General features: G+C 40.0%; 4 protein-coding genes and 1 long non-coding RNA gene across 9 annotated transcripts in view; 4 read left to right on the top strand and 1 right to left on the bottom strand.

The window, feature by feature from the left end:
• Positions 1 to 7,445: 7,445 nt before the first annotated feature.
• Positions 7,446 to 19,555, top strand: LOC138980529 (ubiquitin-like protein 7). 2 transcript variants are annotated; one of them, XM_070353426.1, is made up of 10 exons: positions 7,446 to 7,651; positions 7,887 to 7,994; positions 9,446 to 9,525; positions 10,279 to 10,363; positions 10,941 to 10,998; positions 13,520 to 13,614; positions 14,050 to 14,102; positions 15,689 to 15,823; positions 16,972 to 17,076; positions 17,969 to 19,555. In XM_070353426.1, exons 1-10 carry the CDS (start codon positions 7,504 to 7,506, stop codon positions 18,095 to 18,097), a joined length of 996 nt encoding a protein of 331 aa, XP_070209527.1. In that variant the 5' UTR covers positions 7,446 to 7,503; the 3' UTR covers positions 18,098 to 19,555. The 2 variants fall into 2 exon arrangements, with proteins under 2 accessions (XP_070209527.1, XP_070209533.1); XM_070353432.1 differs by having other exon boundaries at positions 16,975 to 17,076.
• Positions 19,556 to 20,300: 745 nt separating this feature from the next.
• LOC138980515 (E3 SUMO-protein ligase PIAS2-like) lies at positions 20,301 to 47,235 on the bottom strand. 2 transcript variants are annotated; one of them, XM_070353413.1, is made up of 13 exons: positions 47,161 to 47,235; positions 46,490 to 46,650; positions 46,064 to 46,164; positions 43,003 to 43,143; positions 36,510 to 36,594; positions 36,208 to 36,258; positions 35,765 to 35,855; positions 32,998 to 33,132; positions 32,368 to 32,473; positions 31,850 to 31,923; positions 31,215 to 31,375; positions 28,919 to 29,076; positions 20,301 to 25,584 (listed from the first exon to the last, which is right to left on the bottom strand). In XM_070353413.1, exons 1-13 carry the CDS (start codon positions 47,182 to 47,184, stop codon positions 25,073 to 25,075), a joined length of 1,800 nt encoding a protein of 599 aa, XP_070209514.1. In that variant the 5' UTR covers positions 47,185 to 47,235; the 3' UTR covers positions 20,301 to 25,072. The 2 variants fall into 2 exon arrangements, with proteins under 2 accessions (XP_070209514.1, XP_070209507.1); XM_070353406.1 differs by having other exon boundaries at positions 28,904 to 29,076.
• LOC138980545 (uncharacterized) lies at positions 37,481 to 42,257 on the top strand. The gene is made up of 2 exons (XR_011460380.1): positions 37,481 to 37,560; positions 39,589 to 42,257. It is a non-coding gene; the product is annotated as an uncharacterized lncRNA (long non-coding RNA).
• Positions 47,236 to 55,980: 8,745 nt separating the features above from the next.
• LOC138980554 (myocyte-specific enhancer factor 2A-like) lies at positions 55,981 to 68,947 on the top strand. Of its 2 annotated transcripts, none has more exons than XM_070353440.1 (10): positions 55,981 to 56,136; positions 56,369 to 56,464; positions 57,249 to 57,308; positions 59,585 to 59,788; positions 61,596 to 61,727; positions 62,057 to 62,189; positions 63,643 to 63,815; positions 64,345 to 64,447; positions 65,921 to 66,047; positions 68,572 to 68,947. In XM_070353440.1, the coding sequence occupies exons 3-10, from the start codon at positions 57,255 to 57,257 to the stop codon at positions 68,801 to 68,803; spliced, it is 1,158 nt and encodes a 385-aa protein (XP_070209541.1). In that variant the 5' UTR covers positions 55,981 to 56,136; positions 56,369 to 56,464; positions 57,249 to 57,254; the 3' UTR covers positions 68,804 to 68,947. The 2 variants fall into 2 exon arrangements, with proteins under 2 accessions (XP_070209541.1, XP_070209549.1); XM_070353448.1 differs by having other exon boundaries at positions 63,646 to 63,815.
• A 26,849-nt stretch (positions 68,948 to 95,796) lies between these two features.
• The window catches only part of LOC138980567 (myocyte-specific enhancer factor 2A-like), a 133,049-nt gene continuing 106,500 nt past the window's right edge, over positions 95,797 to 122,345 (top strand). The window contains exons 1-2 of one of the 2 annotated variants that reach the window (XM_070353467.1): positions 95,797 to 95,928; positions 96,391 to 96,669. The gene's annotated coding sequence lies outside the window, so the exon portion shown is untranslated. Of the gene's footprint in view, positions 95,929 to 96,011; positions 96,110 to 96,390; positions 96,670 to 122,345 lie in introns of those variants that run through there. The other variant, XM_070353460.1, reaches the window with a different exon arrangement.

Consider the following 122,345-nt stretch of genomic DNA (forward strand, 5'->3'; position numbering starts at 1 on the left):
GAGGCCACCTATGATGTTCTCAAGTGGTGAGTGTTTAAACGAAAGGATGTTTGTACAGTGTGTAAAAGCCTGATTGTGTCTGTGATGGTTTACGGGAAGCTAAGTGTGCCTTTAATGTGTATGTTTATAGTAATTTCATGGAGTTGGCTGAAGTTTGTGCATTCGAATTTATTTGTGTATTTTCATGTTTTATCGAGAGATAGATGGAGACAGTGAAAGAGGGATTGACAAGGATCGATGTCTAAGGCAACGCCTTTTCTAACAACGTATCCTTACAATCACAACAAAGCGACGAAACAACAAACGAACAAACACACAAACCAATAAGTAAAAAAATAAAATAATAAAAAAATAAAAACCCTGAAAAATCTACAAAATGTTTGATTGAAGCAATACATACAAAGAACAGAGAGAGAGAAAGCGAGAGTGAGAAAGACACAGAGAGAGAGAGAGAGAGAGAGAGAGAGAGAGAGAGAGAGAGAGAGAGGGAGACAGACAGAGAGAGACAGAGACAGAAAGACAGAGAGAGAGTCAGATTCAGATTCAAAACTTTAATACAAAGGGTTAAAGGTTTTAGGCGATGCCTAATCTTCCAACCTGTCCCTTTTAGACATACATGACATTATACATTACAATTATATATTATATAACATGTTTTAAACAGCCAAACGAATAACTAATTAACTAAGAATTTGTAATCAGGTTAAAACTAACAAAAACACTAGCTATAATAACGTGGTTCATGGATTAATAAAATGATGATTAAGATGTGATGCAGTAACAGTTATGATTTTAAAGTGTAGGGAGAGAATTACGTTTGACAAAGATATTTTCGAACATTTTTTTTAAAAGACGAAAGGGTTTGACATGTTTTACAGTACATTGGAAGTAAATTCCACACAAGCCATCCCCAGTAGGATAAACTAGATATATACAAAAGAGAGAGAGAGAGAGAGAGAGAGAGAGAGAGAGAGAGAGAGAGAGAGAGAGAGAGAGAGAGAGAGAGAGAGAGAGAGAGAAAGAAAGAGAGAGAGAGAGAGAGAGAGTATCTTTTGGGGAGAGATGAGGTGTATGTATGTTTCGGATACCATAATTATGTGCACCAATGTATACCTCAAAACGACAATAAAACACTTCATAAATCAGAAAACACATGGAAAAGATCATAGAACAAACAACACATGCTTATGTAATTGAGCACATGAACCTATGAAATTACGCATGAAAACGGTCACAAAAGAGTGGGTTTAGTATAGCTTAATAGGCTGTAAAACACAGTTAAATGTACATTAAATGTACGGTCGACATCAGGCTGTGTGTGTGTTGATTACGTAAATTATGAAGTTCAAGTCACTTAGCTGTTCACTATTTGAAAAAGCAACGAGTGTAAATCTGGTACGAAACAGCAAGCCATGTAGTATTCTGTTTATCCTACATACTGTACTTACGTGTATTTTACTAAAAATGTCCTGCAGTCGAGGCAGCTAAATTGAAGACGCTTGTTTTGGAACCTCGATCTCTTCTTAGGCCTCGTGCAATCTATTACGTCAAAGCAAAGAAACGTCACTCTGAAAGTGTGGCGTGACGTGTTAGTTCTAAAGATTCATGGAAGGTAATTAGCGAGCCCAAATTTTGTTTCTATAATGACGTTTGTCTCGGTGATTTTGGCACCATAAGCGGTGGAAAAACAGGTCCCTGTCAGACTTGCTTGACATGACCTCATTTACAGGATATACACACGTGTGATTTGAACGATTATTATCTCACGGGTGTCTCTCTCACGTATGTAGGATAAAGACAGTAGTGTTCGTGCGATACCTTCCAGCTTCGCTGGGATAATTAATCTGCAAAATCAAAATCTGTTTAAAACCTCATCAAAACCATGCTTGCTCAGTTTTCCCCATGTAAAACATACATCCACGCTTAATGCAGACTGATGTCACTTAACTGAGCAGGCTACTGTCAGGGCAGAAAGTTTAATCACAATTTTATCAGTTTAGACAAGTGCGCACAAGCGCTTTCCTACACCCATTATCGATTGCAGGACCTTTCCCATTATGCACAACAACAAAAATGGTTCTCCACAAGTTCTCACTTTTTCACCCACGCTTTAAAGACAGATTCCTTCCCGGCTGTGAAAACAGTTCTGCTCATCATCTCAGCAAAACTGACCAGGCTTTTACATGGGATAAGAACATCCTTCCACTTGGACACACACTAAATATCAACATCCTGACTCCTTCTTGTGCAGAGAATGTGTGTTTTATGAATTAGTTCCACGGATTAGCACTAGTGTTGTTTGAGAAATTAATCCATCAAAATAATCTCACTGCGCACAGAGAACACACAGGCTGTTTAGTTTTGGTATGTGTCCAAGAGGAGGGATGATCTTATCCATTGTAAAAGCCTGTGCAGATCTGCGATGGTGAGACGAAGCATTTACGTGAACCTATGTTTTATGTTTTATGGGTGTTGTCCTTTTGTCCATTTGTTGTTATAATCGTTTACAGGCAGGCAAGGTGTGCCGAAGAAAATTTTCCATTCTTGTGTAACATTTTAATGGACAATAACGTGTTGTTATTGTTATTGTTATTGTTTACGCGGGAAGGACTGTGCCTTTAAGCGCACTTTCGGACCGTTAGATATCAGTCATCTCCCGAAAACACTTCTCCGATGCTCACCGTATTCACCCCGTATATTCAAGGATATATCGAGCGTGCGCCTCCGCATCCCGACTCTTTAGCTCAATCAATGATCGTGATGCTGTGTATAGTCTCCAACACGGAGGCAATTTTATTCCGATCCAGGCGTTGCGGGTGTGTTTTGACTACTTCATTTCTTTTTGAATTTTAGACCGTTTTTAATGGTGACATTTTACACATCTGCGCGCGATACATCAATGAACATAACAGTTAATCTTAGCAGTCCTTTTATTGACAAGGAGGCGCGTAAAATCAGATGAAAGAGGACGAACACTGATGTTAAAATATGGACGGATCTACTGCAAATCGGTTCGTATGTTCGTGTGTATATTTCTTGCTGAAAACCACACATGTACCCGATACATACCTTCTTCATCCACACAACCATAAATAAAGGCTGTAGGTAGTTTCAAAGGGACACAGTTTTCTTTGAATGGAGGACACTAACCGTGATGTTGGCGCCGAGAACGCTTTACTTCCGCGATCGGGATCGGGGGTGCGCACTCGGTATAGCCGCATATACGGCGTGGTTTAGTCGCTGGGTGGCAGATGTTTCTGTGGTGACACTTTCTTTCAGGCATCCAGACAGCTTACATTATTGTTATTGGCTTTTCCTCCTGCGGTTTGCCCTTTCATAAATGACATATTACTGGAGCAGGTGCTTTCCCGCAAAGTCCTGGTTTGAACTTCTACAGCTAGGGCACAACGCACACAATCGTATTCATTAATTATTGCCAAACGCGTCCAAGATTCTGTTGTAATAACTGTTGATGAAACTTCAGCTTCAGTCAAATGTTTCGCGAAGCCGACATCGCGCAATTGGTATGAGGCTTTAGCGAAGGGGAGGGGGGGGGGGGGGGGGGGGGGGGGGGGGGGCGGGGTGTTGTTATAATCAATAAATCAGTGTATCATTCTAGAACGCTAAATGCAAGGGGAAGCCATTGTTTTCAAAACAGATGCTAGTAAAACATCAAACAAGTAAACTAAAATAATAAACTGGGCATGTACTGCGCCGGCACATAAGTATGCAAGTCAGTGCAGGTGTAAAGTCCTGTTCTGTTCCCCACCTAGAAGTGTCCTCATGGGGACCTTTTGGTGTCACCAGTATGTCCCCCGGGGTACAGTTGTGGACATCAAAGTGTCCCCCAGGGAACCACCTGGGATCCCACACCGCGTCCTGCATTTGTCCCCCACCCCACTCTGAAAACGTCCCCATCCGGCCCTGGCAAAACGACATCAAGTTTCGTCATAATCCCTCCGGCCTCTCTGCTACCAGTTGAAGTGTGTGTGTGTGTGTGTGTGTGTGTGTGTGTGTGTGTTTGTGTGTATGTGTGTGTATGTGTGTGTGTGTCTGTGTGTGTGTGTGTGTGTGTCTGTGTGTGTGTGTCTGTGTCTGTCTGTGTGTCTGTCTGTCTGTGTGTCTATCTGTTTGTCTGTGTCTGTATGTCAGTGTCAGCGCACGAGTAATATGTGTGTTCGTAAATGTACTAAATGAGTAACATAAAAACCATGTAACCTGCACAGAGACAGAACATGCAGACAACAACAACAACAACAACAATAACAACAACAACAACAACAACAACAACAATTGCAGCAACAGCAACAGCAACAGCAACAGCAACAAGAAGCATGTAAAACAATGTTGTTGTAAACACTAACGAATAAACATACATACTAACAAACAAACAAATAAATTAACAAACAAACAAACAAACAAACAACAAATAACAGTAAATTGACGCCTGGACGGAGTAAACATTAAGATAAAAATAAAAAAATAATAATACATTGATAGTTTCCTTGGTCACCTGTGATTTCCATTTGAGCCATGTCAGTTATCAAATGGATATCTTTACGGAGTGGACATCAACGTAAGATACAGAATAATGATAGGTTGCTTGGTTTTTGAATTCTAGTTAAAGGCACAGTAAGCCTCCCGTAAACCATCACAGGTACTGTCAGGCTTTTACACACAGTACAAACACCCTTCCATTTGAACTCTCACCAAACGGGAACATCCTAGGTGCCCTACGTCACGGGGGATAACCTGTCAAAGGCCGAACAGAAGCCGAAGGCCGCTCATGACACGTGTGAAGGCAAGTTTTGTCAGATTGTACCATGCGTGACCCAACATGTTTTAAAATCGTCACCACGAGTTTTCGTCACACTCAACAATGGGACATTGCTTAAAAGCATGATAACAAACATCACTATGTTTCTTGGCTCGCTCACTTTTTCTGTTCACTCATCCAAAAGACTGCCATTTTTTTTGACAAAATCATCAGGCCCAAACAGGCGATGCAAAAGTCCCACGCTTTGAAGTAAGTTACTTCAAAGTGTGGTAAGATCCCCCCACACTTTGAAGTAAAAACTGAGTTTACTTCAAAGTGTGGGGCACATCCCCACACTTTGAAGTAATTTACTTCAAAGTGTGGGATTACTTCAAAGTGTGGTGCAACAGTCGTGCCGCGTCTGCTATCCAGGTCGCGGTAGGATTAGAACATATACATATATACCAAACCGATGTCAAATACGAGCTGTTTTGGTGAAATAAAGCACATTTCTACTTGCGAAACCCATCGAACAGCCATTAGGCTAAGCGAGAGAGTTCTCGTGATTGTTTTAATTAAAAAACTCATTCGTAAAAACTAGAGACTAGGTTTCTGGTCAAAACGAATGGTTAATCTGCTGTATCATTCGCTTGTCGGAAAGACAATCGGCCTGTACGCGCATCTCTCAAATATGACCTTCTCTTGTCTACTGTCTCGGAAGATTTATTCTACTCCCAAATAGCACTTCTTTGCACCTCTTATGACTCCTTCGTCCTCTAGAATCCCGTACCCACACCAAATACGAGCTGATTTGGTGAAATAAAGCACATTTCTACTTGCAAAACCCATCGAACAGCCATTTCCGGTGCTCGATCGCGGACATTTTCAGCTTTGAAGGCTATTTACGGGCAAATATCAATCGCTCCCTGACTTTTTATGCATCGAGAAACAAATTTAGTCATCGCTGAATCAGTAGCTTACCTTAAATCCCCACATAAATCAAACAATACCTAGAAAACAGACAAAACTTGCCTTCACACGTGTCATGAGCGGCCTTCGGCTTCTGTTCGGCCTTTGACCGGTTATCCCCCGTGTACGTAAAGAGCGAGCAATTTTTAAAGAATTAATTTTGCGCCGATTGCTCAGAGACAATCGGACCGTGGTGCGTTTTGGCGCTAGACCTAACTTTTAAAATCTAAATAATAGATTGACAGCTTGTTACACAAACATTCTTAAATCATAAAAGAATTCTTTTTTCATCAAGACAAGACCACTGAGTACAATTCGAAGTTTTGAAAGTTTGAAAAAATAAACGCCCGGAAGCAGGGTCACACAAGGTCGTGGTTCTCGTAGCAGTCCTCTGAACAGTCAAAAGCCATCGCCAGAGTTCTTGTGAACCACAGCCGTTTGTTTCGTGACGACTACATTGTAACTAAGGGAAACTGGATCACACGGGTTCACGATGGCTCAGGGGTAAGATAAACCACGCAAAAATAAATTCTTTGAAAATTGCTCGCTCCTTTGCGTAGGGCACCTAGGATGATGTTCCCGTTTGGTGAGCGTTCAAATGGAAGGGTGTTTGTACTGTGTGTAAAAGCCTGACAGTATCTGTGATGGTTTACGGGAGGCTTACTGTGCCTTTAACACTGGTAATTTGACTCACCGTTGGACACTGAGATTGTGCGGTGCCACACGGGCCGGTGTGACGTTTTCATCTTTCGCCGTGTTGATATTTCGCTTCTCGGCCTCGTTGATCTCCAGTATAAACTCTACACTGAACTAAAAAAAAAAACTTCGATAGTACTGATGAGCGACCTTGTGTACCTTACATTCATGGGGCCAAATTTGTCGAACTAATTTGTTTTATTTAACTTAGAAATTTGATTCACCCTAAAATGTTTTCCTTCTTACTCAAGGGAGGTAACCACTCAGTACACGTTTTCGAAGAATTCGATTTTGGGGGTGAAATCTATTAAATTTTACCACCAATTTTTTTCACATGCAAGAAACTGACATGCTTTTCGTCCATAAATAATTTCACTTCTTAATTTTACCAGGAAACAACATTTCAGTCTTGAGTATATGTCGAGGGGGTAATATGTACACAGGCGAAAGATGAAACTGATCGTGACACCGGAGTGGATGTCTAAAGGGAGCGAACGAGAAGGAGAAGAAGACTTGGACATCTGGACGGACGGTGAACCGGCAATACTGATGTTAAATATAAAACTTGTACAATCATAGTTCGCTTGATCCGTTCGCTAAGTATTAAAAAAAGAAAAAGAGAGAGAAAAAAAGACTCCCGCTTCTATTTTAAGAATGGCATTTCCCCCTCTAATTTCAAGTTCTCTTCATAAAAACTGTTAATTTACATCCATTGTTACTCAGATTCCTTCAATTTGAGACTCATGATCTTTTTTTTTATCACTCAGTCATGATCACTTTTTTGACCAGTTTTGCTGGATCATCATGTGGCCCGCGGGTCTCTGCACGTACTCATTTGCGTGTTCATGCACATGAAACCATCGGCGTTTCGTTTTATAGTCTATCCCCCACCCCCACCCCCCATCACCCCCACCCCCACGATAAGTACTTAGTTAGTGGGCATAGTTGAAATGTTGGAGTTGCAAGCCTATCAAATGAATAAGTTTATTTGTAGTACTTGCGGTAAATCGCTGTTCGAGGGGAGATAACTCGCATGTTACTGACTCCAGTCGGCTGTCTCGTTTCACAAAAGAACGACGAAAATGACGTCGATTCGTGTATGTGTTTGTGATTTTACCGCAGGAAACAAAATTCATCGTTTTCCGGTTAATATACAAGATCCGGCTGGTAAAGTAGATGCACTTTTTTCAGAAGTCGCCAATGAACTGGGCTCCAACGAAAATGGGTTCGGTAAGTAAGAATGATCAAACTTGTCAGGTCATTCTGCCAGTGCTAGTGGTAAACAAAGCCAGACTTGCTGTTAGATAGTAAATTGATGACTCGCAACCAGTGTAATTTAGTGTAAACCTTGAACATTGTTTCAATGAATAACATGTAAGTGCTTGTTCAGGGTAAAAGGACATAAACGTACAGCTGAAAGTCGGAAACACAAACTAAAAGTCAATTTATTCTTTCTTATCTGCAGAGATGTTTTACTGTGGTCAGAAGCTGGAGAGAGAGGTGAATCTTGAAGCCATCAACTTAACACCCCAGTCAACAGTCTACGTTTTTCGCAAGCCACCAGCTCCTAAAGGTTTGAAATCTGTGTGTTTGCGTGTAGCAGATGCAGTACTGTGAGTGATATTAAAATCAGATATGTTTCCCCTAAAGATTTGATGAAAGTTGAAACGAATTTATACTTATCGCCACATATGTACAGTGTTGAGCTCCCTCAGTGTCTTACCTTTTTTGTATGCCTCTTCCACCTTCACCTCATCACTTGAGGCACAAAAAGGAAGCTCACCACTGAAGGCTGCAATAAATCTGTGTTTGGGTATCGCTGTATGTGTTATTTCTTTTGTTTTTGGTTATGTTTACCAGGGGTGTACCTTAACTTTTTTTGCTACCGGCCAGGGGAGCCGGTAAGTCAAAATTTGAACCGGCCCCCCAAAATTCCAACCGGCCCCCAACCAGCCGGGATTTCCAACCATATCAACGGCTCGTAGATCGCGGGTTGGCGGTGACAAACACACAAAAATCTACATTTATACAAACATTGCTCACATGCTTATTTTAAATGCCACAAACAAACAAAAGACATAAACAAACTTTGTATGTTTGGGGTGCTTTAATTATTCACTATGGTTCAATAACAAAGCAAACAGTAAAGTATCAATTCAATGAAGAACACATTTTATCAAATCAACATTAACCCACTCACTGTCACACAGTTAACCTCACTCTTAGTAGTCAAATGCACACCCTCATATATAGTCATACCATCAATCATTTACATGCTAAGGGAAACAATCACACACATGTCATCCCCTTTCTCAGTGTCACACAATCACACATTAACTTTCACTCTGTCTCGTAAAATTTTTGCCAGTCTTAAAAAGTTGCAGAATCTTTGGCACATCTAAATCTCTAAACACAAATTTACCTCCTGGTATCACATTCTGATCACAAGTTCGACACACAGCACAATGCATCTCCTGTTTCGTGTTGTCGTACACGAGCCATACTCTTTCTTCGCCGGTATCTGTCCTCTTCCATCTTTCCTGCCATTTTCTCTGCCGTGTTTTGTTTTCATACTGTCTTTTTTGACCTCTTTTTTCATCGTCCGTTCTCTGGGTTTTTTTGCGGCGGGGGAGTGACAGTGTCAATACATCTCCACATGTTTACAGGCGTGTGTACAGTACGACGTTTGAATGCGAGTGGGGAACTTCCGGAGGTAGTCGCGTTAGACGCGAGAAACATGGCGTCCAATATTATAGCAGACGAACCGCGCGAGATCTTTGTTCGCCGGCCGTTCCTATCGACTGCGTTCATCGAAATTTGAACCCGCCAGCGATTTCGGAAGAATTTTGAACCCGCCCGACGCGATTTGAACCCGCCGGGGGCGATTGGGCGACCGCCAAAATTCACCCCTGGTTTACCCCCATCTTGTTTATGTGAATTCTTGTGTGTGCGTATACATGTGTGTGTGTGTGTGTGTGTGTGTGTTTTAATGTATTCATTTACTTCTCTTTTCTCTTTCCACAGAGTCACCAAATGCACAGAAAGTTGGTGAGAAGGTTCTTTTGATTCAGAGGGCTGTACAGAATCCTAACTACAGGAAGACGGTATGATGTAACGATAGACATAAATAATAATGTATTATTTATACATCATATTCTTTATAAAATAAGTTGTGTCACAAATACTTGGTTAATCTTAAGTAGATAGTAGATATTTTGGGATTTCTGTGGTATTCACTGTGTGGACACATGTATTTAAAATTTTTGGATTTTGTTTGTTACCAAGTGAGTGACAATACAAGTTAAAGATTCACCCGAAAGTGTGGTACATTAGAACCCCCCTTTTATGACCCCCACCCCCATTATAAGACTTCCTCCGTTTTAAGACCTTGCTTTTTTCACATTTTCTGTTCATTACCTCTGTACATTAACCTCCGTTTTAAGACCTTGCTTTTTTCACATTTTCTGTTCATTACCTGTCCTCTGTACATTAACCTCCGTTTTAAGACCTTGCTTTTTTCACATTTTCTGTTCATTACCTCTGTACATTAACCTCCGTTTTAAGACCTTGCTTTTTTCACATTTTCTGTTCATTACCTCTGTACATGTAACCTCCGTTTTAAGACTCCTCCCTTTTTAAGACCTGGTTTTCTCAGATTTGTTCAAGGTCTTAAAAGGGCGGTTCCTCTTTACTGGAATCATGACAGATAAGAAATACTGCAAATCTAAACAACGAAGTGACTGTGGTAAGAAATACTGCAAACAATTGCTGAGATTTGGGTTTTATGTTCACAGAGAAATAAGGTTCCCATTTCTTTGTTGCAATGCAATGGAGTAAATAATCTGAATGTGTTGCAGGTTGACCAGATAATGACAAACTCAAAATCACTCCAAAAACTGCTATCAGCTGTCCCAGGTCTTGATGAAGATCCAATAATTTTATGTAAGTGTTTTTCTGTAGACGTACACAAGTGTTTGCTGCTTACCAGTTTCTTTACCATAAAACTGCACATGTGTGAGTGTTTATTATCTACCCAGGAAAGGTAACTGCAGACACCAGAAGTAGCTCAGATTCTAGTTTAGTTAAGTTTCAAATGAAATAAATAACTGCCTTTTAGTTATAGTTATATTATATAATCAAATGAGGTTGCCAGATCTCTTTTTATTTATTTTTTTTCTTCAAAATTGTTTTCTTCTGGCGATTTTACAATTTGACATGCAATGCATAGAAGTCACATGATAATAGAGTGGATATGGATATCTCTTTTTATATTATTTGAAACTTGCTTTTCATTGATTTCTCCTTGTGGTTGATTTGGAATTTTATTATATATGTATAGCGTATAATGGCTTTGAGGAATTTCTGCAAGCATGAGAATGACTGCATGTCAAAAATAATATCTTCTAACATGGTGTTATAGTCCAAACTGAAGTCACCACAGGAGATTGGCTTGCATATAATCTACCTGTATTTGTACATTCCCGTTTGCTGTTTCACATCTACTTGTTTTGTTTTTCAGCAATGCTTCAAGACCCAGAGCTTCTTCAGATTCTGGCGCATCGGCAAAACATTTACAAGTAAGTTGCGTCTTTCTATGGACACTCATTTACCAGTATTTATCCCCCCTCGGCAAAGATTGTTGGTTTGAAAGGTATCAATTTGACTGTCTACTCTAGTCTTTGGTTCTTGTTAGTCTTTCTCCTTCATGTTAGTAACCCTTTTTACATTTAGTCAAGTTTTGACTAAATGTTTTAACATAGAGGGGGGAATCGAGACGAGGGTCGTGGTGTATGTGTGTGTGTGTGTCTGTGTGTGTGTGTAGAGCGATTCAGACTAAACTACGGGGCCGATCTTTATGAAATTTGACATGAGAGTTCCTGGGTATGATATCCCCGGACGTTTTTTTCATTTTTTCGATAAATACCTTTGATGACGTCATATCCGGCTTTTTGTAAAAGTTGAGGCGGCACTGTCACACCCTCATTTTTCAATTAAATTGATTGAAATTTTGGCAATGCAATCTTCGACGAAGGCCGGGGTTTGGTATTGCATTTCAGCTTGGTGGCTTAAAAACTAATGAGTGAGTTTGGTCATTAAAAATCTGAAAATTGTAATTAAAATTATTTTTTTATAAAACGATCCAAAATTACTTTTATTTTATTCTTCATCATGTTCTGATTCCAAAAACATATAAATATGTTATATTCGAACAAGCTCTGAAAATTAAAAATATAAAAATTATGATTAAAATTAAATTTCCGAAATCGTTTTAAAAACTATTTCATCTTATTCCTTGTCGGTTCCTGATTCCAAAAACATATAGATACGATATGTTTGGATTAAAAACACGCTCAGAAAGTTAAAACGAAGAGAGGTACAGTAAAGCACAGCGCCATGGCTACCGCGCCAAACAGGCTTGTCACTTTCACTGCCTTTTGCACCAGCGGCGGACTACGTTCAGTTTCATTCTGTGAGTTCCACAGCTTGACTAAATGTAGTAATTTCGCCTTACGCGACTTGTTTACATTTAGTCAAGTTTTGACTAGAGGGGGAAACTAGACGAGGGTCGTGGTGTGTGTGTGTGTGTGTCTGTCTGTTTGTTTGTGCGTGTGTGTGTGTAGAGCGATTCAGAGTAAACTACTGGACCGATCTTTATGAAATTTTACATGAGAGTTCCTGGGGTATGATATCCCCAGAAGTTTTTTCCATTTTTTGGATAAATGTCTTTGATGACGTCATATCCGGCTTTTTGTAAAAGTTAAGGCGGCACTGTCACACCCTCATTTTTCAATAAAATTGATTGAAATTTTGGCCAAGTAGTCTTCGACGAAGGCCGGACTTTGGTATTGCATTTCAGCTTGGAGGCTTGAAAATTAATTAATGACTTTGGTCATTAAAAATCTGAAAATTGTAATTAAAATAATTTTTTTATAAAACGATTCAAAATTACGTTCATCTTATTCTTCACCATTTTCTGATTCCAAAAACATATAAATATGTTCTATTTGGATTAAAAACAAGCTCTGAAAATTAAAAATATAAAAATTATGATTAAAATAAAATTTCCGAAATCAATTTAAAAACAATTTCATCTTTCATTTCAATGTCGGTTCCTGATTCCAAACACACATAGATATGATATGTTTGGATTAAAAACACGCTCAGAAAGTTAAAACGAAGAGAGGTGCAGTAAAGCGTGCTATGCAGCACAGCGCAACCACTACCGCGCTAACAGGCTCGTCAATTTCACTGCCTTTTGCACGAGCGGCGGACTATGGTCCTTGTGAAAAAATGCAGTGCGTTCAGTTTCATTCTGTGAGTTCCACAGCTTGACAAAATGTAGTAATTTCGCCTTACGCGACTTGTTTTTCCTTATCGCAGTATCTCAGTTGTACCTGTGAATCTGAATGGGATGATAGAATACCTTTTGAACCGTCAAGTGTCCTTGCAGTACGGTTTTGCTGTGTTCTTTTTTAGAATATGTACACTTTGGTCAGATTGATAAATCAGTGAACAGCAAGAAGTGTCCTCCATTGGAATGTGCCTTTTTATTAGACAAACCTCACGAGCCACAATGCAGGTACTTGTACAGTGGAACCCCCCATTTTAAGACTCCCTCCTTTTTAAGACCCTGTTTTCTGAGACTTTCTGTTCATAACCTCTGTAACTGTGCCTCCATTTTAAGACTCCCTCCTTTTTAAGACCTGATTTTCTGAGACTTTCTGTTCATAACCTCTGTAACTGTGCCTCCATTTATGGCATTTTAAGACTCCCTCCTTTTTAAGACCCTGTTTTCTGAGACTTTCTGTTCATAACCTCTGTAACTGTGCCTCCATTTTAAGACTCCCTCCTTTTTAAGACCTGATTTTCTCAGATTTTTGGAGGTCTTAAAAAGGGGGTTCCACTGTACTGCTATACTGACCGAGTGTTTGATGTCAGATGCATTTCTGTCTTTGCAGAGCGATTTCTAGACAAGTTACACTTTCATCATTTGGGTGCAACCACATGTACACGTTGCTTTTTTTTACCTGTCGGTATACGTTGTAACAAAGTATGATCGCAGCTACCTGTAAATACGGTTCGTGTTTGTGCGTGCAGAGTCTGTAAAAAGCACCCATTGTTTGAGGCAGCAGCTGTCTACATTGCTGGTGTTGTGAGTGAAGAACACGCCAGAGATTCAACAAGGGCTAGAGGTGAGAGAGAGGGAAAGAATTCATGTTGACATGTGCCTCTGCTTACATTTTTAAGGACCAAGAAAAGTTGCAACAGGAAGGAGGTCAAGTTGACATTGTGGTCTTGAGTCATTTTGGTGTGTGTGTGCGTGCGTGTGTGGTAAATTGTCTTGTGGGGGGTAAATTGTCTTGTGGGGTAAATTGTCTTGTGGGGTAAATTGTCTTGTGGGGTAAATTGTTGTCTTGCTGCGTACTGTACTAAACTTTCTTTTAGCATTGGACCCCCTTGTTTGATAATATATGAGAAGATTATGTCTAAAAAGGGGGGGGGGGGGGGGATTTACAGAGGTTTTGGGCATAAAGTCCCAGGTGGCAGGGTCTTAAGGGGGAAGTGTAACATCATAAAATGGGGGTTTCACAGTAATTATTGTTTTGACGTACCATTTTTTCTTGCAGGAAATATGTACTCCCTGGATCAGATGTCAGATGATGAGGATGAGGGAAGTCAGGTACAGAGACACTTATACATCTATGCTAAATATACGGGGAAACAAGTTGACAAGGAAATTACAGGCTATACGGATATTTGTTTCTAAAATTTGCATTGGATTGTGTTATTTTAAGAATAGGTTGATCAGGAAAGCAGCTTTGTGTATGCAGGCTTGAATTTTTTCGACCAGTTGGGGGATTTCCACTTAGGGGATTCCTTTGGGGAATTCCTTTGGGTTTTTCTTTGGGTTTTTCACTTTCTTTGTGTGTGTGTGTACAATTTTGTTATCTCATGCCTGGTGTGATAGTAGATGTTAGATTCGATCAGTTCCTTTAAAGGAAAAGTCAAAAAGGAAAACATATTTTACCAAAGTATTCTGTTGGTTGTGCTACAGTAGCCTCTGTAAAAAATCTGAGAAAATTAACGGAAAGGAACTCTTAAAATGGAGGTACGTTTACACACTTAAATAAAATGAGAAAGTCTTAGAAAAGAAGGAGTCTTAAATAAAGGTTTCACTCTACAGCGATACCTGCCATGAAAGGACACCCTTGGGACAAGACCGAAGTGTCCCAACATCGCAGGTAGTCTGTCATGACAGGTTAAATTAAAGGCACAGTGCAGCTCACAGCCTTCGTTTTGCGTTTTTGTTGCAGCTGAGTGCATTTACAGTTCAAAAATCCTCCTATGGTAGTAAAACAAACCCAAAACTACCCAACGACGACATCTGTGAAGCTCGACAGTTTCTTGTTCACGCGAGTGCATAAATTAACCTAGTTATTACGTGGTGTTTGGTCGGAGTTCGATTCAACTGAGTGATTCCGGCCTCCATTTTGTTTTACACAAACTCATGATGACGTCTGACATAGTTTGCTTTAGTGACGTGTCTTTTTGTGCATGATGTGGTGATCTACCCGATCTAAATTTAGATCCAAAAATAGGTCAAGACCAGCCGGGTCCGAGTACGAAATTAATTCGTAAAAAAATCGCAGTTCTTGACTCTTTGGGTGCAAGTCAATGAAACTTGGTAGTTCTTCTGACGGATAGCTGCCTGAGGTATGACTAAAAGCCCCAGGGGCTCCGTGCACCTGGATTTGACAAGTTCAGTACCTTTAATGTTGGTCAAGATAATAGACAATAGGGCAACAAAGAGTGTCCTTGTATTGGAGATGGCCTCTCATCACATGGACCACTGTGTTTGCATAAACTTATTCCATTGTTTGCATACATTAGTACCTGTAAATGCAATGAAAGGATACCTTGGGACCATCACAAATTGTCCCTTCAGTGTAGGTAGCCTGTTGTGACAGGGGTTGGAAACGATACAGTGGAACTCCTCTTTTAGACCTCCAAAAATCTGAGAAAATCTGATCTTAAAAAGGAGGGAGTCTTAAAATGGGGGTAAATTTACAAAGTTTCTGAACACAAATTCTGAGAAAACAAGGTCTTAAAAGGGGGGTTCCACTGTAATAGACAAAAGGACAACAGAAGTTGTCTTTTGTTGGAAAGTGTCCTCTTATCGGAGGGACATCACATCACAGGTACCTCTGTGTATTCATGATATTATTGCGTCATTGATTGCACGTATGATTTTACTGTTATGCGCAGAGAGGAGCGGCAGGAGGAGGGGTCCCTCAGCAGCAGATCACAGCGTCTCAGCTAGCGGCCGCCCTGGCTGCTGCCACTGCCACTGCCACTGCCTCTGCTCCACGGCCGTCCACGTCTGCCACCTCGCCTGCTGGGGTGAGTCATTCTTTTTCTTCTTCTTCTGCGTTCATGGGCTGAAACTCCCACTTACACTCATGTGTTTTTTACGCGAATGACCAATTTTACCCTGCCATTTAGGCAGCCATATGCCGCTTTCATGGGAAATTGTTTTTGATTTTCACAAGATCATGAAAATCAGTAAGTGCTGAAGAAGAAGGAAATGGGACAGTAGAACCCCCCTTTTTAAGACCTCCAGAAAATCAGGGAGGGAGTCTTAAAATGGTGGTAAATTTACGAATTTATGGAGGTTATGAACAGACAAAGCGGGTTTTGTGTTTTGTCTCAGCATTTTTGGCTCTTAGACACAAGGGTGTGTGCGGGGACAAGGCAATTTTCTTTGAAAACATTCAAGTGATATGAGAAACACATGTTGATTTCACGGAATTTGAACGGAAAGGTAGAACTGCGGTGTGTAGATGAAGAGTGTTGTTTTTTTTATGCCGGGTAGAGAGTATGTTTAGTAACTTAATGACATGATATTGTGCTCTTGAGGGTGTTGTTGAGCTTTGCTCAAGGGATTGTAGTGAAACATGGAAGACATGATTGCTCAGAATGTTGTTGATATTTGAATCTTTTGTTTGTTTGTTTTTGTCAAGGAGAGGAGTGTATGAAGCTAAGCTTTCTGGTTTGCAAACAGAACACACCTCAGATAGTGCTTATGTAGGGGGCACCGTGGCAGGTTGAAGCGTTGTCGATCACAGTAGTTTGTGATGTTGGATCAATTAAATGTTGGGTTAAGTTGGGGTAGGTTTGCTTAGGCCAAACAAAAATATATGTTGGTTTAGGGTAACGTGACCCAAAAATATAGGGTTGGTAGGTCGGCTTTTAAAAAAAAAATTATTTTTAATTTAGTCGATTTTAAAGGCGGTTACTTCCCTTAGTCTCGGTATGGTTCGCAAAATGTGCCAAAAGTTGGGTTGTTTTTTTTAGAAATAAAAACAAGTTTTTGGGTCAGCAGGAAAAACTAGGGTCGGTCGGGTTATCCTCAACCAACATATTTTTTTGTTTGGCCTTGTGAGTTTGTGGCTCTGCAAATCAAGGGAGTATAACCATATCCAAGTTCCACTTCATGACTGTTAATGTATGTCTTCATGGTTTTTCTTTGTGTGTGTTTTTTTTTTTAGCAGGCAACCCGTGGTGGTCCTTCCGCCTCTGGGAGTGCTACCTCAGTTATCTCCCCTGACTTCTTCCAGCAGGCCATGATGACTGCTCAAAATACAGCTCTTGATGTGAGTGAAGTACTCAGTATCTGACCCCCCCCCCCCCCCCCCCCCATTTTATACTTTATGCTGACCCTGGAACTCTTAATTCTAACTCAAAAAACAAGAAAGGTATGTCATATCATTCATTCGCTTGGGACTTTCCCAACAAGCGGCTGACACATTCGATCAAGCTAAGACCTCGTTACTCATTGTTTGTCTGTGCACTTTAAAGGCCGTTGGCTCGATATATTTGTGAATGTATTGTTTTGTCAATGACAAACGTTCCAACAACCTACCTTTCTTTATTTTTTTATTCTGAATTTTGGAACGTCTCTTTTTTTGGGAATTTTCTTAATTCTGACATTAAATTTAGCGGTTTTTGGTAGAACATGTAAACGTCCAAGTCAGATGCGATGATAACCTAAAAAGGTTCCTGCAATGTATCGATCCTGATCCTGACCCTTATGACAATAATAATGCTTTGTCACAAGCCCCAATAACTTCAATGTTAATCATACTAATAAGCCGAGGAATGGATGACAGGTGATTGCCATTACTATGACATTATGCGCTTCCATTGTGGTGCAAATCCTGAGGCTATGGGGTTATTTTTGTCAAAAAATCTTCACGAAATCTACTTAGGGCTCAACTGAGGAAAGCCTTTACATTGAGAAAAATGTTCTGTTTTGTTTATCAAAAGGACACCATTATTCTCTGTGCATCTCATGCTCCATTGGTGGGTGCTTGTGTGGAACTACATCTGTCCTGGCAGACACACACTTTTTTATGCATTTTTAGAAGACAGAAGTCTGCAGCTTCCCGTTGAAAGTAGATTTAAAAATATTTCTCAAAATTTAACGTAAGTATAACACAAGCCTAAACAGTTGGTCAGTATTATTGGTTTTTTTAAAATTTTTAGGCGCAGCTCCAACAGATGCGAGACATGGGCATCTCAGACGAGCGTGCCGCACGTCAGGCATTGAACGCCACGGGGGGAGATTTGCAGGCTGCTCTGGACCTCATCTTTGGCGATAACACCATGGATTAAATGAGGTCGATTGTTGATGGTGTGCACTGGATCGCTGGCTATAGCAAGATGGTCATCCACTGGGTCTTTTGTATACTATGTTTTCACTAAAATCGGAAACGACTGCTTATCTGTGAGAAGACTTTAAGTGCAATTTAAGACATGCCTTTCAGTCTTCAGTCGATGTCTTGAAATAGCATAGTTTAATATGTGTGTGTTACAAATGAAATTAGTGGCGCTGTGTGTGTGTGTGTGTGTGGGGGGGGGGGGGTTAAAGAATACTAGGTTGCATGCTTGACACTGGTTCTGTGTTGGGGTTGTTGTACTACATGTGTTGTACTACATGTGTTGTATGTACTACATGTGAAATTTGGATTCAAAGTTTTTCATTACACTAAAGTTTAGGGGAATGTTACTGTTCTGTTGTTCTGATTTGGTGATATCAATTAACCCTTAGGCTGGTTGTCGCGACATATGTCGCGCTACTTTACGTATACTGTCACCTGGTTGTCACGACATATGTCGCGCTACTGGCTCAGTCTGTTTGGTCGGTTCCGATTACCTCCCATGGATGCGAAAACCTATATGACCGTTTTTCTTTATTTTTCTCTCTGTTAATTCACCAGTGGCTATGTAACATGTGTTACAGAATTGCACCAGTGTAAGGGTTAAGCTGGCTGCAGTGTGAAAATCCACACACTTCACCTCACTTTATGTTAAGATTCAGTTGACTTTTAAGACCTCCAAAAATCTGAGTCTTAAAATGGGGGTAAATTTAGATGTACTGAACTGAAAATCTGGAAAATGAAGGTCTTAATAAAGGGGAAGTCTTAAACTGGGGGTCTTTTCTTTTCTTTTCTTTATTTGGTGTTTAACGTCGTTTTCAACCACAAAGGTTATATCGCGACGGGGAAAGGGGGGAGATGGGATAGAACCACTTGTCAATTGTTTCTTGTTCACAAAAGCACAAACCAAAAATTTGCTCCAGGGGCTTGCAACGTAGTACAATATATGACCTTACTGGGAGAATGCAAGTTTCCAGTACAAAGGACTTAACATTTCTTACATACTGCTTGACTAAAATCTTTACAAAAATTGACTATATTCTATACAAGAAACACTTAACAAGGGTAAAAGGAGAAACAGAATCTGTTAGTCGCCTCTTACGACATGCTGGGGAGCATCAGGTAAATTCTTCCCCCTAACCCGCGGGGGGTGCCGGGAGTCTTAAAAGGAGGGTTCCACTGTGGTACTGATAATGAATGAGTGCTGCAGAAAATTGAACTTGATTGTATTGTGTAATATCGCAGGTGTTGTTTAAATTTGCACTAAGCATGCGAAACCAACGTTTGGTGCAAGGTTCATGTGTGGGAAAAACTAGTTTTGGATTGTTATTGATTGTCATTAAATTTGTGAGTGTTTCCTGTTTGTGTTCGTTTCTGAAACAAAAAATCCAAAGAAAAGCATTCATTCTTTCAACCTTTGTTTTGTCTGAATTTGTGACCTGTATGAAGCTTTGTAACAATATCTTTTACTTTGACATAAGCATCAAATCTAAACATTTTCTGTGCGTGATGGCTTTAAAACATTCTTGCCATAATTATGTCTGGACGCAAACCAATCAGTATGACGTGTACGTTTCTCTTTCAGGAAGAAAATGTATGTCTTTTACCATTTCTGTGTTTGACACTTTTGGTATGATCCTCATGTTGCCTTTTATTAATTGGTGTTCAAGACTGCACCTTGCATTTATTCACTTTCATTGTAATCATGCCAGAAGGGTTTTTCAAGAAACACACACATTCTCTTTCATTGGTGAATTTGGGTAAAAAAGCTCGTTTCAGACCGTTATTTTCTTTCAGCAGCACCTGTCTAAAAAAAAACCTCTGTATTTTCAGCTTTCTGCAGTGCAACATGCACACTTTGTTTCACACACACACATACTTTGACATACATGTAGCTGGAATTTCAGCTTCCGGCAGACCAACATTCACCCATGCACACTTTCGCTTTCACTCGCACACAGCTGGATTTCAGCTTACCGCAGAGCAACATGCACCCGGCTGCACACTACCTGTTTCACACACACAGTTAGAATTAGCAACATTCTCCCCTACACACTTTGTTTCACACACACACAGCCGAAATGTCAGCTTCTTGCAGAGCAACATGCACCCCTGCACAATTTGTTTCACACACTCACACACACGGTGACACACACAACTATCTTTCAAATGCTTTATTTTTTTCATCCATGGACATGTTATTCCCCTGCCCAGCTGACATGTTCACAAATACCGCAAGAAACAACACTGAAGAAAAGAAAAACATAAACTGGATTCTCACACAGACAGTTCAATGTTGCAGCGAGTGCACATTTTTCCATTTTAACATCGGTACCGACTCTTCATCTTGATCACACAATGTGAAGACAAGCAGCTCACAGCAAAAAGCAAACAGCATCAATTACATACAGCAAGCGGACCCAAATACTTTGTCGGTGAGTTTTGTCCTCTATTTTTTTCTGCTGCTTAGCTGTCGTCTCATTCTCACCAACTTTTGCAGCAAACGCCTTCTGAATTCCTTGCACAAAATAAATAATAATAAAGTTAACAAGAAAACCTAACAGATAACTGAACATGAAAATATGTAAACAGTGCAATGCCAAATTCAGTATCCTGACATGAGGCCACAAACAAAGCTATAGTAACAGGTAAGAAAAGGTACACCAACTCAAAGACAGGAGGAAGGGTTCCTCTTCAGAGGCAGAGCACAAACGAAAGTGTCAGAGACATGGTCTTTCAGAGATATATCACCATCTTAACACATTTTGCTACAGAGTAAGTTCCAAACTGACCTGGCAGTGTTTTAACGTCATCTGTCAATTTGTTAGACTTGATTTCATTATGTCCTGTTGAGTTACTTAATCAAAACAAGTTGTGTACAGCAATATCAAATAAAGACACTAAGTCAGTCTGTCGGCCTAAACATCAAATTTGAACTTATAAGTCTTTACGGAGACCCAGTCCTGGCTGACAGAAACCTGTCGACCCTGACAGTGCTGTCTCAGTATCGTGTACACAGGTGGACCCAATTTGCATAAAAAGGATTTTCATTGATTTTAAACTCTATATTAATTATTATTCTCCACTCATGTACTCTTGTGTTTTTTGCACCAGTGGGGTTTAACGTGTATGGCCACCATTTATACGCCCGCCATTTAGGAAGCCATACATAGATTTTATGAGGAATTATCTATACATTTTAGAATTCAGAATGAAATAAAGTATGCAACAAAACCTCCTTCATGTCCGTTATTGTAATTTTGATTTCAGGCAAAATTTTTATTAATTAACTGGGCAAATTTTAAGCTTCTTAGCTGAAATGCAATCCTATTGTTCAGACTGGGTCAAAATTTCAATCAATTTGATTAAAAAAATGCGGTTGCCACAGTACCACCTCAACTTTTGTTAAAAATTAGATATGTCGTCAGATATTCCTTGAACTAATTTGAAATTTGTCAGGGTTAACATCTGAAAAAACTTGACAAGTAAAATTTCAAGATCATTTGTCCGGTAGTTTTCTAGGAATCACTCTAAACACACATACACAGTACACTGCCCTTGTCACGATTCCCAGTCTACTGAAACACAATTAGTCAAAATTGACTAAATGTAACAGCGGATTTCCAGAGAACTTCCTTTTTCTTACTCAAGGAATTTCAAAATGTACATAGATAGCAAGATATTTAAAATAAAAACATAAAACAATGCCATACTCTGAATGGACAATAACTGTAGCACTCATCTTCATACACTACCCCCTGATTTGTAGATGTTTGCCATTTTGAAGCAAACATTTCTTTGGCCCTCAGAAAGAAACATTCACTTGTCCAACAAGATTTTTTTTCTCGAAATATGAAAAATACCCAACATATGAAAGGAAAGACCGTGAAAAAATGGTGGCAGCTGTTGAGGTTAAACAGTCATGTCAAGATACACCAAAGTTCAACAGCCCGTTTTCTTTGCTGAGTGGGGATTTTTGATGAAGCGATTTCTAAACACAGTAGTAGCTTTTTGTGGGAAATTAATTCATAACAAGGGCGGGGATGTAGCTCAGTCGGTAGCGCGCTGGATTTGTATCCAGTTGGCCGCTCAGCGTGAGTTTGTCCCCACGTTCGGCGAGAGATTTATTTCTCAGAGTCAACTTTGTGTGTAGACTCTCCTCGGTGTCCGAACACCCCCGTGTGTACACGCAAGCACAAGACCAAGTGCGCACGAAAAAGATCCTGTAATCCATGTCCGAGTTCGGTGGGTTATAGAAACACGAAAATACCCAGCATGCTTCCTCCGAAAACGGCGTATGGCTGCCTAAATGGCGGGCTACAAAACGGTCATACACGTAAAATTCCACTCGTGCAAAAAAACACACGAGTGTACATGGGAGTTTCAGCCCACGAACGCAGAAGAAGAAGAATTCATAACAAATTCTTACTCTACACAGGAAGCAGCCAGGATGTTGATTTTTGATATATGTATGTGTCCAAGTGGAGGGATGGCCTTACCCCATGTAAAAGCCTGGCCAGGTCTGAGGTGGTGAGCCCCACTATTTTCATGGGAAGGATTGTGCCTTTAAAACAAAGAGCTCTATGTTGCCAATGGTTTCATTTCTGTTCATCATGAATTTTACTTGCAACAGCTTTGGCCCAATCAAAGAGAAAAACTTCATCCAAGAACCTATGTGAAAACCATGCACAGAAAACACAAAACATAATTTAAATGAATTTACATTTGGGAAGGACAGAAAACGTAACACTAACACTGCCACGCTTGAACATTTCATCAAAGGAGAAGATCATCATTTGTGAACATCAAGAGAAACAGGCTTGTTTTATACAAACAATAGAACATAAACATACAAAAATACTCTGTGGCACAAATGTGTTGACTTTAAGGTGCACCATCGGGATAACTGTAGTTTGTGAGAGAGATACTCAGATAGCACTGACATCGGATAATCTGAGCGATAGCTTTTGACATCGGGTAATCCAAGATGGCCTTTTGACATCAGATAATTTGCAAGATAGCTCTTTCACATCAAATAATCTGAGAGACAGCTTTCCGACATCAGATAATTTGAGAGAGATAGCTGTTTGACATCAGATAATCTGAGAGAGATAGCTGTTTGACATATCTGAGATAGTCTTTTGACATCTGAGAGATGGCTCTTCAACAGGTGCCAGGCATTGTTCTGTGCACTTCTGCTTTCAGGTGCTTGTAGACTAGAAACTACACCATCAAAGTAACATTATTCTTGTGTGTTGCAGGCATGGTACTGTTCTGAAAGAGATTTTCACTGAAAATGTTTGACTTCTGGCCACTATTGTCTGGGTTCCTGGGAGCTATCATAAAAATATTTAGGAATTGCAGTGCTGAAAGTGCAAGTGGCAAGTATTTTACTCGCCATGGCGAGTGGAAACATGTGACTGGCGAGTAGAAATGTTGATCTACTCGCCAAATGCGAGTAAAGTTGCTGAAACAAATTGTTTGTTTGGCTAGTAAAGTTTGCTCTCTAGCAAGTACATTTTCAAAATCACTAGCCAAAGGCTAGTCCACCATTTTTTGGACTTTCACTGTTTCAGGCCTGAATTGTTTACTTTTGCTGATTTTCGCAAAATTGCAGCTTTGTACCATGCCTGATGTTAGGAACACACTGCACAACATACAGAACTGCTCTTTTGGATGCACTTCTGCTGCCAATGTTTTCAATTCCCTATTTCTGGAAAAAGACAGCTGGACGTTCAGGCAACCTTTCTAGGATAATGTGTCTTAACAGTTGACAAGACTAGGCTTCCCAAAACATTTTCTGGAAAGTAGTTATACCCAATCAGCTTCAAGCACCTGAATATGAAAATGCAAAGATCGATGTCTGATAGTGGAGAACACTCAGAAACAAGGTTGCGAAATGAATGGACAGCAAAGACCTCTTAAACGGTCAATATTATGTTGTGGAATGTTAAAACTTTGAGACAAAATATTCAAGCTTCAAGTTCAGTCTGACTCGACAGTCCAATAAACAGATCACAGGTACTTCGTAAGAGGAAAAAACTGGACCATCTCCTTGAAGCCCAATTCCCTCTCATGTAACTTTCTGTGGTTTATTTGTCTTTCTGCAAATTAACCAAAACTGAGCTGTTTTTTTGTTGTCTATTATAAACATTCTTACATTCCAGAACATAATTTTGCTTGTTTAAAAAAAAAATTAATGTTATTATTCCAGTACTTGTGGTTCTTGTACAACAAATGGGTGGACAGATAGCGAAAACAAGATAACACATATGATACACAATGCATTTACATTTATATACATGTATGTCAATGCAATATCCACCAAACATATATTAGTGATGCTTTACAATGAGAACCAGACAACCGACATTTGAGATGATTCCAACTGAGAACGATGATATCTTGAAACAGTCAGAATGCTGTTAGTGAAGAGCCTCAGAATCACCACAACTTTACAGACAAAATTAAAAGCACAAGCTGGAGAGCAGGGCGAAAAGAACGATAAAATCTTCCAAGTTGTGTAGAGCTGCTTGTCACGTGCTGTCCGTTCAGTGGACATGATGCACGTCCATCACTACACAAGCTGCCATACACACAACGATCCAAGCCTCAAGTTTTCTCGATGCAAACAGGCTGTGAACGCTCAGTCTCTCTCACCTGCGTGTTTTACACTACAGTCAATGTAATTTCTCTTCTCCTACTGTCCATCCATACACATCACCATCCACTCAAGTTAAATTAACCTGTTAATAACCTGTTGGCAAGCTCTCTCCTGTCATAGGGGTAATAAGCCTTCAGTTCGGACAGGAGAGGATCACGCACACAGACATATGTACGCTGCTTCACAGTTTGTATTTCTCTGTTTTGAATGACCCAGTGGTCCCCTCACCACAACACAGCACACCACAATTTCCCACCATCTTCCTTCTTAGACACCCCATGAAAGGCCGTGAAGAAACTCCTCAAACTCCGCCTCCGAGAGTGCCTCCAAGTTAATTGGCGGCATACCCATACCTGTGTGCTGAGGCGGCCCCACCATGAGAGGGGGCGGGCCGCCCATGGGAGGGGGGTAGGAACTGACCGACAGGCTCCGATGCGCCATATGAGGGTTGGGCTGATAGCTGTGGGCGGGAGGGGGCGTGTTGAGGACGGGGGCGGGGGATGGCTTGGGGGAGGAGAAGGGGGACTGTGTGGTGGAGTGGGAGGAGGAAACGACCATGGGGGAGGGGCTGGCCGAGAGGGAGTGTACCGACAGGGCCTGCGGGGAGGGGGCATCAAGGTTGATGACAGCCGGGGACATACAGCCGCTGGAACTGCTGGCCTCCGAAGAGTGACTCGGACCCGGGGTGATGGTCACTGGCGTTCCGCACCCTGGCTTCACATCCTCCTCCTCATCTGAACTGTCCAACGTCAGGTCAATGACGTCGTTCTTTTTGCTACCTGGAAACAGCATGGCACAATCACTACAATACATCTTGCAATTTGGAAGTGTATTGACATTTTTCTTTACCTGAAAAAACTGTACATCCACTTCAGGAACAACGCTTACTTGCAAGGCAGTGTGCGCGCTTACCTTATGCACAAGGTTTTCCTGGTTCCCCCAAACAAAGCAGACAATGACTAAGACTTTCTTGGAACAGGAAGACAACAGAACTATGTACAAAACATGACACCAAAAGTCCACATGGGGCAGTTTTACACAGAAATACGGTATTCTCTTTCTTCTGAGCTCACTGCTAATAACCCTTACTGGACAAGCCTTTGCATGTGAACATAAACACCAAAACAATAAGCAAAACCTGGCTATGTACATGAATAATGTCTTCTATGAACATGAACGTGCAGTGGGAGGGGAGAGAAAAAACATATCCATGGATGATTTTTACCAAAATGTTTTTTTATAAATTAGAAATAATCTGAATCAAGCTTGTACAAAGTTTGTTTCACTTTATTTTCATCTGAAAAGAAAATGAACACCAACAAAAAATGCAAACAACTTGAAGTATCAAATGAAAAAATAAGTCGAAGCTATTTCATGTGCAGGCTGCTAAGACAGCAAGTTCAACAATCTGATTATTAAACTGTTCCTGCATGAACTTCTTTTTTCTTGGCATTGCAGTATCAATTTTCAGAGTTGGAGATGGCACTGATTTCTGTATGCGTAAGATCCAACAGTTTGTCACTTTGTGTCTGAAATCTTGAGCCTAGTTCCAAGGCAAGCAAAACGTGCATCCATTTTTCTTAGCTTTGCATGCAAGCAAAAGTCTTGAATCCTCTTGACAGGTGCACAAAATTGGGTTTTCAGTGTTCTGTGCAAGCAGGAGAGAAATGGATCTTGGGACCTGGGTACAATGATGCATGTCACCACATCTCGACATCTTCATCAGACGTATCACCTGTCAGGTCTACAATGGATCTTCTGGTTGCACGCCCTGGAAACACACACGTCAGCCCTACTAGAATACACTGCCACCACCATTACTAATAGACACTAATCCTAACATTTTAAGTGGCAGTGTCTCACACTAAGAGGATACTAGTATTAACACAAAAATGTGATGAAAATGAAAAAAATGAAATGAACATAATCTATTATGTTAACAACTCCCACACTGCTACTGAAGCACAAACACCACCACCACTCCAACAAGCCTATTAACACATTTCTAAACACTAGTGTTAACATGTATTTAGTTTCATTACTGACACGCACTAGTTTCATTACTGACACGCACTATTTTAACTTTGCCAGGGATATCAGACAAACACCAAAAAGGACACCTACATAAAAGCAAAGGAAAACAAAGATACAAGGGGAAACAGAGCAACAAATTCAAAAATGTTAGTTTCATACTGAACTATTATCGCAACTATGACTATCCTCAGAAACAATGAAAAATGTGAGAGGTTGAATAGACATTCTTAAAATGAAAATGATCATTTTACCATAATGTCAAATTACCATACTGATGGAAGTAAGCTTGGTTTAAAAAAAAGAGGAAAAAAAGACTTATTTTCAGCTATTGTTTGATAACAACTTCAGAAGCTGCACTACTTGGGATAAGGAGTAGCAACTGTTATATTTACAAAGCAAGAAAGAAAGTCGCAATTTACATAACACATTCTTTCCATTATAGTTTATACATATTGCCAAAACTGTACTCAAGTTATACTGAACTTTACAAATATTTTCATGAAAGTGTTTACACTCACAAGAAAAAATTCTGAAAGTCTGCATGAGTGAGCACTGACTTTTTGTATTACAGCTGGGTCTAAGTAAAACCCACGGTTACAAATGTTTTAATCAATAAATTAGTAAATGGCTATGTATATAGACAAACTAACAAACAAAAAAAGCAAAGGAACAAAATAAATAAGTAAGTAAATACATAAACTAATTCTCCATCTAAAAATTACTCAGCATAAATAACACAGGTGGCAAGTGCAGTGGTATCTATCTAAAATTAAAATGTGTTCATTTAGGATAAACATATTTTGATAAACAGATCAATGAGAAACACATAATTTACTCAGAGGTGTCCTCTCATCGGAGGGGTCTCACACTGCAAGTACCAGTGTACTTTCCTTTCTTGTTAGTACAATCACCAGTCCAAAAGACACGCACCAAGAATTATAACAACACACACAAAACAAAACACAAGAAAGGTAAGTATTTGGAATATTTCAGACAAGTTGTTTGGCTATCGCCATTTTGAGACCGGCGAGACAATGCTTAAATGAGCCCAGTCCCTTTTTGGTTTATTGTTTCATTATTCTCTGTTGTTTGGTCCATTTCAAGGATCACTAGATCAATGCATTAGTTAATGTCTTGTTTTGTCTTCTTCTTCTTCTTCTGCGTTCGTGGGCTGAAACTCCCACGTACACTCGTGTTGTTTTTTTTGCACGAGTGGAATTTTACGTGTTTGTTTTGTCTATGACTAAACGTTCCCAAAACCTACCTTTTTACATTTCGTCAAGTTTGACTAAATGTTTTAACATAGACGGGGAATCGAGACAAGGGTCATAGTGTATGTATGTGTGTGTGTGTACGTGTAGAGCAATTCAGACAAAACTACTGGACCGATCTTCATGAAACTTGACATGAGAGTTCCTGGGTATGATATCCCCACACATATTTTTTTATTTTTTTTATTTTTTTTATAAATGTTTTTGATGACGTCATATCCGGTTTTTCGTGCAAGTTGAGGCTGCACTGTCACGCCCTCATTTTGTAATCAAATTAATTGAAATTTTGGTCAAGCAATCTTCGACGAAGTCCGGACTATGGGATTGAATTTCAGCTCAATAGCGTAAACATTGATGAATTAAGTTTGCTCATTAAAATCGAATTTTCACTAACAGATTTTAGAATGATTGCATCGTATTCCTCAGTTTCTCCTGAATTCAAAAACATATACATATGTTATGTTTACTCTAAAAATGTGCTAAGAATTACAGAAATAGTTTTAAGTACTGCGTTTGCAAGCCACGACCGGGCAGAGACGAGCGTGACCCGTCTCGGTCTTTGAGTGTCGGTTAGTCGAGACTATCCTAATATAAGTTGTCTTGGCAATGATTGTTTTTTGGTGTTAATCTTTTCCTTCGATGCCGACAGCTTGACTAAATGTTTTTATATTGCTTCACGCGACTTGTTTTACTCTTGATTTTGGAATGTTAGCAGTTATACGTTTCAGATTTCTTGCTAACATGCACCAAGTTACACCAGAGCTACTGCATGCAAATGAAGCACAGACCATACCTGTTTTAGTAGTACCTGAAGAAGTAGAGGAAGAGGCGGAAGAAGGCTTGGGAGTGGAAGGACTGGCGTGCACATGATGGGGCTTGGGCTGTTTGAGCGGTGTCCAGTTCCCGTCTTCGTGGAAAACAATTTCGCTGATCTCGAGTGACTGTCGGAAAATCTCAACAAAGTACCTGGGTTGTGAAAAAAAAAGGGCAAAGAGTTGAAGATAATCAGAATTTTTTGTTTAAAGCTATCTCAATACAACACTCAGTTTTCTGTTACTTTTATTGTCAATTAATTAATGTCTACTTCTTTGGGTAGTATATATATGAAATTTCCTTGTTCTTTTTTTTACCTAATCCACACCGAAGACTTACCACATACCTATTCTTCCTTTCTTACTTTCATTTCTGCTGCTATAATTATAATAGGAAGAGTTTTCTTCAGCTTGATCACAAGCGACTTATCGACTGGATTACCATCAAATTATTTCATGACTAATTGATCAACTATAGGGTTAATACCCCGACCATAATTTCAAATGATATGCGTAAAAATCTCATGTCTGATTGCTATGACAATGGGTCAAAGCAAGGTAAGTGCATCGCTCTTCAGCATCTTTGATCTCACCTTTGACCCCTATTTGTCAGAAGAAGAGAAACCTGCTAAATTTCTCTCTGTTGCCTTAACACTTTCTACCCCACCTATGTTGACCAAGTTTTTTTTAGCCGAGACCAGCTGTGCTGCAGTAGGTCACTCAGAATTGTAGAACTGTGTATCAACATGCTGGAATACAGGCGTTAGATCGACGTTACAGGAAGCGACTGAAGTGACTGTGTGTATGGATATATCCGTACCATGTCAGATAGAGCAATATGAGTGGGTACCTTGGAGACATTGAGTTAACAAAGTAGTCAAAAGGAAGGGGATTTGCATAAATTGTGCACAGGGATACAAAGTTGTAGGAAAAATAGCATGTCGATTATTTTTTTAAATTTGGCAAAAAGATTTGGCATGTAGATAATTGATTCTTGTCAAGTCCAAAAAGGTCAAAATGTCTTTCTTTCTTTCTTTATTTGGTGTTTAACGTCGTTTTCAACCGTTCAAGGTTATATCGCGATGGGAGGTCAAAATGTGAAAACAAGTCAATATTCAAATGCTGAAGATTTTCATAGCATAATTCATGTGTCAAGCAGGGGCACTAAGGAGCCTCTATCCACCTCAAGGATATAGACTCCAGGGGATGAATGTGTGCTTGGTGTGTGCGGGTAGTGGGGTATCAATAGGATGCCCTCCCTTGGACCACCCTAGTCTAGGGTTGTAGGCTGTGTCATGGTGGTTGGTTGCATATAGCATGTACCTGCTTGCTGCTCTGCCTGCGCTTGTCTGTGTTGTATGTGACGGCTGTTATGACATTAGCTGCAGTCTAAGCGAGGTATCCATTGTGGTGTAATCCCTCCGGACTAGATAAGTACTGCTTGTCTCAAGACCGACCTTGCGCCTCCACGCTGGCAGCCCTGGAAACTGGGTAGCGCGAGCCCCCAGGCTAAGCAAGGCGGATCGGGGAGGAGGATCTGCCCCCATGACGCGCGACCTGGTGTCCACGAACAGATCTCCCAGCTATGGGCAAATAGCACCTTCAGGGCATCCCAACGGTGGAACAGGCGGATGAGGAAGAGAATTCCCAACGGCTGTGAAGGCGGAGGAGGATGTCCTACTGAGTAGACCAGACTCAGACTGTAGCCATGGCAGGCAACTGGTCTAGGAGAAGCAAACTCCAAAGTCAAATCCCTGCACCGGCAGGATATCCGGGCCTCAACGGCAAGGCAGGCGGAAGAGGAGATTTATTTTTTTACTTTTTCTCCCAACGGCTGCAATGGCGGACGAAGGCACTCCAGCTATGGGGAACTAGCCGGGCAGAATGGACTCGTCAGCCCAGTAAGGCAGCTATTCTTGGGGAGGGAGCAACCCGAGTAAAAGCTTCAACCGGGGTGGGATCCTCGGAGAAACAATCCCCCTTGTGCTCCCAGGGTAGGACATACGGGCCAGGAGCTAAGGGTGGGGCAACCCCTACAGAAAACCTAGAGGGCTGAAGACGGAGGTATGGAGCCTGCATGGCGCTTCTCGAACAAATCACTGTACCACGCATTATCTGCCATCATGCATTGGCGAACGACAAGAAGAAGAAGATGTGTCAAGCAACTTGGGTATTCCTGAACGTCATCACATTATGCTCTATTCCTATTTGAGTATTTCTTCCCCACAAATAGGCATCATAACCAGTAAATCATCACTTAAGTTGCATTACAACACCTTGACCATGACTTACCCATCGATGATGAGTTTGTCGAAGGGGGCAGGCTTGTCGCACACAGGACAGATCCAGGTGGGTTTCTTCTCGTTCATCAGCAGAAACGTGGATGCATCAAAGCACTGCAGGTGGGTGCATGTGCTCGACCGACATGGAATTGTCATCCGCATCTTACCCAGCTGAAAATATTGGTAAGATAATTTGCTTTAAATACAAAACTGTACGGTCTTCTTTTCATTTGCATGTAAATCAAAGCACCTTCCGGTTTTCACCTTATAGCACCTGAAGATTAAGCCCCAAACACAAGTTATGAAAACACACTGTTCAAACTGACCCCAACAGCCTTAGATCAGTGAACCTGACAACAAAGGCGAAATAAAAGAACATTGTGGGTATATATTTTGAGAAATGGAGAAGAAAAGCATAAACATAGACCAAACTGCATACTGAACATATCTTCTGCTCATGTGAACCAAGTCACTTCATCCAAGCACATTCTTTGTACCAAAATAGGCACAAGCAAGAATAGACTAGAAAGTACATTTTCTGTACTTAAAACATGAGCACAAACTAACATCATCTCGCTGAATTATTTGTGCTTCACACTAATAGTAATACTAAGAGGAGAACAAATTATTCAAAAAAGAACTCACGGGACACATGAGGGACACTCTGAGACTAGTTGTTGCCACCTCACTATCTGGATCATGGGCAAGCTTTTCTTTGACTGAAAATGTAAAGAAACACTTTAAGACAATGGGAAAAACAAAGAAGGCAAAATACAGACCTAAATATGCGTTTGATAACTGTACTTATGAAACACCTTTAAGACAATAGGGAAAAAAGACGGCAAAACGCAGAACTGGTTATGCCTTTGACAACTGTGCTAACTTTCAAGAGAAAAAAGAAGCCTGATGAGCAAAACTTCTGCACTCAAAACTATTTTTGTTATTCAAGTTTAACAAAGTCAAATGTTTCCCCACTGGTCAAGTCACACAAAAAGCAAAATGTATCAATTCTCTCATAGCTATACAGACAAACCTAAATAATAAAACAAAATTCCAGTTATACTTTTTACATTCAAGGTCTGTTGTCACTAAAATGACATAAATGTTGTCTTGCAGCATTTAATATTATACAATCTTAGGGAAGAAACTGTGCTTGGACTCACTGAGGGCTCGTGTGTGGTCTGGATGTCTGTTGCCAAACTGTTTCAATCGCTGAAGAAGGATGTCTGAAGACAGACGACGCACCAAGTACACAGCCAAACAGTAACCCTGCAAAACACCAAGGCAAACACTGAGAAACAACCAGCAAAGAGCCCTCAAACTCACAAAAATGTTTCTTGATGACCAACAAGCTTCTAAATTTCGACGAAGACTGACTGGGTGAGGGTGTCTGTCTTTGGTTAGTTTGATAACTATCACCCAGGAATCCTAGGTTGTAACTCGTAGTGTAAACCACTGGCCATAAATCTAGCCTTTTACAAAGCACATTGTGAAAAGTGATGAATTGTGATCAATTCTAGAAATAACTCTATGTGAACAAATCTGACACGATTTCCTCAGTTATTTCTGAACATCATTTAAGCAGCCATTGCACTTCAGTTATGTCTGACCTTTCAGGACACACACGACCAAATCAGACAGAAATCTGCCATCCTGAAGAAGGCAGTTTATTGCTGGCGAAATATTGATGAAGAACATGCCTAACCTGGTTACTGTTGTGTCCTCTTTTTGTTTAGAAATCTGCCATGTAATGTACAATTTTATTTCACTTTCAAGTAACAGAAAACACCTACCCGACCAAACTCTGAGGCCCATGAGACATCCAAGTGATTGGAAACTGTCGGTGAAATTCGACACAAGGAGGTGATGTCCACCGGTCGACCAGGCCGCTTGGGTTCCACACCAGGTTTGGATGTTGGGATTGGATTCTGAAAGACATTCCACACTGTTCACTTTGTGCCACAAAAATTCTAATTCATAACAGTGTTGTGCCCAGGTCACTGTCTTCGGTCACTGGCACATACTTTTTTGATCCGACTCATTGGACTGACCCCTGGGCGTTCAACTGTCCGATAGTTTTGACATGTAGGAGGTCTTCTGACAATCTTTTTCTTCCTAAACACAGGACATCTGGACCTATACATACTTTCAACCCAGGTCCAACTGACTTTTTGTCATCTGAGGCTGGAAGCAACAATGACACAGCTTGCAGTTTCCTGATTTACACACAACACATACACACACAAAGAGAATAAAAAGAAACGATATAAAAACATTTAGTCAAGATCAACACCACAACCCAATCATCGCCGAGAGTACTTTCAGATAGTCTCGGCTAACCATACCAAAGACCGAGACGGGTCACGCTCGTCACCGCAAAGCACACGTCCGTAGTACTTACTGAACCTATTTTCTTTCATTCTGAGCACATTTTTAGAGTAAACATGACATATCTATATATTTTTGAATTTAGGAGAAGATGAGGAATACAATGCAATCAAATTTAAATCTGTTTGCGAAAAATCGATTTTAATGACAACTTTAATGAGCAAATTCATAAATTAATTTTTAAGCCTCCCAGCTGAAATGCAATGCCAAAGTCCCGGCTTCGTCGAAGATTACTTGACCAAAATTTCAACCACTTTGCTTAAAAATGAAGGCGTGACAGTGCCGCCTCAACTTTCACAAAAAGCCGGATACGACGTCATCAAAGACATTCATCGAAAAAATGAATAAAACGTGTGCAGACCTGTGCACACTCAAAACGCTCATCAGTAGTAAACAAACCAAATTTCAGTAGTTTTTAAAATGTTTCAGTAGTAAGCTGTAACAACAGTTCAAGACATAATTCTGCTCACAAAGCACACAAACTGAAACACTATGACGCAGTAGAATGGGAATGACTATTTATTAACAAGCCAAGGTGAAACATCAACACTGTTGTCTTCTTTGGTGACAGAGCTGGTGTCTCCTCTTCACTATCTGAATCTCGCACTCTTTTTTTCTTTTCCATGTTTCACTTCAATCACAAGTTGCCACGCAGACGCTGAATGAACTAAGTCTAAGAACAAAGACTCAATGCTGAGAACTCGCGTGCTTTCGGTAGATCGGAAAACATCTTTTCAGCGCAACGGCCAACTAATTGGTCAAAACATCTTGAAACAGAAAAAAAAGTACAACATTTTTTTGTGTGAGTAAAACATCGGAATTTCGGAATTTTAATTAAAAATCCATAGCACCGTATTCTGCATATAAAAATCAGAGAAATTACGGACAAACCGTAGATGTGAACAGGTCTGCGTGTGGGGATATTATACCCAGGAACTTTCATGTGAAATTTCATGAAGATCGGTCCAATAGTTTTCTCTGAATCGCTCTACAGATACACACTAATACACCACACCCTCGTCTTGATTCCCTGTCTATGTTAAAACATTTAGTCAAAACTTGACTAAATGTAAAAAACACCTCAAACACGAATAGTCCTTTGTACAAAATCACTTGATGAGGCCAGAGTTTTGTACTGCATTATCTACTTACACATGCACAGAAAGAAAGGGTTCTGGAATAACCAATATTGTAATTCAATCGAGTTTGCGTTTTAATGAAACAGATCCTGTGATTGGTCAGAATGCCCCAACTCATTAAAAATTACCGGTCACTAATTGTCGATAGTCACTCGCTAAAAAATCCATTAACAACCTGCTGGCGAGGCGCATTGATACAGCCTCAACTAGTCTCGGTTAGCTTTGAGGGTCATTTTACAAGTAGGAAATATGAAGTACCAGCGAAATACCGAGACCATAAGGTATGCGAAGTGATGACGTCGGATACGTGACGTAGGTTGATGCATGATTTCTTTCGGACTACGTCAGTCAATTCCAAAGATCGCTTTTGTGATGAAAAGAATTTGTTTTGAGTTTGTTGTCCAGAAACTCGTCAAAAAAGAAGGGAAAATGTATGTGAAAGAAAACAAAACAGGAGGAGAGTGATACGATAGGAATACAGAGACACATTTCTTGGGACTTGACCCTTGCAGGTAGGTGGACTGAAAGTAGTGTGTGAACAGAACAGAACCAATTCTGTCTGTTTACCATCGCATGAAAGCAGGAAAGAGATCGTCGTCAGATTGAATTACAAAACATTAACACGCTTCCATTTGAAACTTCTCGGTCTTCATCGTGGATTGACGCCCTCCCAAAGTCTAATTGAAGCCCTCCGTCGCTTCGCTCCGTCGGGCTTCAATTCCCGATGAAGACCTCGAAGTTTCAAATGGAAGCATGTTAAAGTGTAATTATATACCACAAACTGAGTCTCCTTGAAAAGGTCAGGAGAGTTTCAGTTTCTACTCTCTGTTCCCTGACAAAACCCATGCTACTTGCCCTTTGACAGCAAAATCAACTGAGCCAACACATATAAACATGCGCCGTGAAAGCTAAGACAGGCTTGTGGAAATCCTCAGAGTACAGACTACCAAGTATCATTAAACTGTAGCTCAATGACTAATGGAACTGCCAAAGTTGAGGAAAAGAGAAAAACATTGAAGACTAAAGCACTCACCGGTAGCTGAGCCATTTTACTGTTAACTCGCACACAGATACTGGGAGGGAAGTTGTCATCTTGCTCACAGCTCGTCTCCAACAGGCAGAACCTTGAACACAACCTCATTTACATCGCTGATCAGGTACTTCACAAAAAAACAAGGTCCATTAGAGGCCTTAGGCTTAAGCTAATTAGTTTCATGAAACTTAAAGGTACATTCCTTCTCATATAAGCTCTGTATGTGTACATCATGAATGTTTACCCAAGAAGAAATGCATCTTGAATACAGAATAGGCCCTCTCTTAAATAAAGACATACAATGATACATGGTAAAAATAAATAAACCTGCATTGTTTTTCACGAAACTGCTAAAATCACACAAATGTACCTGAAATTTACAGTGAACTTTATAACAGGACAAAAATCAACAGGTAAAAGGATGTAGAAAATGTTCCCCGTACCTCAGCTGCACCTGCACTGTGTATTCCATTTTTGTCCCTGGTCGAAAATCTCTGAAAGAAGAAAGACACTCATGTTAACTGACGCCTAAGAAATAAAACCTGAAGCATTTAGACACAATTTCAGCTGTAAGACTTAATGATAATCAGCAGCACATGATAAAAACAAATCACAAACATTTGATGATTTAATCTGAATTAGCAGTATCACTATCAGTTTTACACTCTAAGCAACACATATAAATTACAATTTGAAAATGCTGATAAAAGATATTCAAGCTTTATTGAAACAGTGAGAAACTTACCTTGACATTGCAATATCCTGAGCTTGTTGTGGAGTGAGGTGGAATACAAAATAGGACTCTTGGAACCGGCTGTTACTCTTTGGCACTGAAAGTAAAAAATAGAGTTATGGCACTGTGCAATGAACAGAAAGAGAAACAACCAGATGCAAAGGACTAGAAGCAAACAAAGAAATCAGTATTTTTTGCTCTCTTACAAAAAACAACAGCAAAAAATATCAAAAATACATTATATAGTAACAGGAATTCCACTACAAGGAGAAGACAGACACAAACAGATTTTTTCCCCTAAGTATATGGCCACGGCTCAGAAATGGCGTCGAACGCTATTTTCACCCGCTTCGTTTATTTGATCACTAATATCTTTAAACAGAGCTTCAATTAGAAAACGGAAGCATATTAGTTGCATCGGACACATGTTTACGTTTCTGTTCCTTCCGAAAATGGAATGCCGTTTGACGTTTTGTGATCATGACGATGCATTTAGTGCAGAAAACGGGCTGTGTTTTAGTGATTTTCTTGTGACATATTAACAGAGGTTGCATACGAATCATGTTTATGTTTAACTGTGAGAGGGACACATGCGAAAACTGACGTTTCCAAACTCCGAAAAGCCTGCAGATTACGTCGCATAGGTTTTTTTCAAAAAACGGTCTTCGCGGAGCCGAGCAGTTGGCCGGAAACACCCGAAGCGTTGGTCATAACGAATTGTCGCAAGAATGCTAGCGGAAGAATCTCTGTGTTTTATCAGCTATCGAACAACTTTTACCGTCTGACTGTATTCATATATATAATCACAACACTATCAAGTATTATTTGCCAGAAGAAAAAATTAGATTTGCGCGACGGTTTTCTGGTAATCAGAGCCAAACTAGTGAACTTGCCAAATTGTCGCAAGAGGACAGCGTTATGCACTACATTTTTGATCGGACTTTTTCGGTCCCAGAACTCTTTTATTAGTCATGTGACCGTTGTTCGCGCCATTAGCAACGGTTGACCTGGAGTGATCAGCTGGGAAGGTGCGAGATGAAAGAAGAAAGCGGAGAAAAAAGAGGTAAATGTTTTGTCGTAATTTTTTTCGATAGCGTTATGCACTACGTTCCCTCTGGTTTTTGCAGAGTATTTTGTGGATTGTGTCACAATGCATTAGTCTACGACTTGTGGTGTTTGAAATGTATGTCGGATTGATTCTTCCCATGTATGTTGCCAGAACAGACATTTTGAATTTTCACTTTGGAAGTGAAAAAACAAGGTTTTTGTCATCGATTGTTGTACGATTTGTCGTAGTGTTATGCACATACATTTGTGTAGGTCTTATCGAAGGAACCATTCAAGGAATAGTAGCAAAATTCATATTTGTAACAACGATTTGGAATAACTTGACAGTTTGACTTATCTTCACTTCGATCAATTTCGGCAAAGCCGTATGTTCCCGTTGTTCATAACTTTGCAACACAAAATGTGTATTCGAGGCATGCGGGTTCTGAATTAACAGATTTCTTTGTTTAAAATATGTTTTGAAAAGAAATAAATGGCTCAGTGTTACTAATGCTGTGTCAGCTTTGATATGGTTTTCGATGGAACAAAAAAATGCCCTTAATAATTAAAACCGGTGCAGTTCATAACTTTGCACCAGAGGTCTATTGTCTGATTTGTGTAAAGTTATGAACAGTAACCATATTCTTCTTGTTGATAATTATTTGGTACATTCTTGCAGGAAGACACTGCAGCTGATATTGTTGTTTGCTTCATTTTATTTCAGGCTGCGAGAAAACTTGAATTTGTGTTTTGTATGTATGTTCATAACTTTACAGAGCATGCTGTTTCCTGGGTGTGGTGAGGATGTCGCAAAGTTATGAACTGCAGTTAACACTGGCTTTTCTATGTTTTTGAAGTGAGATGTGATAGAGTTTTGCAGAAATAAGCCTCAAAGACAGAGATATGCTAGAAAAAAACACAGACTTTGTTGTTTCTGGATAGTGATGTAGTGTTGCTGCTGTTCATAACTTTACGCCGGATTTTTGATGTAAAGTTATGCACTGTCAGGAAACAGGTTGTTCACACAAAAACTAAATTATTTTGTTTTTATGCAGGAAGCTAAAGTGATGTTGGTTGGTGGATTCTGTTTCAGACACCTGGTTTGAATCTGTTTTAAGTTTCATGGTTCTTTCAGCTGTTCATAACTTTGCAAATCCCTAGCCTGCTTTGTGGTTGCTGTTTGTCGCAAAGTTATGAACTGCATTTGATACTGATTCTTCTATGGTTTTGAAGTGAGCTGTGATATTGTTTTGCAGAAATAAGCCTCAGAGACAGAGATATGCTTGAAAAATCACAGACTTAGTTGTTTCTGGATACTGATGTGGTGTTGGTGCTGTTCATAACTTTACGCCGGATTTTTGATGTAAAGTTATGCACTGTCAGGAAATGTGTTGTTCGCACAAAAACTGAATTGTATTGTTATTATGCAGGAAGCCAAAGTGATGTTAGTTGGTGGATTCTGTTTCAGACACCTGGTTTGAATCTGTTTTACGTTTCATGGTTTTTACAGCTGTTGCAAATCCCAAGCCTACTTCATGGTTACTGTTTGTCGCAAAGTTATGAACTGCATTTAATACTGATTCTTCTATGGTTTTGAGGGTAGCTGTTAGGTTTTTGCTGTTGCAGAAACTAGCTTTAGAGAGGGAATGATGGTTGAAGCAACACTGTCTTGGTAGTTTCTCAACAAAGCTTTGGTTTTGTTGCTGTTCATAACTTTGCAACACAAATCTGATGTTGAGTTGTATACCTTTTTTTATTGCTTTCAGTTTTTAAGAAAAGGTCGTAAAAAAAAGACAGGTCTTTAAAACGAGGGCCTCGTGATGTGGAGATTAAATGACATGCTATGGAGAAGAAAAAAAAATGTGAAAAAGCAAGGTCTTAAAAAGGGGCAAGTCTTTATATTAAGGTCTGAAGGGAAGGGATCTGTAATGAACAGGAAGTTGAAATTACTGGAGCAGCTGACTTAGTGGCCTGATAATGTATTTGCCTAGCTATTTATTGTTAGCATAAAACATTTCTCTGATTGCCATTGCTTCTGTTGCAGGTGACAAAGATTACAGATGAGGGGTGCTGGGGCAGGTACCTGGAGAAGATCCGTGATGCCTGATGGCTGGAAATGGCCAGCTGGACCAGTGTCAGAATTTTTTATTCAGTCGACCGATGTCGTGGCAGTCCTCCACAACTACTCCACTAAAACTTACAAGCGAGCACTTGTTTTCACCTTCAACTAAAAGTCAAACATTATGAATTCCTCATAACAGGTCTTTCTGTGTGTAATAGTGTGTTTCAACATGCTTTTCTGCTATGCGTGTTCGCATTTTTCTCACGGATTTATGTACAGTGCGTTTTCTGTGTCTGTGCAGTAATGTTATGAACATGTGTCAGTATCTGTAAGCGGGCAGAATCCAATCTTTAGCATAGTACCAGCGGAACTGGGGAGAGCACTTATTTATTTAATAAGGCAGCGCGAACTGTCTGTTTTCTTGACTGTCTCTTCTTCCAGATTGTTCCAATCAGCTATTGTTCTTGGAAAGTAGGAGAACTCATACTGGGGGGTCTGAGTGATTGTTTGAGTGATTGTTTGAATATTACTCAGGCTGTTGTTTTGTGCCAGTTAAGTCACAATGTTCTTTGTCTGGTATTCTTGGTTTGATTCGTCTTTTTCCAGTAGCCTCCTTGGTTATGAAATTTGTTGCAGGTAGTGCTGGCATCAGGCCTGTTGACACTTTGTAGAAAAAAGATCAGTCGCTGCTGCCGCCTTCTTTGCTGGAAGGGTTGGGAAACAAAGGTCGCTCAGCATCTTGGTAACACAGCCGGAGGGGCGGTCCCTATAGTTTTGGGTGATAAAACGGGCCGCCCGCCTCTGGACCATCTCTAGTTTGTTGATGTCCCCTTTAAGATGGCGGTCCCAGGCGACCGAGCTGTATTCCAGCGTGGACCTCACTAGGGAGATGAATGCTGTGCGCCTACACTCTTTGAGGCAGCATCGTGGGTTGCGACGTAGGAATCCAGTTGAGGAGTTGGCTTTACTTGTGATGTTGGCAACTTCCATGATAGATCCTCTGACATGGTACGCCTAGGTACGGATTACATGGTACTTGTTGCAGCATGTGTTGTCCAAGTTCGTAGGAGGGAGATGACAGGTCTTAGTCCAGATTTTGGGCTTGTCTGTATAATCTCTTCTTCCTTTTTAGCAGTTTCTTCAGATGATTGTTCAACCATGGTGGGCGGCTTCTTGGTGAGCATGTGTTGGATGGGATGTGTTGGTCAGTAGCAGTGAGGAGTTCGCCTTTGAATGTAGACCATAGCGAGTGGATGTCACAGCCCTCAGCGTTCATTGCTTGCAGCCACTGGGATGCTCGAGCCGCATCGGCTTTGAGATGTTCCCAGTTAGCCTTCCCATACTTGTAGCGTTTGCTGGGTTTCTGGCGTGTTTTGTGATCAGGAGTATATTATAGGAGGCAGTATTTCTCTCCAAATTGTGCAACTTGCTTTTGACTAACAGGAGTTTTGTTCTGTAACCTTAATATTAAGCTGTTGTGTGATCTTTCAGCCAAAATATTCATATTTGTTCAAAAGTCCATTCAGTTTGTCGTAAAGTTATGAACTCCATCTCTTTATTCGATTAATGTCTAAGTTGCAAGATTGTGCATAGCACCAGTGTTCTTCTTTGTGCATAAATGTATTATTATCATATGCAGTGTGTTAATGTTCTGCAAGGTTTGGCTGCTGTATTGAAAAAAATAAATTGTCACGATGTAAAGTTATGAACAACAAATAGCAACCACAGATTTCTCTGCCTGTGGGTCTATTAAATCATTGACTTTTGCCTGGTTGTTAGTGAATGTATGTTCTGTAACCTTAATAAGCTGTTTTGTGTAAGCACGGGGTGATCTTTTAGCAAAAATGTTCATGTTTGCTTACAATTCCATACAATTTGTCGTAAAGTTATGAACTCCACCTCTTTTTTTCGATTTATGTCTAAGTACTTTTAGTTGCAAGATTTTGCTTAGCATGAGTGTTCTACTTTGTACATGTATGTATTATCACTATATGTAGTGTGCCAAAGTTCTGCAAGGTTTGACTGCCGTGTTCGAAAAAGTAAATTGTCACAGTGTAAAGTTATGAACAACAAATAGCAATGACAGATTTCTCTGCCTGTGGGTCTATTTTGAGCTTCATTTTGGGCTAGTTGTTAATGCATTGATAGGTTTTGTCACTTTACTAAATCTCTCACTTGACTTGATACTTGTAGTCTAACTTAAATCAGATTTTCTGATTTTTTCTTCTTGAAATTCACTGTGAAAGTTATACAAGGGTTTATGGCATAATAGGAGCTAGATTTCGCATGTGAAACCGCTCAGATATTTGCTTGTGATGTTTGTAGGTTGGTTAATGCATAATTCATCTTAATTTTGCTGAAGAAAAGGTATGATTGGATCTTAATAGTCGTAGCACGCTCACATTGGTGTAATGTTATGAACAGCATGAGCAGGCATTTTTTTCTATAAGGTTTTTGGCTCACACTCAATCCTGTTTTTGTACATACATGTTTATTCAGGAGTTTAGTATCAGTTGCAATGTTTGTTTAACATGGAATGTGGTATAATTTGACTGAATCATTGTTTTATTCTTGTGACATGTTGTTAGAGTTATGAACAGCACATGAGTACTATTCTGTGTACTACGGATGAAATAAATGACCAATTTCTTCGGGACTTGTTGTGTTGGATTTGTTACATCGTTCTCCTCAAACTTAACGATATAAATGACACATTCTAACACAATCACCTTTTGTCACAACTTTAGACTCCATTTCTGAGCCATGGCCATATCAAGAAAACAAGGCACTTCTATTTTTGTAAACTAGCATTCAGGGACCGGCTTCGCCTGGGAGTTTCTCACTTCGACTCTTTATATTCTATTAGAATGATCAGCCATGCCTGCATGATAAGAGTTACCTCCTTTCAATGCATAAAACAGTAAGAGTTACCTCCCTTAGCTTCTAGAAATTCCCGGAACTGTCCAGTTATTTGTTCTTTCTTCATCTCTTCCCCTCATATGGGCCATAGTCTCTAATATCACTGGCATTATATGCTTGCTACAGGTGAACGGTAGGCGTTGAACTGGCATTGCACTATATAGGCTGTTATAGAAGGGGAGGTTCATAATCTGAGAAAGGAAACAATGAATCAAGAAACTAAACCCCAGGTGCATATCTGCGACTCCTAGGCAGCGTGCATGCACACTATCTTGTTCCTGCCTCTTGCCATCTCTGAGGTATGGTGACCACAGACACACACACACACTTACATCCATTCTTATATATATATATATAGTAGATAAATATATCCTATTTTTATTGATTATATCCTCCAAATAAAATGCACAATGACCAATTTTGAAAAATGAAACTCACAAACATCTGACCCTTGCCACTCACACACAACATACTTACTTAGACTTGTGGGCTTCAATAGCTCCCCTAGGATATCATAAAAAGGCAGTCGTTTGAAGCGCACATCAGGATGCACCGGAATTCCTGAGGGAGCTGGATTAATTGCTGCAGCCAGGTTTTTGCTGCTGAAGTCTAGTGCCCCTGTAAGACAAACATGGTAATATCTGTACCACTTACGAAACTTCAGAACGCAGTCACAAAAACACATCCAGAATTAATTTGAAATGCAAATTTTGTTAAAAGAGCATTAATTTTCATGAAAATACCCAGTAAACCTTGAAGTTCTCTGCCTAAACGAAAAAACAATAAACTTGCCAATGCAGTGATGTACATTTTAGTCGGTCTCCGGTCTCTGACCGATCCAATTTCCCCAGGACCTATAGCTTTAACCCCAGCAGGACACAGGTCCGATTAACCTACGGAAGAAGTGGTCAAGGGTTCGATCGTTTTTGACAATGAAGCGGACATGCGGACTGTTCAATTTTCAAGAGGAAAGATTGTTTCGGTTTTGCCAAGCGAAAGTAAACACTGCGTGAGGAAAGCTGGTTTCGGTTTTGCCAAGCGAAAGTATGCACTGCGTGTGACCAGTTTGTTGAGTGAACAAGGCACCATATGGGATCTGATTCTTTGAATTAATTTATCCTCAAGTTGGATCAAGAAGAAAAAAAGAAAACCGAACCCATATGGTGCCTCGAGTGCATTCATTGGCTCAGCAATAAATCGTTTAAACCAATGGGAACCACCCGTGCATGTTCGCACATGCACAAGGCATTACTTTTCGTCATAATATTCGGAAAAACCGTTGTGCGTTGTGCGAAATTAAAACGAAAGAGAAACGACATGGGTCCGAAAAAAAAGCTCAAAGCAGATAAAAATCAGCAGACATTGATGTCCATGCTGCGTTCGCCAGCCACTGTGGCTTCAGCTGAACCAACAACAACGTCAACCGAGAACGAACTCGTCGAAGTGGAGAGTGATGGTGAAAATGCCTGAAAAACATTGTCGACAGATGGACAGTGAAAAAACCCCGACAACTGTTCAAATAACTTTGAAATGTGATTCAATCCTTTGAGTATCTAGTCATGACAGTCGCGGAAGGTGGAAGAATTTAAACTGAAAAATCTTTTTAAATGCGGTTTTACGAGTCGTGTTTTTGTCCTATTGAAATTGCAATCTCAGGACACTGTGTCCTATTGATTTTCTGTCTTCAGGACAATTGTCCTAAAGGCTGCTAGAAAAATGTACATCACTGCCAATGATATCAACATTAAGGCTTCGTTGTTCGAAAGTTTCTGTAGAATGCATGGCATGGTTCACGTGAGCATCATATGTACACGTCCGTGATACTGGGTAACAACAAAATCAGTGAGTGACTTAACTTTGCTGGTCTATAAACTTGCTCTAATCTGGACGACCTACAGCGCACGGCAACATTTGCGCTGAGAACCGGCGTTTCCATCTGAGTGATCGACAAGAAGAAGAAGAAGATAAACTTGCTCTCACAAAGCCTTGGACTCAGTTGATGGTTTCATGTGATGTATGACAACTTTGTCTGATGAAATAAAACGTGTTTGCAAAAAAAGTTGTGTTTGTGAATTTAAAATTTTTGTTTTGTTTATCGAAGCATGGCCTCAAAATGGCGCTTGAAAGTGGGACATGAACAAAGCTTTGCACTTCTATGCGCTGGTATTTTTGTTAGAAACACCAAAGAAAATTTGTTGGGGCACATGATTTTAGGTTAGGACACATTTTTCCAATATAGGCAATAAAAACACAGAAAATAATATAACACTTAGTTATTTCAGATTTAGATGGAATTGAACAAAGCCTTGTCGTAAGTTACTTTCGCCTCCATAAACGGGAGAATGAATTGTCTAAAGTACTAACGCGCACACTTTACAGCAACAACATTATTTTGTATGCTGGATTATAACTCACTTAATTAATTGAGCAATAGATCTTTCAAAAGCATCAATGATCGGCGATAAACGCAGACGATTTTCCGATCACACTTGGTTTTGTTTCCTTCTGTAATGTACGCAAAGCACACTAACTGACTTCACACAGTCAACCCCTTTTTTTCAAAGTGCTCATGTCCCATAACTGATACCCAGTATCACAGACGTATATTATATGTCGCAAAAGCATGACCACAGCTTTTCTTGGGTTGAACTTGAAGCCCCAGTATGTCTCAAATGGTTTACAAAACGATTTAAATCTTCTCATGAAAAAAGCAGTTCTAACCTTATGGAACACACTTGCAATAGCATTTAATAGCATTAAATAAAACAGTTCGTTTGAATTGCTATTTAGCTCGCGTAAACCACACACCAGATTTCGTGGTTTATCTAACCCCTGAGCCATCGTGAACCTGTGTGATCCACTTTCCTTTTTTTCACAATTTAGTCGTCAGTTTGTGATTTCAATGCGACTGGCTGTATCTGCAATAGCACGTTATTGTGTACCTCTGATTCTAAAACGCAACAAACGACTGCAAGTCACACGAACTTGTTGGCGGTGGCTGGCTTCAAAGAAAGCGAGCGCTATGCAGAAAAATGGTCCACTTTGAGACACGACCTTTCGTGACCCTGCTTCCGAGCAATCTTTTTTTAAAACTTTCAAAACTTTGAATTGTACTGATCTTGTCTTGATGAAAAAAGAAATCTTTTATGATTTAGAATGTTTGTGTTACAAGATGTCAATTTATTTATTTAGATTTTAAAAGTTAGTTCTAGAGCCAAAACGAGGCGCCTGATTGTAGATAAGATGATCCATGAAAATAAATTCTTTGAAAATTTCTCACTCTCGATGGAAAGCAGCCAGGATGTTCCCGTTCGGTGAGCATTCAAATCGAGGGCGTTTGTACTGTGTGTAAAAGCCTGACACTGACAGTATCTGTGATAGTTTACGGGGGGCTTACTGTGCCTTTAAGGCTCTTCTAGTAATAAATAAAGTCATCATCAATGATTATTCAAACACTGCACCACATACAACCAGCAAATTATGTCAGAAGGCTGATGATTAATATAACACACACCCCTCACAAAAGACCTGTTCATACCTATCGGGGCCATCCCTGGGTTGACCATTTGTGGAGCAGCGTCCCCACCATCAATTCCTGTTGCGTCCAACCGCCTCCTGTGGTTGGACGCATATATTTGTCTGCAACAAATGCAAGTGTCACTATCAGTGCTCTGAACTCCTTGTGAATCAGCACCAAGCTGGTATAACGCAGGGTAATAGTTAATACTTATCGAGTTCATTTGAATCGTACTAGCTTTCTTATTCAAATTGAACAGTTTTAAAAGAAATCAAAAACAAAACTTCTGATCTGAGTGTTCAAATTCAACAGGTAGCTGAAACAGGATGTATCTGTATCTATATTACTACCAATTCTAAAATATTTCAACGCGGATTACTTTACCAAATAGTAAAATGATGTCCCTGTTATGTGCTGTATGAAAAACAGAGATAGTGAAGTGTTTACCTGTACAATTCCCTGATTTTTATTTGAACCGGAGTTGAACAACCTTTCTGTACAAGAAGCAATGCTCGCTGAAGTAATTCCTGTTTGCGTCCACTCTTATTTCGTCCAGCATATCCTAGCAACACTTGTAGCTCGGATACACGAAAGCTCATAACCATATGCTGAAAAAGACAAAAACAACATAGCAATTTAAAATTGTCACCCGAGGCAAAATAACAAACATTAAAAGATCATCATCCACATGGGAAACTGAATTGAATACAAAGACCTCGTGTGAGGAATCGTGATCGAAACACATCGCTCGCGGAACTGAGGGACTTCCGCAACACTGAGACATAAACTCAGGGACTCATTAATCACAAACTTTAGCAAAATGTTACTAAATGTTGGTGACCATGTCACGTACTGAAGGGAATCAACCAGGAACACGGGTTTACACAGTGCTTCAAATACACTCCTCAAAGTTCTGCTCGGAGCAGTTCTAACCTGATCCTGGTCAAAAACTATCACCGTGGTGGCAGAAAAATGTAACTGTCAGGCAAACCATCTGAAAAAAGTTCAACCCTCTTACACTGTTCCATTGTGAATAATTCACACACCATTTACACGTTCGGTCTGACTCAAAACAATCAAAGGTAACCGTGGAGAGGAAGGACAAAATGAAAATAAACCTTTAGTTCTTCGGAATCCGCCATTTCCAAACATCGTGTTCCCGATTGCGCTTGCGCAGTCGGGGAAATATCTGTCTCCATACCGTACCTAAGGTAAATGCGTACCCACAAATGAATCGCCAGACATTGGGCGCATTAAATAAAGGCTTTTATGCTCACCCACAACTTGTATCTTTCCGATAAAGTGTAAGTCTTTTTGAAAGCTAGTTAGAGTGTTCAAACGGCGTTCAAGACCTCTCACCAACTCTTTGAGCTTTTGACTTGAACACTAAGCCAAGGTGTGACGGATTACTGTGAGTACATCTCTGTTTTCCCGCCTTTTCCCGACCCCCCCCCCCCCCCCCCCCCAAAAGTGCACTGTGAACATGCAAGAGTCAAGTATCAGTGTTGAATATTGAATTGAATATATTTTGTGACTACTTGTACTTGTGACCATAGACCTATATTATAGGTCCCTGTTGTGACTGACTAAAAATATGAAACTGTTGAACTGAGCTGTAGTTTTCCGGCGGCTCAGCACATGTGTGTGTTTGCGGCCAGTGTGTAGTGTTGAAGCCAATGTGACTGTGTGTGCGTGTGCCAGTGTATTTGTGTGTCAGTGTGTGTGTGTGTCAGTGTGTGTGTGTGTGTGACCGGCGGTGTGTGTCAGTATGTGTGGCATGTGTGTGTGTGTGTGTGTGCACGCAGTGTGTGCATGTGTGTGTGTGTGTGTGTGTTAGTGTGTGCGTTGTTATTATGATGATGATGGGCAGAAATACAAGGCCTTTTCTTTTTTTAAGGCTTTACCCTTTTTATTCTTGATGCACTTATTTTTTATGACCGCAAATATTTTAGGTTTTATTACATAAATAAGGCTACATTGGTTTTATTTAGATTTTTGACCCGTTGAGCCAACCATAGGCCGTATGGGCGCCGCTCTGGTCAGTGGCAATCCGACAAGTGCCATCAGCTGCGCAATAATGAGTCTCTGCTCCCATCTTACCCACCCCTGACGTAATCTGAACCATCGTTTATAGTTTACGAGTTGCAGCTGTTCATCACTGCATTTGGCTATGGTACACCAGCGATTGACCAAACAGCTCCGTGATTGTCGTACTTTAGGTACGACCAGCAGACGGTGATTCGTCACTGTGCAGTGTGTGCGCCTGCGCAAAATAACGTAAAAATACAAATCGAAACTTACACGAAGAACAACATCACACACACACACAAACAGTGGAACACATTCAAACACACACACAACATGATTGTGACACAGGTTAATAGCAAGCTAGCAAACAAAAAGCAGTACATAATGAAGAAAAGGGTTAAAACGACAGAAGCATCAGATTGAGGACAGCATATTTATTTTCATCCCAGAATGCAAGGCAACAACTCAGGCAGTATCGGCATCGGCCAAGTCGACCCAGCTGGGCGATCTGACTGGTTGACGGTTATGAAAGCATATCAGCGCCAAAAGTAATAATTACAAATATCGCCGTAATGTATGTATAGTTATTATATAGGCCTATATACATTTGCACTATCATTGAGGAATTACTAGTATGATTCTTTTGCAATAATGATTTCAATTAAGACTTTTTGCTCTAGGCTATGCCGTTAATAGCTCTACATTTTGTTCGGGTTAACTCAGTCCATTACTATAACAGTCTTTTGATCGTATATTTCCTTTTTACCATTTTATGTAACCCTGTTTTTGAATATAAGGTACGTGGAGCGTCTTTACATGTTTAAAATTGACTCTTAAAAAAAAAAAGCGGCAATTAAGGCACTATGCAATTTGCAAAAGGACACGCGTCGAAAGTTGAATGTTCGTGATAATGGGCAGAATAGCATATAGGCTACCTGCGCAGTTTCAGCGGCGGCACAGACGACGCACGGCCTGTTATTTATGCCGCGATAAGGATTATTCACTTGGCCTGTTTTCCTCAGTTTCATGCAACGTGTAGCGGGCTGGGGATAATCGGCAGTGCGTCCCGGTCGGTCCTGCTGAAGTTATAAAGGGGAAGGGCCCCTAATATGGACCATTGTTTGTTTATTGCTTATAGTAACTAGCTTGTTTTCTTGCGAAGAAGTTTCATTTTGTGGTTGCCCGTAGTCCTTCTCTCTTGGTTGAACAGTTAGGCCTAATTAGAGTGAAATAGCTTTGATAGACCTTCAGCAAAAATTAAATACAGAAAAAATCACAAATGGTCCATATTAGGAGCCTGTGCGGCCCAATATGGACCAGTGAAGCGGCCTTCACGAATCACTGTAAAAAGCCCCCCATACTTCAAAATAACATGATACGACTTAGTGTGCAAGTCAGACTAATTCAAATATGCTTTAGATTTAGCGGTTGATGAGAGCATTATTTGAAGCACACCAGGAAACTGAAGAAGCTTATCAAAAACAGAGTGAAAATAAGTGAAATTATCAACTTCCACAAAAAAAAGACTATTTGTTATATTTTTTTGAAATCTCGAGGGCTAGTTATAGGTTATTTTCAGCAAGCTTCTTAATTAATTAATTAAAATTGCCTTTAGTTTTTATTTTCTTCGATTTGTTGAAGGTGGTCCATATAGGGGACTCACACATACTTTGAGGTTTTGCTATTATTTTTTGTTTGCAGTAGAAACTCCGGGTACACACTGTTAAAATGTAACAAATACTGCCTTAGCTGTCATATATATAGCCATTTTTGTGTTATGAAAGCTTTGGCTGTTGACAGAAACGAGTCCGTTTTAGGCGGCAAATTTAGAGTGAACGCTGCCAAAAGTGAAAACAAGTCGCGTAAGGCGAAATAACAACATTTAGTCAAGCTGTCGAACTCACAGAATGAAACTGAACGCACTGCTTTTTTTCACCAAGACCACATACTCGTAGTTTCGTCAGTCCACCGCTCGTGGCAAAGGCAGTGAAATTGACAAGAAGAGCGGGGTAGTAGTTGCGCTGAGAAGGATAGCACGCTTTTCTGTACCTCTCTTCGTTTTAACTTTCTGAGCGTGTTTTTAATCCAAACATATCATATCTATATGTTTTTGGAATCAGGAACCGACAAGGAATAAGATGAAAGTGTTTTTAAATCGATTTCGGAAATTTGATTTTGATAATAATTTTTATATGTTTAATTTTCAGACCTTGTTTTTAATCCGAATATAACATATTTATATGTTTTTGGAATCAGAAAATGATGAAGAATAAGATGAACGTAAATTTGGATCGTTTTATAACAAAATAATTTTAATTACAATTTTCAGATTTTTAATGACCAAAGTCATTAATTAATTTTTAAACCACCAAGCTGAAATGCAATACCAAAGTCCGGCCTTCGTCGAAGATTGCTTGGCCAAAATTTCAATCAATTTGATTGAAAAATGAGGGTGTGACAGTGCCGCCTCAACTTTTACAAAAAGCCGGATATGACGTCATCAAAGACATTTATCGAAAAAAAGAAAAACACTTCCGGGGATGTCATACCCAGGAACTCTCATGTCAAATTTCATAAAGATCGGTCCAGTAGTTTACTCTCAATCGCTCTACACACACGCACGCACACACACACATACACCACACCCTCGTCTCGATTCCCCCCTCTACGTTAAAACATTTAGTCAAAACTTGACTAAATGTAAAAAGCGAAAAAGACTAACGGTTTTAAGGTTTGTGTTTCTGCAACTGTTTTGACATGTGCAACTCATCCAGAGAGGGTAAATAAAGCGAATGAAATTGTTTTGAGCGCTCTAGCGCCGTTAGTTTGTCAGAACAGGAGGTGGTCCATATTAGGAGCCGGTCCATATTAGGAGCCTTCCTATATGTGAGCGGAGCCCCCTAAGCACCTCAGTTTTTTTTTTACTTTCGGTGTTAACGGCTGCCGTATGAGTGCTATTTGTAAATTACGTTATCACTGATAAATATGATTCTTACAAGGATAATTGTAATCATCCCTTTTGTTTCCCTTTCCCGACGTGACAGCACATTTGTGTCGTAAGTCTTAAATCTAAATAACACAAGGAGATGATATTGGTTATTGTGAGTCAGTGTTATCAGTGTACACGGCCATTATTGGTGAAATGTTAAAATATCACAGTGGTATATGTGTACACTATGTTTCACTTTTGGTGATAGTTTGCCGTCATGTGAAGTTGTTCAAAGTGTGTGTGTGTGTGTGCCGTGTGTGTGTGTGTGGGGGGGCGGGGGGGGGGGGGGCTATGTTATGTCACCCCGCAGTTGTTATGACACCGATGTGGCAGTCCGAATAGCCTACTCATAGACTACTTCGAATTATTACAATTTTGCTTCAGCCCATCAACTCATCATAGTAATACGAATTACTACAATTCTTTTCAAAATACACTTAAAACTAGATCAGTGTTTGTAAGACACCACTCCATTTGGAGCATCCCCCCCCCCCCCCCCCCGACTTACACACACAATTAAAATATCATGAGGCTATAAAACACGCACGCACACCTGTATGCCAGTGACTCGGTAAGAGATTCTTTGATCCTTGCCTTTATCACTGTTCCTATCAATGCATACACAAATTTCTGTTATCGTGAGGCCAGTCAGTCACGCATATTTTCATTCACGCATACGATCATTCATGCATATTCTTGCAAAATAAAACAAAGTTTTTCTTTATGTTTGACTTCGAGTTCGTCTAAAAAGGGGTCTAAATCAAGTTGGACATGTTTTTATAAGGCCACATCCTTTATTTAGATTGTTTAAATTTTGATATTGATTTGAAAGGTGGGAACTGACTGCGTTTACGGACACATTTTTAGCCTACCCTGGCAAGATAACCGAGATATTTACTTTGCCGCCTTCATACTAAATTACAATGATTATGAAACAAGTGTCAGACAAAATAGGTGACCTTGTATCATAAAGAATTAATTTCATGTATTAGGCATATGCCTACATTTGTTTAACTTACTCTTCCCTCTCCCCCCCAAAAAAAAACCAAGAACTAAACACACACACACACACACACACACACACTCACACACCGTGCACACACACCAAACCGGGAGAAAAAAAAACCCCAGAGTCGCGTGAAGCGATATCAAAACAATTGTTATTATGTCTGCCTGATACTAATTTCTATATATTTTTGGAATCAGGAATTGATAAAGAATATCATGCGATTATATTTAAGTCTGCTATTGAAAGTGATAATTTGATATTAGTAATTACAGCTTTAATGAACAAAGTAATTAACTAATGTTTTAGCTTCCACGCTGAAATGCAATCACATACTAGTCCGGACTGAGTCAAAGATTGTTTGACGAAAATTTGATTGAAAAATGAGATCGTCACAGTGCCGCCTCAACTCCTTTAAAAAGCGAGATCTGACATCATCAAGACATTTATATTATAAGAAAAAAGAAAAAAAGTCTGGGGTTAACAATCACTCTTTTAGACTGAATTCTCATGTAAAGTTTCATTTTTGAATCTGTTCTTGCAATTTTTATTTTTATTTTGATATTGCCACTTCAAAAAAATTCCACTGAGTCACGTCAAATTAAGGTAAACGTGAATGAGGTCGCCACAGTGCCGCCCCAACACGGATAGGAAATCATCAAAGACATTGATGGACACAAAATATATAAAAACAACAACAACGTATGAGGATATCATATGGAAGACTTTGCATGTAAAGTGTCATGAAGATCTGCGGTCCCGCATAAGTTTTCTCGGAATCGCTCGGAGCCGGCTACACTGCACACGCACACTGTCACATCCCACCTCCCTCGTCTCGAATCCCGGTCTATCTGAAAACATTTAGTCAAAACTTGACAAAATGTAAAAACACATGGTATCATCAGCGACCACCGAGTTTTTATCGATAATTATAAATCGAGTATAACTCATGCAGTGGTTCAGTGCCTCGTCGTTTTTCATTTGAATTTCCAGTTAAACTTTTGAACGCTTAGTGACTTTGTAAAATTGGTGTCTTTTGTACACAGTGAAAAGAAAAATAGTTCCCGGTGTTTCTTGGAACTGACAGCAAATGATTCGTAGACTGACGATTGACTGAAACGTGTTCGGTCCAGTCTCTTCGTGGGATCTCGTCAGCAATTGTGTCATGCCCTATTTTTAGCAGCTGACGTCAGAAGGATTTCCCGCTGTGTAATAATATTTTGCTCTCGGTAAGCAGATATAGCTCTGATCTGGATGTATGCTTTTACTATCTGGATTTGTGTTTTAGGTACAACATGTACTCCAGATTTGATGGCTTTTTTGTGTCTTTTGCCAAAAACATCGTTCGCGATTTTATACAGATACATGTATGTCGAAGGGAGGATTGGGCGGAGGAAGGATATGAATTCAGACCCGGAAGGGTGTGTGTTTGAGCAGAACTGTGTACCGATTTGGTCATGTATTCGTGTTTTGGTCGAGGTAGTCTAATTCCCGTTCTGGCTTGGGGCCTCGGCACTTTCGTTTTCCCTTTATATTGGTCACGGCGCTTTGAAAGCAACAGAGGGTTGACATTTTTGTGTTGTTGTTGTTTGTTTAATCGAAAAAACAAACAACACACGTGCTTTGTTAAAAAAAAAAGGTACCCAAAACAGAAAATTCACTTTGTAGCTCCGATAGCTGAACTGGCCGTGAATCGCTGCTTAAAACTAGATTGAGCGTTTGCACTGTTCACATGGCGGGCAGCGAGTTTGGTTTGACTTAGTGCCGACTAAAATCGCTTGAAAGTTGGGGGAAAGTTGGTAGAAAGTCTGCCATGTGAACGGCACTTTAGAGCAGAGTTACAGTGGACTCCCCCCCCACCCCCTTTTTTTAAGAGCTCCACAAATCTGAGAAAATCAGGTGTGAAAAAGAAGGGAGTCTTAAAATAGAGGTTTCATTCAAGACGTTTTGAGAGAGAAAACAATATCTGAGAATGCACGGTCTTGAAAAGGGGGATATCTTACTTCGGGCGTCTTAAATGGGGGATTGCACTCTATCAACTATAGTATGCAATGTCGGACTTCATGAATGCATCATGCATGGACAGACTCTGTGGTGGAATGACATGGTGGGTTAAATGAGAATGAATGTTGGGTACCTTTGCAAGGAAGGGACGCCTGGGACTTTATAATTATAAGGTGAGGGCCCCAAAGGGGGGGGGGGGGGGGGGTATCATCACGATCACGGGAAGGGAAATTTTAGCTTTCACGATCACAGTTACCTTGATTTTTGTTTTCACGATCACAAACACCTTGACGAATAGAGGATCATAGAGTGATACAGCTGTGAAAAATGTGCGTTGAAAATAAAATGCTTTGCAATAATGCCCATGACGATCACGAAAACAAATGACGATCACGATCACGAGACTTGATTTTTTTGTCATCACGGATCACGAGCAAAGTCCCATCACGATCACAGAAATGGAAATTTCGGCAATCACGGTCACAGCAAGGTCAAAAAACGCCAATCACGATCACGATTTTAAACCCTTTGGGGCCCTCTAAGGTGTATGTTTAAACAGTTTTCTGGCCTTTTATTTGTGCATTGCACCATTTGAAACTCGGTGAAAGTCGTTGAAAAAAATTTGGGCGCGGATCATTTGTATTAGTTTCGTTTAATCCCTGTCAAATCATTGTAACAGTAACATTTGTCTTTTTACATTTAGTCAAGTTTTGACTAAATGTTTTAACATAGAGGGGGAATCGAGACGAGGCCGGTCGTGGTGTATGTGTGACTGTGTGTGTGTGTTTGTGTTTGTGTGTGTGTGTGTGTGTGTGTAGAGCGAATCAGACTAAACTACTGGACCGATCTGTATGAAATTTTACATGAGAGTTCCTGGAAATGATATCCCCGGACGTTTTTGTCATTTTTTTGATAAATACTTTTGATGACGTCATATCCGGATTTTTGTAAAAGTTGAGGCGGCACTCAGTGTCACACCCTCATTTTTCAATCAAATTGATTGACATTTTGGCAAAGCAATTTTCGACAAAGGCCGGACTTTGGTATTGCATTTCAGCTTGGTGGCTTAAAAACTAATGAATGAGTTTAGTCATTAAAAATCGGAAACTTGTAATTAAATTTTTTTTTTATTAAACGATCCAAAGACAATTTCATCTTATTCTTCGTCATTTTCTGATTCCAAAAACATATACATATGTTATATTTCTATTACAAACAAGCTCTGAAAATTAAAAATATAAAAATTATGATTAAAATTAATTTTCCGAAATCGATTTAAAAACAATTTCATCTTATTCCTTGTCGGTCCCTGATTCCAAAAACATATAGATATGATATGTTTGGATTAAAAACAAACTCAGTAAGCTAAAAAGAATAGAGATACAGAAAAGCGTGTTATTCTGCTCAGCGCGACCACAACCGCACTATTCTGGGATCGTTTTCACTGCCTTTGCCACGAGCGGTGGACTGACGAAACTATGAGTATGCGTGTCTTTGTGAAAAAAGCAGTGCGTTCAGTTTCATTCTGTGAGTTCGACACCTTGACTAAATGTTGTTATTTCGCCTTACGCGACTTGTTTAATCTGTTTATGCCATTTTGAAGTCTGTGCCTGTGGCAGAAAAAAATTGAAATGGTATTCCATTTTGGGTAAATTGGACGTGCGCATGCTCAGTCCGATTTTATTCTCATACTACCCCAGAAGTCATGTGCCAATTGTGGAAGTTATGCGCCCGAGAGAAAAAAGAGTTCTAAAGCAAAACAATTAGAGTAATTAATTTACCAAAAGTTGTGCGGTGAATAACACGTAAAGTTAATAGAAAACTGTAAGGACTCCTAAGAAATTGTCCGTGTTTCCTAATGTTAATTTGAATATACAAATGTTTTTCCTGGATTGAAACATTCATTTCTTGCGAACGAATCGCCATATTGGATATTTCTATTTATACCGCCGTAATTTCCATTCCCTAAAATAGCACAAGTTGTGAGATTTTTACCGAAGTTGATTTTACTGGACAGTAAAAATAGCATCGCTTGGATATTTTCTGCTATCCCGTGGCTTTGTTTTGGTAAGTATTAATCTTATTTCGATAATATTACAATAATGGACACACCTTTCGGCCAACAACTTTATTTGAGTTTAGGAAGGTCGCGAAATTAGACAAGGATTGGACGCGAATGTGCAGAATTGTGTCCTCCTTTCGGGCGTCCCCAGCAGCCTCTGTATTTTGTCGTGTTGAAAAATGTCATCAATATCGCCACTTTCTGTGTCTTGTTTCACCGATTTTATGTTCTTGACAGGAATCAACCTCTGCACAGTACCTTCACAACTTCGTTCACCAACCGTGAAAAGGTTCACCACTTGATTTGCCTACCTGCCGACACCGTACTGGACCAGTAAGTTTTGTTGACAAGTACACCCGTTCGATCAAAAACGTTTCTGTCCAAATTTAAACGGAACACACGTGTATGATTCTTAATTTAGAACTCGCTTATCAAGAACAGATAGCCCTTCGGTGTTTGAGTTCGTTTGTCAGTTTCTTGAAAAAGATCAATGTTTTGATCATTTGCAAGAGCCAGCGAGTGTATAGCATCATGATTTCTTTAGCCAAGCACAGGTATAGCTGTCATGAGATGGTTTATCAGACGAGGAAGCTTCCAAGAAGTTGTACATTTCTGGCTGTCAACTAGCTATTTTATTTTTAGACTTGCATCAATGCATAAACACAAACACTCACACCCTAGCCCTAGGGCCCCCCACAACCCCTCTGCCCCTCCATCTCTGTTCCCCCCACCCCCCCTTAGTCTGCCCCTCCCCCTCTGTCCCTCTCTCCTACCACCTCCCCATACACAGTGAGACACGCAAGACCTTACAATGAGCAACACACAAACTCAAATAATCTCTTTCACCATAATGCAAACAGATAGATCTAACCTGACATGTATCATTGTTTGGTGTTCTTTGTAACAGAAACGATTGTGCAAGTGAAACTTAAATAATTGTACTCATATCACAATTCGACTATGTATATTTAGTGGTAACAACTACATTAAATTAAAATGAGTGCACTATATTCATGATTTTGCATTGTTCTGGTATTATTACATTTACATAAACCATAAACCAACTGTGAAAAGTTATTTATTAGAAACTGATGCTGAAATTTGTTTTCTAAAACAGAGCAAGATGGGACGAAAGAAGATCAAGATTGAGCGCATCAACGATGAACGCAACAGACAGGTATGGAGTAAGAGGATACTAGACTAGTTTTTCTATGAATGTTATGCCTGCTACTGCTAGTGTTGCGACCCATCTTGTCATCGGCGCTTTTCCGGAAATGACCTGCGCTTTGTTGGAATTCCAACAATGGCCGCCATTGTAGGAATTCCAACTTTGCGCTACGCGATTCTAAAAATGTACCGCGCGCATAGTGAGAATTCTGCTCTTTCTTAGAATGCGATGTAAAATGATACAAGTCATGATGGCCCATGATGATCCTTGTGTTTTAAAGTGATCAATGCTTAGTCTTGAAAAAGCAGATGCATTATATAACGCACCAAACCAACCGAATTACAAAAAGCAAAAACACTTTTGATAACTTCGGCGGGCTGTAGCAACACAGTTCAACGACCCATCCCACTCAATCAAAACGCACAAATTTTACGTAATTTTTAACGTTTCAGATCGTACATTTTACAACAACAAAAACACAACAAGAGTGTTCCGATATAACTTTTCACTGGTAACTATCGATTGTAATAATTTTTTACTCAGTCTTAACTGATTATATATTAAGCTCACACAGTCTCTCTGGGCTGCAGAGACAGCACTACGTACGCCCCTTTACTGAGTAGGCTCTTGTCACTGCATGGTAATCTAGGCTCTTGAAACGTAGTGTGCAAGTCTGTGCGCTATATTGATGTGATTGATTGTTGCAAAATGTTGATTCAAATTAAAGATGATTTCAGCCTGTTGCATACATACAAACTAGCGTGTACTCTACTCTGAGAAAAAAAAATCATTGTGTTCAAAATAGATCGAGACAGCAGCAACTAGCTAGCTGCATGCGCTGAGTGTCACTGAGAGAAGTGTTACACAGTGTACCCCCGCCCCCAAATTCAAGACTTCCCCTGTATAAGACCTTGCTTTTTCATATACCTTATTCATGACCTGTGAAAAGGGTATACTTTTTGTGCCAGTCGAAGGGTTGCCATTTCTAGAACGAGGCAGCTCGTTTCCGGAAATGCGGCGCTTTGTTGGAAATCAAATGAGGTTTCGGGAAATCCCGGTTATTCCAACTCTGCTCCGGATTCTTACTTTGCGCCCAACACTAGTAATTAGTATTATCTGCCCTTTGTATTGTCCAACTCTGTCTCACATGCACACACACACACACAAATACTCATGCTATGTCAGTATCTGAAATCACTTAGAAGTCCTAAAATGGTAATTAACAGAACTGCAAGCATATGAATTATGATAAGCACAGAAGCGATAAACAGGCATGGGAATGTCCACAAAATAGCGGATTTCCGCGAAAAGGAAATAACGTTTCAGCTCTGCCCCTGTACCCCGCCGGGGCATAGGCGGCCCCTGGACCTTGGCTTATTTTCAGAGTTTTTTCTATTTTGGAATTCCCATGCCTCGACAATACACAATACACTTTATACAGAATATTTTAATGTCAAGGCAAATTCCCAACCTTTGGCAATACAATATTCTGTATTTTTGCTTCTATCGTAATGCATGCTTGCAGCTCTGTTTAATAGTATTACTGGTCCAGGACTTCTAAATGATTTCAGATAGCATGAGAATTTGTATGCGTGTGCATTATGAGACAGAGTTGTTCCAACCAGTATGGAAGTATGTTTTTAATACATGTTTATATTAATGGATAGATCACATTTTCACCACATAGCCTTGCCCTTACAGAGGGCCCCAAAGGGGTGGTATCATCACGATCACGGGAAGGGAAATTTTAGCTTTCATCATCACAGTTACCTTGATTTTTGTTTTCACGATCACAAACACCTTGACGAATAGAGGATCATAGAGTGATACAGCTGTGAAAAATATACGTTGAAAATAAAATGCTTTGCAATAATGCCCGTCACGATCACGAACACAAATGACGATCACGATCACGAGACTTGATTTTTTTGTCATCACGGATCACGGGCTAAGTCCCATCACGATCACAGAAATGGAAATTTCGGCAATCACGGTCACAGAAAGGTCAAAAAACGCCAATCACGATCACGATTTTAAACCCTTTGGGGCCTTCCTTACAGTACTATAATTTTTTTAGTCAGCCCTGTTTACTTGCAGTTACAGACCTAAAACACAGTAAAAGCGAAACATGAATTATTTTTGAATACATGTGAGTGCCTGTATGTGTGGATCTATATTATGTGCTTGTGAAATTTGTATCAATGTAAATTGTAATATTGTGAGTTTACCAGAAGCACATTGTCGAGTTTGTTTCTTACACGTGACCATGACTCTTTCTGGTGCAGGTGACGTTCACAAAACGCAAGTTCGGTCTGATGAAGAAAGCGTACGAGCTGTCGGTGCTGTGTGACTGCGAGATCGCTCTCATCATCTTCACCAGCAACAACAAGCTGTACCAGTATGCCAGCTCTGACATGGACAAAGTGCTGCTGAAATACACTGAGTACAACGACACTGTGGTCAGCCAGACTAACAAGGATATTCTGGAGGTGAGAATAGTGTTATTGTTTTAGAAAGAAAAATACAGCTGAAGAATGGGTTGATCGAGTCCATACTTTTACCAGGGATGAGAGTACAGTCGAACCCACTTAAAACGAACACGCTAGTTACGAATTTTGACTTATAACGAATTAGTTTTAAGTTCCCAACTGAATACCTCTTTCTTCATGCTTAAAAAAAATGCTTAAAACGAATTCTTTATAACGAATTTACGCTTATAACGAGCACTTTTTGGATTCCCAAGCATGCATAATGTCTGTAATTTACTCACGCTTATGACGAAATCTTTAAACTCGTCCCGAGATCGACATATCATGGGAATTTGAGAAGTTTGAATACACGTGTGTCAAAGTCTTCCCTTGCGTCGACTGCTTGAACCATTGCTCAACCGATCACTGAATAAAGTTAAACTGATTACACTGTACTCACAAAACAATTTCAAATTTAGAATCAAAGTGATTGATAGCTCAGACACTGAACATGAATGACTGACTGACGTTTATTTCCTTCGCGAATACCAAAAACGAAACATCGAACGGAAGCCATTGCCAAAAAATATAGATGCCAGAGTGGTTTCCCTTGGACAAGGGAAACCACACTCTCAACGTTTGCGTTCGCCGGTTCGCGATAGTTTATCAGTCAGTCAGTGCTTTCGATTTGGATTTGAACATCATGTTGCAACAAAAAAACAAAAAACTAAATTGGCCAAGGTTTGCTACCCGTCGCCAAGGTAAGTGATTCCGGACAAATGATAGGAACACCGCGAATGTGGACAGTGTCAGTGTGTGCGCGTGTGTGTGACCAAAAACGTAACAACTGGATGAAACATCTGTGTGCTCACTCTCACTCAAACTCAACAATCATCACTCAACATGAGACACACATGAACATGTACCTGAATATGTCACTTTATTGTCTAAACTTGAAGCAGCATGAAAGTTGCGAAAGAAACAAATTGAAACACCATAAAACGTACAAGACTTAAAAAAATAAATAAAAATAAAAATCGATCAATTTTCTTAATACGAATTTTGGTTAAGACGAACTTTTTTTCCGATCCCCAGTGATTCGTCTTAAGCGAGTTCGACTGTATTTGTCAGAAAATCAGGAATTCATGGAATTAAAAAAACAAGTTGCATCAAGCGATATGAAAACATTTACTGATTTAGTCAATCTGTCGGCCTTAAACTAAAAGACCGTCACTGAAAACCTAGGATCTGTCTTCGTTGAGAAATGTTTTCTTGATAGATGTCCTTATCATCACGTTCAAACCATTCAGAGTGTTAAAATTATCAAGCAACACTTTGGCTGTTTTCTTTGCAGTAGTTCCATACATGTGTGAGAGGGGATGTGTGTGATTCAATGCTTTAGTTTAATTTTTGTTTTATCCAAAACAAAAAGATTGGAGCAACATTGGTTGTTTTTCTTGATGACTGGCACTATTGTAAATAGGTCCCTGTGTAATCATCTGGAAATAATATGTTCTTAAGGTTGTGGGTTTATGTGTGTGTGTGTGTGTGTGTGTGTGTGTGTGTGTGTGTGTGTGTGTGTGTGTGTGTGTGTGTGTGTGCATACATGTGTGGGTTTGTATCTCTGTACTTCTGTGTGAACAGTTTTTTTGCAATTGCTGAAAGTGAAACTTTGCACAGTTTCACTTTCAGGTTGATGCATTGTCTTCGAAATGACTTTAAGCTCTTCATAAATATTTCCAACAGTTTTTTCCATGGCCTCCTGTGACTTTCTTAGTAATAAACTGGCCTGAAAATTGACTCATGAAAATTGACGTTCTTCCCACAGTCACTGAACAAAAAGGACAGCAAGGGAAATGACATGGACGGCGATGATGACGATTACCCTTTGACCCCACGCACGGAGGAGAACTATCGTCGCATTAACGAGCAGTATGCCCAGGCTATGCATGGAGGAAAAGTAAGGATTTGTTTTAACAAAGTTGATTTTTTTCATTTCCTGTGAAATTATTATTTTCTGCCTCTGTCTATTCTTTTATGGGCTTGTCCCAACACTGTATTAATCCATATAGTTTTATCTTTTTGTCTGACCTTCTTGCCCTCCGAAGGGGATTCTTCCATTTCTATCTCATGCATTTACCACTGAAGAGGGAATAGTTTACTAACCTTCATAAGAAGATATACACAGACACCAGTTATGTGTTTTTACATCTCGTTGAGGGGTGTTGGTAATGTCGATAGAACATTGTTTTGATTTTGTGTTGAATTCTGATTATCTTTGTTTTCCAGGCCGTCGCTCAGATTCCCCAGGGTTTACCAGTTGCCATAGCGACGTCACACTACTCAGGGCATACAGCGACAGGGTCATCAGGAGCGGGGCCTAGCACTGTTGTTCTTGTTCCGTCTGCGGAAAGTCCATCAGGTAATAAATATGTGTTTTCACTTTTTATGTGTGGTGAATAAGTGTTCCAACAAACAGAAGAGTTGCAGTATGCATTTTTTTTTTGGGGGGGGGGGGGGGGGTGTTTGGTGGGGTCCTGAGTTAAATAGATCTTTTAAGGTGTCACTGTCAGTGTAATCTGTGGACGGGCGCTGTGGCGTGGTGGTAAGACGTCGGCCTCTTAATCGGAAGGTCGAGGGTTCGAATCCCGGTCGCGGCCGCCTGGTGGGTTAAGTGTGGAGATTTTTCCGATCTCCCAGGTCAACTTATGTGCAGACCTGCTAGTGGCTTATCCCCCTTCGTGTGTACACGCAAGCACAAGACCAAGCGCGCACGAAAAAGATCCTGTAATCCATGTCAGAGTTCGGTGGGTTATAGAAACACGAAAATACCCAGCATGCTTCCTCCGAAAGCGGCGTATGGCTGCCTAAATGGCGGGGTAAAAACGGTCATACACGTAAAATTCCACTCGTGCAAAAACACGAGTGTACGTGGGAGTTTCAGCCCACGAACGCAGAAGAAGACAGAAGAAGTGTAATCTGTGTGCGTTTTGGAATTTGCTGTTCTGGTAGGGTTGTTTTGGTATGTGGAAATATGTGGGCTGTTTGCAGATTACTTCCCTTGTAAACATAGGTTGGATAGATAAGCACTGTAGCACGGGAAGAGATTGTTCAGCACACTGATTTTTTAGTTTTAAATCTTTGTGTGGAACTATTTATGCTTAGTTTTATTCACTGTTTGTGATTTTGGTCAGGGTAAAGGAAAGGCAGAATGCGTTTTCAGTTACGGTCCTGTTGGAATACCAGCGGATAGAGAAATAAAGTACATGTATAAGCAAGCCGTATGAAGCAATAGCAAAACATTTAGTCAACCTGCATCTAAAAGATCAACATTGAAAATCAGTTATCATCGAAACTGCATGGGGTAAGGCTTGGCTACCCGAAGACGGAGGCAGGTCACGCTGGTCATGCGAACGAAGTAGATTTTCATGACACATTGATGAGGAATGCAATGCAACAATTTAAAAATTTCTTAATGAAAATTTTAATGATTAAATCTGTTGGTAAAAATTCGATTTTAATAATAACTTTAATGAGTTAACTTACTTCCTCCGAAAACGGCGTATGGCTGCCTAAATGGCGGGGTAAAAAACGGTCATACACGTAAAATTCCACTCGTGCAAAAAACACGAGTGTACGTGGGAGTTTCAGCCCACGAACGAAGAAGAAGAAGAAGAAGTAAACTTATTAATACATGTTTGAAGCCTTTTAGCTGAAATGCAATCCCATAGTCAAGACTTAGTCAAAGAATGTTTGACCAAACTGTGTCACTGTTTGTGCTTCAACACAAATAAATGTACTGTTCTGTCCCCGAATGGACTTACAGTACACCACGAAGTTAACGTATTTGTGTGAACTACCCTGCATCGTTTCAGCAGCAAATAGAGTGAGTCCTGCACCAACTCGAGCATCTCCTCAGCATCATGTCACAAGTTCTTCTCCACCTGTCCCAGTCGCCTTGCATGAAAATACTGCCATGAGTGTTGTCTCCAAGAAACCGGGCCTAAAAGTTGTCATTCCGGATAGGAGCTCTGCAGGTGTTCTGCAGGTAAGTTTGGATGTGTAAGCCTTCCTCCCTCCCTCCCTTTCTCTGTCAATTAGTATTAGTCTAGTGTTTTTGCTTGTGGAAAATTGTTCTTTATCTGTCCAGAAAATTAAGAATTAAAATAAATGATCTGATACAGCATTGTTCAGCATTAACACAGCTGTCAGCCATTCCGAATTGTCCTGACTTGGAAATAGACAATGTTTGGAAATGACTCTGTCCGGTTTGTTTGGGTTGAGAAAGAGTCAATTCTCTTGCTTTTAGTGAGGCAAGCTTTCTACACAATCATGCTCCTTGTCTACGTGTTTCTGACACACCCTTGGCTAGTGCCTGGCCTATGATGTCACGTGGGAAAGTTTGCTTCAATAAAAGCAAGAGCATTCACTCTTTTACAACCCATACACTGATACAGACCAGACAGAGTTACATTTCCAAACACTGTCTTTTGCTCGCTTTAGAATCATAAATTTACTTTTTCACCTATTTCCAGAGTTTGCAGGTAGCCAGTAAGTGTGTAATGCGTTGTGTGTAGGCTCGAGGTGCTACCACTGGCCTAGAGACCCCTGCTGTGTCCATCAACACGCCCACTCAACACACCACTATAGCCTCCCAACTGAGCCAAGCGGTACTGGCAGGTATGTGCTATGTAGTTGGTGTATTCTTTTGCTCATCTCCCTCCTCCCCCCCCCCCCCCCTCACACACACACCCTTTTATTTTTATTCTAGTTTTTGTGTCTGTGTGAAAAAAAAACCCTCAAACATTGACAGACATGATACACACACACGCCCACGCACCCCCCCACATACACACATACACACACACACACACGCCCACGCACCCCCCCACATACACACATACACACACACACAAAAGGTGCTTTTTCTGCACAGTATTATAATGGTTTACACATCATTGTGTTTATTTTGATAATTGTACTTATGATTTAATCTTACTTATGATGTAAAATCACAATCCAGGGATTCTGAGGACTATGTTAGTGGTACATGTATTCAATTTCAATGCAGCTTAAGAAAATTGTTTGTATCAATGTTGACAGTAAGCAAGGTACCATGGAGACGTTGAACCAGTTTTACGCACTCCAGTCTTAGTCAGAAGCACACAAAGCAATACATGAAGAAAGTCTGAATAGAAGTTGTTTGTTCAGGTATGATGTTGGATGTTTGCATTTTTAAGTGTTGAAAATGAGTAAAATATAAATTTGCTAGCATTTAACCCCTTCGCTGCCAATCAAAACTTGCGTATGTGCATTCCTGACTGCCAGGGAATATTGGAGTTCGGGGTGTAATAATTCACAAAAAATTCTAGCTCCAAACTGGCAGTAGGTAGGTAAGTAAAACCCATGTTATTTTTAAAGGAAATTGAACCAAGAATCTGTTTTTAGTGTCTAATCATGGAAATAATAATTAGTTTGGCTTATAATGATGTTTAGATATGAACTTTTGACAAATCAGTCCGGCGCATCTTCCGGTGCCTGTGGATCAAACACAGGTGGCTGTTTTGCTTGCTCCAAGAAAGGATTATAATCACTGTCATCTACCCGTTTCCAACGAATCGTCCGAAAGAAGATATCCCCCTTCCCCTGTCAGTATCCATAATCATTTGCACCGCCTGTAGCGTCAGTCCGGCTTTGTTTTTCCCTACTAGGGCCCGGTCGACTGTCACCGTTAGCCATTTTGACGAGTCGAGATTTCTCTTGCCTACCCTGTCGCCAAGGCCGAAAATAGCCTTCAGACGCAAAACCACGTCACCATTTATGTTTATTCATGAGAATGAGGTATCCTTCCAAGCCATTGGCTGCTATTTGTGTGTCAGCAGTGACGTAGCATTTCTGGAAAATTCCCGAACGGAGAAGACGGGTAAACCCGTCCTAAGGCGCTGCGGCTGCACAAGCGCATGACGGGTATACCCGTCAAAAGGCAGTCAAGGGGTTAAAAAAGAAAATCTCATTGATTGACATACACTACAGATTGATGCGTTGCATAGAAATTGCTGGATTTGAATCTGCAGATTAATATGCTGCACAGAAAATGTTGGATTGGCAATGTTTTGTTGTTGTGATTTATGGATCAATGTGATGAATCATCAGGTGACTTTACGCTGGCAGGCGATATGGGAGGGTTGTCACCGCTGGTGTACCAGTGGAGCGCTCAGCAGGGGGGGCCGGGGCCGCTCACCGCTGCTGTATGCGCCGCAGGCCTCACCTTCACTCCAGGGTTTGTGCAGACTTTACTTTCACTCTTGTTTATGCCATCTTTGTTCAAACAGTGGTACCTGTGATGTAAGGCCCCTTCGATTAGAGGACACCTACCTCTAGAGGACACTTTCTATTGTCTCTGTGTCTATTAACTTGACTAAAAAGGACACCTGTGTTGTGTTTCTTGTCTGCATGGGTGTGTGTTGATATGTATGCATTCATACACAGATGCTTGAAACTGGAGTTGGTTCGAAACACGTCTTTACTGTCCAAGCTGTCCAGACCAGAAGGGGAAGCACTCTCCCAACATAGTCACGTTGTACACAACATATTTGTGACGTAGTACACAATACAATAGTGACATAGTACACAATATAACATCCCCCTTCTTCTAGAATGGTATCTGTCTGATGAACATTTTAATTCACAATATAACAACGTGCAATGTACATTTTTCTCTGGTCCTAAGGGTGTCCTTTCATTTCAGGAGTACAAGGTACTGAGATTTTTCTACCATTTCACATATTTCCAGCATTTCAAAGCTCCAGAGATCATTCTTGAGTCCCCAGTTTGTACAGTCCTGCATAATTGTTTCCATGCTTTCATGCATTTTTACAATATCATGGTTTCTTTTTGTTCATCATCCTCTTCTCATGAGTGCACATAGTTTTGCCTCAAGCTAAAATTTCAGCAGTTGTGAAAAAGATTTCTTGCAGACAGAATGGGTCAAAACCAAGGAAAAATAATTATCATCTGATTATATTGATGGCAAAAAAAGCTCTGGTGGAGGTTTTGATTTTATACCCCATGCATATCCCTGCCTTTTTACATTTAGTCAAGTTTTGACTAAATGTTTTAACATAGAGGGGGGAATTGAGACGAGGGTCGTGGTGTGTCTGTGTCTGTGCGTGTGTGTGTGTGTGTGTGTGTGTGTGTGTGTGTGTGTGTGTGTGTGTGTGTGTGTGTGTGTAGAGCGATTCACATTTTTCATGAGAGTTCCTGGGTATGATATCCCCAGAAGTTTTTTTAATTTTTTCAATAAATGTCTTTGATGACGTCATATGCGGCATTTTGTAAAAGTTGAGGCGGCACTGTCACACCCTCATTTTTCAATAAAATTGATTGAAATTTTGGCCAAGCAATCTTCGACGAAGGCCGGACTTTGGTATTGCATTTCAGCTTGGAGGCTTAAAAATTAATTAATGACTTTGGTCATTAAAAATCTGAAAATTGTAATTAAAATTTTTTTGTTATAAAACGATTCAAATTTACGTTTATTGTATTCTTCATCATTTTCTGATTCCAAAAACATGAATATGTTATATTCGTATTAAAAACAAGCTCTGAAAATTAAAAATATAAAAATTATGATAAAAATTAAATTTCTGAAATCGATTTAAAAACAATTTCATCTTGTTCCTTGTCCATTCCTGATTCCAAAAACATATAGATATGATATGTTCGGATTAAAAACACGTTCAGAGAGTTAAAAAGAATAGAGATATAGAAAAGCGTGCTATCCTCCTCAGCGCAACCGCTCCCGCGCTTTTCTGGATTGTTAATTTCACTGCCTTTGCCGCGAGCGGTGGACAGACGATGCTACGAGTGTACGGTCTTGCGGAAAAAATGCAATGCGTTCAGTTTCAATCTGTGAGTTCGACTGAGCTTGACTAAATGTTGTATTTTCGCCTTACGCGACTTGTTCTTCTTCTGCTGATGTGTGTTTTATTAGGTGTTTGTTTTTGAATTGCCATTGGTCAGTATTAGCTGTGAGCGCAGCTAACACCTCTTGCAGATGTGACTGAAATGTGTAATTTTCATTTAAATGAAATACCATTTGTTATATCCCTGACTTTTCGATCTCCCAGGTCAACTTATGTGCAGACCTGCTAGTGCTTTACCCCCCTTCGTGTGTACACGCAAGCACAAGACCAAGTGCGCACGCAAAAGATCCTGTAATCCATGTCAGAGTTCGGTGGGTTATAGAAACATGAAAATACCCAGCATGCTTCCAGCGAAATCGGCGTATGCTGCCTTGAATGGCGGGGTAAAAACGGTTATACACGTAAAAACCCACTCATGCAAAAACATGAGTGAACATGGGAGTTTCAGCCCATGAACAAAGAAGAAGAAGAAGAAGATATCTCTGACTATTTACAGAACTCAACAAGTTTAGGTTTTAGTATGCACTGTTATCTAATTCAGTTGTGTATTCATCCCTGATGCAGCCTTTGAATTTGTATTTATTCGTTCAAGCATTTGTTTTTTTCCCTTGAAAAATGGACATGACCTGCACCCCAGCTTACAGATGAATGTATTTTATCCTCTGTTGTGGTGTGTGTGTGTGTGTGTGTTTGTGTGTGTGTGTGTGTGTGTGTGTGTGTGTGTGTGTGTGTGTGTGTGTGTGTGTGTGTGAGTGTTTAGAAATGACTTATGTGTATATGGTATCTTTTGCAGAGGGAAACTGTGTCTGTGTGCGTGTTTAGAAATGACTTTTATATGAATAAAGTATCTTCAAACCCGATCACTCCATATATTTTCAGAGGGACACTATCATTCGCCACCTCAGCCAGCGGAGTCCCTATCCTCTCAGTGTCCACGCAATCTGCAGCTAGAAACAGCGGGCTAATCAAAGCGGAGCCAGTTTCTCCCAAACATGACACCGGTGGGAACGCGGCTACAGGCGGACATGGACCTCCATCATCGGAATCTCAAGAGGAGCTGGATGAAGACGACGAGCCACCGAGCAAACAGGCACGGTTGGCAGACGGCTAATACCTCACCTGTGTGCATGCGTGTGGAACTGTGGAGGATGGGGTTCGGATCCAGCCTGCAGTTTTTGTACAGACTTTCACAGCCTTAGACTTTGATGGACTTTGATCTATTGTGACTTCTGTGAGCTGGGTGAATAATGAAGGGATGGGAAGGGGAGGGTGGGGGGATAGTGTGTGTGGGGGTAGGGGGCATGAAACAGCCTTAGTTTGAAATATATTTGTCTTGCTCTGCAGTGTGCTAATGTTGATTTTTTTTTCTCTGCCAAATATCTCATCATTGCTGCCAGGATAATTAGATATTTTAAATGAAACAAGTAACATCAGTCTTGCATGTAATTTGTTTGTAGTGGAATGAAAACATTGAAAAACCTCATGAAAGATGGACACAGATGAGATTCTGGAACAGTAACAGTAGTGAAGTTTTTAAACTAATTTTCCAAAGTGGAGTTTTTAAACTAATTTTCCAAAGTGGAATTATGTGCATGTATGAGAGAGGTCTTTAGCTGGTTGGCATCATCTACACATGAAGCATACATTTATTTGAATGATTATCATTTTAAAGTAGTGCCATGTTTCATCATTAGTCTGTTTTATAATTATATTCAAAATACCCTCTGTTTTGAGCATGTGTGCATGATGACTTAAGCTTTGACTATAGAATCAAAACTTTTATTTTAAGATACCGGTGTAAACTCAGGTTGATAGTTGAAGAACCGAGCACTTTGGGCACTTCAGAAAGAATCTGTAAGACAAGACAATTTGTAGCTGTAATGTCATGGTTATCAATACGGTGACATTTCTAAAACATTGTTGTGTGGATACAAAGTTTGTTAAATTGTGGCGTGTGTTCATTACTGTAAAAATTTGCTCTTACATGTAGATGGTTTGCATGGACGGGATGGTATTTTTTTTTTTTTTCACCATTTAAATGGCAGCAGTTTAAGGGGGGACAGGGTAGGCAAGCACTTTTTATTTTTATTTTGGAAACAGCTTGCTGCTTGTTTGATTTTTGCAAGCAGAATAACCTAATTAAGGGAAACCATTTTAAATTTTGAGTGAAAAGCAATTTTTGGGGGTTTTATTCACCAAAATGTGAGAAAAACGTTATAAAATGTGCTTTTTTTAAAATGTTGCAGTTTGTGAACCAGTGCATGTTTTGATCCAATTTTTCTTCTTTGCAGCAATATGTGTGTGTTTAATAATTCTGTGTATCGAAAAGCATTTCTAAGCAATATATTATTTTAATTTAGCATTTTCAGTTACCGGTTCAGTTCTGATAAGAAAAATACATGAAATCCTAACTGTCAGACTCATAAAAACCCAACCAATGCACTGAACTCTTATTCCATACACAGAACTGATGCTGTACAACTCATAAACAACATATACAAAAACTGAACAAATCCATCAAGCCTTTCAAAAGTTGCAACATTTTAATTGTAGCGTTTTGTCTGAAAATTACATTCAGAGAAAACAGCATTTTAAAGATTTGAACCAGTACATAAAAAAACCAGTAGCACAGTGCACCCTGAATTCATATGTTTTTATCAGAATGACCACTTTACTATGTAGGGAAAAGGATTTGACAATCAAATTATCAGGATTTTTTTTATATACATCATATGAAAACAACCATCTTTGTTTGTACCGATATGAAAACATGAATCAGAACCAAACTGTCAGACTCATAAAAACCCAACCAATGCACTTAACTCTTATTCCATACACAAAACTGACGCTTTACAAATCATAAACAACATAAACAAAAATGAAACAAATCCATCAAGCCATTCAAAAGTTGCAACATTTTAATTACAGATGTTTGTCTGAAAATTACATTCAGAGAAAACAGCATTTGAAAGATTCCAACCAGTACCTCAAACTAGTAGCACAGTGCAGCCTGAATTGATATTTTTTTTTATAAGAATAACCACTTTACTATGATGGGGAAATGATTTGACGATCAAATTATCCAGACTTTTTAAAAAAAATCATTTGAAAACTCATCTATGTTAGTGCAGATATGAATCAAAACGAAACTGTCGGACTCATAAAAACACAATGAATCCACTGTATTCTTATTCCATGCACAGAAATGGTGCTTCACAAATCATAAACAACATATACAAAATTGGAACAAATCCATCTTGCCATTCAAAAGTTACAACATTTTAATTAACACATTTTGTCTCAAATTACATGTAGAGAAAACAGCATGTAAAAGAGTCTCACTAGTACCCCGGTAAACTAGTACCACAGTAGAGCTTGAATTAATGGGGTGGTTTTTTTTTAACCAGAATAACACTTTAACTATGAAGGGGAAATGATTTGATAATCAAATTATCAGATTTTTTTGATTAAAAAAAAAATCATATGAAAACATTAAAAAAGTCAATTATCTGTGTTTGTGCTGATATGAAAATATTGATCAGAACCAAACTGTCAGACTCATAAAAACCCAACGGATGCACTGATTTCTTATTCCATTGCATAGAAATGATGCTTCACAAATCATCAACAACATTACATAATTATATATACACAAATGGAACAAAGCTATCCAGCCATTCAAAAGTTGCAACATTTTAATTACAGTATTTCTGTGCTCAATCCTAACACTGCAGCAATTTTATGTAAAGCTGAATGTCCCTTTCCATGTACTAACATGGTCATACGCGGATTATTTAAAATGCAACTTTACCACCCGAAGCGTTGCAAACACCGGGAGAAGAGTAAACAACTGCAGACTTGAATGGACACTCATATGCACTCCAGATGCAGGGCCTGTGCAAATCCTTGGGCTGATGCATCACCTTCTTTCATAATCAGACTGCTATCAGACAAGCATTCAGTACAGGATATAGACCTTTCAGCAATAGATTGAGCTGATCAATGTTGACAAAAGCCCAACACATGTCAGCGGAGTGACGTTGCACAGTACCAGTATCCATATCTGCTTGTGATGGGTCAGAAGATGGCAAAGTATCTGTATCTTCTTATGGTTGGTCAGAAGATGGCAAAGCTGATGTTTCTGCTGTGGAAGAGGGTAGTTCCGGTTTAGCAAACTTTTCCATCAGGTCAATCTTTCTCCTCGCTGCCACCACAGGAGGACTGGCTCTCCCCTTGCTCCAACCTAATAAATACACAAACACTGATTTAATATTTGATACAACTGTCCATGGATTTTGTTTGTAATAAGCTGCAAAATTTAAGACTCAATATAAACGTCAACAAGTGCTTGTACTTTATTTTGCAAATGACCATGTTACATGGGGTGAACCTCAACTTTTTGGCAAGGCCGGTAAATCAGAAATCCCAATCAGCCCCCAACCACTGAACCAGGCGGGTTTTCTTACAACCACCTCAGCGGCTCGTACCCACATATGTCGGTTGACGAACACACACACACACACACACACACAAAAGACATTCATTAATTGGCCCCTATCACAAAATTTACATGTCAAGGTTACTATGGGATTTGAGTAACCACACAATCACATACACACAGGAACTAATACTGAAACTAGCTGAATTATTTTCTTTCTTTCTTTCTTTCTTTTCATATTTTTCTTTTAAAATTAATTTATTTCATCACACTTGCTATGTATTTGCTTGTTTCTTGTCTGTTTTGTGTGTGTGTGTGTGTGTTCTGTGTGTGTGTATACATTTTCAGATTTCCTAAACCTAGCACTGTTTGCAGGTGATCTTTATGCTTTTGATTCATGAGTTGCATCCCCAGTCCTTTAGTTTAACTCTTTTTTTTTCTTTGGTGAAGTAAATTGGATCTATTTTTTTTATTCCTTAGTTAATGGAAAAGATTTGACAACAATATTGCTGTCAATGATAGGTTGGTCAGCCATGCTGGTGTAAACCAATCCTTTAGAATTAGAGAACGCTCTCTAGTAGGGTACTTATTTTCCTACGGTCAATGACCATGCAGAAACAGAAACTGTGTCAGTCGTACATCGCTCAGATGCTGCTTCTCAGTTTGACCCCAGACAAAGAATAATGATGACATGTTACACCATAGTAAGCTCTCAAGGACTGACCAGCGAAGAACATTAAAATAGGGGTTGTGAAGACGATATCACAGAGATGATCGAGGGAGGGAGCGAGGGAATGGTCCTCAGGCGAGCGGCATGGTCAGTAAATTGGATCAAGAAACACGCAAAATACTTCAGACACAAACTGTTTATCATTTACCTGCAAACCCTAACACATTCTTACAACAACAACAACATAACAATGTGCAATAAATCACGTTGTCAAACAAACAAGATCGAAAAGAGAAAGAAGCAAAACCCACCTCGTCGAGTCAAGAATCTTAGAATGTCGTCTGCTTCAATACGATAATGTTGGTTCATTTCGGAGTGTTGTTACTTCCTTCTACTGTTCGCTGCTGCTGGTTCATCTTTCTCTGATATTTCTTGCCACTATGCCGAACATTTCCAATGTTAGGGTTGTTCTCCGCAGCTCAAAACTTTGAAAAATGCTGCTGAATCGGTGAAAACGTCATGGATTTGTTGACACCGGGGGACTGATAAGTTGTCTACTGCGCTTGCGCCAAATGCCTTTGACCTACATATATTTGCATATATTAATTCCGGGGTTTCGGTTGGAACGGATTCTCTCTCTTTGTGCCTATGTCAACGGAAATTCCCCAACGGTGATGACGTCATCTTGAAGAACGGAAATTTCCACACAGTTTGAACAGCGAAGGGTCATGTCATGTGCGCACATTTACCAGCACGGAGTATCCAAAGTTGACCATTTTTTCGATTTTTTTGATAAAACACAGACAAAAACAACAAAACATCGGTTTGAAAATGGTTTTATTTACATGAATACATGTCTAAAATGACAAAAGCAGATTATTGAATGCATTCCAGGATGTTCAAAGGTGTGAAAAATGCAACAACCCCAAAAAGGTGTATGAGACCAAAAATAACTCATTTTGCCTACCCGGTCTGCCCTTAAAAAGTCATAATTCTATTTAGAAGTTTGGATGATTGTGTCTCCTGAAACAAACATGTGACACTTGAAAACCCACTCTATCTTGATTAATAGTATACGAATTTGAAATTCTCTGAACAAGGTTAAGATCACAGAAAATATGGCAGCAAGTACTTTCACATATTGGACGAAAGTTCTGCTTTATGTTTATGTCCAAAGCAAAGGAGGATAAATGGATGATCATTTTTTCAGCATTGGCATCTGTGTGTACCGCTTCATTCTTCACCCTTTCTCTCTTTATTTTCTGAGACATTTGTACAGAAAGCTAAGTGACCTCCTCTCACCCATGTGCTCTTTAATTAGGGGAGGTTAGTTTTTTGTTCAACTTTTGTTTGCAATTGCAGTGCTTGGCACATACCAGTAATTTCTCATATTTATTTTGTGTGTGATTATTATCTTTGATGGGAAAGGGAATGGTAGAAATTGACCAAGCAAAGCAGACAAATTAAATAGAATATGTAGATTTTAATGCAAAATAGCACACACATTGTTTATTGTTAGAAACACAGAGGCAGGAGTATGTCTACAAGAATGGCCGATATCATGAATCGTTTTTGATTTTGTTGAAAATCTGGTAGGTGCTTTGCTAGAGGTTTAAAGACTTTTTGCAGCTTCAAGTGCCAGATGTTGCTTCAAATAAAAAAAGCAACGAAGATAAGACGAAAAGATAATCAGACAAACATCATTGAAATTGAAAGGGTCCAATTTCAGTTTTTAAACTAATTTTCCAATGTGGAATTATCTGGATTTTATTTGGATTATGTGTCATTTGAGAGTAGGACATAGTTGGTTTTAACATGCTCATTTTTGGTTGATCTTCTGATTATCATTGTTCTCACATTTTGCTGTTTGCATGCTTTTTTTGTCTTGTCTAGATATTTTATGGTCATGTAAATTGTAATGTCTTTGGCTGGGCTGCAGGATGGTCCACCCACATACATATGATTAGTTATGATAGACTCTCTAAGTGAATTGTGCCCTAATAGTGTTCCAACCATAAGCACAGAAAATGCCCATGGAATAGGGGAGACAACTGAATCATGACCACAAGTCTGCCTTTCAGCTCAGAAGCTGATGCATGCATTGTTTATGTGAAGAACTTTACGTAACTGTTACTACTTACTAATAGAAATTTGAACTTTGTTGTTTTGGTTTGCATTGTTAGATTGTTTTTTTTTGTTTTTTTGTACTTGTTGACTAGGACAGCTTTGGTTACAGCCTCTTGCTAAGCTGACTATTTGCATGCTCATTTGCATTTCATTTACTGACTATCTTAGTTGCGACATCAACATGCACTATTCTGCTAATACAACATTGGCTAAACAAACATTTACATGAAAAATCTTAACATGAATGTATACACAATTGTTTTAAAAGTTACACACAGAAGTGTTTGAGGATCATCACTCAGAACTCTTAACAGCATGGTATCTTTTGATCTTGTCACTGTATCAGCGCATGAAGTTTGTTTTTTCTGCAATGAATTTTGTTTTTTCTGCATGAGCTCTTACCAGTGCGCCGGTAAGAGAAGCTTTGAAGAGAAGTGGGGGCCTTGTAGCTTGAATGTGATCCTTGGGTTAGGGGTTCTTCTTCTTCAGCGTTCCAGAATTTTCTGGTTACGTGTGCGCTCGTTTGCCCATATGGGTTCCCCACACTATACCCTGAGAGCATAGTCAGCTCACTCCACTTTCGTTGAGTAGGCATGCTGGGTATTTTTGTGTTTCCATAACCCACCGAACTCTGACATGGATTACAGGATCTTTTCCGTGCGCACTTGGTCTTGTGCTTGCGTGTACACACGAAGGGGGTTAAGTCACTAGCAGGTCTGCACATAAGTTGACCTGGGAGATCGGAAAAATCTCCACACTTAACCCACCAGGCGGCAGCGACTGGGATTCAAACTCACGACCTCCCGATTAGGAGGCCGACGTTTTACCACCACGCCACTGCGCCCGTCGGTCAGGGGTTCATATTCAGGAAGGAATTGACATGGGTCAACTTTATGTGAAGACTCGTAGACGATATCGTTGTCCCACCCCTGTGACATGTAAACTTTGTTCGTTTGTGCAGGTGGCTGAATACAGTACCTAAACAAGCACACACCTGTGTAGCATGACTTGTTTTTCCTTTGGATCTAGTAGCATTCACGACCATCTTTTCATCCATACTGGTCCGTCAAGAAAATCATCAGGTTTCGGTTACAGTTTCTCTGTGGCTTTCCACCACTTCCATCCCCGCCCGATTTGTTTTTGACACATGGCACAGTTTAGATGTCACTGTTGCCGAGTTCAATGGCTTTGCGTTCTATGGATTGCAAATGTTTGTGTTGCTGGTTATCAAATGCGAGACTTCATCAAAGAAACATCACTGTAAAGTTACCAATGTTGAAGTGCTGTGTTTCCATAGTAATTTTGTGTTCATCATCATGCATTTTATATGACAGAGTGCCACAAGCATAACAACAAATCCTCCAATTTTCTGTGCTTATGGTTACTATTGTTGGTTTTGACATGTTTTGTACAGTGTTTGATGAATAAATATTCTGTGTAGAGAGTAGACAATATGTGCTGTTATACTTCACTGTATTCATGGGATCATTCTTAATATGTACTTGACTTTTTGACATGTAAATGACTACCGTATGTGTTTTGAGTTTTTTTCATTCTTCTTTTTCTGAAGATGAATTTTGTATGTTGTTTGTTTGTGTCTGTGTTACTAAGGGCTACAGAGTTTGTATAATAACTCTTATAGAGTGATTTTGCTTTAATGAAGTTTGTGACACACATAATATTCATATTTGCGGATGAAGTGTTTTTAAAAAAAAAAAATTAAATGCTGTAAAGTAGGGTCTTGACGTTGAACGGTTGAAAACGACGTTAAACACCAAATAAAGAAATAAAGAAAGGGTCTTGATGTGGTTTTTACCTTAGCGTTAATACTGTTTAACACTTTCTACCCCACCTATGTTGACCAAATTTTTTTTTTAGCCGAAACCAGTTGTGCTGTAGCAGGTCACTCAAAATTGTAGTAACTGTGTATCAACACGCTGGAATGCAGGCTTTAGTTGGACGTCACAGGAAGCTACTGAAGCTAACAGTCTGAGCGGATATATCCGTACCTGGTCAGATAGAGCCATATGAGTGGGTACGGATATATCCGTACCTGGGAGACAATGAGTTATGACAAGTCTTCTAATCAGCAGTAAAGGATTTAAATCTGTGTCCACCATCTGTGTCCCCCTTCCCAACTATGAACCTTTTTGTTAATTGTACATTTTCACCCCCCACTCCTCCTTCTCTATCTGATGTAGAACTGTAGCTAAACATGTCTTTTGGGAGCCCCTGAAGTTTTGAGAAACATTGTCTTGAACACACAACATGCTAGTGTTTTACAAGTGTTGTTTTCTAGTTTGTTTGTTTTTTGAGTCTCTGGTACATATGTCACTCACATTAACATTGTCTAAGTGAAGAGAGCCCTATCATTTTGACTGTAGAATTACCATAGAGAAACTTTCCACTGTACTTTTCAAGAGATTGCCCTCCTCCTCTTTACAGTTCAAACCTTCTTGATAGAAAAATATTTCTGTATTCCTTTCTTGCATGTAGTGGTTAAAGACTACCTGTGTTCCAGAAAGATAGAAAACCATGTACGGTACCCAAGTTATCTGTTTCTGTCACAGTGAAAAGTTTTCATTTTCATATAAGGATATATATTTATGCCTTGTAAAATGCTTCTACTTTATTGATGTGAGAATTAAGACAGCGTGATATACAGTTAGAACACTATATCATCGTTAATAGGCGGAGTATGTAAACAATTATTGTCATGGGAACGAGGAAGGGAAGTTTGTAGATATTTAGATAAATTGTCAAAACTAGTGTTGCCCAAAGCAGGACTTATAATTCAGCAGTAGAATTTAGGCAGTTATTCACCAATGTAGATACGTGTATCACATTTTGAAGATGCTTTTTTTCTTAAACCATTTTACAACTTGATTTATGGAAGTGTGATTGTCTCAGTTTGTCACTGTAACTTCTTTAACATCGGTTTAACAGAATTTTGGAAAATTTTGATGAGAGTTATAATTTGCAGCAGAAAATGTCTTTATTAATTCATCCATACACACTCTGATGCCTACTGCACTGTGACACCGTGTTTGTCCTTTTCAACGAAAAAAAGAAAAATTATATGAAGTAAAATGTAGTGAAGATCACATATGACATTCACTGTTAGATTTGTTTGTTGTGTTATCTCACATTACACTTGTAGTTGTTGACAATAATTGGCTATCCCCTACTGTGTAAAGTATTGAATGAGAGAAATAAACGACACATATTTTTTGTATTTTCACCACTCAGAGTATTGAGATTAATGGTGTGGAAGTGCTTGTGACAAATCTATTTGATGTCATCTACATATTTAACTTTTTTTCTCTTTTCGTATCTCTTCTTTAAAATATTTTAAATCTCTCTCTCTCTCTCTCTCTCTCTCTCTCTCTCTCTCTCTCTCTCTCTCTCTCTCTCTCTCTCTCTCTCTCTCTCTCTCTCTCTCTCTCTCTCTCTCTCTCTCTTCATACATGTATCAAATATGACAATAGGAAGGTTTCCGCCAGTTATCTCTCTGAGGTTTTGGGTGCGTGCCCCTTGCGGGGGCAAAAAACATCGAGGTCACAAGCAGGGTCAAGGGGAAGGTCGGCTGGGCGGACACGAGTGTGACGGCTTACTAGTGCCAAAACCTGGTGTTACCCATTATCACGTGATAATTACTAATTAACGCTGTCAGTTACTGTTTTCATCTGTTAGTTACTAATTTTCACGCGAAAATTACTAATTTTTAGTTACAGCACTAGCAATCCGTCAGGAAGTGAGCCAAAACTAAAAATTAGTAATTAACAGGTGAAAGTTAATAATTTTCCGGAAAAATGAGTAATTTTCCGGGGAAAATTAGTAATTAACACGTGAAAATGGTAACTATCAAGGGAAAATTACTAACTTTCCCTTGATAATTACAATTATGAGGTTTTGGCACTAGTAAGCCGTCATACAGGAGACTACAATAGGAAGGTTTCCGCCAATTATCTCTCTTTGAGGTTTTGGGTGCTTAGAGAGTACCGTACACCTTGCAGGGGCAAAAAACATCGAGGTCACAAGCAGGGTAAAGGGGAAGGTCGCTGGGAAGGAGACTATTGGGTCTTCACATTGCTGCATCACTGTATTCCCAAAGCAGCACCTTTTCTTTCTTGAAAACATAGCAACATTATTTATAATTCCAAAACAAGGAAGACTGCATTTTGGCAATTGGGGCAAGGAATGATGTAGTTATTCTCTCAGCAAGAAATGCTGGGATTTTGCAAGAGTAGGCAAGCATGCCTGGGAGATGCTCGCTTCACGAGAAAAAATGGGGGCCACACAGCTGCCAGTCCGATTGGCTGTTTATTGCTGTTTATCGACCAATGCAAACTACCTTTTCGGTATCAACCAATGGTGTTAAGTTCCTGCGTAGCTAACCATAAAACCGTTTTATATACACTCACTGTCTTGCATAGCAAGAGGCTAGCCGCAAGCGATTCTTGCCTGAAAGAAACTGGGGACAGGTGTTTCATTTTAGCATTAAAAAAGTGATTTCCAGCTATTGATTAGGTATATTTGGTTCACACCTTATAGCTGTGAATATAACTTTATAACTCCATTTTGATTCGCAACCCTAAGTGTATTCCTGAAAGTGAATGTAAGACATGAAACGGCACATTATTAGTTTAGAATCTCACCGGAAAGATGACACAGCATTGTTAATTCACTTAGTCTCTCCGCGTGTGTCGATTTCTTTCTTCTTCTTCAAAGTTCCAAAATCAAGACTCAAGTTCACAAAAAGGTTTATATAATGAAATTAATACAGTGGAACCCCCCTTTTAAGACTCTCCCTCCTTTTTAAAACCTTGTTTTTCTCAGACTTTCTGATCATAACCTCTGTAAAATTACCCCCATTTTAAGACTCCCTCCTTTTTACATTTAGTCAAGTTTTGACTAAATGTTTTAACATAGAGGGGGAATCGAGACGAGGGTTGTGGTGTATGTGTGTGTGTGTGTCTGTCTGTGCGTGTGTGTGTGTAGAGCGATTCAGAGTAAACTACTGGACCGATCTTTATGAAATTTTACATGAGAGTTCCTGGGTATGATATCCCCAGAAGTTTTTTTCTTTTTTTCGATAAATGTCTTTTATGACGTCATATCCGGCTTTTTGTAAAAGTTGAGGCGGCACTGTCACACCCTCATTTTTCAATCAAATTGATTGAAATTTTGGCCAAGCAATCTTCGACGAAGGCCGGACTTCGGTATTGCATTTCAGCATGGAGGCTTAAGAATTAATTAATGACTTTGGTTATTAAAAATCTGAAAATTGTAATTAAAATTTTTTTTTTTATATAAAACGATCCAAAATTACTTTTATTTTATTCTTTATCATGTTCTGATTCCAAAAACATATAAATATATTATATTAGGATTAAAAACAAGCTCTGAAAATTAAAAATATAAAAATTATGATTAAAATTAAATTTCCGAAATCGTTTTAAAAACAATTTCATCTTATTCCTTGTCGGTTCCTGATTCCAAAAACATTTAGATATGATATGTTTGGATTAAAAACACGCTCAGAAAGTTAAAACGAAGAGAGGTACAGTAAAGCGTGCTATGCGGCACAGCGCAACCGCTACCGTGCTGAACAGCCTCGTCAATTTTGCTGCCTTTTGCACTAGCGGCGGACTACGGTCATTGTGAAAAAATGCAGTGCGTTCAGTTTCAGTTCTGTGAGTTCCACAGCTTGACTAAATGTAGTAATTTCGCCTTACGCAACTTGTTAAGACCTTGTTTTTCTCAGACTTTCTGATCATAACCTCTGTAAAATGACCCCCATTTTAAGACTCCCTCCTTTTTAAACCCCGATTTTTGGAGGTCTTAAAAGGGGGGTTCCACTGTACATGTATGTGTAAATAGACATTAGTGACACATAAGGACAGTTTCAAGATTCACACTAAAAGCCATCACCAGGTGAAAATCCACTGATTTTTATATTCTGAGCATTTTGGACTATCTATGTTCGCTTAAATGTTTTAATTGAAATATAAAATCTAAAAAGCTTATGTTGCTGAAAACTGCATAACACTGTGCACACTGTGTTACTATACAGTATCTTTGGAGCTAAACTATTGCAATCCTAGGTATTGGCCGGCCTCCTGTGTCAAATTTTCTAAGGAAGATAAATATATAGAAGGAATCTGTCTTTTTTTTTGTATTTTCTCCTGTTTTGCTCTAGTGCATGACTTTAAACATGGTTTTGTTTTTTTAAATCCAACATACAAGGTTTTCTTATGCACTGTCACATGTCCAGAACACAATACAAAACCTTAACAACAAAAAGTGATTTGTATTGTGTTTTAAAGATTTTGTTGTTGTCTTCAAGTGAAATAAAAACACCTGCATCATTTTAGAGTATTGGGTGCTGGGAATATTTGTTATGGGCTTCTCAATGTTGCTATAGTAACGCTGATGGGGTCTATGTCGACCAAAAGAGTGGGATTCCCTGTAGGTGGAGTTCCTGTAGGGGGATTTCCTGTATACAGGGAATCCCACAGGGTTTAGTTCCAGTAGTGTTTCGCTGATATCGCTGAAAGTCACGTGATGCTCAACGACATCGGTAGAATTTGATGTTTTCGATCTTTAGTGATAATTCTTAGAAATTCGAGTATGGTTTGCAAGTTTTATTGAAAAACTCTAACCTGTGGGATTCCCTGTATACAGGGAATCCCCCTACAGGAACTCCACCTACAGGGAATCCCACTCTTTTGGTCGACATAGACCCCATCAGCTATAGTAACACTCAGATGCCAGTGTGACGTTTTCATTGACGAAAACACAGACCCCCCCACGTGGTCGGCGTATGACGACGGTACTGGCGGTAATTCTGACTCGTGTCTGAAAGGAGGACAAAACATAGACTTCCGCCGTTTGTTGTGCGGGCGTGACAAGTGAGCGGACACCTGCCTTCTCCGCCCTTTCTGTCACAAATTTGAGCTTGGGATGTGTTGCCACGGTATTCTTTACTTTAGTTTATATCAGTGTGTGATATCGCCGCGAGACTGACCGTCCACCTAACGACGATATCAACAGCAACAAGTTACAAAAACACCACCAACAATAACAAGTTACGACAACAAGATACAACAACAACAACCACTGTACTTTACAATAGATTCTTGAATCATGTATTGCCCCCACCCGATACCACCCCATCATTTTCATTTCATTTTCATTTCATTTCATTTTCATTACTTTATTGTCCCATCGCTGGGAAATTCGGGTCGCTTCCTCCCAGTGGAAAGCTAGCAGCAACGGAGTCGCGCTACCCAGGTGTTTTGCGTGTTTAGGTGTATTCAACCACCTGCACTTATGGCAGAATGACCAAGGTCTTTTACGTGCCATTGTGATGACACGGGGGTGGGACATGGCTTCCGTCTCTGGGTCTGCACATAAAGTTGACCCGTGTCCGTCCCGGCCCGAATTCGAACCTGCGACCTTCCGATCACAAGTCCAGTGCTCTACCAACTGAGCTACCGGGCCCCATCGTCCTTCTTCCTAGTATTACCATGCTCTGTCTTTCTTGCAGAGCACATACTGACCACAACATTAATATAACGCTCATACGGATATACGTAAACTTTCATTCATTTTGCTGTTATGCTTCTGCAGCTATGTGTCAAGTTCTATCAAACAAGTCGGATCTCTGTCATAACATGTCGATTTTATCGACCCCCACCTCACGTCCCCCTGCGCCACACACACACACTCACACACACACACACACACCGTCTGGTCAGTATGGTAAGTGGAAGAAATGAGTTCGTTCGCCTGCAAACATTCCTCAACAACTCGTTTTTGTAGGCGTGACATCATTGGACCCGTTTAACAGGGACACTGATATATTAACACAAAATTGTGGTTTTTGGCCTCTGTCAATAAGATGACCCTTTATTTGTTTACTGTCACTAAGAACATGGCAATAGTGTTCTTTTGTTATCATTATTTTCATTTTTAAAATTTTTTTTTTTACTGATTTTTATTTTCAGATTTTTAACTCTGTCTGCATGAGATCATGTGATGTAACTTGAGAGCCTACCTGTGAGAATGCATTAGACTAGTTCACTCAAAGAAATACTTTTTTTTTTTTTTTTTAGAAAGAAGACAATGGAGAGAGAATGCCACAAATCTTCTTGTGCAATGCCAGGCCGCTCAGCGGAATTCTAATCCTGTTAAAGAAAAATTGTACTGAGAAAGGAAAATATGCAAGCATAAAAAGCGCATTTTTATCCGCCACTGAGTATCATGTTACTGGCAAATCACCGATATGTTGGTTAACACTGCATGGGTTTTCTGGCAACTTTTGTTGTTGTTTCTGCTATTCTCTGTGCCGGTTTAGGCGCCCTTCCCCTATATGTGTGTTTATGTTTGTGTCAGTGCGTGTGCGTGTGTGTGTGTTGTGTGTGTCAGTGTGTGTGTGTGTGCAGTGTGTGTGTGTGTGTGTGTGTGTGTGTGTGCAGTGTGTGTGTGTGTGTGTACGTGTGACGGTATGTGACGTGAGTATACGGGCATACTATGTGTGTATGTTCGATCATGCCAACTTGAAGAAATGTGTAATTTGTTATTCATCTTTTAATAAAAGAATAAAGGCTTAAAAAAAACCAGTTTGCGGGTTTACAGAAAGTTCTGTTACGGTCAATTTATCATTCTGTCTCCGTCTTCTCGGGTACAAGTCAGTTTCAGTTTTCTCATTGTCTTTCTCTCCTTCTTTCTTTCTTTCTTCGTGATCAAATGCAAGATAGCCTACTATTTAAATAATATGACGAAGAACATCATAGTTCTGCTGCCTCAAGTTAAGAGTCGTTCGAAGATTTTTGGACTCGAGCATTTTTGACTGACATGCACTTTAAAAAAAACCCAGTATAGTAGGATTTTTTTTCTTCAATTTTCTCAAGTTTACTTTCACAGAAACGCAAAGTCCAACCCGGCGACTTTTTCTAACTCTACTGGTCCAGTTGTGCAGAGAATCGATAAGTGTTCAGCTAATACCATTATGAAAAGATATTCTGTCGTTGTTATTGGAGTGTACTGGACTGTCAGGACTGACCGACACTCACTGAGTCAAGGTAACGAACATCACAATTTCTTGATGAAGAATAAACCTTGTAAAGATACCGGTGAACTCACAGTGTGTATATGTGCGGTATCACAAACTGACGCAGACATGCAGTAGCATATTGATATCTTATACTAAAGTATGGCCAAAATAGGAAGCAAGATTCGTATCGAAAAAGCCGGAACGGAACGAAAAAATAGACGTCATAAACAAGAGCAAGAAAAAGCAAAGAAAAAAGCGAGGAAAGGTTACAGTGCAGAAAAGAAAACAGACAGCCGACAACAAAAACAAAAACTGGACCCCAAACCCTACCGAAGCAGCGCTTTCATTGAATCGACGATGACGTCTATCGTAGCATGCTTGCGCCGGTTTCTGCCATACAAGATTCCGGAGCGCATACGCAATCAGAAATCTATTCTGAAACTGCTGCGGTTTATTTTCGTGGGAACCCAAGACTAAAACGGCGGATTCTATTTGAGAAACGGTAACAGGCTTCTCAAGGCGGAAGGGGAAAAAGGCTCAGAGTAGGCCTAGAGTGGGAAAAACGGGTGCATTCCCGTCGTCTTCGGGGCATAAACGCTCTCAAAGATGTTAGTGGTTTTGTTTTTTGCTTTCTTTCATCGCGGATTCTCGGTGCCAAGAAGATATAGCCTTGGCTCTCTCTCTCTCTCTCTCTCTCTCTCTCTCTCTCGGTCAGCCTCTCAGGCTCTCTCTCTCTCTCTCTCTCTCTTTTGCTTCCGTCCACGAAAGAAAATGCGTCGCTCAATGTGTATTTTTGTCCCGGACTCCAAAGGTGTCACTCTGCACCCCCACGTACCCTCCTCCCTTTTCTTCGTCCCAATCTGCGTTCAAAGTTCCAAACGTTATAAAAAAAATAAAAAAAAAACCCTATGAAATGTAGATTGTATTTCACAGTCCAAAGCCGGCTTTACTTATGCCGGTTTAAACTTGATTCCTCAAAGTTCTACGATCATTCGACCAGGATTTCCGTATAATAAACGCCTTAGCTGTTTCAGCCTGTCTACTTGATTACCTAGAACAAAATAATGTAAACCTGCGTAATTGCTTGGAACATTCACTTCCCTGACCCCCTCCCCTCCGGTGTAACGATTACATCTTTCCCCTGTGGTCATATTTCGATGCCCGGTCACTGCGCATGCGTGAACAAGATGAAGTAATCTCACCACGTGTATGTATACACGAGGTCAGTTTCTGCCTCGGTCATATTTCGATGCCGGTCAGTTTCCTGGGTTGGCTGGTAACATGTCTTGAACGGCTTGTTTTCCGAGCACTCATGGAGCTGCTCGTGTTTTAAGCAAGCTTGCTACAGTCTCTGTTTTAAGAGACAACTACGTTTGCCATTTACTGACAATAGTGTCCGGACTTGGTGAAATTGAGATCTTTCTTATGATTGAAAAACTCATCGAACGACATCGGACAAATCTCGGATCTTTCACATGACTAACTGAGAACTTGTCACGTAGTGATGCAGTTTTCTCAGTACGTTGGTGAACTCGAATTAAATTAACAAATACGTTCACAACAGCCAAAGACATTTCTATTTTACGTATTTAATTTTGAGATGTACAGCGTCTTGAGTTATGAGTTTGTTGATCTTTTCAAACGCATTGGTTTTTTATTTAGTGTTTTTTTTAAGCCCGAGTTAAACTGAATCTAAACAACGAAGTGACTGTGGTAAGATGAACAAAGTTAAAAAACAAAGGATTACTGTACTCACCGATACAAAGACGACACAAGACGATTACAAATGTTCGCTTCTGGAAGCTTCATCAGGAAAAGAACACAAAAGACAACAACAAGTCGCGTAAAGCGAAAATACAATATTTAGTCAAGTAGCTGTCGAACTCACAGAATGAAACTGAACGCAATGCAACGCAGCAAGACCGTATTCTCGTAGCATCGTCAGTCCACCGCTCACGGCATAGGCAGTGAAATTGACAAGAAGAGCGGGGTAGTAGTTGCGCTGGGAAGGATAGCACGCTTTTCTGTACCTCTCTTCGTTTTAACTTTCTGAGCGTGTTTTTAATCCAAACATATCATATCTATATGTTTTTGGAATCAGGAACCGACAAGGAATAAGATGAAAGTGTTTTTAAATTGATTTCGACAATTTAATTTTGATAATAATTTTTATATATTTAATTTTCAGAGCTTGTTTTTAATCCGAATATAACATATTTATATGTTTTTGGAATCAGCAAATGATGGAGAAAAAGATAAACGTAAATTTGGATCGTTTTATAAAAAACATATTTTTTTTACAATTTTCAGATTTTTAATGACCAAAGTCATTAATTAATTTTTAAGCCACCACGCTGAAATGCAATACCGAAGTCCGGGCTTCGTCGAAGATTACTTGACCAAAATTTCAACCAATTTGGTTGAAAAATGAGGGCGTGACAGTGCCGCCTCAACTTTCACGAAAAGCCGGATATGACGTCATCAAAGACATTTATCAAAAAAATGAAAAAACATTCGGGGATTTCATACCCAGGAACTCTCATGTCAAATTTCATAAAGATCGGTCCAGTAGTTTAGTCTGAATCGCTCTACACACACACACACACACACACAGACAGACACACACACACACACACACACGCACATACACCACGACCCTCGTCTCGATTCCCCCCTCTACGTTAAAACATTTAGTCAAAACTTGACTAAATGTAAAAAGCAGACGCAACACGGAACGAACAGGGTTTGAAAGAAAACCCGAGTTAAAATGTAAAGCATGTAGAGCACAGGTCTGTATGGTTTACTTTATATTTAAAAGCTGTCATCATATTAACCCCCCCCCCCCCCATCCACACACACTCCCACACAGACACACATGGTAGGCATGTTCGTTCAAATTGTTGGAGTAGCACACAAAAAAAAGCTAGTCTGTCCGCTCACAAGCAAGGTGTCGAGTGAAATGCGAAAGCTGACCACAGCGGAAGTGGCGTCATAGTTTTGGGCATGCGCAGTGACCGGCATCGAAATATGACCACAGGGGAAAGATGTAATCGTTACACCGGCATTCGAATAGGCCTTGTCCGTCTTGTGATAACGCCTTCGTTATTCAGTTTCTCACTCAAATGAATATCATGTGTCTGTCCCTGACTGTCTGTCTGTTTGTCTCTCTACCCGATTGCATGGAGAATTACTTACCCCTCCCCTAGCCATCATAGAAAAGGCTAATTTTTAAGCCGCCATTAGTATAATGGGGCTTACTGGATTTGCTCTGTCTGTTTGTTTGTTTGTTTGAGACGGGCGGGCGGGCAGTCAGTCGGTCAGTGTTTGTCGGGTAAGACTTGTATCTCTGGGTCAATTAAGCTCACATTTCGTGAAATTGTTAGGAATAGGGTTAGACAGGGTGTATGCAAAAAATTGCATTCCTTATGGTAGTCAAACGGAAGATATTGGCTTTTAACGCTTTTACAAACCGAGCCACGGGACGAAACCCACTGACAGACCCATAGGTTTGTGGGAATTCCCGCACCCAGAATACTCCGAGTTACTTCCCTTCGCGTCTCGTTCTATCACTGACAGCATGCGTAGGATTAGAACTCCGGTCAAAAACAAGTGTTGACCTTAACGGGGTGAAGAAGCCGCCCTTGGTAATATGGGGGTGGGACATGGATTTTTGATCGAGACTTCATGTAAATCTCAAACACCATAGATCCTTCATAACGACCGATTTTTGAAGAATTATTCCTCTCTTCAGTAAAACTTTGCATTTGGTCGCGGATTAGAATACGGCCCGGGCTCTCTCTCTGTCTCTGTCTCTGTCTCTGTCTCTCTCTCTCTGTCTCTGTCTCTGTCTCTGTCTCTCTCTCTCTTTGTGCGGGCTAATAAATTGTGTAATTGGAACGCGCGCACCCAGAACTCCGAGTTACTTCCCTTCGAGTCTCGTTCTATCACTGACAGCATGAGTTGGATTAGAACTCTGGTCAAAAACAAGTGTTGACCTTAACGGGGTGAAGAAGCCGCCCTTGGTAATATGGGGGTGGGACATGGATTTTTGATCGAGACTTCATGTAAATCTTTTTAATTCTACTCTATATACAATGACTTGTGCCTTATCATTCCTTTCTTTGACTTTGTTTGCATACTTAGGTAAGATATAGTCTTACAGTTAGTGTTAACACTTTAGCCCCATGATTTGTTTTGAGCTGCTATATATAAAATACCTTGTGATTGATCATTCCTTTCTTTGTAGTTGTTGGCAAGATGTTGTAAACTGAACTCTTACAGATAAACATTGTTTGGCCAGATGATTTTTTTGGTTCTGATGTAGAAAAAATGACTTGTGCTTTTGAATTCCTTTCTTCGCGGTTGTTTCACCACTCCTTAATTGTTTGGCCAAACATGGCGTTGTAAGCTGAACTCACACAGTTTGACTTGATAGTTTGGCCACATGATTGTTTCTGAAGCTGTGTGCATCATGCAGAGGAAGGCACACATTTTGTTTAGATTCTGCTGTATAAATATGTATAGCACTAATATGTCTTGAATCTTAATATTTTTTTTATTTTTTTTAAGATTCTTAACATGCTCCTTTATAAGTATAGCCAGAGATGCTGTTGTAAACTAAAAACTTACAATTACTTTGGACTTAATAGTTCATTCACAACATTGTTTTAGTTCTGCTGTTTTACAATTATATAACAAATTTGTATTAGTATCACTACTTTGATAAAGTGATGGTTAATACAACTGATCTTTTGCAAACTAATATTTTATTTGCATCACTGATTTCCTTGTGCGGGTGTTCCTGTTGCATGAGTCTGCACACAGCACACATACACACAAACACACACTAACACATTAACACACACACATTAACACACACACATTAACACACACACATGCAAATAAAACTAAAAAAAACACCTTTATTTTAACCCCCCAAAACAGAGGTATCAGACATATTAAAGCAACAAACTAAAGACACACGCACATACTGACACACACACTCACCAATGACTACTCTCTCTCTCTCTCTCACTCTCTCTCACTCTCTGGCTCAGTATGGTTTGAAACAGTTTTGCGTGACTTAACCTTCACACTACTAATGATATTGGTCATGTACAGCCCATACTTTCTAAAGAAGATTCAACATAAAAACTATGCATCTACACAACCCACGCCATCTGAAAAAAGATAAACTCATTACTGCCTCTTTCCAAAGTAAATGACGTACACAGTTTTGCGTCACTTAACCTTCACATTACCAATGATATTACTCATGAACGGCCCATACTTTCTAAAGAAATATTCAACATTAAAAAGTATCCTTCTACACAACCCACGCCATCCAAATAGAAATAAACAAAGTAAAATGCCTTCTTTAATTCAAAAGTGGGTCGTCCACAACCCACCACATATAGACTGTGTAGTTCAAATGACGTCACTATTTATTTGTTTATTTACGGAATAATTCTTCAAAAATTGGTCGTTATGAACGATCTATGGTGTTTGAGATTTACATGAAGTCTCGATCAAACATCCATGTCCCACCCCCCATATTACCAAGGGCGGCTTCTTGACCCCGTTAAGGTCAACACTTGGTTTTTATATTTAGTCAAGGTTTGACTAAATATTTTAACATCGAGGGGGAATCGAAACGAGGGTCGTGGTGTATGTGCGTGTGTCTGTGTGTCTGTGTGTCTGTGTGTCTGTGTGTGTGTGTAGAGCGATTCAGACTAAACTACTGGACCGATCTTTATGAAATTTGACATGAGAGTTCCTGGGTATGAAATCCCCGAACATTTTTTTCAGTTTTTTGATAAATGTCTTTGATGACGTCATGTCCGGCTTTTCGTGAAAGTTGAGGCGGCACTGTCACGCCCTCATTTTTCAACCAAATTGGTTGAAATTTTGGTCAAGTAATCTTCGACGAAGCCCGGACTTCGGCATTGCATTTCAGCTTGGTGGCTTAAAAATTAATTAATGACTTTGGTCATTAAAAATCGGAAAATTGTAAAAAAAAATAAAAATTTATTAAACGATCCAAATTTACGTTTATCTTATTCTCCATCATTTGCTGATTCCAAAAACATATAAATATGTTATATTCGGATTAAAAACAAGCTCTGAAAATTAAATATATAACAATTATTATCAAAATTAAATTGTCGAAATCAATTTAAAAACACTTTCATCTTATTCCTTGTCGGTTCCTGATTCCAAAAACATATAGATATGATATGTTTGGATTAAAAACACGCTCAGAAAGTTAAAACAAAGAGAGGTACAGAAACGCGTGCTATCCTTCTTAGCGCAACTACTACCCCGCTCTTCTTGTCAATTTCACTGCCTTTGCCATGAGCGGTGGACTGACGATGCTACGAGTATACGGTCTTGCTGAAAAATGGTATTGCGTTCACTTTCATTCTGTGAGTTCGACAGCTACTTGACTAAATATTGTATTTTCGCCTTACGCGACTTGTTTTATATTTGGTCAAGTTTTGACTAAATATTTTAACATCGAGGGGGAATCGAAACGAGGGTCGTGGTGTATGTGCGTGTGTGTGTGCGTGTGTGTGTGCGTGTGTGTGTGTGTGTGTGTGTAGAGCGATTCAGACTAAACTACTGGACCGATCTTTATGAAATTTGACATGAGAGTTCCTGGGTATGAAATCCCCGAACGTTTTTTTCATTTTTTTGATAAATGTCTTTGATGACGTCATATCCGGCTTTTCGTGAAAGTTGAGGCGGCACTGTCACGCCCTCATTTTTCAACCAAATTGGTTCAAATTTTGGTCAAGTACTCTTCGACGAAGCCCGGGGTTCGGTAAAAATTAATTAATGACTTTGGTCATTAAAAATCTGAAAATTGTAAAAAAAAATAAAAATTTATAAAACGATCCAAATTTACGTTTATCTTATTCTCCATCATTTGCTGATTCCAAAAACATATAAATATGTTATATTTGGATTAAAAACAAGCTCTGAAAATTAAATATATAAAAATTATTATCAAAATTAAATTGTCCAAATCAATTTAAAAACACTTTCATCTTATTCCTTGTCGGTTCCTGATTCCAAAAACATATAGATATGATATGTTTGGATTAAAAACACGCTCAGAAAGTTAAAACAAAGAGAGGTACAGAAAAGCGTGCTATCCTTCTTAGCGCAACTACTACCCCGCTCTTCTTGTCAATTTCACTGCCTTTGCCATGAGCGGTGGACTGACGATGCTACGAGTATACGGTCTTGCTGAAAAATGGCAGCTACTTGACTAAATATTGTATTTTCGCCTTACGCGACTTGTTTTATATTGTATCATGTTTGTGATCTAGGGACAAACATGATACATGTACAATACAATCTTTTTTAGCCTTTTGAATGATGAGTACATGCACAGTTACATATCACCTGTCGCCCACTATCGTTTGAAAAATCAAAGGCTCGTCGTCATCAAATGTACCGCTGAGTGATCTCTGTCTTTGTTGTTTCACGCACTCACTTTGTCTGTCTGCCTGATAAAACATAGAATTACATGTCACCTGCCGCACGCTATCCTTTGAAACATCAAAGGTTCGTTGACATCACACTTACTGCTGAATGATCGAGCCCTATAGCTAATTCCATGCAAGGCAACTTTTACGTCAGAATGTAAGTGATACAAATCTTATGCGCGTGTGAGCGAGTGGAGGCCGGTGTAACACGAGAAAATTACTCCCACGAGATTTTTACTCCGGAGTAAAAATTTCGTACGAAAATGTTACTCCCTTTACGAAAAAAGCACTCCCCCATTACACGAGAAAATTACTCCCCACGACAGGTGAGTTCCGAGTTAACATTTCGTACACAAATGTTACTCCCCTGACGAATAAAAAACGAATAAATTACTTCACCCTAACACGAGCAATTTAACCTTCCCATGCCAGGTGTACGAAATTTATACTCCCCTGTCCCCTGTTAGTCTTGGTGGTGGAAGGGGTGGAGGGGGTAGCGCGACATTCGTTTGCGCGAGATCACATATTGGCATTATCCCTTCACCCGCATCCCATTTTCGCGTACGAGATTTTTATTGGAAGTATAAAAAATGGGGAGTAAAAATTTCGTGGAGGGAGTAATTTGTTCGTGCCTTGGGGAGTTCTTTTCTCGTACGAAAAATTTACTCGGAGTAAGAATTCCGTACGACATTTTTACTCCGGAGTAAATTTTTCGTGGAGTAAAAATTTCGTGTTACACCGGGGTGGTTGAGGGAAAGGGTTAGGAGGAGGCGGGGAGGACAAGAAGATGTGGAAGGGGGAGGGAAGGGGGGGTTGGAGAAGGAGACAAGTCTCGGGTCAAACACAGCACAAGACCAAGAATAGGGGGTACTGGGGTTTGTAAGTGGGTGGGTGATGGGGGTGGTGTGTGTGTGTGTGTGTGTGTGTGTGTTTTTGTTTTTGTGTGTGTGTTTTGTGTGTGTGTGTATGTGTGTGTGTGTGTTTGTGTGTGTGTGTGTGTGTGTGTGTGTGTGTGTGTGTGTGTTCGTTTGTGTGTGTAAAAAAACAAAAAGAAGAAGAGCGAGAGGGAGGATTTACTATTGATATCTGCCCTAAGGTGGAGGTCTCATCGTGCAGATTCAACATTTTCAAGAGAATTTGAGAGAGAGAGAGAGAAAGAGAGAGAGACAAGACAAGACAAGACAAGACAAAATCTTTATTATCGAGGGTAATAGATAAGCAAGAATATTGCTTTTTTACATCCAGCCCTCGCGCTTCTTCTTCTTCTTCTTCTGCGTTCGTGGACTGAAACTCCCACGTACACTCGTGTTTTTGCACGAGTACACTCGTGTTTTTGCACGAGTGGAATTTTACGTGTATGACCGTTTTTACCCCGCCATTAAGGCAGCCATACGCCGCTTTCGGAGGAAGCATGCTGGATATTTTCGTGTTTCTATAACCCACCGAACTCTGACATGGATTACAGGTACTTTTCCGTGCGCACTTGGTCTTGTGCTTGCGTGTACACACGGAGGGGGATAAGCCACTAGCAGGTCTGCACATAAGTTGACCTGGGAGATCGGAAAAATCTCCACACTTAACCCACCAGGCGGCAGCGACCGGGATTCGAACCCTCGACCTTCCGATTAAATAATGCACAAGTGCAGGACGGGTATACCCGTCCTAAGGCAGTCAAGGGGTTAAGAGGCCGACGTCTTACCACCAAGCCACAGCGCCCGTCAGCCCTCGCCCTGATATAGGGTCAACAAGAACAGAAAACAATATAATCAAAGAACTATCACATCAAACTTAATACATTATAACTGTATATACGGATACAAATTTAAAAATAAATTGTCATACTGCATTTTAAGTACAATTTCCAATGATAAAAGTGTCAATATTTAACATAACTTAATTTAGATCTGCATATTATTATAACTTTGTTTAACATGCACATACATTTTAAATGAATTGATGAACCATTCAGCACATGTTTAGTTGCATTATGTGCGACATATAATTTTTTTTGAAGCTGTCTGTGTTTGTTTTATGCTTAAGAAAAATAGGCAGAGAGTTCCATAGGACCGCACCTGAATAAAGAAGGCTTGATTTAAAAAGGTCAATGCGTGGAGTCGGTGTTATGATTTTTAGTCTGTTATAGTTCAAAATAAAATTATCACGTAATGTCTCCGGTGCATATCCTGACATCACTTTATGCATTATAACACCTTTATTATACATTAATCTTTTTTGAAATGGTAATACTTGCATATTTTTATAATCAGATTCTGAAGAGAGAGAGAGAGAGAGAGAGAGAGAGAGAGAGAGAGAGAGAGAGAGAGAGAGAGAGAGAGAGAGAGAGAGACGGAGAGAGACAGAGAGAGACAGACGGAGAGAGACAAACAGACAAACAGAAAAGCACACACAGACCAGACAGACAAGCGGAGGTAAACAGTACACTAAGACTGAACAAACAAATTCCAGTTAGTAGAAACGATTATTTACGACTATCTGCATTTCATCCGTAACTTACGCTGCAGGATCACACTAAGTTTCAGAGATAATACATTGAAAGTTGCCCAGGAGCAAACCGGCTGATGAATAGCTCTTAAAAAAATAATCATCGAAAGACGATACCGTGTTGACAGTTAGAATGACTTTCAAAACTAATTGAAAGTCAAAAATGCCTTTGAGCAAATTGATTTGTAATCAAAAAACACTTACAGCTGTGTCGCTACTTGTGTTGAAAACAATCGTGCTTTCACAAGTAAATCGTCTATCTATAAAATATGTTGCAATAGAAATCATACAGGCACACAAGACCAAATAGACGGACACATTACATGCGCGTGATTAAACTACAAAGTTTTGACTTTAACCTCCAGCTGTATCAAGGAGACATTTAAATGTTCTTCTGATTTTTGTTTTTGGCTTTTCCATTTTTAATCGTTTTTGAAATGAGAACTCAACATGAAGTCAGGACGGCGCTGTTTTCCATCTTGTGCTTAATTGTTTCAATCGTGGTAATCGACAGAATATAATCTCCTTGGCTTATAACTGAGTAAAGTCACGGGATCTTGGAGCTAGGTAGAGAGAGGGTGAAGGCCGGGGGGGGGGGGGGGGGGTGGGGGGGGGTGGGGGGGGGGGGGGGGGAGGATGATGCGGGCGAGGGAGTAGTGGAAAGAGAGAGGGTTAGGTTAGGGTTATAGCACTTCCACTCTGGGCAGGAGCCGGTGTGACGCCGTCATCTTGGCCCCGCCGTCATATTACGATTCTCGGCCTCGTTGATCTTGTATAAACTCCATACTGAACGAAAAAAACACCCTTCGATTGTACTGATGAGCGACCTTGGGTACCTTACATTCATGGGGCCAAATTTGTCCAACCAATTTTTTTGTATATAACTTAGAAATTTGATTCATCCTAAAATGTTTCCCTTCTCATTCAAGGGACGTAACCACTCGGTACACGTTTTCGAAGAAATCGCCGTTTTTTGGGTGAAATCTGTTAATTTTCACCACCAATTTTCTTCACATGCAAAAAACTGACATGCTTTTTGTCCTTAAATAATTTCACTTAATTAATTTTACCAGGAAACAACATTTCAGTCTCGAGTATAAATCGAGGGGGTAATATGACGGCAGGGCCAAGATGACGGCGTCACACCGGCGGAGTAGCCCGAAAAACCCACATAGGTTTACTTCTTAGCTTAAAAAGGTTTCGTTCATTTGTAACAGAATACCCAGATGTGGCGGATGGATGGGTCGGGGAGGAGACACTGTTATGACTGAAAATGACCCTAAACAAATACTAAGAAACTGAAAAAAACCACCAGAAAAGACATGATCCTCCCCCCCCCCCCAAAAAAAAAAGTCCTGCAATGAACACAAACACTCATATCAACACGTACCACGATCAACTGACACAGACGCACGAACACACATCGTAACACACGACATTCGCACCGCAGAGACTGACAGAATGAGAAACTACACTAGTGTAGAGAGAAGAGGCAGATAAAAGACCATTCTCTCTCTCTCTCTCTCTCTCTCTCTCTCTCTCTCTCTCTCTCTCTCTCTCTCTCTCTCTCTCTCTCTCTCGGGCTAGGTGTAGAAAAAGCAGCTCACTACTTATTCTAACACTCTCGTATCATTCAGAAATATCATTGTCGTTTTCTCTCACTTTTACTACATGCTCCTTCGACGCGAGACAGCGATGCAACAGAACGTAGCCACTTGGCCACCGAGGCCCTCTTTTTCGCGAGACTGACAATTGGGTCAGTGATGACGCAAATGCGCCTGCGCACATAGTAACGGATCACCAGCCTGTTCCGCCAGAAAATGTAGTGCCGAATGTCTCTGCTGCTACTGCTTTTCCTAGCGATTAACACGGAATATTCAGCTTCAAAGTGTAGTTATTTACGTTTGGTTTACACGGATTAACTCTGAAGGACTAAACACGCAAGGTAGGTCGAATCAGTTTTCGCCCTCTCTTCGCTCGAACGTTTTGATCGGAAAACGCGTGCGTGTATTTTCCTTTTCCGAAAATAGCCGCACTAGTTGCAGAATTTCGCCTCAGAACGGATCGCTCGCCTGTAAAAATAGAACCTTGGGAGTTATTTTCGTTCAATTCATGGATTTATACGGGTGAGACGTTTACCATTTCCGTGTGTAATACTTTGGTTATCCAATATGTTTACAGTCGAGGTTTATCGTAATGTAAAGGTAGGTCAGCGATGTTGTTTTGGAGTTTATCGGCGTCTGCCTTTTAACATGACGTCTCAACGTGTTTAGTTTGGTTTGCCAAGCTATGCATTTGTATATAGATCCAACTGTCGGGTGTAGCGGCCCGATCGAAGTGAGGGATAGAATCGGAGAGAGAGATTGAAAATGGCACATTTTGTTCAAGACGTGTTGTTGTGTTTCAGATAGGGATTTTGGTGACAAGTCGACCATAGTTTGTGGCTGTGACTTGCATTGCTCTCGGCTGACCTTGTCTGGAGCAGACGACCAAACCTCTCCTCCGACCAAAACATCGCCTCACATCGACAGAGTCTAACCTGTTGGACTGGACTTCTTTGAATATTTTAACCATCAAGAAAAAACACTGCAGGGGCTCAGTTTGCAGTATTTTAACGGCTTTACACCGCCTCCGCCCTCAGCCTAGATATCGCGCGAGGATTTCTGTCGTCTGCTTCGAGAAGCAGGTGAGTGTAGATTATGCTTTTCTCTACGTATGCATGCTTGTTCCGTTTTTCCTTTCTTGCCCTCGTCAGGCCTCGTCACTATTTATCTTCCTCTCCCATCTTACCAGCATTCTCTTGTTGCTTTATCGCACATCGATCAAGTCAGACTGACTGATGAGCCTCAGCAGTGTGGCATTGAAGGAGGAGATTTGGGGAAGGGGGGAGGGGGAGTGTCAGTACTGCATAGATTAGGTGAAAGGGAGGAAGGGAAGACGGGGGCAAGGGTTACTGGCTCCGAAACGGAAGAGCCAGATCAGTGGTGTTGATGATCATGTAGTCTGGGTTTCATTGACGTCATTCTCGTGGCCTGTTGTCATGGGCCTGTGGACGGCTAGAGGACCCCTTGAAAAACCACAGGATGTGTGACCGTGTCTCGCTTCTTGTTCTACCGCAGCTCTGTTTTGGCTACATGCTGCCACCACACTTCTTTTCTCCCTCTCTCTTCTTCTCTCCCTCTCTCTTCTTCTCTCCCTCTCTCTTCTTCTCTTCTATACACACATTAAAAGTCCACCCAACTTTCACTTTGTATTCCAGTCCATAACTGCATGGAACTGAGGGTTCACCGAGGGCGCAGTGGCCTTGTTTTTGGATGTCATCCTGAGCACATTAAAAAAGAATGGTCTTTTGTCGACAGTGGGTCCTAACAGTAGTAAAACCCTAGGGGTCAGGGTGTGGGAGTAGGGTACGTTTGTGAATAAACAAACCCATGACAGCGAATGACATCATGGCCCGGGTTGAACAGAAGGGTGCCATTGGTCCTGGAGTAACACCCTTTTAGTTTTAATGTCACTTTATGTGTCGATTGAAGGTTTAAGCACACCACACCCACGAGTTGAGTTTTTGTTCTTATTTGTTAACATTTTGATGTTTTCTTAGAGCACGCCCTCTCAAATACTAAGTACAGACTTGTTGGGAGGGGTAGTTGTTGTGAAGTTGTTGCACCCAGGTTACATCATGGAAACTCATGAAATATGTTGGGAAAGAACGGTCTAGTGAACATTTTACTTGCGAAACAAATTAGAGAACATGTACATGTGCACAAGTTTACACAATGTGTAGAGACACACCCAGAGACACAAAAAATACAGCAACACAGACAGACACACACACACCATCCAGTGGAAGTGCAGTGAAACCACACTGACAAGCTTGTAAATTTGCTATACTTTTGGAGATGTGTCTATTCTGGTTAAAATCCCCATCTTTTTTATGCTGCAAAGTCGTTGGTTCTTTTAATTCAGGTTTAAGGTTTGTTTTGACATAAGGTTAATCACAACAGGCTTGGACAAGCACACTTAACTATGAAGATGTGTCAGCAAAATTAATTTAGTATTTTTTTTTGTAATGTGTTTTGTGGCATGCCCCTTCTAATTTAATAATTCATTAGTCTTGTTTTTGATAAATGAAGTCTCAATTTGTTGTACGTTGTAGCACCTCACAGACAGGTAGGCACAACAGGTCGGGCAGGTGGACAGAAACATAGACACAGCAGCATAAATGAGATCAGTTCAGATCAAGACACGGCTACACAGATAGACAGTTCAAGGATTGGTTATGAATTATTCATAACCCTGTGCTATAGGCTTTTGAAGGTTACAGATGCCTGAAGGGTACCTGACCTCAAACACACATATTGTATAAAGAAAGCAATACGTTGAAAAAGTGAAACAGAGAAAATCTTAGAAGATTCAGAGAAAATAAAGTATAAAGTATTGTTGTTGTCTTAATCATTAGATGAATTTAACGTACAAACATGTAGCACATATTTTAAACTGTTTTCAGTGTAACTAGATTCAAGTAGAGAGTATTGGAAACACAGTACATGTAGCATGGAACATCTCAGAAAAGACAAACAATCGGAATATGAATTATTCTAATTTTCTTGATTTCTGTTCACTTAAAAGACCGTTGGGTCGAAATATCTGTGAATGTATTGTTTTGTCAATAACAAACGTTCCAACAACCTACCTTTCTTGGTTTTTTTATTCTAATTTTCTTGGTTATTTGATGAGTTGAACTTGCATTGATTGTAAACAAATCATTTTTAGTCTTCAGTCGGAAATAGTTGTTCTACTTTTCTGTTAGTCTTTGTAAGGTGTGTTCTCAGCCAGGCATTGCCGATGAATACATGTACTTCCAAAGTCTATAAGTATAAGTACATAGATATTTATATTTCCATCATGTTATAACACAGTACTGCATCTTATACTTTTTGTGTGTCTTCTGTTTTGCAGTTAAAAACAAAATCTACTTCTGTTCCTACTCTTGCTGCTAATAGAATTATTAGAACGATGTTGATCTTTCAGATCTATACAAAGGGAAAATAATGTTCCTGCATTAATTTGATTTGTCTAAAAATGACCCTGCCCAAAGGTTAAAGACAGGCAGCACTAAGCAATTGTGAACTAGAGTTAACTCGAATGAAACCTACATATATTTGAAATATTTAATTTTGTAGATTCTGTGGTGCTTTTGGAGTTGAGAGAGCTTTTAACTTTTGTTTTCGTAGTCTGTTGTCACCTATTGACTCCTTCAGTGCATTGTTGCACGTGATACAACCAAAACAAGTCGCGTAAGGCGAAATTACAACATTTAGTCAAGCTGTGGAACTCACAGAATGAAACTGAACGCACTGCATTTTTTCACAATGACCATAGTCCGCTGCTCGTGCAAAAGGCAGTGAAATTGACAAGCCAGTTTAGCGCGGTAGTGGTTGCGCTGTGCTGCATAGCACGCTTTTCTGTACCTCTCTTCGTTTTAACTTTCTGAGCGTGTTTTTAATCCAAACATATCATATCTATATGTTTTTGGAATCAGGAACCGACAAGGAATAAGATAAAATTGTTTTTAAATCAATTTCGGAAATTTAATTTTAATAATAATTTTTATATTTTTAATTTTCAGAGTTTGTTTTTAATCCGAATATAACATATTTATATGTTTTTGGAATCAGAAAATAATGAAAAATAAGATGAACGTAATTTTGGATCGTTTTATAAAAAAATAATTTTAATTACAATTTCCAGATTTTTAATGACCAAAGTCCCCCCCGTGGGTTAGGGGGAAGAATTTACTCGATGCTCCCCAGCATGTCGTAAGAGGCGACTAACGGATTCTGTTTCTCCTTTTACTCTTCTTAAGTGTTTCTTGTATAGAATATAGTCAATGTTTGTAAAGATTTTAGTCAAGCAGTATGTAAGAAATGTTAAGTCCTTTGTACTGGAAACTTGCATTCTCCCAGTAAGGTCATATATTGTACTACGTTGCAAGCCCCTGGAGCAATTTTTTGATTAGTGCTTTTGTGAACAAGAAACAATTAACAAGTGGCTTTATCCCATCTCCCCCCTTTCCCCGTCGCGATATAACCTGGAACAGTTGAAAACAACGTTAAACATCAAATAAAGAAAGAAAGAAAGAATGACCAAAGTCATTAATTAATTTTTAAGCCTCCAAGCTGAAATGCAATACCGAAGTCCAGCCTTCGTCGAAGATTGCTTGGCCAAAATTTCAATCAATTTTATTGAAAAATGAGGGTGTGACAGTGCCGCCTCAACTTTTACAAAAAGCCGGATATGACGTCATCAAAGACATTCATCCAAAAAATTGAAAAAAACTTCTGGGGATATCATGCCCAAGAACTCTCATGTAAAATTTCATAAAGATCGGTCCAGTAGTTTACTCTGAATCGCTCTACACACACACACACACAGACACACATACACCACGACCCTCGTCTCGATTCCCCCTCTATGTTAAAACATTTAGTCAAAACTTGACTAAATGTAATGATTAACAGTGTTTGCAGGCTTGAAAATATAATGATTAAACTTCAGTCTATCTTCACCAATACCTGTTGCGCTTTTCAGATAAAAACAGTGTGATCCCTTGGAGTTAATGTAATAATGCTGGTTGTAAATCAAGGACATTTTTTTCTGTAACACGCAGTAGCACAGAATTCTGTTTATTTATCTCTGTATGTCTTTGTGACAGATGTAAATAGATTACATGCATGTGTTACTGGCACCATAATTAAGTGAGGTCACGACTGGAGATGAATGTTACAATACGGCTTCTTTTTTTTAGTCAAGTTTTGACTAAATGTTTTAACATAGAGGGGGGAATCGAGACGAGGGTCGTGGTGTATGTGTGTGTGTGTGTCTGTCTGTCTGTGTGTGTGTGTAGAGCGATTCAGACTAAACTACTGGGCCGATCTTTATGAAATTTGACATGAGAGTTCCTGGGTATGATATCCCCAAACTCTTTTTTTATTTTTTCGATAAATGTCTTTGATGACGTCATATCCGGCTTTTTGTAAAAGTTGAGGCGGCACTGTCACACCCTCATTTTTCAATCAAATTGATTGAAATTTTGGCCAAGCAATCTTCGACGAAGCCCGGACTTCGGTATTGCATTTCAGCTTGGAGGCTTAAAATTTAATAATGACTTTGGTCATTAAAAATTCAAAAATTGTAATTAAAATTATTTTTTTTATAAAACGATCCAAATTTACGTTTATCTTAGTCTTCATCATTGTCTGATTCCAAAAACATATAAATATGTTATATTCGGATTAAAAACAAGCTCTGAAAATTAAATATATAAAAATTATTATCAAAATTAAATTGTCCAAATCAATTTAAAAACAATTTCATCTTATTCCTTGTCGGTTCCTGATTCCAAAAACATATAGATATGATATGTTTGGATTAAAAACACGCTCAGAAAGTTAAAACGAAGAGAGGTACAGAAAAGCGTGCTATCCTTCTTAGCGCAACTACTACCCCGCTCTTCTTGTCAATTTCACTGCCTTTGCCATGAGCGGTGGACTGACGATGCTACGAGTATACGGTCTTGCTGAAAAAGGGCAGCTACTTGACTAAATATTGTATTTTCGCCTTACGCGACTTGTTTACATTTAGTGAAGTTTTGACTAAATGTTATAGAGGGGGGAATCGAGACGAGGGCCGTGGTGTATGTGTGTGTGTCTGTCTGTGTGTGTGTAGAGCGATTCAGACTAAACTACTGGACCGATCTTTATGAAATTTGACATGAGAGTTCCTGGGTATGATATCCCCAGACATTTTTTTCATTTTTTCGATAAATGTCTTTTATGACGTCATATCCGGCTTTTTGTAAAAGTTGAGGCGGCACTGTCACACCCTCAATTTTCAATCAAATTGATTGAAATTTTGGCAAAGCAATCTTCGACGAAGGCCGGACTTCGGTATTGCATTTCAGCATGGAGGCTTACAAATTAATTAATGACTTTGGTCATTAAAAATCTGAAAATTGTAATTAAAATTATTTTTTTATAAAACGATCCAAAATTACTTTTATTTTATTCTTCATCATGTTCTGATTCCAAAAACATATAAATATGTTATATTCGGATTAAAAACAAGCTCTGAAAATTAAAAATATAAAAATTATGATTAAAATTAAATTTCCGAAATCGTTTTAAAAACTATTTCATCTTATTCCTTGTCGGTTCCTGATTCCAAAAACATATAGATATGATATGTTTGGATTAAAAACACGCTCAGAAAGTTAAAACGAAGAGAGGTACAGTAAAGCGTGCAATGAAGCACAGCGCAACCGCTACCGCGCCAAACAGGCTCGTCACTTTCACTGCCTTTTGCACTAGAGGCGGACTACGTTCAGTTTCATTCTGTGAGTTCCACAGCTTGACTAAATGTAGTAATTACGCCTTACGCGACTTGTTTTAAACTTTGAGGACAGCTGTATGAAGGGTAATTACATCTGTTTCATCTTTTTAAACAAACAAACATGATAACAAAAATAAATTTTTTAGTGCATGGAATTTCATTAAATTCCATTCATTTTGAATTCCATTCAAACGTGCGTAGAAATCGGATTCGTTTCTGCTTTGTAAGAAATAGCAAGGCGAGGACTGAAAATAACAACAACTACTGAAGCGTGTGTCAATGTGTGTATGTGTGTGAGGGAGAGGGGGAGGGAGAGGGAAAATATATTCAAGGAAATAAAACAAGGACACACAAATAACATATCAACAAAGCTGAAAACGGTGTTCTCACTTTCAGCTTCTTCTTGCAACCATTACAAGATAGCTAGCAACAGCAAATAGTGACACTGCCGGGCACTGATTGTGCCATCGCTGCAATCGTAGCTAGCTACGTCGCTGTCATGATGGCTTTTACCTAGTTTTTTCACCTACATATAATCAGTCCATCATTGAAAACGGGGGCAGGTGTGCGCTTGCTTGCTGCAGCGAAATAATGAGGGGGCTGGAGTCGCTTGCACATGCGGCATTCTCTGCGCGGTTAAGATGCTGTCCTCCCTGTGTAAAGGCTACGTACACAATCACAAATCGGTCCAGATTTTAATACGGTATAAGAGTATCCTGCCACTTGACCACATACACAAACATTGCAGACTGGCTGTTTTATTTGAAGAGCAATTTTTTTCTGAATTAATTTTGCAGATTGAAATGACAAAGGTTTCAGTTACGAAATTAATTCCGATTGAAATTTCAACTCGGTACAAGAAAAGGGTCAGGCTGCTGACTTATCACACGTTTGTGTCCAAGTGGAAGGATGGACTTAACACAGGTAAAATCCTTGACAGGTCTGAGGTGATGGAGATGATCGTTTACACGATGAGAAAGGTATCTTTGAAGCAAACGCTGCAGTATAGGGTTACCACTGCCGCGGACGCTTTACTGTGAATTATTTATTTATCGCTGAGGAATTCCATTCGCCAAATGGAAGTGAACCTCCACACCCTAGGCCATGTACAAATGATACGGGAATTGAAGATCGAGGGAGTGGTGGGGGGGGGGGGGGGGTCTCTTGACGTGACAGAAAGTTACACGTTAGCAGAAAGCACAGAGCTGGCAGGCAAATAAAGTTAAAAAAAAAAAAAAAACAGTAATTGTAGGTAGAGACAGGCAAGCAATGTCACATTTACCGTATAATTATATGGAACGGACTGTGTATTTATGGATGCTTCTTTTCAATTTGTTTCGTTTCAGTACATCGATTTTCCGTTGTTTTGTTTTGTCTCCCCTTTGTTTCTTTTTTGTACAATAAGAGACACTTTTCCAAGTAAAGAAAGTTTTATTTAATGTTATGTTTTTGTGTGTGGACAAAGATAGCATCATTTTGAAGAGTACAGATTGATTTCTCAAAGGAGCAACACAGATATTGATGTCATTCGTTGCACAACCTCTTCAAGGGCTTACTTGTGATCTCCCGAAAGCCTTGGCCTCCCAAGGGCATTGTCACATAAGATAAAAGATATCTAGCTATGGATTTGCTAATGCCCGCATTGTAATGTTTGTCGCTGTTCTTTTGGGAACAGCTATGGTTCGGCTGGAGGAAGTGAAGAAGGCGAGGGGGTTGTGAAAACAAATGACGGATGTTGTTTATAACAGAACTGCAGCCTATCAGAACGTGACGAACAGTTCATAAGCCCAGTGACCCCAAGCGATTAAAAGAATTCGCGTCAGATCATTGATTAATTTGCTTGTCCAGTTCCTAGTAGGTACGAGTAAAAGCATTACTTGAAGTAATCAGCACAAAAAGAATGATTTGAATCCTAAGCGCGCGCGTGCCAGTATGAGTGTGTATGTATGTGAATTTATGGATGTATGTGTGTGTGTGTGTGTGTGTGTGTGTGTGTGTGTGTGTGTGTGTGTGAACAGTTTATATAAGGTAAATACGTACTAACTATGACCTCCAGCAAGAAAAGACAGTGACGATTTTTTTGTCTCTTTGTGCACTGTAGTTTAAATTTGATACACGAAGGCTTATTAGGTCGATAGCAAATACATCTAGCGCGTGCCGAAATGTGTGGGTTGATACCAGAATGCACAAAAGGTGGTCACCAATTAGCCTTGATACTGTTAGGTAATGGGTTCAAGGAATTCCTAATTAGCTGACATAAGTCACAACAAAAAGTCGAGATCGATTTGTTAAGCTGAGGTTAGAACTTTAGAAGGGTACTTAACTTGATAAATGCAACACACGAGAATCCAATTTTCATAAAGGTGCGGTGTACCCGTGTGTTCAGTTTGTGCATGGCGTTTTGATCTTTAAAAAAAAGTGATATTGAAGATGACTTCGTCTTTTTAGTTTACAGATTTTTTTGTGTTTTTAGAACAAGAATGTGATGATGAGTTTTTTCCTTGGTCTGGTATAATATGAAAAAAATAACGTTTGTACATTTTAAACATTTGTTGAAAGCGTGAAATGAGACAAGGAGGGTCTGAATGGGCTTTAAAGCTTTCAGAGGAGGGCGAGCTAGAGTTCGGATTATGATAAAAAGAATGTATTAAACAAGTCGCGTAAGGCGAAAATACAATATTTAGTCAAGTAGCTGCCATTTTTCAGCAAGACCGTATACTCGTAGCATCGTCAGTCCACCGCTCATGGCAAAGGCAGTGAAATTGACAAGAAGAGCGGGGTAGTAGTTGCGCTAAGAAGGATAGCACGCTTTTCTGTACCTCTCTTTGTTTTAACTTTCTGAGCGTGTTTTTAATCCAAACATATCATATCTATATGTTTTTGGAATCAGGAACCGACAAGGAATAAGATGAAAGTGTTTTTAAATTGATTTGGACAATTTAATTTTGATAATAATTTTTATATATTTAATTTTCAGAGCTTGTTTTTAATCCGAATATAACATATTTATATGTTTTTGGAATCAGCAAATGATGGAGAATAAGATAAACGTAAATTTGGATCGTTTTATAAATTTTTATTTTTTTTTACAATTTTCAGATTTCTAATGACCAAAGTCATTAATTAATTTTTAAGCCACCAAGCTGAAATGCAATACCGAACCCCGGGCTTCGTCGAAGATTACTTGACCAAAACTTCAACCAATTTGGTTGAAAAATGAGGGCGTGACAGTGCCGCCTCAACTTTCACGAAAAGCCGGATATGACGTCATCAAAGACATTTATCAAAAAAATGAAAAAAAACGTATGGGGATATCAATCCCAGGAACTCTCATGTCAAATTTCATAAAGATCGGTCCAGTAGTTTGGTCTGAATCGCTCTACACGCACACACACACACACACACATACACACACACACATACACACACATACACCCCGACCCTCGTTTCGATTCCCCCTCGATGTTAAAATATTTAGTCAAAACTTGACTAAATATAAAAAGAAAAGTATGTCAATCTTTAATTAGTTGAATTTTTGGTATGGTTGGGCAGTCTTGAAACAGAATTCATATCTAATTTCGCTGTATTATTCTTTTGTGCTACAAAACAATCTGTGCTCCGTATAGTTATTAAAGTAAGGGTTAGGAAAAAGGAATTTTTAAACGAGCGAGGATCGCGGAAGATTATAATCTTTCATGCGAACATAAGGGGTTTCATTTAAGCGTGTCACATATGATCGGGTTGCGAGCGGAGGCCACGCCTTTAATCTGTGAATGTGAAATCCACTCAAATAAATCACTAAGTAGCAACTTGTCAAATTAGTGTCGTGTTCGTGGCCTCAAATTACTATACAGAGTTTGCGTGGGTCAACTTCGAATCTTCGTGACAGTTTTACTCGCGAGAGCCTCTCATGAGCTTTCACCAACTACACTAAGGGACATTTGTCACTATGACAGTGCATCTCCATTCAAGGGCCGTCTTTCTTTGCCATCAAGTTACAAGCATAGTAATTCTGCACTGATTATTGGAAAGATGAATCACTCGCATCAAGAAAGGCAGCCCACGAACACTTGACCGGAGTACGGCTCAAGTTGTATTTTGAATGACTGCAGCATTTCTTGCATGGGCAGATGTTTGATTACTTCCTTTTACTTTCGCCCCAAGGTCTTCTTGGACTCTTTGGCTTCAAGTTTAGATTGGATATTTTTTTTGGAGGATATTATGATTTTGTTTTGGAAGAAAGTCAGCATTTACAACAACTGTCATCACCAGCCATACAACCAACCAACCATCCAACTAATCAAAACACATTAATAGCAACACAGTTCAAACGCAGAGGCAGATAACACCGAGATATGTGAGAGAGAGAGAGAGAGTGAGAAAGAGAGAGAGAGAGAAAGAGAGAGAGAGAGAGAGAGAGAAAGAGAGAGAGAGAGAGAGAGAGAGAGAGAGGCACGCACATACACACACACACACTCACACACACAGACGGACGCACGCACACACACAGACGCACGCACACACACAGAGAAAAAAGATGTCATTGCCATTAGTCAAGAATTTCACGACAGAGATTTTTTAGCTGAGGTCATCCGGAGTCGAGCAGTGTGCGCATAACGACAGCTGGCATCAGACGGACTTTGCTGGCGAGGGAGCTGACGGGATTGAAGAGGTTAATGATAATTGCGTCTCCAGCCAGGTAGCCAGGTGCTATGTTGACGTCATTGCCGGGCTGACCGCGGCAACAAGTCGTGTTTGAAACCAAGACAAGGGCGAGAAGAAGAGAAAGACGAGACGAGACGTCGGTCGTGACACTATTGTTTCTCGAACAAAGCGTGCGGTTTTGAGGTTTGACCGAGAGTTAGTTTACAGTGATGTGGTCTGCAGCGAAATTGTGGGATTTTTTGTTTTGCTTTTTGTGTGACCGAAATTGTGGTAATCTTAGTGATTTATTCTTAGGTAGATTTATGTTTTACATGTATTTTTGTTTCGTTTCAATGGCAATGTTGGAAGTCTCAGGAATTCTTGTGAAACAAGTGTTAAGAAAAAGAAAACAAGTTATATTTTGAAGCTATTTGTAATTCGTTGATTAAAAAAATAATCTAATGAATTGACAAGAGTTTCTCAGTTATTGAATACATCATGATTGTTTTCCTTTGTCTCACGGAAGACACTGTCGTAGGATTGAGCAATGTAGTTTCTGTGCAATGTTGTTTTCCTCAAGAGGTTTATTAAAAAAAAAAATCCTTGTATGGAATTCTATATCTGAATCTGGTGAACAACAATTTTCACAAGGGCAGATGGGAATACTAGTAAGATTGAACGAAGACTTGAAGATCTGCTTCCCTTTAATCCGTTGAATCCAGGACAGACATTGAAATAAAAGAAGAGGTTGGCAGTGTAATGATTCCTCAGTTTTGGCGCAGTGGCAATTAATCTGTAACATTGAAATTTGCCAACTCTAGGAGAAAGAGCATTTGGCAGTGCAATTATCCCTCAACATTGGCATTGCAATTATCCCACGGCGGTGAACTCGAGGACAGACTGAGGCAAGAGAGGACACTGCAGTGCAATTATCCCTCAACATTGGCGTTGCAATTATCCCATGGGGGTGAACTCGAGGACAGACACTGAGGCAAGAGAGGACACTGCAGTGCAATTATCCCTCAACATTGGCGTTGCAATTATCCCATGGGGGTGAACTCGAGGACAGACATAGACAAGAGAGGACACTGCAGTGCAATTATCCCTCAACATTGGCGTTGCAATTATCCCACGGCGGTGAAATCGAGGACAGACTGAGGCAAGAGAGGACACTGCAGTGCAGTGCAATTATCCCTCAACATTGGCGTTGCAATTATCCCACGGGGGTGAACTCGAGGACAGACACTGACGCAAGAGAGGACAATGCAGTGCTATCATTCCTCAACAGTGACAATGGCAATTATCCCACAGCAAAGAGTGGCTTGGGATTAAGCCGGGTGTTATTTGACTCACGTGAGACGCATGTCAAACGCTCTTTGAGCAGACTCGGCGATTGCTCGGACATAATTGCTCAGACAGGAAAATTAAGAGATTGGCAGCGCTTCACCGCTGACTGATTTCAAAGCGCTCTTCTTCAGTGCAGGTATTACGCGACAATGAAGTGACGTTGAGTTTCACGTGCCCGGTTGGAATCGAAGGGCGCGGTACAGGCACAAAGAATGACAAGAGAAGGCCCATTCATTACCCAGCTGTCCCTGGTAGTATTATATCAGCGTTTCGTGACATGTGCCGGTGATGCGGCAGGACCGAATTTAGGTCTGATGCTCAAGTCCATCAATGCCTTCTGAATCAAACTCTCCGCAGACAGATGGACAAAAGTGTGTCATTCATTACCCAGGTGTCTTTCAGAATTTTAGCGTTCCGTGGGTTGTCCCTTGCACCTGGCCTGTTTTTAGATCTAATTCACAGATCCATTACCACGGTTTATGTAAATGCTGCATCCCTGATACTTAAAAAAAAAAAAAATGTGTACATTTAGTTAAGTTTTAACTAAATATTTTCAGATAGTTCTTCTCGATGATATCTAAAGACATGTTTTTAATTTTATAGATAATTCTCTTTGATGACGTCATATTCGGCTATTTTCAAAAGTCTGGCACAAAACTTATTTTGAGTACACAAATGTCAAGACATACAAGTTTTTTTCCCCAGCTAAAATAGAAAAAATATCAAAACCATCAGACAGTTTTGTTTCATTGTTTCTATTATTGTACAGTTAACTAGAAGACGCAATGTAAGGTTTTAAAATATATCTGAGAAAGAAATTAAACAGACAGTTGCGTAAATGTCACAAGGTTGTCTCCAAGCCGGGTGCACCTGTGCAGATGCATTCTTCATAGAACTTAACAATATATTTGTATGTAATTCGACCTGCCGCAAGGGGATTTTGAATGTTGGAACACAACACATGAATCAGAGACGGAAAGTGTAAAGTGCTGCCAGCGAAACATATACGTAACATAAGAAAGACACAGCTATTGCAAAGCTGCCGTGACTACGCACACACACACACACACACACACACACATGTTCGCACGTACAAACGTACGCACATGCGCGAGCGGACGCAGAAATTGTAAGGCAAACATATATTATTATAATTCTTTTTATAAGAGAGAACAAACACACACACACACGCACGCACGCACGCACGCACACACACACGCACACACACACACACACACACACACCATTCCACACCCCTCCTCCGCCGCCACCCCCCCCTCCCCCTTCCTCCTCCTCCAAATTAGCCCACTCCCCACCCCCCTTGACCAGGTGCGTGCACTCACCTGCCGGTCAAGTGTTCCTTGTGCTCCAAGACAAACAGCGAACCTCTCTGCACCCTACTGTCCCCTAGTCTCCGGTCCGTAACCCCTGCAGGTCAAAAAGGTCAGGAGGCCAGAGTTACGAGCGCTAACTCAAACACACACCATCCACATTGGAGGGTCATCCTCTGCACAGTCAGACTTTTGACCCCTCGTCGAGTGCTCTTCAGGGTCAGAGAGAGAGAGAGAGAGAGGGAGAGAGAGAGGGAGAGAGGGAGGGGGGAAGAGAGAGAGAGGGTGAGAGAGGGGGGGGGGGGGGTTGAGGGTGTGGTTGTGGGAGACGAAATACAAAAGGACCAAGGGGACAGATGGTTAGGGCCAAACTACGATTGTTGTGTAATCAGTCACTAGTTATCAATAGCCGTGTGTGTGTGTGTGTGTGTGTGTGTGTGTGTGTGTGTTCGTAAGTGTCATTTCCGACTCAATGTCTGTGTGTATTCGCGCTTAAGTGTGTGTGTTCGTGTTCGTGTGTGTGTGTGTGTGTGTGTGTGCTTTTCATTAGTGGAATCTCCGACTCTTTCTCTGTATGTCTGAGCGCAGCTGGCAAGATTGCACATGGTGCGTTGTGGCATGTGTCCGACGCCACTTGTATATCGTGGTGTTTTGTCAAGACTGAGTGGATCCACCATGTTGTTGTGATGGAAAATGACACTGGAGAGAAAGAGAGAGAGAGAGAGAGAGAGAGAGAGAGAGAGAGAGAGAGAGAGAGAGAGAGAGAGAGACGACAGACAGACAGCACACACACACACACACACACACACACACACACACACAATGTTTTCCTTGCTTCCGCTCTTGTCACTGTCAGTGGCGCGTGCGAATTGTCACCCTCGGTCGTCTGCCGACAAGTGTGCACATTCATCTGTCATGTCTCTAGTTCTTCCTTCCTGATCAACGTTCTACTTTTCCACAGTTTCCTGTTTGTCAGTTTGTCTGTCACTCCTGGTCTTGCGTTTTCAGATTTATATGTATCAGAGTGTTTTCCGTCGGTGTTACGTATGTAATGTAGTGTTGCGGGGTGTTTTGAGTTTGCTGGTAATTCTGTGCACATCGTTGGGAGCATTTTTCTTCCACCAGCCCGCTTGTCTGTCTGTGTGCCCATCAGTGTTTTCGTGTGTCTTTGATGTTAATTTTTCCTGTGTCTTCGTGTTCGTGTTTCTGATTCGGTGTTGGGTGTTTCTTTGCGCGTTCACTGACAGCCTGCCGAACCCCGCTCTTGTCTGCCTGTCCGACCGTGCTTCCATCTGTGTTGGCCTGTTTGTCCGTCTGCCTCAAAGAGTCATACTGCAATCAGTCAGGATACAGTCCTCTCGGCCTTCTCCTGCCCGGTGGTGCCTACGTTCTTATCCCCTCATTCACTCCTCATCTTTCTTCTTTTTCCTTCCCCCTTTCCTGTTTTTCTCCCGCTGTCCTTTATCGATCTCGTTCGGCATTGGACTGGGTGCAAGAATGAAATGAATAGACATTTAATCAGGTCGCAGCTGTTCGCTCGACCGGCGGAGAATGGACGCAGGAAGCCGTACTTTTAACAACACAGAAGAAAAACGAGAAGATGAAAAGTTCAAAATGGAAAAAAAATGGGGCAAAGGGTGGTTTATGAACGCTTCCTCTTTTTTGTAACCGTAGCCAAATAGGAGGCAACCTTTTCAGAAAATTGTAATGCTTTGTTGCTTAGAACAGGCGTAGCAAAAGAACAAACGTCAAAATTAGCAAATTACCCGTAAGCAAGTGAGCAGGAAAAATGCGCGGCCATAGAGCAAGCTTCTTCGAGTGGTAGCTGGAAACCGGAAGAAGAAATTGCAAGTGAGGTATTTCTTGGTTTAAACAGTGTTTATTCAACAATTCATAGGTAATTGAACATAATACGTGTTAAGGATCAACAACAAGCTCAAGCTTATGGTGGTGACCTTAACAGGAGAATTTAACATACGGATTACAATATCTTGCGACGAGACTTTGACAAATATTTCCGACTTTAAACCAAAACAAACAAGAAACAAACAAAATAATTATGCATATATATATATTTATAAACTATACATATTTGACCAAAAAAACCAATGGTATAATGGAGACAGGACACGACAATAGAATGGACAAAGAATATAAAAGGGAGGTATTGCTTGATGGAACTGGAAATCTAAGTTTGCAAGAAAAGTGACAAATTTAATTAATTGTGTAGTTCATCTTATATGTCATACTAATGGTATTCATGCTTACAGTACGTGCATTTGAAATAAGCACCATTTAAATGAATAATATAAACTAGATACTGTTTCTGTAGGTTCATTTTGAGTACGCTTTTCACACCGGCTGACATGCTAGCCATTAAATTCTCACATCACCTCGTTTCGCCCTAGGGTGAGAGAAAAACAAAAAACAACCCGGCTGAACAGAATTTAGCTTGTAAGATTACCGTGTTCAGGGAGAATTGAAAAAAAGAGGAAAAAAGCAAAGTAACGGTTTAAAGAGAGGAAATGAAAGAAAAACAGGGCGGGTGATAGAAAACAAGACTCCCACGCAAAACCTGCGGCCGGTCATCTCAGATTTAGGAAACGGAAAACCGCAGACGGCCAGGGCTTTGATTTGGTTTCGGTTATTCTCCTCCTACTTCCTTCCCACTTGTTTTCCTTCTCTCCCTTTTCTGTCATTTTCTTCGCTTTTGTTTCAACCCCATTGCCAAGCGTTTTCGTGCTGCAGCCAAGTTAGCAGCTTTGCTTCAAACTACTGCGCCAGAGGGGTTTGTTAGGGTTCGTTTTTGTCTGAGCCATCTTGTTTGCGTTTTTTGTGTGTGGGTTTATATAACTTAAGGTAGAGAACGGATTTTGTGTAATTACGTGTAATGTGTAACTACGTGTAACTACGTGTAACAGGTGTATTATTCAAATAGAATAATACTCAAATCCGATGTTGTGTGTGTGTGTGTGTGTGTGTGTGTGTGTGTGTGTGGGGGGGTGTCTGAAATGATTTGTTGTGAATCGTGGCTACTTCCACACACATTAGACAAAGATAGACTTCAAGAAGCATCGGGCAGAGACAGAATATCCTTTCTGAGGGACGGATAGTTTTTCATGAATCAGAATACTCAATCCTCACGTTTTTGTTTTGTCTGATCTACCCTACAGCAAGGAGAAGGCTGATCAAGCATACTTCACCGCTTGTGCAGAGGAACATCTTTCGTTTTATTGATTTTTCATTTGTACTGATGGACCTCAATATAAACATTGTGTATAGAGTTGGTAAACTTAAACATCATTCGATTCGTTCGAGGGGCAACTGACTTTTTGCTAGTGAGTTCAAGTTGACAACGATTTTTATTTGGTTTGTTTAGATTTTTACTGATGAACGTCAGTATTCACAATCATAGTGTATGGAGTTGTTAAACTTCACCTCATTCGGTTCGTTGGCGCAAAGCCAGTCAAATTGTGCGACGATCTTTTTATTTTTTAAATTATGTTTTTAAAGTTTAGTTGTTATTAATTTAAATTGATGAACCACAATATATACATCCTCGTAGTATATTGAGTAGGTAAACTTCACATCATTCGGTTCGTTCGAGAGGCGTCTGATCGACTGGCTTTGCGCCATTGACTTTGGCAGCGATCGGGGTTTTAGCCTTGGCGTTGCCTGTGCCATTTTCGACACCCAGACCCATTCCAGAGGTCCCAGGAGGAACGCTGTCTGGAGAAAGAATAGATGCTTTATGCATATGTGCACCACTAATGGGGCTTGACCAGACTGTGTAGAATATGCCGACGTAACCACTTTGCACCACGGTAATGTTATGCCGCCGTTATCTGTTTGCACTTTGGCCGGTCAGGATAAGCCACCGTTGTCTGTTAAACTTCTGGTCCCCCGCAACCCGACAGCTGCCCTTTAACGAAGACAGCGTTTCTAGAACTTTCAGTCTCGAATGCAGACAGTTCCAGGCGCGAAAGTGCGGGGTTACGGTTGCGAATGTGAGGAAAGGCGGTAGAATGTTGGATGTAAAAAGGGAGGTGGAGGGAGGGGGGGGGGGGGGGGTAGAGGTGGAATCCTTTCCCAGGACCGAACTTTGTGGTAAAAAATACCGAAACTTGGTCATGACTCCAGTTTAGAAAAAAACGCATATTGCAAAATACGTACCTAGAACCAAATGACCGCAATTGTTCACCTAACGGGAAAACGGATACATGCATGTCGATGCTGCGATGATAGAGACTGAGTATTAATCTCACGCTTCGCGGTGTGAAATGAAGTCTGCATGTTTTGTTTTCCTCATACAATAATTATATCCTTGTTATCGTCTAGGATTTCTTTCCTACTCTTGTTGGTGACAGGCAGAATTAGCGCTCGTCCGACAATTGCTAATTACAGATACCTCTACGGCAGTCTTCAGAGACTGGACTTTCCATCAGACGAACGAGAAGTAGAAGAAAAAGAAGACGAAGAAGAAACTTGGGACGGTATCCGCCTTGTGAAAGACATTTTGCTGTATTCTAACCTCACTGAGTATGAAACGTAACTTTGTGTTTCTTTGGAGCTGTCGGGCGTCTTTTTAAAGGAGGGCGTTGGTCTGCTTATTAATTATTTTACAAATAATTGATCTACCTCAGTTTCCTTTACATCGTGAACCGCGTAGGCTTCTGAGTACAACCCCATGTGTATCCCGATTATCCCACTTTGTTACACGCTGGACTCAAAATATTGTCAATGATTTGTACACTTCTCTTAACCTCTTTTCTTTACCGGCATTTTGCCTTTTAATTTTTTTCAACGCCTGCTTACGTGTCAGCGGTTGCACCGAGCAAAACTGTTCAGAATAAGGAGTTGAAAAGGGGTGAGTCGTTGAGATGATCATCTTGTCCCCTTCTATTTTCCTTTTGGCCTACGCATAAATGAAGAGAGAGAGAGAGAGGGAGAGGGAGAGAGAGAGAGAGAGAGAGAGAGTGAGAGTGAGAGAGAGAGAGAGAGAGAGAGAGAGAGAGAGAGAGAGAGAGAGAGAGAGAGAGTAAAAAACCAGCATCCTTTCCCTCTCTTCTCTTCTGGGTTTTTGTGGCGTGAAGTTTAAACCGCAGGTCGTCCGGTTATACGACAGGTGAGCAGGTGCACGGACAAAGGTGTAACGCAGGTATGACATGCAGACGTTGGGACACAGACAGTGCGGGGGAGGTGCAGTCTGTGTTTGTTTTAAACCGACGTGTGGGAATTTGTCGTTACTTAAAGCTTTCTTTGGTTAGTGGGGTTAGGGGCGGTAGTGGGGGCTGGAGGATGGTGGGTTGGTGGTGGATTGATGGATGGGGTAGGCCCGAGTGGTGTGTGTGTGTGTGTGTGTGTGTGTGTGTGTGTGTGTGTGTGTGTGTGTGTGACTGTGACTGTGTGTGTGTGTGTGTGTGTGTGTGTGACCTTGTGTTTTATTTAATACCGAGTATCTGTTTCCGAGAAGTGTGTTCGATATTTGTTTTAATCCTAGGATTAGCTAATGAGGATATTTAGAAGGATTACCAATGGAACGTCTATTATGTTATCAATGTAGTTTGTTTTGCCACATCCAAAGCCCATTTTTTTCTGATGGGAAATAAGAAACCTGTAATCTGAGTATCATCAGTATGCCTTTCAATGACAGCACCTACCCACTGCCGCGCAATAGCAACAGACATGCAGACAGACAGCCCCCCCCCCCCCCCCAATCCGTTTCTTTTGACAAGCGTTCTTTTTTGTTCAAGTTCTAGGTCGCCACTGTGAACAATCATAATAAAACGAAGATCCATTCTCAATGTATGTGTTTTCAGTTTTGCACCTGAAGAGTGCATCCAGAACTCAGGTCAAAATGAGTTCGGCTCATTCTCTCCCTGGCATTGAGTTTCCTTGTCACCGATTTTTTTTTTTTTAACATATTTATAGCTTTTTGAGTCACTTGAGAAAAAGTGACTCTATGTAATCGGTCAGTGTTAGTCTGTCCGGCCGGCCGTCCGGCCGGCCGGCCGGCCGTCCGTAGACACCACCTTAACGTTGGACTTTTCTCGGAAACTATCAAAGCGATCGGGCTCATATTTTGTTTAGTCGTGACCTCCAATGACCTCTACACTTTAACGATGGTTTCGTTGACCTTTGACCTTTTTCAAGGTCACAGGTCAGCGTCAAAGGAAAAATTAGACATTTTATATCTTTTCTCGGAAACTATCAAAGCGATCGGGCTCATATTTTGTTTAGTCGTGACCTCCAATGACCTCTACACTTTAACGATGGTTTCGTTGACCTTTGACCTTTTTCAAGGTCACAGGTCAGCGTCAAAGGAAAAATTAGACATTTTATATCTTTGACAAAGTTCATCGGATGTGATTGAAACTTTGTAGGATTATTCTTTACATCAAAGTATTTACATCTGTAGCCTTTTACGAACGTTATCAGAAAAACAAGGGAGATAACTAGCCTTTTCTGTTCGGCAACACACAACTTAACGTTGGGCTTTTCTCGGAAACTATAAAAGTGACCGGGCTCAAATTTTATGTGAACGTGACTCATTGTGTTGTGAATAGCAATTTCTTCCTGTCCATCTGATGCCTCATATAATATTCAGAACTGCGAAAGTGACTCGATCGAGCGTTTGCTCTTCTTGTTGTAATGTATTATTGATATAAGCAGATTCGCGATCGTCGATAATGATTTTTCATGGTATTTTGTAATTTTTAAATTACAAAGGAATTGATATGTAAGACAGTTTGAAGCGAGCTATTTTTCGCGGCTGTATTTACTGTGCAAACAACTCTAAATATGGCAAAAGTGTCACGTGATAATCAATCGTTTGGTTTCGGCGCTAACTGGAGCAGACGATTTTTTCTGTAACCAGTTGACAGTGATGAAACCATATATTACGGTCTCCTTCCGGCAGCAGTCCCAAAATTTTGACTTGTTTTGACCTTAGAACGATGTCTTTATCATAACTGTGAAGAACAGAACGGAGATCACTCAGTGTCGAACTCGGCCAATCTGCAATCATTTTCGTCTCGCGAACACTGATCTCAAATTTAGATCAGTGCTCGTGAAAACCATATGGGAAATAACTCTGTATTTTTGTTTTGATAGATTCGCGTAGGACTGTAGCGTCCGGTCAGGGCATAGACCAAAATAGCCTGGACCGCCAACTCGTTACGTGACCCTTCGAGGTTACGACTCTCGACTTTCAGGGGCGCGTCGCGTCCGGTTTGAAAGGCCAGCGATTCGAAGACAGTGAAAAGAAAGCACGCTCCAGTTATTTGTGACAATGGGAGGTGACAATGAACTGGATTTTCCAAAACTCCAAACTAAACTTAACAAAACTCATCGAAAAACATGTTCCATATGCACTTTTGCTGAGTTTATTTTAGCATTTTCAGAACTTACCTCGGCAACTTCGTCCATGTTTACAATCGACACCGGATATCACGTCCCCCTGATTTCTGAAAGGCTTGTAAGCGTAGGTTCCTAAATGCGAGAGGCCGCTACCTCGTAATAGAGAGAAAGAGCGGAGAGAGAGCTAGTTGGCGGTCCAGGATAAATGGTCTATGGTCAGGGAGAGAATGAGCCGAACTCATTTTGACCTCAGTTCAGGATGCTGAAGAGTGCACCTTACACTAATAATACAGTGTGTGTGTGTGCGTGTGCGTGTGTGTGTGTGTGTGTGAATCTTGAGTAAAGGGATTTGGTGTAACGACATCATCACACCAGTATCAATGCAGCGTAGAGGGCTCGGTCAACCCTGGGAAAAAAGCAAGCACGCAAGCACAGTCGAACTATATGTGACCGTCTGATGATCATGATAGCATCTGTATCTTTGACCTTCATTGGCCCAGCCCTTGGGTGATGATGGTACCTTTAACCTTCCAATACCTTAATCTCCCGATATTCACGAGGTTGACATTCCTGTGTTGAAGTTCGAGAGCGGGACTTGCCTTGGGTGACGGGAGCTTTCACCTTCGTTATCCTTAATCTTCCTGATTTGGGCGCCGTTGACATTATTGTGACGGGTGTAAGTATGACGTCAGCATGCAGAATAATATTAGGATGATTATTGTCTGTTTTGAATTTTTTTTCTTCTTGCCCGTGAAAATGACTATGCACGTTTTTGTTTCCCTTCCTACTACTGTTTTCTTTAATGAGTAGAGTAGTTTTAGGTACTGCGAGTTTGATTCATGAGTTCTTATGTATAACTTTTTTTGCGCAAGGTGTAAATATCACGGTCCCTTTTTGTCTTGTTGACAGCATACACAGATACCAGCTAGTTATGCAACAATGGCAGGCTTAATTTAGTGAATGCTATGATGAACATTTTATTGAGTAAGGTATTCGTAGCGTTTATCATGCTATTTGTGTACGCCGTTAAAGTACTCTTGTTGATTCTAAACATACACAATTATGTATTGTTTCAATTTGTTGTTGAATAAAACACGGTTTAAAGCAAAGTACTATTTACAGTAACGGAGAACAACAACAGTGCTTATAACTAACGAAAGAAGAAGAAGAAGAAAGAAAATAACGAAACACCAACAAACACCGATATTCGATGAATTTTTGTCCAACCCGTTTATTCCTGACTAACGCTCGACAACAGAATCTAATTGGCGAGGGTGTTACATTGTAATCCTCAAGGAATTTTGAACTGATCTCGTGGCATTAGATAAAATCCCGTGCGAGATCTCACTTATGATATCTTGCTTCCTTTGAAGGTTGTTTGTAGTCTGAGGCCTTTAAAATTAAAAAAAAAAAATTAAATCAGCTGTTGGGGAGTCCCACGAAGAAAAAGAGAAGAGAAAAGAAAAGACAAATGGGTTATAACTCTGGTCCGTGTTGTTCTGAGCTTTGCAATCGTGTGATGGCCATTTACGCATCGCTGCGTCAGATGTTGCCAAAGGTTCACCAATGTTGCTGTTACAGACAGATGCTGATTCAGTAATAAAGTTAAATTAATGTAGCAATTTGTGTGCTTCCATTCTTAATTTTATTCTTTTGATTAGCATGAGGGGAAAATGTTTACTGAACCATTCCTCACAAAACAGCGTCGATACTTCGGTGGCATTTTCTTATGTCTGGCTGTTATTAAAAAAAAATCTGTTTTCTTGTAATCTACACAAAATATCCCAAGTCTCTGATACACGTTTAAAGTCCGCAGATAAAAGAAGGGTCGATCGGGTTATTATAATATAAACCCAGAATTTACTTTAAGTGGCCTTTAATTGATGTAAATAGCGTTTAAAAACTGCATGACGGTAGGTGACTGAACTCAGCTTCATCATATTTCCACGCCTTTACCTAAAGTTTACCTGTTAAACTGTTTATGTATGCTGCTGTTAACAATAGTTTAATGGGTGGTAACAATAGTTCCATGGTTTACTGTTCCTCATGGAATGTGGGTTTTGCCAGACTATTATTATTATTATTATTCAGTACACTTAGCGCGGTTTTATCTGGCTGCGATGTTTTGCACCCGACCCCCAGCCAGTTTTGTTTGTCATTATTTGAACACAAAATGATTTGATAATGCGGTACACCAATCACGTAGGTCTGAGGTAAAGGAAGGCGCTTGTGGAGATTAGTGTGACAAGACTTGAACTGTGTTTGTTCGCGCACAGTTTGCGGTGTGAATCCACCGAATCAAACCAGTCTGAGCCTTAGTCAAACAAAGGCGAGAAGTGGAAGCGGACTGTGTGTCATAGTATACATACCTGTCTTATTTTCAGCATTGCTATCCGCCCTTATGACTCAGATTTTTTTTTTTTTCAAATTTAAAGAATAAGAGAAAGAATGTTCATGCCTTTTTAATTTTGTGTTTTCATAGGTAGAGAGTCACAGAGTAATGTCCATGACATTTTTTGGTAAACGTTTTTGAATTCTTGTCGTTTATTGAAGGCTTAGAAAAGTAATGTTTGTTTATGTAGAACGTTTTGAAATAAGTGGAGAACAATGACATTTGCTGAGGGAGTTGGCATGCATTGCTAAGTTCTTTGCGTTCTTTTAAGTTCTGGGGCTGTTTGGTGAAGGTGTTGAAATTAATGTTTGTTTCTCGCAAATCGACTTATGAATCACCAAATAGTTATTTTATTTGACATACTAGCTGTTTATTTTTTCGATTTTACATGGAGCATGAAAATATCGACAGCAATATATATTAATAATGTATGCAGAAAGCATCAGCAGCAAAGTAGTTTCTACGTCACAGGCCATTGCATCGTCAGAATGATCTGATTTGTCGTTGAAGCGTTTCCTGTTGACAAAATACCATGTGTATATTCTTATCAAGCTTTATACTTTTTACACCTTCAGGATACTTTCGACTGGTAATTCTGTTTGTTTACTAGCTTCTCGTAATTAGCAGAATGAATTAATAACGCTTCTGTCTGCATAAGAGCGATACTTATCTAAGACACAGTAATCGTTCTTGAACAATACATCAGCTCAAAGCAATTATAAAACTAATGCTCTTGAGTTACTTTTAATCCTGGAAACTTCCTTGAAAATCATTGACGACTTTGTCAGGTGCTTCTGTAACTAGTTTAAGGTTGTGAGGTTCGTTGCACCGTACGTCAGCCAAGACTTCTTGATTTTGTGTGTGACAATTTGAAACCTCAGAAAAGAAAGAAACTTTCCCCGAACAAACATGTTTGAACTTACCATTGATTGTTTCTGAACATTCCTGGTTGTCGCCTGTATTTGTACCATTGACTTGTCCGAAGGGCCTGTGGAAACCTTTTTTGTATTTTTGTCTTCTCTTTTCAGTGTGAACACCCTTGGTTTGCCCTTCTTGTCCTTGTGACTGATGGTTACTTTACGGTGCTTTGTTCTGACGTTTTGTCGTGGTATTCTGAGCATCCCTGGTTCTTGCATTGCTTTTAGTATTGTTAAGCTTTAGAGTTCATTTGATTTTAATCGAGTTAAATGTCGTTGGCCGCCTTGTCTTGGCATGAAGTGCAATAACAGAGAAGTTCTTAGCATAGTTCCCAGCTATAGTAGTTGATTACTTAGATACTCTACACTATTGGTTCTGGCTTCCTGCTGTGGAGTGTTTGTCAGGTAGTCATTGGTGTTTTTTCAAGCGTTGACAGCTATTGATGTTCCCTCAGCTCTTAGTGTTGCTTTGTTGAAATTGATTGTTCTGAACATTTTGCGCTGCGTTGATCAATTGACTCTCAAAGAAATTCTCAGTTCTTGACAAGATGCTGCTTGACTTTGTTCTGTGATCATTGATTCTTCCAAGCAAACTTCGTGTTTTAAATAAAAAAAGTTTTATATAAAACTTTTCAGTATGGATTAACGTTAACGTTCTGAGGGGGCAGAGGCATTGCTTTGTTCATAACACGATGAGTTCTTGGCAAACGGCTTTGATTTTCCTACTGCAGTCGTTCACTACCCTGATTGGTTTCAGTCGCTTGGTAAAGTGTCTTTGCCGGTGATAACCGGAAGGTCCTCATTACCAGAATGATTGTGCTTGAATACCTTCGCTTTTGATCATTATGGGGGCGAGGACGCCCCCATTCTATACGGATAGTTTCGAGGTTGACCATGGGCAGCGCCATTTTGTTGTGAAATACGTCATCAGTTTGTGTACACAGGAAGTTGTGACATCCGTCACCCTATGGGAGGGGTGACGTCAAAATTGTTCATCTGTAGAAAGTTGTGAAATCCGTCACCCTATGGGAGGGGTGACGTCAAAATTGGTCATCACAGAGTTTGTGTAACACAGGAAGTTGTGAAATACGTCACCCTATGGGAGGGGTGACGTCAAAATTGTTCAACAAAAACATGATATGTCGCATTGTGCAGGGTCAACTGCAACAAACTCAAACCGAGCCATTCATACCTAGCTGTATTTGAGTGACTTATATACCCGACATTTTTATTTCTTATTTTTAGCACAGGTGTAGGAAAAATCATGAACCAAAATGTTATTTATTTTCTAATTTAACATTTTTTTTACAAATATGACCATGGTCTTTTAAACATACAGTGACATTAAACATTGTTATGTTAAAAAAAAGAAAAAAGAAAAAAAGCTTTTGTGCACAAATCAGAAAATACATTGTACATTTTACCTACAGGCCAAACCGTGAGTGTCTGTGGCAAAGCCCGACCCAGGAAATTGCACTGATTTTATATTTAGATCAGAGAGAAATTGTCAAGAACAGGCGCTTGCATTTGGATGTGTCCAATGATAGTAGGTTTGGTTGTGATCAATCAGAATAATGTAGGAATAAAAATGTATGACAGTTTAGTATGATGACATGTAATTCACATATGCTGAAATATGATATTATACATCATGTAATATTATTATGGCTGTTGCCATGACCATGAAACCCAACAAAGGTTTAATGTAATGTAATTCAAAATACCAAAACCGAGCACCTATTAATCTCGTCTTTGCGCGTGAAGATTGAGGCCGTCTGCCAGTAGCGGTTAGGTCATACAGTGGAACCCCTCTCTAGCGACCTTTAAAATGTTGACAAAAATCGGTCCTTGTGGAGGAGGGTCCTTACAGAGGGAGGGGGCGGAGTCAGGGGGCCACAAAGAAAGTCAGATTTAAAAAAAAAAAGAAAACAGAGAAGTTTGAGTTGCTGACGACCGTTCTCTCTGAAAGCAAACTGCTTCC

Source organism: Littorina saxatilis, linkage group LG1 (assembly GCF_037325665.1).
Source record: "Littorina saxatilis isolate snail1 linkage group LG1, US_GU_Lsax_2.0, whole genome shotgun sequence".
In the NCBI taxonomy this organism is placed as follows: domain Eukaryota; kingdom Metazoa; phylum Mollusca; class Gastropoda; order Littorinimorpha; family Littorinidae; genus Littorina; species Littorina saxatilis.

Bases quoted from the DNA above. Each gene is read 5' to 3' on its own strand.
- LOC138980529 (XM_070353426.1), top strand. From the start codon at position 7,504: ATGACGTCGATTCGTGTATGTGTTTGTGATTTTACCGCAGGAAACAAA. The intron at 9,526-10,278 runs GTATGATGTAAC...AATGTGTTGCAG, and splicing joins ATCCTAACTACAGGAAGACG to GTTGACCAGATAATGACAAA. The intron at 14,103-15,688 runs GTACAGAGACAC...TGTTATGCGCAG, and splicing joins ATGAGGATGAGGGAAGTCAG to AGAGGAGCGGCAGGAGGAGG.
- LOC138980515 (XM_070353406.1), bottom strand. From the start codon at position 47,184: ATGGCGGATTCCGAAGAACTAAAG. The intron at 36,259-36,509 runs GTAAGTTTCTCA...TTCTTCTTTCAG, and splicing joins CAGGATATTGCAATGTCAAG to AGATTTTCGACCAGGGACAA. The intron at 29,077-31,214 runs GTAAGTCATGGT...TTCACAACCCAG, and splicing joins GACAAACTCATCATCGATGG to GTACTTTGTTGAGATTTTCC.
- LOC138980554 (XM_070353440.1), top strand. From the start codon at position 57,255: ATGGGACGAAAGAAGATCAAGATTGAGCGCATCAACGATGAACGCAAC. The intron at 59,789-61,595 runs GTGAGAATAGTG...TTCTTCCCACAG, and splicing joins CTAACAAGGATATTCTGGAG to TCACTGAACAAAAAGGACAG. The intron at 61,728-62,056 runs GTAAGGATTTGT...TTTGTTTTCCAG, and splicing joins AGGCTATGCATGGAGGAAAA to GCCGTCGCTCAGATTCCCCA.